We start from the raw sequence: 112,240 nt of genomic DNA, 5'->3' as shown, positions 1-112,240 counted from the left end.
GGCTCGGCTCGGCTCATCTCGGCTCTGGCTGCAGCCCCAGCCCCGCTCCGGGCTCCCGCCGAGCGCCCGGCGCCGACGGAAAGTTTCTGTGCGGGGCGGGGCCGGGCTGCGGGAGCTCCGCCCGCACCGGCCCCCGCCCCCCTCGCCCGCAGGTGGCCCCGGGGGCGTGGGGACCGGGGACCCTCCCCTCGGTGCCGCCGGGGTCACTCCCGCGGCTGCCGGAGCTCCCCGAGGTGTCCTTCCCGTTCCCCGGTGGGTCCCGGCTTTGTCCCCTCGCTGTCCGCGCGGGGGGCGGTGCGGGGACAGCGGGGGGTGGTCCCAGCCCTTGGGACCCTCTGTTGTCCCCGCCCGAGGTGCTGAGCATCAGCGGGAGGCAGGACCAGGAAAACCGGGAAATACCGAGCGGGAGCGAGGAATTGCAGCATCGTCATCCCCGGGGCGGCGTCCCGCTCATCCCGGGGGACTGGCCCTGTCCTGGCCCTGTCCCTGTCCCTGTCCTGGCCCCAGGAGACAAGCCAGAGCTGGCGGCCGTGTCCTGCCCTGCCCTCCCACCCGGCAGCCGCCACCGGTTCCTCCCCTGATGGCCCCGGGGGTGACACTCGCCCTGTCACCGCCAGTGGCAGCGCCCAGGGGGACGCAGTGCTCCGTCCCGGGCACACCTGAGGCCACCGAGACGCTGCCTGCAGCCTGTGCCACGCTGCTGCTTGCTGCTAATGGCAAATCAGCTCCTGAAAATGGAATGCCACGGGGCGAGGGGGAGAATTCAGGAATTCAGCCTCCTGGCGTGGCTCTCCAGCTCTGCCTGAGGCCAGGAGAGCTCCAGGAGCTCTGGGGAAGGATTTCACTGCCCAGTACAAGCTGGCATTGCTCAGGAGCATGATCACTCCAATCTGGTCTAGATTAGATTTCAGGAAGAAATCCTTCCCTGTGAGGGTGGGCAGGCCCTGGCACAGGGTGCCCAGAGCAGCTGTGGCTGCCCCTGGATCCCTGGCAGTGCCCAAGGCACGGCTGGACAGGGCTGGGAGCAGCCTGGGGCCGTGGGATGTGTCCCTGCCCATGGCAAAGGGTGGAACAAGATGAGTTTTAAGCTCCCTCCCAACACAAACCATTCCATGATTCTGTGATCCAGCTGAGAGGGGACAACAGGACGAGCAGGGGCTGGGCTGGAGCAGGTTGGTGACAGGACACGTGGCAAAGCCAGGGGAAGGATCCCAACAAGAACACAGGTGGTTTCTGCTGCATTTCCACGCTCCTGGCTCCGAGGGGTTTGGGTCCCTGTGTTTCCTGCTGGCTGTGTTAGAGCCACATCCTTCCCTGGCCACATGCCCGGAGGAGTTTGCCAGCTGCTGGAAATGGCTGGAAGGGTTTTAAAAGCAAGAAGCCTCTCCATCCCTCAGGCTTCCCAGCACATCAGCATCTCCTGTGGGATTCAGGAGCTGGCTCTTGTGCAAACCTGAGCATCCTGCTGCTTCCCAGGAGCACCAGTGACCAGGGATGGGGATTTGGCTCCAAACCTGGAGGACACCTGAGGAAAGGCCGGGATCTGCTGGGTTTTTGTGTCCCTGCCTCACATCCCCCTCCCCTTCACCCATCTGAACCCAAACTCAAGATTGAAATGAGCACTGGAAGGAGTTGGGCAGAAATTTCCTGGCACCTCTGTGCCCCTCCATGGTGCCAGGGGGTTGATTCCTTTCCAGGATGAAGGCTCAGAGTGTCACTGCTCCCTGGGCTTTGCTGACCCACATCGAGATGAGCTGCACTGAGGAGATTCTAATCCCCAGTTAGGGTGTTTGTGTTGACTTTCTGCTGCTGGCTCTGACTTCCAAGTCGTTAGCCTCCAAAAAAATCCCATTTTTCATCTTTCCCCTCCTCATGTGGCAGCAGAACCAGTTTGAAAACTATTTCTGCACAGAGTATTGTCCAAATAATCACAGGGAGAGAGGGGCAGAGGATCGGTTACACTGCGGGGAGAGCTCCCATCAGAGGGGCGAGGGAAGCACGGGAGGAAGGTGAAGAGGAAGGTTATCCCAGCCCTAGGAATTCCAGGAGCTCACCAGCACTTCATGAAAGGCCCCAGAAGGTTCCAGCAGGGTCCCCAGCTGGGTAATTCATTTCCACTTGCAGGCCAGGATGGTCACAGGACTCTCCTGGGGACAGCAGCTCCCACAAGAGCTCAGCTCCCCCGAGACCCAGGCACAGGGGAGGGGAGGCAGAGACTCTGCCACGTCCCCAGGTGAAACAGGGATCCCTGGGAAGCAAAACCCAGAAAAAAAGAAGCCAAACCATCGGCTGGTAGTGGTGGCATCACGCTCTTGAGCAGCCCAGCCGCTCCTGCAGCCTCGGGCTGTGCTCATCATCTGTCCCCTGCCCTCATTTCCGTCCCCTCGCGGGGACACGGAGCCCTGGCTGCTCCCTCATTACTCATTAACGCCGGGACAAGGTCCTCCCGCATCCCTCGGAGCCCCGTGGGTGCCCCGAGCAGGAGCTGCTGGCCCCAAAGCCCTTCTGCTCCCCGTTTCTCGCCCCGGGGGATGGAGAAAGCCAGCGCGGAGCCGGGGCCGCGGTGACCCCGCTGGCGATCGTTGGGACACGGGGACTGCCGCTGGTGCTGCTGAGAATCAGCTCAGTTGTAAAAATGGGTTTAAAAAATGCCACAGGAAAAGGGAGGCACTGATGTCTTTGCTCAGGGGCCGGGCACATGGAATGGGGTGAATAAATAGAAGTTAGGGTCTCTCTTTCCCAGCTCCCTCGTGCTGGAAGGGACAGCTCTGGCACAGCCCAGGAGCATCACCCGTGTGGTGACAGGGACAGGCGGCCACAAGAGGCATCTCCCGCTGCTGTGTGAGCATCCTGAACCTTTCCGGGAAGAGAAAAGCCCGAGGGAATGTCAGCACGGCCTCGGTGCCATGTGGGATGCCACGGACACATCCGAGCTGCCCCCAGGGTTGGCACAGCCGCGAATGGGGCTGACAGCGAGTGCCAGCCCCGGCCTGGGGTGTGAAATCCCCTCGGCTGTGACACCCCGGGGTGCCGGGGGAGCTGCCGGGACAGGCAGATGTTTAATCCCAATATTTGGGAGGAGCGGGGTGTGGGAGCGGACACACTGCAGGAATCCCCGCAGCTGGAAGCGCCCCTCAGCCCCTCAGCCTCCCTGGCTGGGCCCGTGCCTCCCTCCGGAGCTGCGGGGATGTTTCCTCATCCTCCTTCTCGCAGGGAAAGCAGGACCAGCAGCACCCAGATAAGCGGGAGCCGCTGGCGCCTGCGGCACGGGGCAGGGCTGGCGCTGCTCCCGTGGACATCCCAAGGTCCCTGTGGGGCAGACGGCGCCTTCGGGCTCCCCTTTCATCCCTGCCCCAGCTGGGCACATGCCCACCTTTCACTCCTCCTCCTCCTCCATCCCTGCTGGGCAACCTCCCCTCCCTCTCCAGGGGTGACCCCAGCTCTCAGCCGGGGAAACTGAGGCACGAGGCGAAGCAAACCATGTTGTTCCCGAGGGGACAGTGGCATCCAACCCCTCAAACCTGGGTGAATCCCCCCACGGGCAGCTAGGGAGCCATCCGGGGACCCCTCACCCGGCCGGGGCCACCGTGCGAGGGCAGGGCAGGGCAGGAGCGGCGCACGGTGGCACCGCCCTCGGAGCCAGGACCTTCCCTGGAAGCGCTCCCGGCTCCAGGGATGAATCACACTTTCCCCCTGGGATCAGATTGCAGCTCCTGCACTCGAGGGGCCGGATCTGGCACCCCCCGCGCCCTCGGCAAACAGAGCAAGAGCGGGCACAGCGCTCCTAAACCCCATCCACGCTGGAATTCCACTGGGAGCTGGAATTTCATTGTGGGACACCCCACGGGGCTGCCAGAGCGGCCAGAGCCCCGAAGCCGGGCTGGTGCTTCCAGCCTGTCCCTAAAGATCGTGCAAAGATTGGGAGAAATGTTTTACAGAGCATCGATGCATTTCAGAAACACAGAATGATTCCAATCCTTCACTTTTACCAAGCACCTGAACCCAGGCATTTGCATTTCTTGTGAAACACTTGATTTGGAACATTTCAGTGTTTTGCCGTGGCAGTGCCAGGCTGGTGCCACCGCGCTGCCGGCTGGCTCCCTGCCCTTGGGGCAGATCTGCCGAGCGTGACGGGAAGGAAAAATCCACCAGGAAGGGAGACACAGCCCCAGGGCAGCAGAGAGGGGGTGCAGCCCCCGCAGCTGCTCTTGCCTGGTGCCACCCCTCCCAGCCGGGCACGCCGCGTTGGCAGCTCCCACCAGCCGGATCTCACACTCTCCGTCTCTCCAACTCTCTCCTGCCTTTTTCCTCGCCTCTGGCAGCGCCGGTGCCACCCCGCCAGCTCTGTTTACCGGAGCAAAGTCCGCGTTGCTCGCTGCCGGTGCGTTCACTGCACCGCCCGGCTCCAGCCGGGGACACCGGGGACACCGGAGCCCGCTGTTGCCTGGTTATATCCACAAAACATCCCCGTGCCGGGGCCTGGGCCGGGGTATCCGCTTACGGAGAGGGGAACAGCTGAGCCTCCTCACTCCCCACCCTCCCCTGGCAGCTCATCAGATGAAGCCCAGCCCGGGCTCGTCGCTGTCATTGTCCCCTCCAGGCCCTACAAGGGTTGTTGGACCCAGCCCGTGTGATCCGCAGGTTTCTCCCCTTGGCAGTGGCAGATCTAGATAGATATTTATACACCCAACTTGTGCGAATTAGCAGCATTCCTCTCCGATTGAGTCAAAAATAGAGGCGCTTCATGGAAAAAAAAGAGAGAGAAAAAGAAGGTGTGTCGCGCTGAAAAAAGCAACGGGATCCAAAAAAAGAGAGAAAAAAACCCCACTCAAATCTCCCTTTTCCTTTTAAAGCTCTGTTCCCGAAGGATGGACCAGCGCTGTTATTTTAAACCTGATTTCTGCAGCCCCGTGGCCAGCGAGCCATGGGCAAGGTGACGGTGACAGCGGCGGGGTGGCACCGGCCATGTCACAGGCTGTGCTGGGCGCTGCTGGGGGATTTTGGGGCACGTAAACCGGAGACTTCCTGAGAGCCGAGTGCCGACTTCCTGGGCACGGCAGGAGCAGGCAGAGGTAGGCTCGGGGGGCACCAACACCACCAGGCCAAACGGTGACCCCTGGATGATGCACCCACGCCCACGTGGCAAAATGTAGCTAAATTTGGGATTTTAGATAAATATTTGTTGGGGATATGATGGATAAATGTGGGTTTAGGATCCACGGAGTGGGGAGAATGTGGATGGGCACCAAGGGAGGGAAGAGATGTGGGTGGGCAGAGGTGGGAAGCCAAAAGGGTGAGGGCAGTGTTGCTGTTGGACACCCAGGAGTGTGACCACGGCCACCACGGGGCTTTGCAGAGAGAAATGTCACTTTCTGCACACCCAAAACAGAAGGAAAAGGGTGGCAGGGATCGGCTGTGGGGCGGAAGAGGAAGCAAAGGCTGTGCTCTGCCATTACTGGGGTTTGTGGGTTTGTGGGGCGTAGAAAGGACCCCGAGATATCGATATTGAACCCATGGATAATCAATGCCTGGGGAGTGCAGCACTGTGCTGCCCGCAGCCTCACAAATCCCATTCCATCCTCAGGATGAGCCCCAGTTTCCATCCCCTGGCATTTCCCCTCCCCCCTCAGCCAAACCCCACAGCCCTGGGGGACCCCACCGAGGCACCCCATCATTCCTATCCCACCCTGCCCAGAATCCCGGCGGGATGGGGACCTGAGGATCCGCCAGTGGCTCGGGAAGGGGCCACAAAACCCAGCTGGCCATAAATCAGGGTTGGGAACAGCCGGGGCGGGATGGGCGCTGCTCCCCAGGGCTGCGGGCTGGCTGCAGCCCGTCCCTGCGGCTGCCTCTGCCAGGGATGCAGCCAGCCGGGCCTTCCCCGCCCTCCTCCTCCTCCTCCTCCTCCTCCTCCTCCTCCTCGGGGCGGAGGAAGGCAGGGCCCGCAGCTGGCACTGCAGGCGGTGGCCGGGGGAAGCGGCTGCTCCGGGGAGTCTGATTTCCAGCGCTGTTTATTAATAACCCCTCTCCGCCCCATGCTAAGCCCATGTGCAGCGCAGAGCCGGCGGCGCTGGGCTCCGGGGGAGGAAGGTAAGAGCCCACCCGGGCTGGCCAGGAAGGGGCCGGGGTCCTCCGGGGGGTGCGGGATCCTCGGCGAGGTGGGGTGGGGGGGTCTGGGGTTCAGCATTCCCGAACGCTCAGGAATGATCAGGGAGGGGGGGAAGGTCCCTCTGGGGTACGCAGGAGTTTTGGGGAGCCCCGGGATGAGGGGCGGTGGGAGGGACAGAGCCCCCCCGGCCCGCTGGGAAGGCAGGACACGGCGCCCTCCCCTCCCGTGCTGCCCACGCGAAGCGGCTCCAAGAACTTCCAAAAAACAAGCACTGGCAGAGGGGAGGGCAAGGAAAATCGGGGCAGAGGAGCTTTTTCCCCACCTTTGCAGGGGCTGCCCCTTCTCCAGCCGCCGGCCGCTGAGCCTGAGGCTGCGATGTGTCAGCAGTGCCGAAAACTGCCTTATTAGGAGAGAAACTATCGGGGAAAATCAGTTCTTTGCTCAAAGCCGTTGCTCCGAGCCCAGGGCTGCCTGTGAGTGCCAGCCTGCGCTCATTCCTCAGGGAATGACTAGACATGAGCTCAGCAGCGTGGCCGAGAGGTGAGAGCATCCTCCCACCGATCCCACCGATCCCGGAGGCAGCAGGAAAAGCCCGGCTCGTCCCCGAGCGTTGTCGCGTCCGTCCTACCCCAAAGAGCAGCCGGGAGAAGGGGACAGCGAGGGGTTTGGCGGTGGCAGCCGCAGGTGCCGTGGTGGGGACAATGCCGGGATCGGATGACTCGGCAAAGCGGCTCCTGCTGCAGGCGCTGCCGCTCGCCCGGGGCTCTGAGTGTGGGGTTTGCTCTGTCTCAGTCATCCCGGAGCCTGCCTGGGCTTCCAGCAGCGCATTCCCTTGCCGTGAGGTTATGCCACACAGAGAAAATCCCGGCGAGTTTTCCAGGGAGTGCTCGCACGGGTCAGGTCGGTGCCGCTGGGGTGGTTGGTCCTGACAGGTTGGCACAGGAGCAGTTCTTGGGTTTGGGGTCCGGGTTTGCATTCCTCGCTGCTCCTCTGTGGCAGTCAGACACTTTAATAGTGTTTTAATGGGGTTTTCTTTCCTTGTTTTGGGCAGTCCGGGCCCAAATTGTCACCAGATTGTTGAGCTCAGCCCTGTGGGTGACACAGGGATGGTGACAGCAGCAGGGCCATGGCGGGACCCCCTGGCTCTGGGGTCTCACAGGGTGGGGAGGAAAGGCTGAGACCTGTTACACTCATTGTGCTGGTTCACATCCCCTCTCCTTCCCAGGGACCTGATGGCACAGCCCGAGCCCCCTCCAGAGCTGCAGCTGGATGAAGCCAGAGCACCCCCAGCCCCACAGGGAGCAGCTGAAGGAGCTGCTCCACACCCAGAACATCCTCACACCCCCTTGGATCCAGCGGGGAACGGATCTAAACCCCTGCACAGGGGCAGCCCAGACCCCAGCCAGGAGCTGCAGGCTGCCAGCAGGGATCCTCCCTTGGAGATAAACACACCAGGGGCTCAGCTGGATGAGGGTGCAGCCGGGGCTGGGATCCCGCTGGACGTGGATGCAGGTGGGACAGGAATCCCACTGGACATGGATGCAGACGGGGTAGAAATTCCACTGGACGTGGATGAAGGTGGGACAGTGGATGAGGATACAGCAGGAATTCTGCTGGACGTGGATGAAGGTGGGACAGGGATCCCACTGGATGAGGATACAGCAGGAATTCCGCTGGACATGGATGAAGGTGGGACAGGAATCCCAGTGGATGGAGCAGAGATCCCACTGGCCATGGACACAGACAGGGCAGGAATCCCAGACAATGCAGATGGGGCAGGGATCCCGCTGGACATGGACACAGAGGGAGCAGGCGGCCCTCTGGATGCTGATGCCACAGAACACAAGTGCCTGACCCTGGAAGAGCTGGGGAATTATTTCCAGGAGTGCATCGAGATCGTGGAGCAGCTGGAGAGGGAGAGGGACAGCCTGATCGCCGAGCTGGCCCAGCTGCGCGAGCCGGCGCTGCAGGAGATCCGCCATGCCCACGAGGAGATCCAGGCAGCCTGCAGGCTGCTGGCCAAGGTGGAGCTGGAGAGGGACAACCTGCGGGATGAGATCCGCCAGATCAAGCAGAAACTCTTCAAGGTGACCAAGGAATGCGTGGCCTGCCAGTACCAGCTGGAGAGCCGGCGGCACGACCTCTCCCAGCACGCCGCCTACCAGGGCGAGCTGCAGAGCCAGGCGGGGCAGCTCTCGGGGGAGCTCTCCCAGCTGAAGGAGACCTGCGAGAAGGAGAAGGAAGTTCTGAGGCAGCGCCTGGAGGCTCCTCCCTGCCGGCAGGACAACCTGTACCTCCAGGAGAGCCGCAGGCTGTCGCTGGAGTTCGAGAGCTTCGTGGCCGAGAGCCGGCGGGGGCTGGAGGAGCACTACGAGCCGCAGCTGCTGCGGCTGCTGGAGCGGAGAGAGGCCGGGGCCAAGGCGCTGCAGGAGATGCAGGGAGAGATCCAGGGCATGAAGGAAGCCCTGAGGCCCTTGCAGGGCGAGGTCAGCCGGTTGAGGATGCAGAACCGCAGCCTGGAGGAGCAGATTGTCCTGGTCAAGCAAAAAAGGGATGAGGAGGTCGGGCAGTACCGGGTACGTGCCCCAAAGGGCACAGCTCCATCTCTTGGGAGAGTGGGAGCTGTGCTTGGCATCCAGGGAAATGGGGGTGCTGCAGGATTTGCTTGTAGGGCCCAGGGAAATGGGGTGGACGAGGATGGGGAGGATGTGGAATGTCTCCTGCTGCTTGGAATCAAAATTCTCGCACACCCTGGCATAGGCCAGGTGAAACAGCAGCCCCTGGGCATTAGGCAAACCCAGAGATGTGGTGGGAAAGCTTGGGGCTTCACCCAGCTGGGAAAATAGTTTCTCCTGAATGTATTCACTTGGTTTTAGCCCCTCAGAAATGGCTTTAGGGTTGAGGTGGAAGGGATGGGGGAGTTCTTCCCAAAGCTCAGCGATGCTGCTGAGCACAGGCACCAGACCCTTCCCACAGCTCCTCCAAGCACAGGACTGAGCCAAGATGCCTGGAAAAGCCAGTTTTAAATACAAGTGGCTTTTCTTACAAATCCCTCTCCTGCTGGGGCAGGTTCTGCCCTTCCTGCTGCCAGGAAGGGTCTCACCCATGTCCCCACAGCCCCAGGCCAGGCTGCCTCCTGGGAGGGTTATTTGGCTGGGCCAGGCACCCCCTTGGCCTGAGGGACAAGGCAATTCGATATCTCCAAGTGCACATTTGGCAAAGAGGCTCCACAATTAATCTCCCCCCTTTCAACACTCTCTGTTCTCGGCTCGCAATCACTGCCTCCTCCCAGCAGTTTCTGGAAGCTGCCATTCCCCTTCCACCACAGCTCCTCCCTGCTGGGATGGGGATCAGAACCACCAGCACCCACACCAAGGCTTGGCCTGCATTTTCAGGGTCCTTTGGACCCCTGGTGTGCCTCCACATTTTCCTTTTCCCAAATTTCTTATTTATCTTCCTCTGACTCACGGGTTTATACAGCTCTGGCAGCTTCTCAAAACACACACCAAGTAGTTCAGGGGACAAAACCGAGCAGTCAGGAGAAGCCTAAGGACAAAACACAGCCCAGCCCAGCCTAAATCCCCACCTTTGTGTTAAAACAAAGGTTTTTTTGCAGAGGTTTTTAAAGAGGGCAGTTGGGCAGAGGGAGGCACAGGGAGATCCCTGAGAGTGAGGGAAGCAGGGGAGCACTGCTGCTCCTCTCTCCCTCAGCTATCCACTCATTTTCTCCCCCAGGAGCAGGTGGAGGAGCTGGAGGACAGGCTGAAGGAGCTCAAGAACGGGGTGCAGCTCCAGCAGCGCAAGAACCAGGAGCTGGAGGAGCTCAGGACCAGCCTCCATCGGGAGCTCTCCATCTACAAGTGCGTTTGGGTCTCCTCCCTGCGGGGCAGAGGGGCTGGGAGGAGGAAAGGGATGGGGGGGACACACTTTTTGGGGACAGCACCGCCTCCTCCTCCTGGTCCCCAGCAGGAATTCCAGCTCCTTTGCACAACAGCAAAGAGGGATTTGCTGGAAACTCCCACAGAGGAGTGGATGGCTTCCCAAGAAGCAGGTGTGCAATTTAAGTGGTGGTTTCCTCGGGAATATGTGGAAAGGAGCTGAGGTTTGGCTTTGGGAAGCTGGGCTGGGGATGCTGGAGCTGTTCTCTCCTGGTTTCACTCAAGGGTGAGTGATGTGCAATGTGAATTTCTAAAGCTCCAGAAAATGTCCATGAGTTTGGGGATTTTTTTATTCACCCAGCTTGGAGCTGCTGTGTTATTCCAGCCTCAGCTGGACACAATTTTAACCATTTTCTGCAGCCTCACTGCTCCTTCAGCATTTTTTCCCCTTCTCCACCCAAACACCTCAGGAGGACATTCCCTACCCCAAAGGTTTTTTATCCAAGCACAGGGATGAGCTCTCAGCCTGTCCTTGCAGCCTGGGGTTCTAAATCACAGCCCAACATTTAATCCCAAATACAGCAGTGGAGTCTCTTAACTCCTGGAATTTACAAATTGCCATCCCTGGAAGTGACACCTTTAAATGAGCTTTCACATTTGCTCTGAGCAGCTCAGAGTTAAGTGCAGCTCTGAGCTGCCTTTTCCATCAGCTCCCACCAAAAATGACATTCCCTTCTGTTAAATCCTGTTTGCCAAGGGCTCTGGAAGGCCCACACACTCAAGACCATGAACTGAGCCCCTTGAAGTGTTTCCCAATTCCTTTTTCTTCCATACTACAAACAGAACTTTTTTTCCCTCTTTTCTCCAGCCAAAGCACTGATGTAAATATTCCATAGCCTGAATTTCCTTTCTCCCCTCACAGGAGCTGCTTAGAAATCTACGGCCACCTCTGCAAATCGGAGGAAAAAGCAGGAGCTCAGAGTTAAGTGCAGCCTTTTCCATCAGCTCCCACCAAAAATGACATTCCCTTCTGTTAAATCCTGTTTGCCAAGGGCTCTGGAAGGCCCACACACTCAAGACCATGAACTGAGCCCCTTGAAGTGTTTCCCAATTCCTTTTTCTTCCATACTACAAACAGAACTTTTTTTCCCTCTTTTCTCCAGCCAAAGCACTGATGTAAATATTCCATAGCCTGAATTTCCTTTCTCCCCTCACAGGAGCTGCTTAGAAATCTACGGCCACCTCTGCAAATCGGAGGAAAAAGCAGAGCAGGACTCTTAGAACCACAGAATTTTCCTCTTTGTAGCAAAAACCAGTGGACAGAGGATCCAAGGGATGTCTCCTTATGCTGCTTAACCCTGCCTGATGTGCAGCAGCTGCCTGGAGCTGGGAATACCAATCCTTTCCCTGGGTATTTCCCCAGGTGCTGCTGCTGCTCTTGTAGTAAAACTGCTTTTCCCCAGAGGAGCAGAACAAACAATCTTTGTACTGAACAATGGACATGGATGAGGAATAACTGATTGATGTTTTGCTGTGTTTGGGAAAATGTTGTCTTGTTCAAGCCTGCACTGAAAGTTCTGAAAGCTGGTGTTAGTGAGGGTTTGACTTTTAAAGTTTACATGCAAGAGAAGCATTCTCCTTTGAAGAGGATTTTCTTTTGTATTTCAAGAGTTTCTGCTGTACTGGGACATGCTCCACAGAAATGAGGTGGTGGGGAAGAGGTTTCCACTTTATATTGAGTCTCACACTGAAAATAAAAGGTCAGAGTTTAAGGAGCCTTTTCACTCTCAGAGCTGCGTCTCAAAGGCCCAAATTTGTCAAACTGAGGTGTTTGTGTCAAAGTCGTGCTGCAGGATAACAAAAAACAGTTGTGCAAAGGGCTAAAGGCAGAGTTAAAATGCAGAAAGCAGCAGGGCTTGAGGGGAAGAACAATTCAGTGATTTTGTGTCTGCTTGGGGGTTTGAGTGCTCATTAATTTATTTCGCAAAGCAGCAGAAATGAGAGAGGGAGAAATATCCGATCTGATGTCTTAAAAATTAAAAAATATCTCTAGCAGCACCCAACCTCATGGACACACATAGGCAGAGAGCACATTCAGCTGCCTGAAAACACCCTCAAGGAAGCAGCAAATGCAGAAAGAGCACAAAACTCCCCAACCTTGGCAGCATTTACGTAGAAAAACTTTATTCCAACTGAAGAACTTACACGCAATTAGTCATGAGGAGATGGAGAGAACAGGCTGCTGGTGGCACTGGACACCCGAGTGGAAGACGTGCAGGACCTTGTGGTCAAGGACTAAACTCCTAAAAAAAGTGAGTTCATCCACATTTCACTTGTTTTCCACCAGCTGCCAAGGCTGTTGAGGGCACCGGGGTCACCCGCTGGTACAAACAAACACCTTTTACGACTTGAGGGCTCCCCCAAGTTTCAAAAACCATTTCACAGAAAGAAACATTATGTGAAAACACAGCTCAAGAAACACACAACAGAGCAAAAAATATGGGAAATGAGAGAGGGTTTGCAGGAATAGCTAAAACCAAAACGCTGGCACCCCACAGGAGGGAGGAAAGGGAAAGGAAGGAAGGAATGAAAAACGCAGAATTGCCAGGAGAGACAAAAAAAAAAAAAAAAAAAAAAAGAGAAATTTCAGTTCAAGTCAGAACTTGCAAGTCTTGTATCTGCAAAGGCAGAAAAAGCCACAAAGTACAGATAACTAAAGGAATTCCAAGGCTTCTGAGTTGTACTGAGGAGGACAAGACCTTCCACACCATTTCTGAGCTGTCAGGGGATTAACACTTGGATCATCTCTGTTGGCTCAAGCCCACTCGGGCAGCTCTGCCAATTTAACTTTTGTTTAAATTAGGCAAAAGCCTGTGGCTGCAGCAAGCAAAAGAGAAAAAAAAACTAATCCCAAGTTTGCTGTGTGAGGAAGGCAGTTAAAAAGGGACAGCCAGACCAACAGGGCAGGCTGCTGTAGGAATTCTGGCCAAGGAGCCACAGCAGGGCCTGGCTGAGGGGGCTGAGCCCTTTTTGGTTTTTTTTGGGTGGTGGGGTCTCAGTGTGTGGGTGGAAGAAGCCTGTGGTGGATCTACAGGAGGATGGCTGAACACAAAGTCAAGGTGTGTGTCTCAAAACCAGTGTTAAGTCAATCTCAGGGCTGAGAGGGAAGAGAAGGAGAAAGACTAAAATCAAGGAGAAGTTGCCATCTAGGATCCTTGACCTTCTGGATCCACGCTTCCCTCGGGATCTTCATCGTTGTAGATGTTCTCTGCCTGCAAGACAGGGATGGAGGCACTCAGGGAGCATCTCCCACCCCTCTGGGACAGGATTCCACCCCCAGGAAGTTCTGGTCATTTCTTTATTTGCAGATATGGATCACCCATCCCTGATTTACATACACAAACAAACTTAGCCATAAATCCAGGTCTCAAAAAATGTCCTGTAAAAAGGAATCTGCTAAAGGTGAGTTCATTGCAAGACTCACAAAAGTTTCAAGTATTTGTTTTGTAGGTGCTCTACTCAGCAGCACTTTCTAGAAGAACTACACAGAAAGCTGCCAAGAACAAAATTTAGAGATAAATAAACAAAAAAAATATTTAGGAAAATGGTCTTGTCAAAGGTCAAGATTGTTTCCCAAAATCTTCAACAGCTGGGAATGTAGGGACCAGCAAACTGCTCCTGTTCACCAGCACCCTTTTCATCTTTGGAGAATGAAATCTCAAATATTCTTTAAGACAGTAACACAGAAACCTCAATTTCATCCTTGGTTCTCACAGTTTTCATTCAAACACAGAAGGGAAAAATTTCCTTCTGCACCAACACTTTTTTTTTTTTTTTAAATACAAAATATCTCCTGAGTATTTGGAAACCATTGCTCTGGCCAAAGCTAAAAGGGATTCCAGTGCCCCTTTGAGATTTCAGCAGTGCTACAAACTGGGTAATTCTGAGGGCTGTAAATAAAAGCAGGAATGCTGAAATCCAGGAATTCCAACACCATCACCCACCTGCACCTTCCCAAACAACTCACCATTTGCCAGACTTGCATGATATTATCTTCTGATACAGAACAAATGACCCAGGGCTCATTGGGATTCCAGGAGAAATCTGAGATCTTTGCAGTATGACCACCATGGATGAACTGGGATTGGGGAAACAAAAAGAGGAATGGTTTGAAATTTGCACTGCAGGGTGAGTGATAAGTGAAATTAATTAATGAGAGTGAAAAGGCTCACCAACAGCTCTGGGGGACCATCCTCAGCATCCTCAGGGGATTGCTCCTCTCCAATTTTACTGCAAAAAAAAAAGAGAGGAAAAAAAGGAAAATGTGTGGGTTGGTTTGGTTTTTTTTGGTTTTTTTCTGAGGTGTGATGCAATTCATGAGGAATATTTTGAGGAATTTGGGATTTACCTCAAGTCCCAAACGTTTAGCCTGCGGTCTGTGCCACTGGAGGCCAGGATGGTTTCATTGTGGGGAGACCACTGAACCTGCAGACAGGATAAACTTAAAAGTGAGTTTTGACAAGCTGTAACATTCCCCAATGCTTCATTTTATACCCTAAAAGCTCTACAGGAACTCAAATTGATACCAACACAAATACAAATAGTGTAAATAACATTTATCACAGGAAGAATTGTGAATGTTCACACACCAAAAAAAGACATTTTACCAAAAAGGTGCCACCTGGAACTTTTCCTCTAACAAAACCCACGTGTTTCCCAGTGCAAACAGCTCCAAGGGTACTGGCTGCTCTTTATCTTAATAAGGATTGCACAAACAGAACCCACAGACTCCTTCAGCAGCAGGCACAGCTCTCACATGAAAAGAAATCACTGTAATTAAGCTTAACTGCCCAAAAGCTCACATTTACTGCTCCTGCTGGAGATAAAGCTCTCCAGAACACACCACTTATAATAGGATCACAGGATTAGGAAGGAACACGGAATTCTGCACACTAATGTGGCATTTCAGGATTCTGTAATTTTATTTAGACATAACACAGTCTGAACTGATAATCCCTCCACCAAAAAAAAAACCTCTACATATTTTTCCTCTGATTAAGGCACGAGTTGGAGATGGAAATATTTAATCTGCTAAGCAGGTGCTGCCCATGGAGTGAACATTCTCTATTTACAGCAGCAAAATCAGCAATTATCTTTTGTCAGAGAGTGTTAAAGCTTCCTGCAGGAGCAGGCTGAGGAGATGCAAACACTGCAGCCATTTCCCTGGGCCTCCTGCTTCAATCTGCTGCCATGAATAATTTAATGGACTCTGCACTGCTACCATTTCATCCTCCTGCTGTGGTTAAAGCTCCAGAGCATTTCCCTGATCCCTTTCTGGACTCTCTTTCTGCATGGGAGCTCAGCAGGTCCACAACAACAACACCCAGAAAATATAAGCAGATAAAAGAATTGAATATGAATTTTTAAGTGGAAAAACATTGTGGAAGAAATACTTTCCCCTTCCAGGCTGCTGAGTAGAACTAAGTCTGTGAGGATAAAGGATAAAGACTTTTTTTTTATACCTGAAATATTTCATCTTTATGTGATTCAAAGGAGTGCAGCTTCAGTTTTAGGTTCCTCAAGTCCCATAGAGCAACAGTCTAGGAAAAAAAAAAAAAAATTTTGTTGAAGTAACCAGCAGGGACATCCACCCCAGAAAGTGAGCAAGGACATTCCAAGATGCAGGCAGAAGTACCTTATCAGCTGATCCTGTGGCCAGGATAAACTCACTGTAGGGGTTGAAGGAGAGGCAGTTCACCTCAGCTGTGTGAGCATCCACAGAATGACTGGGTTTGGAGGTGTTGTTCGACCGTGTGTCCCAGCTGGGAGGGGAAAACATGGAATGAACAAAGGTTTGCACCCCATCTCACTGATTATGGAGATGGGAAAGCTTGAGGGGCAGAAACAATTTGTGAAGGGGTTCCTTCACTTACATCATGAGCTTCTGATCATCAGCAACAGATCCAAAGAGGGATTCATGGAGCAGGTGCCAGGATACATCTTCCACCACTGCTGTGTGTCCCGTGAAGATGGTCTTGGCATCCACCACTTTGCCTTCTTTGGGAACAGCACTGATATCCCACAAGCAAATGGTCTTTAAAACAACAAAAAGGGAAAAATTTACATCTTTAGACCCTCTTTCCCTCCTCCCCCTCAAACCCAGGATGTTTTTGCCCTTCCCAGGGCACAGCAAGTTCAGGTTTAGCCCGAGTACTCACGTGATCATCAGAAGCACTCAGCAAGTGCCCGCTGAGGTTGGGGTTCCAGGAGAGCCCATAGCCCTCCTTCTGGTGCCCACGGAGACGCAGGTCGGGGTTGCACTCTCCAGAAGGATCTGCAACAAGGCAGGGTAAGGATTCCAGGGCCTGGAATCATTCCCAGCACATCCTGGAATAGGTGGTATTAAGTTTATTGAACTTTGCTTTAACCCAGTAGCCACCTCCATGCTTTGGCCTGAGTTCCAGCAGGAGGGAGGAACAGCAGCTCAGCTCTTACTGCCCAAAAAACTCCTCCTCAACACTCACAAATATAAGGTGGGATGTCTTTTTTCCTCTCACCATCTCCAACTGCACGAGGAAGGCACTTCTGATCCTCCCCACAAGCAGCAAAAGGAGTTATTTTAATCTTATTTTAATCTTGATGAGTTCATAGGTAAATTTCTGTTAATATATTTACAAGATATCAGGGGAACAGCTCAGCTACCCACCAAATCAATCACAGTTTCCAAAAATCCACCTTCTACCACCTGAAATACCTCACAGTGAGGTGACAAAACAAGCAGTGGAAGTGCAGGAAAAGGTTTCCTTTCCCAAGGATGCATTTGGATACATCTGTTTGAACTTCATACAAAATAACCTCTTGAATAACACCCACACCTCCCTAAAATCCCAAATAAGGGGGAACCCACACCATTTTTAACCTCTGTTTTGACCCTCGGGGGATGAGCTGGCTGCTCTCTGGGCACAGACCTGGTTTGGAGGGGTGTTTGGTGTAATCAAAGACCAGGACATCACTGGAGGGAGTCTTGGTGGCAATGATGCAGGGGTTCTGGGGCATGTAACGGGCCCTGTTCACCTCTCCCTCGTGGTTTATCTTGATCTCAATTTCAATTTTTCCACTTACTGAGCCAAAGCCTCCAAACTCTAGGAAAAAGAGAGTTGTGAATAATAAAGTCAGTTTCAGAACAAGGCACAAAGAGTTGGTTCAAGGTTTGCTACCAAGCTCTCAGAATGGACAAAGTTGTGGTAAAAAGAAATTGCAATTTTAAGACTGTGATACAATTTGTTTAACCTCCCCTGTCTTTATACATAAAATAACTTATAATTCATAAAACTGCAAAATTTGGGCAAAAATGATATGTTCTGGATTATTTTAGAATTAATTGAAAATACTTTTGAGAAATACTGAAGTAGAACAGAAACACATATTTATTAGACAACCCTGTGTGCATAAACAACTTTAAGAAGCCCAAAGATCAAAATACTCATTGCACAATCCAAACTTCCTGTAAAAAGCAGAGCAAACATTGGATCATTAAGGACTTTCACCAGGTGGAAAGACTGATTCAGCCAAGCAAACAGGAGAAATGTCTAACTTGGGACAGCCACAAAGATTACAGAGCATCAAATTCAAGTCAGATACATGGAATAAAACATAATTTCACCCTAGAGGGGCTGGGACATCAATCAGGCAGCAGAACTCACAGAAAAATGGAGAATGGTTGAAATGCTACACCCCTCTGAAATAAAAATATTCTTTTACATGAGTTTGTGTAAAAATGTTTTGCGTGACTTTGCGTAATGCAAACGTGGTAATAAAAATACCAATTAAAAGCAGTGTGTGGGATTCAAGGTCAGTTCTGAGAAACAGGGAAGGGAGAGGTTTTCCCACAAAAAATATTTTTGCAATTAACCTCTACTCTCTGTTTTAATCATTAAAAATATTAGATTAGGAACACATTCAACAAACACAGAATTTGTCTACTAAGGAGGCACCACTTAGAAATAAATTTTTTTAGAAGTAAAATCTTAACTTTGCTGACTGAACTTTAGAAAAAGATAAATTTTCTACTGAGAAAAGAAGGGAAAAATGGTTCAAATCCCCCTTTTTGGGCTCTTACCTCCTTTCTCACTGTCATAGTGGGAAGCATCAAACTGGGCATCGTCGTTGGGCAGCTGCACGCTGGCAATCACCAGGTGGTTTTGTTCATCTGAGGTGTGGGTGCCCAGCACCAACCTGTGGATGCTGAAATCTTTGCCTTCAGGTCTGCAGGGGAAGAGAAACACAACAGGGATCACAAAATCTCTTCCCCTGTGAGGATGGGGAGGTGTTGGCACAGGAGAAGTTGTGGCTGCCACATCCATGGAAGTGTCCAAGGCCAGGCTGGACAGGGCTTGGAGCAACCTGGGATGGTGGAAGTGACCCTGGATGGTCCAAACCAGTTTGGGATTCTATGATCTCAACCTAAATGTCAGCACAATCCTGGATTTGCTGCTTATTCTGCTTTAAAGGAGTCCTTTTACCTTGTGACATCAGGAAGCCACTGAGCAGTCAAGCTGGGCCACTCCAGGGCATGGGTCATCACCAGATCATACAGGAAGGGGGTGTTCTTTTTCCATATCTTGTACTCCTCGTTGATCACACGCTCTTCCACTGCATCATCAAAGGCTGCTGAAGTGGTTTAGCAAGAAATACATACAATTAATTATTTACAAATGGGTTTACAGGCACACAGCACTGTGGGCAGGCAATGGGTTAGTCAAGTACATCACTCACACCTTGGTTTGCTGTTTGCTCTACTGGAGTAGTTACTAAATGGTTAAAAATCCTCTGTTGCACATGCTAATCCTTTTTTTCTGCATATATGGCTGGGAATTAATATTAATTATGTCAAATTTCTTGTCCCAGTGCAGGCTGGACAGGCCTTGGGATAGTGGAAGGTGTCCCTGCCATGGCAGGGGTGGAATGGGATGAGTTTAAAGTTCCAACCCATTCTGGGATGATTTGATGATGATGATGTTAGAGCAGCACAATAAAATTCTGAGACTCGGAGCACAGGGAGGCAAAACCCAGCCTTGTAACAATGTTTAAAGGCAGGAGATCCAGCAGCTGCTGTTTAACAAACCGGTCTGGGCGCAGCCTTGAACTACTTATTCCCAAAATCCAGTTTCCCAAGGCTCCTTCTGCTGCCCTGTCGCTTTCAAACGCTTTCTCGGCCCATCTGTCACCAGCCTCCGGTGTAGAGGCGAAGGCGACGGGCAGACCTGGGGGAGCTCAGCGGCGGAAAGGGGACACCCCCAAGGAACCGGGGACACCCCCGTGGAACCGCAGCTCACCCATGAAACGGAGGCACCCCAGCCGAACCGGGGCCCCCTCAGGGCGCGCGGCAGCAGCCGGTGACACCGCTTTGTGTGCCCGCTGCCCCCGCAGGGCACGGCCCGGCTCTCCCGGCCTCACAAACCCCTCCTAGGGGCACAGGGCCGGGCAGAAGGTCCCGGCCTAGCCCGCTCTCCCCGGTTTGCGCGGCGGCCATGACCGGGGGGCCCCTCAGGCCCCGCCCCCGCGCGCCCCCTGGCGGCACCGCCCCGCTCCCCTCACGCCGTACCGGATGGGGGGGGGGGGGGAACCCGCCCCCCCGCGACCGGCCCCGGCAGCCCGCGCCTCACGGCAGAGGCCGCGCCGCCCATACGGAGCATTTACCTTCCTTGTCCGCCATGGCGGGGCGGGGGGAGCGCGGCGGCCGCGGGGAGCGAGGCGGGGCGGGCTGGGCGAGGCGGGCGGGCGGTTCCTGCGCTCCCTGCTCCGACCCCTCCGGCCGCGGCTCCGTCTATTGTTTCCTGCCCCCGCTGCGTGCGGCTCCCGGCGCCGCGCACCCCTTCGCGCGCCAACGCCGCCCAATCAGCGCCCGCCGCCGGGAGGCGCCGGCCAATCGGCGGAGGGAAAGGGGGCGGGGACGGGAGCGCGCGCGGCGGTCACGTGGGAGGGCTCCCCGTGGGAGCCGCCATTTTCCGGAGCGCCCCCAGCGCGCTCTTAAAGGGGCCGCGCCCCGCGTTGAGGTTCGGTCCCGGTTCCCGGTTCTCCCTCCCGGTCCCGGGTTTGGATGAACCGGTGTCTGCGGCTCCTCCGGCCACCACAGACGTGGGCAGAGCGTATCGGGGCGGGACTGGAGCGGAGCGGTGCGTGTGTGGGCCGAGGCCTCCTTCCAGGGCTGCCCTGACACCATCGGCTATCTCGGCGTTATTAATTCTCTGTAATCACCAAAATATTCCCTTTTTCCTCAGTTCAGTGCCGCGGTGAGTTTTAGAGGTGTAATATTTGCTGGTTCTGCTCGGCTGCTGAGGGTAACCCGGGACCTGGCTGTTCACAGCTGAGGCTTAACAGGTTTAAATTCAAATATCAAATCAATATCTGGGTTTATTCCTCAAGGGATACCCCGAGTTCTCAATTGCGGACTTCTCTTTCCAACACACTTAGATTTTAGCTGAAATTAAAAATTGGAAATCCAATGTTTTGTTTCTAAGCCTTGGAGTAAGAAGCAACTCCTGTGTAAAAGTTAAGGGGTATCTGTGAATTATTTGTGTTGTGTTGGGTTCTGCTGTGGATAAATCGTATAATGCACAAAAATATTAAAGAATGGTTATGATGTCTGGAAATCTGGAGGGGAAAATTCATTAGCCTGAAGTTAATCGGGTTCTTCAGTTTGTGTCTGTTGGATTTACAAAAAAAAAAAAAAAACCAGGAAAACAGCAATTTGTGAGATTCTGCTTTTAAATGGGGGAGTTGATACAGTTCTGTCTGTTTGTTTTATTTTAAAAATCGGCCAGAAAATGAACACAGGAAACCCCTGACACTTGTGTGACAGCTGGATTTGTTCTTTGAGGTTTGAAGGTTTTAATGTAATCCTTGTCCTAGGAAAACACAACTTTTTTTTCCTAAGAAAAATCTTCTGTCAGGTCGCATCAGGGGTTTTTGGGGGCAGTGACACTTCGGGTGTGTGATGTACAACGGGCTGAGCGCCCTCAAAAAAAAAATAATTAGAAAATTAAAATCTACCTAAAGCATGAAAGTTTAATTCACTTTACAGCTGTTCCCATCAGCTGTGTTTTATTAATTGGGAATGAATGGAATGCTCAATGTACACAAGGAGGAAAAAACCACAATTCTCCCCAGAAAAGGCCAAAGTCCACGATTCCCATAAGGAACATTTTCCCTTGGCTCTGCTGGCTGAACAAACATCACTTCATGGATTGAACTCCCAGCTTCCTCATTTCCCACTTTGACACAAACAGGCTGAAATGACACGAATTTAGCCCTGAGCTGAGCCCTCCCTGTTCTCCACAGGTTGAATCGCTGGGGAAATCAGGAAGGGAGGGAGCCCTGAGGAGCCCTCAGCGATGGCAGCTGAGGACAGGGATTACAACCTGACCCAGGAGCAGAAGGCTGTGAAAGACAAGTACCCCCCTCTCTGCAAGAAATATGAGTGTGAGTATTTTCATTTTTTTATTTTCATTTTTTTACTTTTTAATTTAATTTTTTTAAATTTTATTTTAAAAAAATACTATCGTGATTCATAGTAAGTGTGGCAGTGCTGTTGTGACATAACAGGAAATACAGAAATGAGAAACCAATTTTCTTCATCGTGCTTTTCTTGTTGTGGGCACTGAAAAAAAAAAAAAATCACCATAGAAATAAATTACTTAAGGCTCACCCTGAAAACTTTTCCTCTTCTGAGCCATTTCTTAGCAATTTTTTCCTACCTCTCATGTGGGAAGGGACATTGAAAAGTGTGCTGGTTTTGTGTGTGTGGTGTTTTTACTCTGCCTAAAGATGATTATCTACCTTTCCCCACCCCTGGAATGTCTCCTAAGAACATGTGGGTGGCAGCCCAAGGGCCAGCTTCAGGCAGGGGACCCTTCCCTCCTGGTTTTTGTGTCACCAGTGCCTGTCTGGAGGGACAGCCTCTGTTACCTCTGACAGAATTTACATTTTTAGGCTGTGTTCAGGTCTTACTTTGATAGAAGTGCAGAAATTGTGACACATCACAACAGCCATGCAGTTTCCATAACTGGAGGAGGTTTTATCCCTCTTTTGCATCCAGAGGAATTTGTTTGCTTTAGAGACTGTTGTTGAGAACCCTTTAGTAGTGTGTGATCTCTTTAAACAGCACCAGAATCTTTTTTTTTTTTCAGTTGTAGTGAGCATTTATTTCACATCCCAACTTAGTTCTGCTGGATTTTTGCATTTCTTTCATTCCTCTGAATAAATATAAATGAGGTTCATGTACAGCTGGATACATGGGATGTTAATCATGCTCCATGAGTAAAGTTTGTCTTCTATTTTATATTCCATCCTATGTTTTAAATTCTTCTCTTTGCATAATGGCTGCTTTTGGGTGTGGACAGGTAGATTTCTTCACTGAGCTGGAAATATTTGCAGATCTCACCCTCTGCATGAATAACTTTCAGTGCTGCAGATTTCAGCATAAACTCTTTACTCCTGGTGAAAGTTTCTTTTTATTGCAGTTAACTTGTGGAAGCCTGTTGGGTTATAGCAGCCAAACCCTGCACTGACACAATCACATTAAACAGGGTTTTTTTTAGCAGAAATAATCCAAAATTCCACCTGTACTAAATTTTTCTAATATACTACAAAATGGATTTATCACATCTGCAGATGAATGTAAAAATGTTCTGTTAGAAAATCAGGTCTTTATGTTATTTTTTTTTAAATCCTCATGTTACAAAACCTTTGGTGACATCATTTCTTTTCTTTTTGCTTCCCCTCAGATTTGGATCACACAGCAGACGTGCAGTAAGTGTGGGCAGCTGGGATTTCTCAGGGTGACAAATTGATTATTTTTTACTCTGCTTTAAGCCTGCAGTAACAGCCAAGGACACTTTGCAGATCTAACACCTTGTGGGACTCTGAAATTTCACTCGCTGGGTGCTTTGATATGGTCAATTTTGTTCCTGTTTTTAGGACACCATAGAATTATGTTTGGTTTCTTTTTTAGTATTTCAGTGGTGCTTCTAACTAAGCCCCTGTGTTATTTGGAAATGTCTTTTGAAATCTCTTGTTCCATGTGGTTTTTATGGGCTCCAGTGATTGTTCCATGTGTTTTTTGGGCTCTAGTGATTGTTCCATGTGTGTTTTTTGGGCTCTAGTGATTGTTCCATGTGTTTTTAGGTTCCAGTGATTGTTCCATGTGTTTTTGGGTTCCAGTGATTGTTCCATGTGTTTTTTGGGCTCCAGTGATTGATCCATGTGTGTTTTTTTGGGTTCCAGTGATTGTTCCATGTGGTGGTTTTGGGCTCCAGTGATTGTTCCATGGGTGGTTTTGGGTTCCAGTGATTGTTCCATGTGTTTTTGGGTTCCAGTGATTGTTCCATGTGTTTTTTTTGGGCTCCAATGATTGTTCCATGTGGTTTTTTGGGTTCCAGTAATTGATCCATGTGTTTTTGGGTTCCAGTGATTGTTCCATGTGTTTTTGGGTTCTAGTGATTGTTCCATGTGTTTTTAGGTTCCAGTGATTGTTCCATGGGTGGTTTTGGGTTCCAGTGATTGTTCCTTGTGTTTTTGGGCTCTAGTGATTGTTCCATGTGTTTTTAGGTTCCAGTGATTGTTCCATAGGTGGTTTTGGGTTCCAGTGATTGTTCCATGTGTTCTTAGACTCCATGCCTGGGGAGACACGTTGGAAGAAGCCTTTGAGCAGTGTGCCATGGCCATGTTTGGCTACATGACAGACACAGGCACCGTGGAACCTGTGGACACAGTGGAGGTAGAGGCAGAAGGTGAGGACTGCACTTCCATGGAGAGCTAAGATTGTGAGAAAGGCACCAAAAATCTCAATCTTTACCCATACCCTTACTGCAGTTAATTAAAATATAATTAAGCATCCTTATCTGAATCTCCTGTACGTCTGAGGTGCTCTTAAAAATGTTTTTTTTTGCTGAGACAATCTCTGCTTCCACCACACAGGGCATGACCTGTTGTCTCTTCTCTTCCACTTCCTGGATGAGTGGCTGTATAAATTCAGTGCTGATGAGTTTTTTATACCCAGAGTAAGTGTTCTGCTTTCAGCTTTTTCCATTTGTAGGACAAAGCTGTTCCCTGATAATCCCAGCTCTAAATGCAATGGTATTTTAGGGGAAAAAGGAACACAAGAAATACAAAGCCAGGCTGGATGGGGCTTGGGGCAAGCTGGGCTGGTGGAAGGTGTCTAAACAGTGGGAAATAACCTTTGTAAGTGGGATTTACTGGGAATTTCTGCCTCAAGGTAGAAGGTGTGACTGACACACTTCTCCTCCCACTCTGCAGGAAGTGAAAGTGCTTCACATTGACCGAAGGCAGTTCAAAATAAGATCAATTGGGTGAGCTTAAACCCTTGTCTGAAAATGGATTGTGGGCTTTTCTTGCTTCCTTTGAGGCTTTAAAGGAAAATCTCACTATTCTGTGCTCATCAATAAAACTAATTATAGCATTTAGTAAATATTACCAAAATTACAACACCTCTTTTCTATTTCTTTTTGCCTTTACAGGTGGGGAGAAGCATTCTCTTTAGACAAACACCCTCAGGTAGGCAGTGGTTCCTCTTTTCCATTTTAGGGGAAGGAGGTGTGGTGTCCTTTATACCAGACCTCTGAGTTCTGCAGAAAACAAAATATAAATGTGGCTGAAGTGCCACTGAACTCAAGATCTCACTTCCTGCATGGTTTGGTGGATGTGTCTCTGAAACTGAGCGTGACATTTCCTCAAAACTCAACAAATTAACTCAATTTGCTCCCTTTTTGTGATGTTGATAACACAGAAAATCAATCTATATTCAGAATTTATGTGTTTGGGTTTCGCACTATTGGTACAGATTTCTGCTTAGTTAGTTTTTGCTTTTTTCTTCTTTCTTTTCTACCTAAAGAATTGTTAGAAGCAAAATCTGGTGTCTTGCTCTGTGTCATTTTTAGCATAGCAAATGTTGATGCTCTGTCAGAGGTAAAAGAAGGAATTTGTGATATAAAGAGGCAATAAAATAAGGAAATAATTCCCTTTTCACTATTTGACCTGGCCATTAGTGTGGCAACTTCCTTATTCATCAGAACAAATACAGTTACAGCTTTTTTTGGGGAAAAAATGGATAGCATTTGAGGAAAGTGGTGAGAACTGGGGGTTCTGAACTGGTAAAAGGTATAAAATCTAGAAAAATCTATGGTTTGTGTCTCTTTTCTAGGGCACAGAGGTCAAAGCCATAACTTACTCAGCAATGCAGATCTGTGAAGATGAAAAGCCAGAAGTCTTTGTCATCATTGATATTTAAAACAAGAATGCTGTGGTTGGCTGGATATTGGTCATCATCTGGCAAAAGCCCCCTGAAACTGTAATCCCTGTGGAAAAAACTAAGGAATTGGCCAGTTAAAATCAGAAATTGAAGGGAATAATTGCAGGGAATATCAGACTGTTTTCACTGAGACAGAGAATAAGAATTCTTTGAGGTTTGGGGGGTATGGAGAAGGAGAGGTTTGTACAGGTTGGAAGAGTCCCAGGAATGCTGGCAGTCAGCTTTTCAGGCTGGTACATGTGCTAGGGGCTGTATGAAATACAGAAATTGCTGGAGCTGATAACTAAAATACTCCCTTTTTGCAGCGTGGCAGGAGATAATGTTCATCTAGATTGATTTCATTTGCATATTTCATGTTCTAATTCTGAGCTGACATCCCTCCTCCACATTCCATAAATCCAAAATAGCTGCAGTGGCTCAGATGTAATGTGGGAAAAAAAAATATCTTTGAGTGTTTAAAATTAGACACCTAAAAAATGATGCCAATTAAACAAACCACCACATCTTTTAAGGTACTTTAAAAAGAAGTCATGCCAGCAGGTGGTGCTGAATTGCTGTAAATAAATTGCCACGTGAAATCTTAAAACATGTGATTGTGTACCTGAAATCCTTTTATCATCTATGATAACTCTAAAAAGTTGGCAGTTTTGCTGCTGTGGTGGAAGGGAATGGAAAGGGATGTCCCAGGTTCTCCCTGGGTTCACTCCCAGCTGTATCTTGTGAAAATTGAGTCTTTTTTAAAAAGCATGGTTTGGATCAGCCTGATTGTCATTTAAAAAGAACAATACAGACAATCCTTAAATGTCAAAGGATTATGGACTTGACTGAATCAAAATTAATCAAAAGTGTGGTTTTTTTTTGGTTTTTTTTAAAATCACAGGATGGCAAATGTGCATTACCTGCTGTTTTAATTTAATTTAAATGTGAGGAGCATAGGCCTGGCCTGCTCTGTTACTGAAAGTGCTCCAAGTGCCTCACTGTGGTGTCTCATCTTGTAAAATCATCTTAAATAGTTCTGGTTTTATTTCCATGCTGTAAAAACTGAGGGATAAAACCTCTCTCATTTTTTAAGCAAGCCACAGTGCCAAAATAAAACTTGGACTGGAACATTAATGGCTTTGTGAATGATCTTGGCTGGTCAATTCAGACACAAGTGAGTTATACTCGTGCTTTGTCCTCTGCTAAGGTGAGCAGACTCTTTTTTATCAGTAAGAATTGCAACATACCAGTTTAATTATACAAAATAAGTGTGATTTTTGACAGCTTGGGGTTTCTTTCTCCTCACAACGAGCCCCAAGGGCAGTGAGGGCATGGCCGCCATTGCGGCCCCTCAGGAGCCGCTCTGGAACATCATTGGCTGGCTGGGTCACGTGACCGCGCTCGGCCAATCGGGCCTCGAGTTGAGGCGGCATTTTGTTCTCCACAGCCTGAGGGGAGGTGGACACGGGCCGAGGGTCAGTGGGTGAGGGACTGAGGGGAGTTGGGCAAGGACCTGAGCTGGGGCTATGGGGAAATGGGCAAGGACCTGAGGGGAGGTGGGTGTAGGAGCTGAGGTCAGCTTTCCTTTAGCCCAGCTCTCTAAAACATGAGAAAATAAATTTATGTGGTTAAATTTTAACTTTGCAGACAAATGCTGAGGTGCCCCAAGATCAGTCTCAGGCTGTAGTAACACACTGAAGTGCTCTACTTATTGAAATGCTGACAGGAGCTTGCTAGGAAAACATTTGGAATTAACTAAGTAAGTGTTATTAATCTATTTTTTTTTTCAATATTTATTAAGTACTTACTATAAAACAGGCCTTAAATCCACCTTGTTCCATTTGCATAGCTGTGGCAGTGGCAAGTTTCAGCTCACAGTGCTGCTCTCCCAGGGCTTTACAGGAGGCCACTGAAAGTGTGTCATTAAAAACACCCTTAAACTGCAAACCCTCCTGGGGGTGCCAGAGGATCCTGCAGATGTAGGAAGGTCAGGGATTGAGTAGTGAACTACTTGGAAAAGACCTGCATTGGTGGTTACTAAAGGTGCAAATCTCAAGGAGAGCTGAAAAAGGCTGGAGATTGGGAGAGCATTAAGGAATTATCAGAGAAGCTTGCCCCGTTCTCACTTTTGCCAAGTTTAATGGCAGCTGTTGGAGGCAGAACCTGGATGTGCATCAATATGGCTGTTCTCAAATTCTCTGTGGGGAATTTCTGCTTTCTTGGCAGGAACCTCAGAGTACAGATGCTGCTAACAGGAAAGGAAACACAGCATCAAATGAGATGTGAGACCAAACAGTGGCTCTTTATCAGGAGTACCCACTGGGAATGCCATTCTCTGCTCTCAGGCAGAAGGTTTCTTCTGTGCACTCCTTGAGCTTTTTTAATCATTTAATAAAATTTTTTATTTCAGTTTTTTTAGTTGAGCACTTTTAGTTCCTCTGCCAAAGGCAGGTTCTCTGATCCAAGTGAGTGGGGAAAAAAATATGACTAAAAAACCTTAAGAGGCTCCAAAACTACAAGTTACTTAATCTCTGAGGGAAATTGTGTTATAAAAAAAATGGTTTTATGCTGTCAAACACCCTAAAGTCATAAGAGCAGGAGAGCCTTTCCAAAGTAGCTGCAAAGTCACAAATGTCCCACTGAAATTCAAGGGACTTGGCCTCTTTATTCCCAGAGTAAGATAGATGGGTTTAAGCAACTCTTGCATCAATCCTAGGGAAAAAAAATTGAAAAAACCTGACAACTGCACTTCCAGTGATTGCACTTTTTATTTCCTTGGAACCACGTTGGTGTATCTTTCTATAAAATTCACAGTACAAAAAAAAAGAGGCAAATTCATACTATCCAAGTGCACTACAGATGCTCTGGTCACCTACTCTACTCTGGCTGTGGGAGTTCCTAAATCATGCTTTTCTCAACTATAAGAAGCTGTAAAGTTCACTGAGAAAACAAAGCTCTGGTAAAAAGGTTCTTCAACAGGAAGAACTCCACTTGTTTCCCTTGCTCCTTTCTTAGGAACTTTCTGATGTGTTATGTACAAATTTATTACAATCTCAGCAAAAAAAAAAAAAAAGTGGTGTAACATTTCTCAGCTGCTCACCTCAGGAAGAGTTTTTCCAAATTAAATTAGCAATATTTGGTTTTTAAAAGTCTGTATCATACGGAACCTTTGCAGAGGTTCACACTTCCACGACGAGCAGGAGCTCTGAGCAAGTCTTTGATGAAATATAAAACAATTCTCCTAAACAGTTTCCAGATAATAAGAGAGCAGTTGGACTTTAGTGTTCCTTGTGGGTCCCTTTCAGCTCAGGCTATTTTATGATCCTCAGTACTTTCTGGATGACATTTAGAAGCAGTTACACCGTTCCATGTCTGCAGAACAACTTGTTTCAGTCCAATGTTGCTTCTCAGAACAGAATTTTAACAAGACTTCATTTTATTAAAAGTAGTATACCAGCATTAGTTGGTAGAACACGAGTCATTCAATCTTGAACACAACAATAACAAACACACAAAGATCTACCTAAGATTTGGCTTCACCTTTTCCTTTACCTCATCCGGAATATCATCATTATTGTGTCGGACAACCAAATTATAGGGCTCCTCCTCCTCCTCCTCTTCCACTGTCTCTTCATCTAATTTCTGCTCTTCCTCCAAATCCCACTTGGGGCATTTGTTTCCCGTGGAGGAGACAGGAGAATGTTCAGATGCATTGAAATCCTCGGGGATGCTGTCGAAGTTGGCTTCTGCCAAGCACTTGTGGCACAGTCTGTAGCGCCGTGTCCCCTGCTGCACCACGCAGCCCGTCAGCTCCGTGACCTGGCGCTTGCACTTCCTGCAGATCAGTTTGCCGGCCTGGTGGATCTGAAAGGATTGAAAATTTATAGACATTCAGCCTTCATCCGTTTATTTTAGACCGTGAAAATTGTCACAGAGAGCAACAGACAACTTTCCCAGGCATCGTTCTGGAAAAGAATGAGAAACAATTTTTATCTTAGCTTGCTTCACCTGGTCTTGTAAACATGTGGAATGTGTTATGGAGATTTGTTTACCAAAGGGTGATTTCTTAATTAGCCAATAGTGATGGTGTTTTAATTAAAGGACCAATTAGGTCCACCTGTAGCAAACTAGGGTATAAAAGCATGGGTTTCTTAATGAAGATTATTATGAACCCTCTATAAATGCATGGAGTCTATGTCAATTATTACCTGGTCTTGACCGCTTGCTTCACCTGGTCTTGTAAACATGTGGAATGTGTTATGGAGATTTGTTTACCAAAGGGTGATTTCTTAATTAGCCAATAGTGATGGTGTTTTAATTAAAGGACCAATTAGGTCCACCTGTAGCAAACTAGGGTATAAAAGCATGGGTTTCTTAATGAAGATTATTATGAACCCTCTATAAATGCATGGAGTCTATGTCAATTATTACCTGGTCTTGACCCTTTGCAGTGCCAGAAAATGTGCTGAATGGCGCTAAAAAATTAAATTTTAAATACAATTTACCACATTAAACAATGAATAATTAAATAATAATAATGAATAATTAAACAACTCAAGCTGACGCGCTGCTTTTCTGGCGTTGGGTTTGGAGATGCCTACACAGCTTCCACCAGCAAATTAATTCACACTTTCACAACGAGCAGAGTCTTTGCTGAACTATAAACCAATTCTTTAAACCCTGCTGGGTTTTCCTACCGTTTGGAAGTGGTTGCGGAGGTGCTCCAGGCGGGTGAACCTCTTCCCGCAGGCCTCGCAGGGGTAGGGCCGCTCCCCGGTGTGACACCGCAGGTGGCGCTTCAGGTCCGCCCGGCGCTTCACCGTGTGCGTGCAGAACGGGCACTTGAAACGCATCCGGGGCAGGTCACCTGGCAGGACAGGGCACACAGCAGAGCTTTCTCACTGTACTTCACCAGTTTTCAGCTTAAAATACATGACAGCTCGAGTTTTCTTTTAATTAGGAAAAATTCCCAATATTTTGATGCTTATGTATGTATTATATATATGGTGTGGGTGCAGAACGGGCACTTGAAACGCATCTGGGGCAGGTCACCTGGCAGGACAGGGCACACAGCAGAGCTTTCTTGCTGTACTTTCACCAGTTCTCAGCTTAAAATACACGACAGCTCAAGTTTTCTTAAAATAGGAAAAATCCTCAATATTTGGATGCTTATATATGTATTCTATATAATAATTATATCATGTGGGTGCAGAACAGGCACTTGACATGTATCCAGGACAGGTCACCTGGCAGGGACAGGGCACATAGCAGAGCTTTCTCACTGCACTTTCATCAGTTTTCATCTTAAATTATGTGACAGCTCGAGTTTTCTTTAAGTAGAAAAATCCCCAGTATTTGGGATATTTGGATGCTTGCATAAGTATGTATTATATTATATATAGTATATAATGATACATAGAGTACAGGCTTTGGGGGATGTGGGAAATGGATTTACAGAAAATTTTCAGTTTGAAAGAAGGTTTACAAAGTATGTATTTCTATGTAAACTTTGAGATAAGAAGTGTTGATTTGGAAATGTTATGGAATAAGACAGATACTGTTGAGAGAGAAATTGAACTAAAAATAAGTTTTTAAAAATGGTTTTATAAATAAAGGGGATATAGATCTGTTAAATATATATCTATGTATATACCCCAGCTTGCATTTTTATTCTTATTTAACATGTTAACTGACCACTTGATGGTGTTTTCCTCCTGACAACATTTTTTAGATATAAAGGTTATCATAAATATGCAGCTATTTATACATAGCCATCATATCTGACTCTTCCACCAGCTAATGGTTCATAGCTTTGACATTTATAATCTCTGTGTGATATATAAAGATGTCTTTGGAATATGGAATTATGATCTACAGATATGTTCATTTCAAAAGGAATGCATGTGGGAATAAACCTGTCAGCTTTGTTCCACCCTCTCAGGCAGGTGGTGTCAGGAGTTTGGGCTGGTTGGACCCCAAAATGCACCATCCCAGCAATGCCAGGACCTCTCATGTGAAGGACTTGGACTGGGTTGAGATTTAACACCTCTGTTATTGCCAGGTACTGGAGAAACTCAGTCTTTCAGGTCCCCAGGCCAATTACAGCCCTTCAGGCTTCATTAAACTCCACTTGGGCACAAATAATCAGGCATGTTTTGGTTGAAATTTACAGAATACCTGGGTCAGTCCCATGCCAATTCCCATGCCCTGTCTGGCTTCAAAACCTTAGTGTTAGCACTAAAATTGAGCAGATGAAATCACCTATCATTCCAGGCAGGCTTTTGGTTTTCATGCAACCATACAAATTCCTTCCAAATCACCATCTGAATTCTCCTAAATAAAACCAAACTTTTCCAAGCGGTTTCTATTGTTTACCTTCATTCCAGCTACTCATTACCCCTAAAATTGTGGGCATTGAGGTGTACAGTTCTTCTGCCTTTAACTCCATGAACTCAGGAGTTCTGGAAAGTTCTTGTTCTAGCTGAGCAACCGACCACCTCTTGGCTCCAGCCTCTGCTCCAGGATGATATCCAAAGTCATCCTGATCCACGTCGTTCTCAGCATCAAACTCTGCCTCCTCTGCTCCGTGGGAGATGTGAGCGGGGTCCGCGGCTCCGGCTCGCTCCGATTTGCTCCCTCCCAGCTCCCAGCTCTGCGACAGCCCCAGGTGCTTGCGGCGCTTCCTCGTGGAGCCCTGTTTCCTGCCTCTTTTGGACAGCTGGGTCTCTGCCCGCTGCAGGATCACCTGTGAGGACAGGTAGCTGCTGTAACTGCTCCAGGAGTTTTCATTCCCGTTGGGTTTTTCATCCGGGATGGAGTAGGAACGCCGGGGGTTGCTCTTTGCTTTCCTTCTGGAGCGATAAAGAGCCGGGCGGGCAGGGGTGGGTTCAGTGCTCTCACTCTTGGCCGAGAGGCTGAGGTAATGATCCTTTTCCTTTTCATTAATATCCAATGAGGACTTAATGAAGGTCTTGCAGACATTGAGGATATCTGTCATCTGCAGATAGCTGGCCGCTGACATTACTTCGATCACATTCTGACCCGTTAAAGACAATATCCCTGAATACACAAAGTCCAGGATGACCATGAAGGTCTCTGGAGAGAAAACCTCAAACGTGGCTATTGTTGGCTGACTTGTCTCCTTCGAGCTCTGTGAAAGGAGCATTTTGAAGTAGCCACTGCTGGCAAACAGCACATTGCGATGGGCTTTGAACACCTTGCCCTCCACCAGGATGTTGCAGTCACAGAACAAGTCCTGCTTCCGCTGCTCGTTCAGCTGCTCCAGGAGGTGAGACTGGTGGGAAGAAATCTCCATTCCAGGCGGGGAGTAAGAGGAAGGTTCGCTGTAAAGGAAAAAACATCATCATGATAATCTAAATCAATGATGCTGAATCCTAATTTAAAGAGATGAGCTCTCTTTTAAAATGCGCTATCACATTCCCAATGTATCTCCAATCTCCCCGCGGCCGCTACTCTGCATAACAAGAGAGAAGAAACTTAACTCCAAAAGAGGTGAAAAGATGTCCCAGCGGGACTACTCCGTATCCCAAAAGAAGGAAAATTATGTCGACCAAGCCATGATGGTTCTCAAATTCTGCAAGAGAACTTGGCCCTCCCGCCCTGGGCAGAGCCGCGGGTCCCCGGTGGGGACAGCCTCCGCCCCGGCGCATCGGGACCGCTCGAATGCGGCGGCAGCGCCCCGGGGTCGCCGCCCTCCCGGCCCGACTCCCCGGCATTGGCCGCGGCCGCCGTCACTCACCCGCCCGCCCGGCCGAACTGGCCGCTCGCTCCCCGGCGGTCCGGGACGCCCGACGGCGCCGGAGCCGGCCGGGGACGCGGCAGCGCCGGCACCGAGCGGCTCCGGGTGCCCGAGGCACCCGCGGCCACTGCGGAGCCCCGCGCCTTCCTCGCCTCCGTCAGCCCCGACGCCCGCCCGGTCCTTCCCATCAGCGCGAAGCAGAACGGCCACTCACCGGCGGGGTGCTGCGGGCGGCTGCCGCCGAGCCGGGGGGAGCGGGCGGTGGCTGCGGGATCCCCGGCTCCGCCTCGGGGCTCGCCGTGCCTCCAGGCGACGCGCCGCTGCTCCCGCAGCCCCGAGCCCTGCAAGCCCGAACGGGAGAGAAACAAAAGGTATTTGCTGACGTGGGCGTTGGACACGGACGCCCGAGGGCTGGGGACACAATTAAAGGGGCAACGCACCGATTGCAGCCGCAGCCCAGCGCCTGCCTCGGCCCCAGCGCCCCGCGGCCGCCGCCGCTCCCGCTTCCCACACCCACATGCTGCTCCGAGGCCGCTGCCCCGCTCACACAAGGCTTTGTTGTCGCTACCTTTGTGTGTGTGGAGGGAAGGCGCCACCTGAACGGTGAACGGCAGAGATCCGGAGCTCCGCGGTGTAGGATTAATGATATTAAGTCGATATCGCAGCATTTTTATAACGGGATTTTTGTATTCAAAGAATGAGGATAATCCCAAAGCAAAACGCTGCACGTAGGAGTGCAATACACAGATTGTCCTGTTTTCCCTTCTGGGTGGAATATGGAATCAGGATGCCTGTTAGAAGACAAGACACTTTCGAATTCGTGCCTGTTAGATGAGATTTCTTTCAGTCTTATTCCTGGAGATCATGGAATAATTTTGAGAAGGAAGCTCTGCAATCATCGGTACAGTCCCCTCCTCAGAGCAGGCTGCAAGAACCTGGCAAAGGACAGTTCCCATTTCCACAGCAAGCGACGGGTGAGATCTTCAATAGTGTTTAATTTATTCCAGCAGCTAAGCCAAGATAGGGAAGGCTCTTTCCAGCCACTCCTCCCAATTTTCCTTACAAAATCTCTTGTTCTGTGTCCTTGCTCTGTTTAAAATGCTTGATGCACCGAATAAGCCTCCTCTTTGCATTTCATGAGTTAAATAGGATGAAAGGTTACGCCTCCAGTGTAGAAAGGTTTTAAGTTAAACAGTATAGAAAATATTTAACTAAATGATATTATAAGCTTTTCTTAGTAGCTTATCAACTTATACCCATCACTCAACAGACAGTGTTGGCATGAATTTGTACCTAATGGAAAAATTCTGCAAGGCAAGGGCTGGAGGATTAGAACATCCTTTTCTTCAAAACTCAATCTTTTGGGCAGAATTGGAGATTTTTGCTTCTATTTCATTTTTGTACTTGTTGCCTCCAAGCAACAGTAACTAAAATAGAAGAAAGGTAGACATTGGCATGGTTCTGTAATGGGATAACTGACAGTGACCAGATGCTTCAGGGAAGAAATGTATATTCCATTATTTTATATCCAACAGAATGTTTTGTAGGTTTTTTTTCTCTTAAGTTATCATTGAAAAGTTGAGATAGATTCCAAAATCCTGGAAAATGGAACATTCTGCAGAGCCAGGAGTAAGGGAAGGATACCTGTAGCAGTCAGAGTCAGCCCTCTGTGAGATCTGTGGGCTTTTATTTTCAAAGCCACCCTAAATCAATCTTTTTGCTTTTTCTTTCTTATGTCAATTCTTTAGAACTGGAATAGAAAGCAAATTACAAAAGGTTGGAAAGGGAGATTCATTCTGAAGTCAGTCTTTGGGATTTTTTTTTAAGTGGGGCTACCCAACTGTTTAACCTTTAAGATAAGGACAAGTGACATTTTTTGGATAGCAAATAGGGATGTTTAGGTAATTTAATGGCAAACAAAAACAACAACAAAAAAAGGGAAATGACGTGAAAGAACTGATCAAACATCACACAAGTCATAGGTTTTTTGGGGCAGAGAGAATTCTGTAAGAAACACCTGAAAAGGAAGAGAGGGAAGTTTTTAATTCAGTATTTCAGCCTTTGAAAGGATGGGAAGATATTGTCAGAAAATAAGGATAGTTAAGAGACATTGATCAGAGGATGATGAACTTTGTCTTCACTCTTGCCTGTGGTTTTGTGAATACAAAGTAAACACAAACCAAGCAAAAATAATCACAGAATTCTTGGAAAAGACCCCCTAAGATCAAATCCAGCACTAAACCTTGTCCCTAGGAGACATAAAGATGAAAGAAATACAAGGAAATAAATAAATTCAGTGGGAACATCCCTGTGTGGTCTTTACTTTCCTCCTTGAAAGGAAATGTTCTTGTGCTGATGAGGGGCATGTGATCCTCCCAGAAATATGAAGAAGACAATCAGAGGCAATGGAAGGAGACAAAAAGAAAACAAATACTTTCATTTAGAGAAAAAAAAAAACAAAAAAACAAAAAAACAAGGAAAATATGTGAGTGTAAAATGAAGGACATGGAAAACAGAAGGCACTTAACATTTATCTTGTCTTGCAATACAAAAAGAAGGAAACAACGACCAAAATTAAGACAACAAATGTAAAAATGGCAACTTTTAAAAAAGAGAAAAACATCATTGATCTGTGGGAATCACAGCCTTGAGCTAAACCTCCAAGCTTAATATGATACTTTAAAAATGACTACAGATACCTAGTTTTACTAATGAGAATAACAACATAAAAATCCAGAAAAAAGCCCTTATTTGCCCAGCAAATCAACAATTCATCTGCCTGTGTTTAAAAAGTAAAAGTCTTCCTGTGGATAGATTGTTCCATTTGCCCATTAGAGCCACTTCAGATCTGTTCTGAAGCATCTGCTCCTCAGTATTGTTAAGATTTATGATCTCTAATTAAATTGAGTATTGATCCAAAAATCCCTTTGCTTCTAAAAACACCCCCACTATTAAGAAACACTTAATAGTCTGACCTTTGCAGTTGGCAGTTAAGATTTCAGGCCTGGAGAGAACACTTTATTTTCCCCTCCCCTTCATCCATCCCCAAAGAAACCCAGACCAATTCCAGCCACGTTTTTACCCTGGGACAGCAGGCACTGATACCTGGGATTTGTTGTCAAACTGTTTAATGGAAAGGGAAAGGGAAACATCTATGAAATTTGAGCAAAGTTACTCCATATTCTTTGAAATATTTCTCGTTTTGTGTATTTGATTTAGTCCAGGTTGCTCAGGAATATTTCTAAGCCATTTAATAATAGGCATTTTAGGAGTTTAAAAGCTCCAAGAAATTAAATGTCTGTTTTCACATCAAGTCCATTTTTGGGCTGCTGACCAAATGTCCCGTAAAATCAAGTGTAAGTCTTGTTTAAGATGTTTTCATCTGGGTAATCACGAAGATTTTTAAGTTACCCCCACCCCAAACCTAAGCCAATAAATTACAACTTTTGTAGGAACAATAAAACACCATTTCTTGTGTCCTTGGGATGCTTCCCATGAAGAGGAGGGTGCTTAATGCTTACACTGAATTTAGCATGAAGTTCTCCAGTTGTCATTTGTTGGTCACCTGCAGCCTGGAATGAAAATTCTGCACTCTCTGGTCATGATGATACAAGAAAGTTATACAATTTTTACACAACTAAAAATAAAATAGTGACTTTTTAGCTGTCCCTGGGAAAGGTTATATAGTATATATACATATGTATGTGGGATTGTTGTGTAAGAAACCTGGGGTTCAGCCAAACATGCTTACAAAGCTGTAAAAAAGAAAAAAATAGATCTAATTTTCTAAGTCTACAGCCATTGAGTTCCATGATCCCAAAAGTTGGAATAAACTCAGGTGTGTCCAAGGAAAGCAGAGCAGCAGGACCCCAGGAGCATCTCCTGCTCCTCTCCTGTTGACAGTGCTGGGTAAGAGAACCTCACCAAGCAGCAAAACCAAGCTTCATTTCTTAGAGAAGTAAAATTTCTTCACCATTACTCATCTCTGTAGCCTGTTTGTGGGTGAAATGACACAAATATGGTGTCTAGAACTTCCAGTACATCTTGGTCTCAGTGGTGCAGACTGGAAAAGGTGCACAGAATTCAATATCCTGAGCTGGAGGGGACCCACAAGGATCATCCAAATCCAACTCCTGGCCCTGCACCCCAACAATCCCATCATGTCTGGGCACTTTTGAAAAGTTTCCAAATATAAAAAAAAAGAGTATTTTAATAGTTTAGAACAGCCCAGTCTGAGATCCTAATTTTGAGACTAAAACATTTACTGCCATCAATTAATGAGCCAAATTTTTAATCAGTTTGTCTCTGATGTGTTAAGCATTTATGTGCTTATTTTCTTTTAAAGAAGTAAGTCTTGAACATTTGATCTACTAAAGACTTATCCTAATAAATTTTACAAAAATCCTTTTCCAGACAAAAGTGCCAAAACATTTTAAATGCTCTTTCTTAATTAGCTGTTGTTTTCCTTATCATAACATGAAAATTTCATAAAATTTCATGGAAGATTCTCTTCAATTCTGAACACTCAAGAGAGGTTTTCTGGTGTGGGGAATTTTATACTTTGTTTATAGCCCAGTGATATAAACCCCACCTCTCTCCAAGTGTAAAAAATGGGCAATTTACAATAATCTGCGACTTTTTAAAAGTATTCAGACCTCCTTGCAAGAGGCTTTGAGACGTGCCCCATTGCCTGCTGTAAAAATTATCCACGTAACCCTGCAGTTTCCTTGTTTATCCCTAATTTCAGGATGGATCTTTTTAACCAAACAACACATGGGGGTTCTGCTAACAAACCAGCATGGCCTCAATGACGTGTCCATAAATACATGCAAGTCTGGACCTGTTCAACCACATGTCTCTGTAGGATCAGCTGGCAGAGGGCATTTGCTCACAGTACATCCTCCCTCTTCCACAGAATTCCCAATCCTTGTCTTCCAACTACCTAATATTTGGTTTCACTTCCTTCTCCTCCGCTTCATCCTCGCTGTCATCCACTTGCTGAATGACCAAGTCGCTCGAGCCGTCCTCCACGATCTCCACATCAGACCTGTTGTCCTCCCCGTAGTGCCACCTGGAATCTTTGTCCCCATCCTGTGGGAACTCCAGAGGCGCCTCAGCCTCCAAGTCAATGCGGATGCTGTCGATGCCAGCCTCGGCCAGGCACTCGTTGCACAGTCTGTAGCGCCGGGTGCCCTCCTGCACCACCTGGCCCGTCAGCTCGGTGACGTGGCGCTTGCACTTCCTGCAGATGGGCTTGCACGCCTGGTGGATCTGGGGACACCACAAGGGATGGAGTTGTTGAGTGTACACAAATGGGGTTTTTGGGAGATGATAAAAATCAAATCGCGGCGTCGCTTCAATTTGAGAGATATCAAACACTGAACTGCACCAGCCCAGGCACGGTAATTGCCCACTGGAGCTCTCACAGGCTGCAGAGAGCAGAACCTCTGCAAGCCATCAATTACCCAGCAAATTCCTCCCCTTTCCTGCAAATTATCCCTCAGTTCGACTGCAACCAAAGCAAATTAATTTTCTATTCCCCTCTTCTTTACAGGAGTCATTAGATCAACCAGATACACTCGCACTGTGTTTAATTAGCCAGATTTACACGTTAAATAAATCATGCAGTTGCTAAAAATACTCACAGTTCGAAAATGGCTGCTGAGGTGATCCAGCCTGCTGAATCTCTTCCCACACGCCTCGCAGGGGTACGGCCGCTCGCCCGTGTGACAGCGAAGGTGACGCTTCAGGTCAGCTTTTCTCTTCACCACGTGGCTGCAGAATGGACACTTGAACCTCATCCTGGCCAGGTCATCTGTCAGCAAATAATGGGATTAAAAAAAAAAAAATTTAAATTGTGTCACGTAATGCTCTAGGAAAAGGTGTTTTATGAGAAGAATAGCACATCACTTTTATTAAAATAATATTCACTGGTTGTTCTGAGCACAAAGGTTTTGTGTTTGCCTGTAGATTACACAGGTGTGCAATAAAGGAGGAGTGGACCATTGGGTGTATTAACACAGACCTGGCAAAGCCAGCCTGGACAGAGCTTGGAACAGCCTGGGATAGTGGGAGGTGTCCCTGCCCATGGCAGGGAGTGGAGCAAAATGAGCTTTAAGGTCCTTTCCAACACAAACCATTCTGTGATTTCATGAAAATGAGCTTTAAAATATCCCAACTTACATTTGTTTTTAAATTTAATACCCCAGCTACTTCAAGAATTCAAAATTATTTCAAGGTAATGAGTTAAACTTTCCAAACATACATTTCTGGACAACACAGCTGTCTTTTTGGCAGTTGTGCTTTACTATTGAGCAAGACCTATTTTCTGAGAGCCAGAAGAGAGGATTCACAGGTGTCTCAACCCCACTCACCTTCAGCCCAGCTCCCCATGACTCCCAGGATGGAGGGCATGCTCCCGTACTGCTCCTCAGCTTTGGAGGATTTGGATTTACTGGAGGAGCGGGGTGACTCGTGCTCCTGCTGTGACACAGCCAAGCCCCTGGGCATCACCTCAGCCCCCTGGCCGAACTGGAAGCCCACATGAGGAGCTTCCACCTCCGTGTCGATGTGAACTTGCTCCTCGGGCGGCGCGGCGTGGCCGGCGGGCTCGGCAGCCCTGTCCTCCAGCTTGCTGGATTTATAGTGGGGGATGTCCGCGGGCTGCTGCAGCCCCAGGTGCCGGGATTTCTTGATGGAATCCTGCCGCTGCTCGTGTTTGGACAGCTGCTGCTGGGCATTTCTTTGAGAGCTGGGGTAATAGTTGAAATTGCTCCAAGCGTTGCCGCCCATCATACAAGTCCCAGGGTCTGGGCTCGAGTGGGAATGTGGGGGGCTGCTCTCTGCCCTCCACCCCCCGCTGTACACACAGGATCGGTCCACGCCGTTGGAACTCACATCTTTGTCTGACAGGCTGAAGTAGCGATCCTTCTCCTTCTCACTGATGTCCAGCGACGACTTGATGAAGGTTTTACACACGCTGATCACATCGGTCATCTGCAGATAGCTGGCAGCTGACATGACTTCGATCACATTCTGACCAGTGAGGGACAGTTTGCCTGAATACACAAAATCTAGGATAACTGTGAAGGTGTCAGGAGAAAAGGCCTGGAAAGTGGCTGTCGTGGACTGACTCGTCTCCTTCGAGCTCTGCGAAAGGAGCATTTTGAAGTAGCCACTGCTGGCAAACAGCACATTGCGATGGGCTTTGAACACCTTGCCCTCCACCAGGATGTTGCAGTCACAGAACAAGTCCTGCCTGCGCTGCTCATTTAGTTGCTGCAAGAGGTGAAACTGATGAGAAGAAATCTCCATCCCAGAAAAGGTGAAATGAAACGTTGTTCTAAAAAAATGAAGAAAATTATTACACTCTTGACTTCAATGTTGTGTAACTCAGCCAAAAACGTCAGACCAAATTTTACAGCTATCTTTCCAAATAATAGCATTTATTTAAATATACAAATATATTCAAACTACGATATGCTCAACCATGGATTCATTTTCCAACAGGACAAGAGGGATGACAAAGCCAAGACCGCATTATTTGGCACAGACGGGTGTGCTCCAGCCGGGAGCATCCCCATCCCCAGGATGCGGGGCAGGGTGCGGGGCTGGACCCGTGCCGCCCGCTGGAGCTGCGCAGCCTTCAGGCAGCTCCGGGAAGACGAGGAGCCAAGAGCAGCTGCGGCTGCCACCGCGGCCGTGCCTCGAACCGGCGATTCCGCCTCGAACCGCTGGAAAGGACCTTAGCGCTCCGCCCGGGCTCCGGCCCCGCCGCCACCGAAGGCTCCGGGAGCGAGGCTCGGCGGCAGCGCCCCGGCCCCCCCGGCATTGGCCGCGGCCGCCGTCACTCACCCGCTCGGCCGGTCCCCGGCAGCCCGGGACGCCCGACGGCGCCGGAGCCGCCCGGTCCCGCTCCCGCTTCGGGACCGCAGCGCCCGCCAGCCCCGGCCGGCTGCGCGCTGCCCTCCGCCCGCACGGACCGCCCCGGACCGGGCGTGCCGCCCGCAGCCGCCCGCGGGAACGGAGCCGCGGCTGCCGCTCCGCCAGAGCCCCCCGGGTCCCCGCCCGCTCTCGGGCGCCCGTGGTTACACCGGCCGGTCCCGCTCCCGTCCCGCCGCCCCCTTTTGCCTCCGCCGGCAGCGCCCCCACATGCTGCCCGGGAGGGGATGGCGTGCCCTAGATGCCTCCTTTTCACACCTTTATCTATAGCCGGGGCCTCGATGACCCAAATCCTTCTCCTTTCTCTTGCAGCATCCTCCAAAGGAGATGTGACATCTTCTTTTCTCTGTTGGTATCTGTTATCTTCTGAAGAAAGCATGGCTGAAAGCGAAACCTGAACCTCTCACCTTCTCTCCCTCGAAGTTTAGTATCTTTCTCCTTCCTCTTCTTACCACCAGGGTCTTTTCTGTGATTTTGACGCCCCAGTTATTTTTCATAAATATTTATTTTCCCATGGAAACCGTTCTTCCTTAAACGAGCCCTTTTTGGCATTTTTGGCCTTGCCTTCTCTAACTTCAGACATTCCACCTTGAAACAATTTATCTTTCTTTTCCCAGTGCAGCAAAATTGACAAAAGGCTTTATCCAAAGACTCTTTCCTTTAATCATTAGAACCATTCTCCCACTAATTCATATACATTTATTCATCTACATTCATATTTTGTATATATAGATGTATATGTAATCATATTATTTTCCAGCTTATTTCCCCCTTTTTCATAAACTTTCTTAGTTTTGTAGATTCTCCTTTCAAACCCAGGCCATGATTTTAAAATCTTCATGAGACCCATTCTGCTTCTGTGAGAGTCTAAATTAAAACATTCTTGAACATGAAACAACTGGAATTCACCCCAGCTTCTCACAGCTCTTACCACTGAGGAATAAAGAATAGAACCAACTAAACAGTCAGATTGTTTAATATATAAACCAGAACATTTATTTGTAGTATCAGGTTTTAATACCATTTGAATTCATTCCTTTAAAGTTTGTTTTTGCTTGTCAAGCCAAGTAAGTAGCGCCTCTTTCTATTTAACATGGAATCACAGAACCCCAGGATGGTTTGGGCTGGAAAGGACCTTAGAGACCATGGGCAGGGACACCTTGTTGCTCAACATTCTACATATTTTTTTCCACATTTCTGCCCAAATTATTTCATCAGCTGAAAGCTTCCCTTGGAAAAGAATTATCTGGAGGTATTTGTTCTGTTTGACTTGCCTGGGTGGTGCTTTCACTCCTGTCAGTGGGGCTTTGTATCAATGTCAACAGGAGCTCGAGGGTTCTCCTTCTGCCAGGAACAGGCAAGAGAATTTAAAAAATATGGGGGGAAATTTCAGTGTTATCTGGAGTAGCTTAATTAGAATTTTTAAAGATGCTACAAGTGCTTTCCTCAGAGCACCTCCTGCTCACTGCTCTGTGCTGTGGATCCAGGAACAGCCACAGAACAAACTTTGGTTTTCTCATCCATGGGGCTGATTTCATCCTCTTGTGCACAGTAATGCATCCCAAACAATCCCAGACATCAGAGAGGTTTTTTTTTAGGTTGTGTTTCTAAATTTTAGAGCTAATTTCAGCTGAGAAAGTTCCACTTGAGATGCTGTTTGGAGCGTTTATCCAGAGGGAATGTGCTTGGCAGCTGTGTGAAGGAGGTGAAGGAGCTGCTCCTCACAGCCAGAGTGTAAAGAGTCTGCTCTTCAGAGAACAATCACACTAAAAAAATTTACATTTTTCTTGCTCATAGAAAAATTAACATACATTTCTCCTTGGGTTTGGTAACCAAATAGGATTAACAGTAGTAATATATAATGGTATAGTGTAATATATTATAATCGTTTAATTAACAGTGGCACCAATTAAAATATTTCAGTTCTCCTCAAAATAAATATTCCTCATGAATCACAGTGATGCTGTATCTTCTAACTTTAATTATCCAGGGATATTTTTTACCAAGGAAAACTCAGGAGCCTCTACTAGAACAACTTAAGGAACTGTTCAAAGCCTATAAATTAATTAGGAATGAGATTACAATTGTCATGTGATCAGTGCCAGCTTGGATTTGGGTTTTCTTCATTTGCATCACCGTTCCTGTCCTCAGCTTTCCCAAGGACCAAACCAGGAGAGTTGAATCACCGAGGCTTTGAGCTCCACCCTCGTGTTCCAGCACAAATCCAAACCTGGAGTACAAACCCATGGAGCCTCCGGGGCACAAAGAGATCTCTTCCTTTTTCAAAATGAGCAGGAAATCAGAATGTCCTGTCCTAAACCCCCCGGTCCAGGGAGGAATCTTCGCTCTGGCAGCAACGTCCAGTTTAGGAAAAGCCTGAGATTTGGTGGAACCTCAAATCCTAATCCTGTTTCAGCAGCACAATTAAAACCCTCGTTAAGCTCTTATCTTCACCCAAACGTCCCACATTTGCATACAGCTCATGTTGATGCCTTAGGGCTGGATCCAAACAATTCTCCTCCTTAAATTATCCCCGAGTTCTCTGACACCTCTGACCCCTGCTCTCCTCCTCCTTCCCCCACAGAGAATCCTTCTCACCAAGGGTGGAGATAACCACCCTCATCCCCTCTGAGTTCTTCAGCATCTCACATTTTTCATGAAAAAAAAAAAGGATAAAATTGTCTACTTGCAGTGAGATTTTTTGTCAAATATTCAATACAATTCAAAGTTTTCTGGAAAGGGTATTTGGGATGTTGTCCTCTCCACATGCATCTCCTCCTAGCTGGGATTAGAGTCTGCTTGCCAGCAAGAAAAATGAAAAGTTGTAAAAAGTTAAATTAACATAAAACTACAAAGACTGCTTAAAAAACCAACCCAGTGTTAATAAAATAAAAGATTTTCTAAAAATCTCACTTGGCTGGGGTTTAAGTGAACAGGATCCTTTTAGTCCTTTCCTTCCAAAAACCTGATTTTTCTTGCAAACTAGCAGTCCCCAAAAATTGATATATTGATTTTTAAACCAAATTAATGAAATGTAAATATTAATTATTTAATTTTAATGCCAGAAATTGAAACGTGAGCCTCAATCCAGACACTCTCAGGTTTACTCAGTCAACATTTGAACGGTAAAAAAAATCAAAGCAACCCTCTCAGAGAGTTTTATTATCTAGACAATCAAAAAACTCCAGAATGCTCCAAGATCCACAAATATAGTTCAGTCACTTCCACAAATAGGAGTCAGTTTATAAGAATTTGTCATCGTTACTGGACTAAAGGACTTGGGTTATGAAACTGTCTTACAAAACATCAGGAAATTCAACGACCACATTTGGAAGATTTACAAGGGCTTTGCACCAAGAGGTTAAATGCACTACAAACACCAGTGCAGCATGTATTCCTTCAGTGAAATACAGTGCATTTCTGTGCAAAAATACATTAAAATGTGTATTCCTAAACAAAGTCAAGTACAACGAGCTAAGTTTTAAGATATGTCATCTTCACGGCCTTTAAAAACCTTTGAGAAAGAGATTCTATTAGAAATAACTCCGCTAAAAACATGATTTTTGATTCTTCATCAAGCACCACAGGAAGGTTTTTTTTTAAACAGCCAACATCATTTTCTCAAAGCTTGTAGAGGCTGGATCTACAAATGGAAGATTTCAAGAAAAAACATCCAGAAAACAAAGTGGAAAGCACAAGCAAACGGATTTACATGAACACCCCGGTCACAAGCATGTGGATAAATAAACTCCATCCTCTTCTACATCCAAAGGCTGAAAAGACTCCACGGAAAACAAAACAAAGCAGCACAAAATGACAATTTAACAGGAAACACCGAGTTTGGTGGAAGTTTCCCTGTGGAAAAGCCTCCCCCCTGCCAGCTCCATTCTCTAGGCACAAACACACAAGGACAATCTCTAAGACCAAAGACAGCAGGGTGAAGGAAAAAGTCTCTGCAGCCATTCCTGCAGCTTCCAAAGGGATCGTTTTCCCTGCTCCAAGTGTCTCCACAGGCTCAGTCAGCAGAGCTCAGCCACAGCAGGAACTTCCCAACCTTGAAGCAGAAGCAGGCTCAGCTGATGCTCCAGGTCTAGTGGCTTCTACCAATATTTACAATGAGGTGGAATCTTCATGACCAGAGCTGGGGGAGCCTGGTCACTAAATATTAATTGGATCCCTATTTACATTCCTGCCCCACTTCCATCAGCGAATCTCCCCCCCAAAAAAATCAGATTTATCCGTGGCTCTCAAGGCAGAAAGTCTCTCCTTTATCACCTTTATCACCATGTGGTTTTGGGTGGACTCACCAAAAATCCAGCAGTCCAAAAGACAAGCCCTGGGAGGCTGGAAGGTGATTTTCCAAACATTCCAGCAAGATTGACAAACTCACATTTTGCTCAAGAGCACCAAGGAGCCAAAACCGCAGCAGGATTTTCAGAGGAGCTCAGCTCCAGAAGTGGCACCTCCATGAGCTGTCCCTTCAGTGTCCCTTAATTCAGATTGACTAAAACAGAGGCTCTAGAGCAGGGAATCCTGTAAAGGTCTTGCCCTGTGTTCCAGCTCCTACAAACTCAAATTTCCAGCTGATCACTGAAACTCACCCAAATTAAGGGACAGAAAATAAACCCAGCACATTAGGTGGTGACACTCATCAAGAACTTGGAGCAGAGCACTCCAAAAGAAGTCTCTTCACCTTCTGCTCTTTGCAGAAGCCACCAGTAAAGTGAATTCTTTAAAAAGAACTTTTTTTTCTTCTTTCCTCATCCTACCTGGTGTGGCAATGAACCCTTGGCTGCACTTGTGAGAGCAGGATCACCTCTCACAAATAAATCTGACATGACAGTGGGGCAGTTTCACTGCTGGGTGAAGCAGAGGGAGAAGCTGAATTGTTCCTTTTTCAACCTGTACAAGAAAAAGCACGAGGTATGCAGAAAAAACCCTGGTTAAATCAGAGGGCTCTTGGGTTTTTTAAGTTTGCCAAGTGGAAAATCTTTACACCAAAACCCTCAGGGAACAGCACCAAGTGGGAGGAACTGCTCACTCTTTGTCAGCCAAATCTGTCTGCAGAATTCTGCTCCAGCCAAAAAGACTCATCGAATTTGCCTTTTCGTGAAACACTTAGGAACAGCAGAGTGAAGAAGCATTAACAGTCTTATTTCACAGTATATTTCAGTTTTGTCCCTTTGTCAGGGAACAGGAGGTCACCCCTAAGCAAACAGGCTTTCTGGTGGTGCTGGCTTTTTCTTCTAAAGCTTCCCAGCCTGAGTTTTGATAGCTTTTAAAAACTTGCTGCTGGAAAGGTGACAAAATCTCACCTCTTTCTAAAGCTTTAGCTGCCCCAGCAAAGAAACAGGAGGTCCACAGTGGAGGTTTTTAAAGAAAATAAATATTGGATAAAATCACCAAACGTAAATCATGAGAGGATCCCCGAATTTGAAAAGAAATTATAGGAGAAGAAGAAGAAAAGGATTCCAAAAGGGCATTCAGAGCTTTTGTACAGCATAGCTCAGATATTTCACTGCTCCTCAGCTACAGCAGGTGTGGATCTGGTTATTCAATCTGCCACAGTCAGAATTCCCAAGGAACCTGCCTGACAGCTTTTAACTCCTGTGGTAAAAAGCTGAAAAGAATTTGGGATTTCTTAGTCCTGCCCATGAAAACACCATTATTTGTGCTTAATATTGAAGCCAAGACTACTGATATCTGAGGGACATTAAAGACACAGCTGAAGATCTACAGCCTGAGCTCTCAGGAGAGGAAGATGCAGTAAAAATTCAGAAAGAAAAGCTTGATCTCTAAATTCCTGCAATTAATTATGTGAAATAGATGTATTCTTCCTGTCTATCCTTTCAGCAGCAGCATATTATTGTTGGGTTTCTTTTGTTATCCTGGTTTTTCTGCCCTGGTTTCCAGGTCAAATCCAGTCTCAGCAAACATTTATGGTTCATAATTTAGATAACACTGTCCTAAGACAGAAGAATCACAGATTGGCTTGGAAAAGTCCCAAGGTAAGAGATGTAAACCACATTTCATGTCATCTTCAGAGAAAAGGTGGTGCCCCTTTCAGATCAGGGATTAAGGACCATGTCTCATTATTTAAAAAAAACCTGTCCCCAAAACAACCCAGAGGTGTTCCACCTGCAAACCCAAAACCAGCAGGCAGAGAAACTGCTCAAGTCCAACCTCTGTGAGCCCCAGACAGAAGATTCTTCACAGATTTCTGGTGCACAGCACTGAAAACTTAAAAAGTATGAAAAAATTCCAATTCTCCCCGCAATTTAATTAAAAAACCAGAACAATAAAAACCAGCACAGTGTCACTGATTGAGCAAATGTGCAGTTTTTGTCACAGACACTGCCAGGGAACCTCTCAGTGCTCCCCCTCTCCTCTCACTGCTACATCAAAGTCTCTCTGTCTGACAAACTCCTGTGGATTTCCTGCTTGTCATCGCCATCATCATCCTCAGCTGGGTCATTTTCCTCTCCAGACTCCACATAGATGGGCCAATCATTGTCAGCATCCCCTTTTTCCTGCCCTTCTGAGGCTGTTTCCACGAGGCTGAGGTTGATGGGCAGGGAGTCCTCGTGGGTGGTGGTGACACAGGTGCAGCTGTCACAGAGCCCGAAGCGCCGCAGCCCCTGGGACAGGCTGTTGGTGAAGGTGAACCTAACAGATTGGGAAAATAAAATGCCCCTGGGACAGGCTGTTGGTGAAGGTCCTCCTGCAGCCCTTGCAGATGATGGGCTTGTTGGAACGATGGACCTGCAGGGAAAACAGCAAACTTGGGGAAAAAAGGCAATTTGCTGCTTTGGAGAGATTGCCATAGCAGGGAAACAGCTTTGGAGAGATTGCCATAGCAGGGAAGGGCAGTGGAATCCCCATCGTGATTCTGCTACAAAAAATTTGGGCTACCCAAGTGTAGGAATCATGGACTGGTTTGGGTTGGAAGGGACTGAGAGCTTGTGCAGACCAGGGACACCTTCCACAATCCCAAGCTCTGTCCAACCTGGTCTGGGACACTTCCAGGAATGAGGAATCCACAACCTCACCACCCTCACAAGGCAGAATTCCTTCCCAAAATCAAACCTGACAGACTGGGAGAACAAAACACCCAAATCCTTATTTGGCCAGTTCAGGAGAATTATCAAACACTTGTGAGAGCAGAATCACCTGTCACAAATAAATCTGACGTGGCAGTGGGACTGTTCCACTGCTGGATGGAGCCTCTGCAGCCCTTGACCTGATGAGCACTAATTAATCATGATGCATATTTGTCATTTCACTGTACAGGACTAATTAGATGTGTTTATATCAAGGTAAATAAGCTCTGTTTGCTGTGGTAGCTGAAGAGGTTATCAGTACTCACTTCTAGTTTTGGTCTTAACAGCTAAAACATGAACATAGCTTTAATCTGTTAAATCTAGAAGGGTGTTTAGCATAATATGCACTTATGAACAGTAAGACAATAATTCTTTTGAACATGTAAACTCACAGGAATGTTTGAATATCTATAATCCTCATAAATATGCATTTAACTAATGTAATAAAAAAGTATACAAGAAAATTATTTTAAGCTAACTGCATGCCTCTGGCAGTTTATCAAGCAGCCCAGTGCTGTGTTGATGCCTTCAGGAGCTGGAACAGAGGCTGGATGGAGTTAAGTGGAATAAAGAGGAGATTTACTGAAATGCCTTCCAAGGCCACACCCTGGCAGGACCTCAGCCACACTCGTGGCTCTGCCTGGATGCTGCAGGGTGGCAGCAAAAGAGAGCTTGGTCATGAGATCTCACATTTTTATAAGTTCTGGTCCATTTGCACGTTGGAGTTAATTGTCTAATTACAGCTCCAGCCCATGAAGTCCCATCCTCCTCCAGCCCACGTTGTTTGTGCTCTTGGGCCTGAGATTTGGATCGTTTGTCCTTGGTTCCCAGCTAGAGCAGGAATTGTTTTGTCTCCTGCTCTGTGCAGAGGGCTCACCATCTGTGGTACTCACATGCCCTCTGAACAGAGAGAAGCCATGAGACAAGCAGAGAAAAAAATGATGAAAACAATTCTTATCTCATTTGCTGCTCCTGTGTTTTTGCACATGTGGAACATGCTGGAAGATTATTTACCTGAAAGAAATGTAGTAATTGGGTTCTGCTGAGGATTGTTTTGTTTCCTTGGCCAATCACCCAAAGCTGTGTCCTGACTGTTGGCAGACAGTCATGAGTATTTCAGTAGTTAGTAGTAAGTATGATTATAGTAGGGTATAGTATGATTATAGTAGGGTATAGTATGACTATAATATGGTATAGTATGGTATAGAATAGTATAGTACTGTATAGAATAGTATAATATAGAATAGAATAGTATAGTATAATATAGAATAGAATAGTAAAGAATAGTATTGAATAGTACAGTATAGAATAGTATAGTATAAAATAGTATAGAACAGAATAGTATATATAGAATATATAGTATAGAATAGTATAGAATAATATAGTATAGAATAGAATAGTATATATAGAATATATAGTATAGAATAATATAGTGTAGTATAGAATAGTATAGAATTGTATAGTCTAGTATAGACTAGTATAGTATATATGGAATAGTAGAGTATCTCTCTTTAGTACAGCTGCAATGTACCATAACACAGTTTCAGTAAAGCCAGTGTTCAGCATTCTGAAGCCTTGCAGTCAGATGCCAACCACTTCCCAGACCTGGGGTCACCTCACCAATCCCACAACCCGCCCACTAACACCAACCCACACCCACCCACTCAACCAGCACAGAACCTGAACCCCACAACCCCTCCAGCCGGAGGCAGCATCCTCGGGCTCTGCATGCCCCCGAGCGCGGGGGTGAGCCGAGTGCGAGCGGGCACTCACGCTCAGCGCGTGGCTGCGCAGGTGCTCCTGGCGGGTGAAGCGCTTGCCGCAGGTCTCGCAGGGGTACGGCCGCTCCCCGGTGTGCGAGCGGATGTGGCGCTTCAGGATCCCCTTCTGCTTGGCCGTGTAGGGGCAGAACGGGCACTTGTGCAGCTTGATGGGCACCACCAGCACGTCACCTTGGGGATAAAAACACACGGAGTGAGCGCGGGCACCTCGGGCTGAGGTGGGAGCTGCGCTCTTCCCTCTCCTCCGCTCACCTGCGGTTTCCTCGTGCCATTGCGGAGTTCACGCAGCTGCAGCGCCCTGGAAAAATCAGCCTGTCTGCTGTTCGAGGCAGCAAAACATTCATTTTATTTTAGGAAGACTAAAATTTTATTTTAGGAAGGCTGCTTTTAGTTAAGTATCAAAAATCTGCTTCTAGTGAAGTGGGGTCTCTGCTCCATCTCAGCCGCTTCCTTGTTTTAATAATTATTAAACCATTACCATTAAACAGCATCAGAAACTAAAACCTTTAACGAACTGCAGGCAGGAATAGCACATTTTGTCCATGTTCTTTCATATCTAGATATGAAAATACGACACTTAGCATTAAACAGCATCAGAAACTGAAACCTTTAACACAAACTGCAGGGTGGAATAGCACATTTTGTCCATGTTCTTTCATATTTAGATATGAAAATATGACTCTTTGTTTCTACTGCCTTCCTGCTGGAAATAAAGAGATGAAGGACTCCAAAATATTTCCTGACTATATTTTACTGTTCCAAAAACCAAACCACAAGTAATACACAATTTATGGAGTCAGGTGCAAGAACAGAATTAAATTCGAAGATCCCATTTGACAGAAATGTGGGCATTGCCAAGTTTTTCAGCACCAGCCCAGCTTCCCTTCCAGCAGAAAGGTGGAGATGTGGTGCCAAAGGATTAATTTTCCCTGTTCCAGGCCCTGATTCAGGGAAATGTTTTGTGTGTCAAGCAGGTGAGGCTGCAGAGCACCCTTTGTATTAAGGTTTATCCAACCCACTATCAAAAAAGGTGTGTCTGGTATTAATGATGTGAGTGAGAGTCAGCTCACCCTGTTTTGGAGCTTCCCAAGGGATTGCAAATCCCTGCTGGGCATTTAGAGCTTCATTTAAACCCAGTTCTTAGTCCTGCCTTGCTTCCAGTGCTCTACAGGTGCCAGTTTTCCCTCCTTCTGCTGTGAAGGATGATGGGAACAGAGGTGGAAACGTTGAAAAAAAGTGAAATTTATCTCATCTCTTAACCTGAGTGCACCATTCTTTTATCAGGAGTTTGTATTTCTCGTTTCTGGTGCCTTGTGAAGAAGCTGAGGCAGCAACAGCACTGAAAGCTGAGAAACTCCCACTCTCCTCACTGCTACCAATCCTGTTTTAGCACAGAAACAGAAGGAATGGAAGGTTTGGTTTCTTTTCCCTCACTCCTACTCGAACCCCATCTCCACTAACATTTCTGATACACTGTCAGGACTCCTGATGTTCCCTATCAAAACTCTGGAAGCATTTCCCTTTTAATGACTCATGAACAGCCTGGAGATGTTGAGAGAGGAAAAAGAGAAGTGAAATTTGTGTGTTGGATGTTCTTGCCTTGGCACACATCAAAAAGCACCAGCGTGAGTGGAGACAGCCCTGCCCTGAGAGCAAACCTGCAGCTGTGATTTTATCAGCGCCCTGCTTGAGAGGATTTGTCACTTTTATTGGCTTTAAAGTCACACAGGCAGCTTGAGCTGCAGATGACAGGAAAATAAATTTGCTGGCTGCACTCAGTGCCAGCCCTGTGGCATTTGTCACATCCTCAGCACCTGTGGCACTCGCAGTGTGTCAGAGCCACCTCCTGTCCTCACAAAGCTCTTTGGACAAGGCACTTATGAAAAACCAGATAAAATGCCCAAATCTTTATTGTCCACATCAGGAGAAATGCACATGGGCATGATTTTCTTCTTCTCCAGGTGCCTGAGAGTGCTGCCAGGAAATATTCCTGAGATATTCCAGCTGGTGCTGGGCTCGGGGCAGCTGGAAAGTGAAAAAAGCCTCATTTTTATGCCATACCAGAGTTGAAAGCTTTCAGTGCTCCTAGAGGACTTGCAGGAATCCCTCAGTGTTGGATAAAACTGATTCCTGCCCTCTGCAGTTGCAAACAGAGCAGCACTGGCAGGAGCTGGGATGGGATGAGCAGCAGGTCCTGCAGCAGATCCCTCCTGTGGCAGCTCAGCTCCTGTTGGATTGCTCTTTATGAACACCAGGAGGGAAAAGTTCTTTTTAAAAATATTCAATGAGATCCCAATGAGTTTGTTTATGAAAGAAGAATCACCCCAAGTGGAGCTGCAGAGCTGTCAGCAATACTCACCTGCCACGGGCTGCACCAAACAAACAAGTACAGCTGCTTTCCAAGTGCACAACAAGAGTTTATTTCACCGTGCCAAAAATTCACCAAAATATTCTTGGACAAGGGTAACAAACGAAACCCAACAAAGCTGTTCCCTCCTCCCCTGCACTCCTGAGTCCTCTCACCTGTGTCCTCACCATACCAGTCGCTGTGAATGTCCACCATGGAGCTCACTCCAGCATCCTCAGCCCTACCCTCAAATCCCCGGACAAAGTGATGCACCACATCCTCCTTCCTCGGGGCCGAGCTGTTTCGAAGCAGAGCCTCCAGGAAGTGCTTCATGTGCAAATTATTGCAGGCCAGCTCCAGGGGCTGCCCCTCTTCCATCGGCTCCAGCGCCGCGGGCGCGGGGAACGGCGCCAGCCGCTCGCCCTCCGCCTCGTCGGGCTCCAGCTCCACCTTGGGTTCCACCCTCCCGGAGCCATCGCTCACAGGCTCCCTGGCCACCAGCTCCAGAGGGTGGCAGCCGCTGCAGTCCCCGCAGGGAGGGTCCCGCCGGCATTCCGGAACCTTCTCCTGCAGGGAGGAGGAGGAGGCAGAGCCCTTGGAGCCCGCGGAGGGGCCCGAGCTGCCGCTGTCCGCCTGGTAGAACGCCGCCTCCCTCTCCATCTTCCTGCAGATGTCCAGGGAGGACCTGATGTAGCTCTTGCAGAAGTTGACCACGTCGGTCATCTGCAGGTAGCTGGCGGCCGACATCACCTCGATGACGTTCTCGCCGCACAGATCCAGCTTCCCCGAGTAGAGGAAATCCAGGATGACAGAGAAAGCCTCGGAGGTGACGATGTCCAGCGAGGCCGTGCTGTGGCGCCCGCTGTCCTGGATGTAGTGGATGAGCAGCGCTCGGAAGTAGCCGCTGTTGGCGAACAGGATGTTCTTGTGGGCTTTGAAGATCCTGCCCTCCACGATGATGCTGCAGTCGCAGAAGAAATCCCGCTTGCGCTGCTCGTTCAGCTCCCCCAGCAGCTTGGTGTAGTAGGACTGCACCTCCATGGCTGTGCGACAGGGACACGGCCAGTCAGCGCCGCGGGGACACCGGGGACACCGGGACGGGGCCCAGGGACAGGGAGAGACACCGGGACAGGGACACCAGGACAGGGACACCAGGATGGGGACCAGGGACAGGGACAGCGGGACAGGGGACACAGCAAGCGTCAGTGCCACGGGGACACCGGGACGGGGACCAGGGACAGCGGGGACACCGGGACAGGGACACGGGGACGGGGACACCGGGACGGGGACACCGGGACGGGGCCCAGGGACAGGGACAGCGGGACAGGGGACACAGCAAGCGTCAGTGCCACGGGGACACCGGGACAGGGGACACAGCAAGCGTCAGCGCCGCGGGGACACCGGGACGGGGGGACACCAGGACAGGGAGAGACACCGGGACGGGGACACCAGGACGGGGCCCAGGGACAGCGGGGACACCGGGACAGGGACAGGGACAGCGGGACAGGGGACACAGCAAGCGTCAGTGCCACGGGGACACCGGGACAGGGACCAGGGACAGGGAGAGATATTGGGACAGGGACACTGGGACAGGAACAGGGGACACAGCGGGCGTCAGCGCCACGGGGACACCGGGACAGGGAGAGACACCGGGAGAGGGAGAGATATCGGGACAGGGACACCAGGACAGGGACACCGGAACGGGGACCAGGGACAGGGACACTGGGATAGGGATACCGGGACAGGGGACACCGGGACAGGGGACACAGCGAGCGTCAGCACCGGGACAGGGGGACACCGGGACGGGGAGAGACACCGGCACTGCCACCCCCTCCCAGCGCTGCAGGGACACCGGGACAGGCGGAGACGCCGCCAAGGATCGTCCTGCCGGCCCCTGGGGTCCGTCCCGCCCGGTACCGGGGGTTCCACAGCCCTCCAAGGAGAGTCCTGCCCGGTACCGCGTCTCCGTCCGGCCCGGTACCAGGAGTCCCCCATCCCATCAAGGTCCGTCCTGCCCGGTACCAGCATCCCCTAGAACGCCACGGCACCGGGATACCCCACCGCGCCATAACCATCCTGCTCGGTACCGGGATCCCTCCCTGCTCCAAGGACCGTCCCGCCCGGTACCGGGAGCCCTCCCTGCTGTAAGCACCGCCCTGCCGGTACCGGGGTGCTCCGGAACGCGTCCCTGCCCGCCCCGGGGAGCGCTCGGTGCCGCCGCTCACCTCCGCCCGGCGCCGCTCCCGGTCCCGCCCGGCCGCCGTACCCGGGCCGCGCCCCCGGGGCGGGGCAGGAAGTGACGTCAGAGGGGCACGGCTCCGGGGCGGGGCCCGCGGGGTGAGGGGTCGGTAAATATTGGTGACGTCACACCGCCAAGATGGCGGAGGGGTGAGCGGGGCCCGGCCGGGGGGCGGCGGGGCCGGGAACGGGACAGGGACGGGACAGGGACCGCCGTGGGCAGGGGGGCCGCCAGAGGGGACCGGGCAGCGGGGCCGGGGCTGGGATCGGGTCTGGGGATGGAATCTGGGCTTGGAATTTGGGGTCGGGATCTGGGATCGGGATCTGAATTTGGGTTTGGAGTCTGGATCTGAGTTTGGAGTCGGGATCTGGGGTTTGGAGTCGGGATCTGGGGTTGGGGTCTGAGGCTGGGGTTGGGATCTGGATCTGGGCTCTGGGATCTGTGGATGGGGCTGGGATCAGAATTCTGGGATAAAAAAATAGGGTCTGGATCCGGTTGTGGGTTCGGGATCTGGGGTGTGGGTCTGGGAGCTTGGTCTGGGATCCCGGTTTGGGTTCGGGATCTGGGTCTGGGATCCCGGTTTGGGTTCGGGATCTGGGTCTGGGGTCCCGGTTTGGGTTCGGGATCTGGGTCTGGGGTCCCGGTGTGGGTTCGGGATCTGGGTCTGGGGTCCCGGTGTGGGGTCTGGGTCTGTGTTCGGGCTCTGTGTGGCCGCGTGCTGACGCCTGGGCTGTCCCGCGCAGGGAGGACGGCGGCTGGTGGCGGAGCTGGCTCCAGCAGAGCTACCAGGCTGTCAAGGAGAAGGTGCGAGCCGCCGGGAGCCGCCGGGAGCCGCCGGGAGCGGGAGGGACGGGCGGGGCCTGGGGGCGGCCCCGGAGCCCGGGCAGGTTCCTCCGCAGCCCGGGAGGGTCTCCCCAAAGTGGGATTGGGATGGGTTTGCTGGGGATCTGCTGGTTGAGTGAACACTGGGTCGTGCTGGGCTCTGTCATGGGGAAATCACCCTGAGCAGGGGGTTGTGCTTCCAGCATCGCTTTGTGGTGTGTAACTTCCTGCTGTGACAGCATTGCTTGTGTTAATTATACACAAAACTCAAAGCCAGGCTTTTCCCAGCATGTGTTTTTCCTAGTCTTGGCTTCAAAACCTCCTGGAATGTGTTTTGGGCATAGCAGATGCTGTTGTTGTTCAGGTTATTCTGGTCTTACGCATTGCCCAGATTGGGGTGAGGGCTCAGCTGGGCTAAACTCTCACACCTGAGTGTGCTGGGAGCAATCCCAGCTTCGTTGGGGAGCCAAAAGCCTGGAGAATCCATGTGCTGTCTGCTTGCAGTCCACAGAGGCTCTGGAGTTCATGAAGAGGGACCTGGCAGAGTTCACCCAGGTGGTGCAGCACGACACCGCCTGCACCATCGCCGCCACGGCCAGCGTGGTCAAGGACAGGCTGGCAGTGAGTAGGGGCTGGGACAGCTTCAGCACCATCCAGTGCCACCCCTGCCGTGGGCAGGGACACCTTCCACCATCCCAGGCTGCTCCAAGCCCTGTCCAACCCAGCCTGGGATAATTCCAGGGATGGGACAGCCACAGCTTCTCTGCGAGTTCCATCCTAGCGCCCTCACAGGGAAGAATTCCTTCCCAATATCCCATCTAACCCCACCTTCCTTCAGCTTAAAGGCGGTCCCCCTTGTCCTGTCACTCCCTCGTGGAGCACAGGAAGGTCCCTGTGGTTCCCTCTCCACTGTGCTGAGCAGGGGGGGCACTGCCAGTGTCACTCTAGGGTGACACGGGCTCTCCACACGAGCTGTGAGCCTCAGCCCTGCACAGCTGCTGCAGGGACAGCCCCACCCCAGACCAGAGAGCCCCAAACCTGGCTGTGTTTTCCCCACAAAGCCTCAGCTCAGTTCCCCCTGAGGCAGGTGCCTCCCACCTCACCCTTCCAGCCCAGCACTTTCCTGAAGGGACAGATCCTTCCTTAAGGATCCTGCCCAGAAATCCTGGGATGTTACTGACACTGTGCTGCCTCTTCCCTTGAAGAGGGCAGAAGGCTCAGGTGCCACTGAGAAGGTGAGGAAGGGCCTGTCTGACTTCCTGGGGGTCATCTCGGACACCTTCGCTCCCTCTCCGGACAAGACCATCGACTGTGACGTGATCACCCTGATGGCAACACCCTCAGGTACCACTGAGCCCTACGACAGTGCCAAGGTCAGTGTGCCACGCTGAGCCCTGTCCCCTGTCCCTGCTGCTGTCCCTCCCCTGACAGCTGTCCCTGTGTGTCTCCTCCAGGCTCGTCTCTACAGCCTCCAGTCCGACCCAGCCACCTACTGCAACGAGCCCGATGGTATGGGAGGGTGCAGGGGGTCCAGGGTGCTGTCCTGGGGGGGTCTGGGGGCAGCTGGAACTCCCTGAAGCCTTTGGCCAGCAGGGCTGGCTTGGCAGTGCTGGGGCCAGCTGTGAAGAGCACATCTGGCTCTTACCTCAAGCACCAGCTTATGCTGAATTTACTAGCACAATTTAAGTTGGTGCCACGCGGCCTTGAGCTGGCAGAGGAGTTCTGAGCCCTGTGCCTCGCTCCTCCTTTGCCCCAGCATCTCTGCAGTGAAACCTCCCCAAACTCGAGGGTTGTTATCCCTGTGCTTGTCCCAAACAGGCCCTGCTGAGCTGCTCGAGGCCTGGCTGGCTCAGTTCAGCCTGGAGGAGAAGAAAGGGGAGATTGCAGAGCTGCTGGCCACCAGCCCTTCCATCAGGGCACTCTACACCAAAATGGTGAGCCCTGCCTGCCTGGGCACTTCCTGACGTGGGGAATGCTGCAGGAGGGCCCCGAGCTGTTTGTCCCCTGCAGCTGGAATAGGAACGATGGAGAAACAGTTTGCAATGGGAAAATGCTTGTAATAAAATGGGAGCTGCAAGCTTTGGGAGGAGAGAGGGGCACAGCAGCAGCTGCAGCTCTGCCTCTGAGGGGCTCATCCCTTTCTCCCAGGTGCCTGTGGCTGTTTCCCACTTGGAATTCTGGCAGCGCTACTTCTACAAACTGCATTGCCTGGAGCAGGTGGGTCAGGCTGGGGGCTCCCTGGGGGGCTTTCCCTGGGAAAACAGGGATGTGGGCTGACCCTTGGAGTCAGTGATGCTGAGATGCCTGGGGGAAGAAAGGGACTGGGGATGTGAGCAGCTGCTGGTGTTGAATTCCTGCAGGATGAAGCCCGGAGGGAGGCTCTGAAGCAGCGAGCAGAGCAGAGCATGCACCAAGAGGAGCCAGGCTGGGAGGAGGATGAAGGTGGGACAGGTTTTGGGGCTTTGTGGTGAATTTGTCATGGGGTGGTGGCTCCTCCTCACTCCCCCAAATCACAGTGGGCAAAGGAGGGGCAGCTCTGATCTCTGCTCTGTGACCAGTGGTGGGGTCTGAGGGAATGCCTGGAGCTGTGTCAGGGTGGTTGAGGTTGGATGTCAGAAAATGTTCTCCCCCCTGAGGGTGCTGGGCACTGCCCAGGCTCCCCAGGGAGTGGGCACAGCCCCAAAGCTGGCAGAGCTCCAGGACAAGGCTCTCAGGGGTGCCCAGGGTGGGATTTTTGGGGTGCCTGTGCAGGGCCAGGGGTTGGACTGGATGATCCCTGTGGGTCCCTCCCAGCTCAGGACATTGTGTGACTCTGTGGAATCCAGCTCCCAGCCCAGCTGCTGCTGCACCTGCTGAAACATCTCTCACTTCTCTTCTGCCTCCCTACAGAGGAGTTCTTGGGCATGTCCCCCCTGCCTTGTGCAAACATCACATTTCCAGGAGCAGCACAGAAAGAACCCACCTCAGGGGGAAACCACCCTGCTGCTCCCGAGCTTCCCTCTGGGGAGAGCTGGGCTGTGCTGCCCCCAGAGCTGGTGCCAGTGGAGCAGAGCCCCTCAGAGAGCAGCGAGAGCGTGTCCCTTGTGACTCAGATTGCAAACCCTGCCCCTGTGCCTGCCACCCAGCCACAGACTGCAGCTCCACCCCCGGGCGCTGGCCACCTCTCCCAGAGGCTGGTGGAGGCCACCTTGGAAGAGCAGAGCTCCCTGCCAAAGCCCCCAGAAGCTGCTCAGCCTTCTGCACCTGCCCAGCAATCAGCAGCATCCTCAGAGCTGGCAGCTGGAACAGAGCTCAGAGAGCTGGAGAGCAAAGGCCAGGCCAGGACAGAGACTCTGAGAGAGGAAGGGCCCACAGACCTGAGAGTCTTCGAGCTCAACTCGGACAGTGGCAAATCCACCCCCTCCAACAACGGCAAGAAAGGTTTGTGTGGGGCTGGGAACCCTCTGGGAGGGGCAGCTCCTGGGGAAAGGCTCTGGGTTTGTGGTGGTGGGGGAGATTAAAGGGAAAGAAATCAAAGATCTGCTGGCTGAGCAGATCCCTGGATGCCAGGAAAGGCTCTGTGCTCTGTGGAGGGGATGTGGTGATTCCCTAGGAGTGTCCCTGCTGGGACAATGACAGTCCCCATATCTAAGTCCCTCCTGTCATTCCTTATCTCCTGCATTTTCTGGAACCTGACACATCCCAGTTCTCCCAGGCCAGAGGAAAAAATCTTCCAGCATCCACCTCTCCCCCTGCTTCTGCACCAGCCCTGGCTGTGAGGGAAGCAAGCTCAGCCCATCCCCTCTCTGTTCCTGGCAGTGTGGAGGCTTTCCCTCCTCAGCAGCTCTGAGCCCTGGCAATTCCAGGGCTTTGGGGCCAGCTCTGGTGGCTCAGTGGGGACATTTGTGCTTCCAGGCTCCAGCACGGATATCAGCGAGGACTGGGAAAAGGACTTTGATCTGGACATGACGGAAGAGGAGGTGCAGCTGGCACTCTCCAAGGTGGAAATGTCTGGGGAGGTGAGTCAGGGCAGGCAAAACTGCCCCCCAAAAGCATCACCGACCCCTCAGGGTGGTGCTGAGGGGCTGCTGGGATGAGTGTGCAGGTTTCCCCAGGGGAGCAGAGCAGGCAAATCCCTGTTGGGAAGGTGTGGGAGTGTGAGGATACATCAGGTGCCCTGGGCAGGAGGAGCTGTTGAGTTACAGAAACAGTTGAAACCAGCTCAGAAAAAGTTCAGAAACGGATTTCCTCTTGTTTGCAGCTGGAAGATGAAGAGTGGGAAGACTGGGAATAAAGCAGCTGCTTCCAGTGTGTGTCACAGGCTCATTTCCACCACCGAATGTGAATTCAATCTCGGACCGGCTGTTCCTTTGTGTGTGACTGTGCTGGGGGTTGCACTTCCAGGCTGGAGGAGCTCCATTCCTCCTAAAACCTGGGGGCAGCTCAAGTGACCCCTTCAGATCCAGGAGGAGGAAGCAGGAGGTCGCTGGCACACAGGAGCCTGACTTCTCCATAGGTCCTAGAGACTGGCCAAGCCAAAACTGACCCTGACGTGTTGGGAGGAGGCAGGGTGAGGGGTCCCTGGGGCCAGCTGGGCACTGAGAGCCCTGCCAGGTGTGCTGGGTGCTGCCAGGCTGCCAGCTGGCTCCTTCCTTGCTTGTGTGTGCACGTGTAACCTACAGCTGAGAGGCTCCTGGACGTGGCTGTGCCTGCTCCGCTCGCTGCTCCGCAGCTCCCACCCGGGGAGGGCCTGAGGGCTGGAGGTGCTGCACAAAAAGGCACTTGGCTCGTGGCTTTGACCCTGGAAGGAGCCAAACCCCCTGCCAAACCCTGAGCTTCTGCCTGGCTTTTTGTCTTGGAAGCTTTTTCTCATGGAAACTCCCGTTTCCAGCAGTTCCTCGAAGAGCCAAGGCCTGCTGCTCCCCCCCCTTTGCAGCTGCACCACCTTCCTGCACTGGGTTTTGTGTCTTTCTAGTTAAATTCTCCAAGCAAAATCCTCGTGGCTTGCTCTTACTCCAGCCCTGCTGGGCTGGCAGTGATTTGGGAACAGAACCTCTGTGTTGGTGGCCAGTTCAGCCCTTGCAAAGGCCCAGCCTGACCCACTGACCACTTCAAGCTCAGCTTGGCCAGCCTGGGGACAGAGGGGCTCCCAAATGTGGGGGGTCCCTGCTGGCTGAGGCTGTGTGTCCCCATCTGAGCCCTGTCCCACCCGTGCCAGGCCCTGCAGCCACCACGAGCTTTGCTGTGCTCACTTGGGTTCCTTCACTTCAGCCCCTCTGACTGCTTGCTTCACTTCCTTCAGCCCCACGGCCTCTTTTTGGGGCATTTTCCTTGTCACAACATGAGATGTTGCTCATGCACAGTTATCCCAAGGGGACAGTGCCCTCACTGCTCTCTTTGGGGTGCTGGGGTGACACTTTCTGCCTTTGTCCTGCCCCTTCCAGGGCCGAGGGTTTCCTGCTGGGTTTGGACAGCACTAAACGAGGTGCACTTGGAAGAGTTGGGGTTTTGGGGTTGGGTTTTCCTTCTTTAGGGTGACTCCTGGTGGGAACATCCCTGTCCAGCAGAGCCTCAGCTTGTCCTGGCAGGGATTGTGGTGGGCAGGGGACACAGGGGACACCAGTGGGGACCTGGGGCTGGTGTGAGCCCACAGAGAGGCTCGAGGGTGCAGCATCTGTGTCACTTTCTTTTCTCCTTTAGTGGAATGAACCGTTGGGTTGGTTGTGCAATATTCTCTGTTCTTGAACTATTCCGCATCTCCCTGAGCCTTTTCTAGCTGGGGTGACAAACCAGGAACAATTCTAACAGCTGGTAGTTTTGTAACAATGACTTTCTCCAAACCTTTTACAGACTTGCAGTTAACAGCGATTAAAGGAGTTCTCAGAGTCTCTGCTGTGTTCTCATTTCCTCCAGGGTGGGGATGACACAAGGGAGGGGACACGAGTGACAGGACAGAGGGGACACGAGGGAGGGGACACGAGTGACAGGACAGGGGACACGAGTGACAGGACAGAACTGATGGGACACAAGTGACAGGACAGAGGGGATAGAACCCAAGTGAGGGGACAGGAGTGACAGGACAGAGGGAACAGAACTGAGTGATGGGACACCAGTGAGGACATGAGTGAGAGGACACAAATGGCAGAACCTGAATGACAGAACCCAAGTGACAGGACAGAGGTGACAGCACACGAGTGACAGAACCCGAATGACCCAATCCAAATGACAGAACCCAAGTGACATGACACGACTGACAGGGCACGAGTGACAGAACCCGAATGACAGAATCCAGGTGACAGGACAGAGGTGACAGCGCACGAGTGAGAGCGCACGACCGCCCCTGCAGTTCCTCCCCCGCTCGCTGGGGGCGCCCGAGCGCCGCTGCCGCGCCCTGCCGCTCTCCGCGCGCACAAGTTTGGCCCCGCGCGGCCGCCGTCCGGCCCGCGCCCCGCCCGCTGCCGCCATATTTTGGCCGCCGCCGCCACCACCGGAGCCGCCGCCGCAGCCGCCGCGATGGGTGAGGGCCGTGAGGGGCGGGCGCGGCCCGGGGAGCTCCGGGCACGGCCGAGGGGGTGGGGCGGAGCCGGAGAAGCCGTCCCGAGGTCGGGCAGCGCGCACAGCCCATCCGCCCCGCGCTGCCGCCGCCCTCGCCTCTCACCGGCGTCCCGGGCGCTCCCGGGGCTGAGGGCGGCGGGGCCGGCGCGGCCGCTGAGTCATCCCGGGGCTGCTGCTGAGGGTCTGGGGGTCTTGGGGGGCTCTCGGTGAGGGAGGCCTGGGGGTTGTGACCGCTTCGGGCAGCGCCAGCAGCGCCTTTGGGGAGCTCCGGGTGGGGCGGGAGCTGCGGGGGGTTAAGGGTGAAGTACCCCCGGTGTGGGGTGCCAGGGTGAAATACCCCCGGTGTGGGGTGCCAGGGCGAGGTACCCCGGGTTTGGAGGTGCCAGGATGAAATACGCGGGTGTGGGGGTTAAGGGTGAAATACCCCGGGTTTGGGGGTGCCAGAGTGAGGTACCCCCGGTGTGGGGTGCCAGGGCGAGGTACCCCGGTGTGGGGGGCCAGGGTGAAATACCCTGGGTTTGGGGGTGCCAGGGTGACATATCCCCGGTGTGGGGTGCCAGGGCTGCAGAGCCCGGGCTTGGCGGTGCCAGGGTGAGGTACCCCGGGTTTGGGGGTGTCAGAGCTGCAGTGCCTGGGTTTGGGTGCGATAGGCTGGGTTTGGGGTGCCAGGGCTGCTAGAGCCTAGGTTTGGGGGCGCCAGGGTGAAATACTCCGGGTTTGGGGGTCTCAGGGGTGTAGTTCCCAGATTTGGAGATGTCAGGGCTCCAAGATCCCGGGTTTGGGGATGCCGGGGCTGCACATCCCGTGTTTGAGGGTGTCAGGGTGAAGTGCGCCAGGTTTGGGGGTGCCAGGGCTCCAAGAGCCTGGCTTTGGGGATGCCAGGGCGAGATACCCGGGGTTTGGGGGTGCCAGGGTGGAATACCCCGGGTTTGGGGGTGCCAGGGCTCCAAAAGCCCGGGTTTGGGGGTGCCAGGGCTGCAGTGCCCGGATTTGGAGGTGAGAGCTGTGAGTCCGGTTTTGGGGTGTCCCTGCTGTCCCTTTGGGGTGTTTGGGGCTCGCCTGGCTGTCAGATCTCTGCTCTGTTGAAATTCAGTTCAGTTCTGACCTCCCCCAGAGCTCGGGGTTCACGTGAGAACCCCCCAAACCTCTCCTGGGTGCTGCTAACCCAGCGGGGCTCTGGCTCTTGGGATTTTTATTAAAATGCAGCCTGAGCCCTCAGTGTCACCGTGGCTGTCCCTGTGTCACCGTGGGTGGCAGGACACCCCTGGCAAGGGATGGCATCTGTGGCAGGCAGCTCTCTGTCCCCTGCAAATAAATCCCAGCTTGGTGTTCTCCTTCAAAAAATGCTTTTTGGTTTGATGTGGGAGGTCCCACCTCGGGGAGGAAAGGTGGATTTTATTTTGTTTTATTTTATTTATTTATTTATATTTTGTTGAGGGTTCCTGTTTGGTTTGGAAGGATGAGGTGAAAAAGCCAAACCTATAACAGCCGTGCTTTCCTTAAAATTGAGTGAGGATCTTCCGGAAATAAAGATTAAAATGTTTCAATTTTCCACATGCAATGTTGTCTTTTAACCAGAGCTGCTTCAGAAGCTTAATGGCTTTCAAGTGGCAAGTTTAGGTTGGATATTGGGAAGAAATTCTTCCCTGTGAGGGGCTGGGATGGATTTCCCTGAGAAGCTGTGGCTGGAATTATCCCAGGCCAGGTTGGACAGAGCTTGGAGCAGCCTGGGACAGTGGAAGATGTCCCTGCCCATGGCAGGGGTGGCACTGGATGAGTTTTTAGCTCCTTCCAAACCAGGGAATCTTCAAAAATGCTCTGTGATCCTTTAAAAACGATAATTTTAAAATGATTTTGCATGTCAGCATCTCACCAGGAACTTTTCTGCCCCCTCCAAACCCTCCTGTGGTGCTCCAGGAGAAGTCAGTGACCACGTCTGTGTGTGGCTGCTGCACCTCCCAGCCCTGGACAGCTTGGAAAAATTAATTTATGGCTTCAGATGTAAAAGCTGGACTGGCAGCTCTGAGGAGAAAAATGTCCTTGGGCCTGGTGGGAATGTCTGGAAATTCTTGGGGCAGTTTTGTGTGGAGCTGAGGAGTTTGTGCACAGGAGCTTCCCCACCCCTGTAAGAGTTGAATATCCCCCTTGTTTGAATTATCCTCATGTAACTTTATTATTTTTAAACAAGCTAAGGCTGGTTTTTAAATTATTTTAAGTTAATGATGCTGTTGGAAATTGTCATCAGTTCGTTCCTCGTTTGCCATGCAAATGACATCTTTAAATGTCTTTAACCCACGGAGCAGTGTTAATGCTCAATTCTCAATAAAACCCCCGTGGCTGATGAATTTAACAGTTAATTGGCTGCTTTGCTTTGTTTGCTTTAGTTCAGCAGAGCAAACATGAACTTTGTCAAGGGGGAGAGTTTGATCATTAAAATCCTGCAAGAGTGAAAGTCCTGATTCCTTCAGGCTTTTAGTCCTGGTGAGGTGCAGGTCAATCTGCTTAGCAAATCACACAGTCCTGTTTGTTTCTGAGGCAAAGCACACAGATTTATTGGAATTTTATATCCCCCTGTAATTATCTCTGAGTGTTTCTGCTCGGTTTTAACCTGGAACTCTCCTGGGTCGACTTTGAGTGGGTTCAGTTGAAGTTTTTCCCTGTTTTAGTGACTGTTCTCAGCTGGCACTTGTGCTTGATCAGTCCATTTTAAAGGAAATCTGACTGGATAAACCAACTGGAAGAGAACTTATTGGGATGAAAAGATCCAATTTTGGGATGAAAAGATCCAGTCAGAGTAGGAAGCTTTGAGAACTGGGCTGAGGAGTGCTGGGTTCTTTTTCCAGCAGGGCAGGGACATTCCAGAAAGATTCCTAATTTTGTTTTAACCCTGGGCAAGAGCAGCAAACGCTGCCTGCCAGTGAATTTCCCCCAAAGAGAACTTTTTGCTTGTCCCTTCCCCCTGGCAGCGCCGCACATTCCAGCGGTGATTTCACATCCCCGGCTGCCAGGGAGCCGCGGGGATCGGGGATTTACCGGGGATCGGGGATTTACCGGGATTTACCGGCACAGCGAGCCGGGGCCAGCCTGCTCAGGACAGCTCTGCGGGGCTTTGATGCTGCCAAACACCCCAAAAACCCCCGGGAGAACAAAGCAGAGCTGCCCCACTGGCAGCACAGCAGAATTCTGCTGCTTTTCCAGGGTTTCACTGCAGCTGGGCGAGTTCCAGGGTTGTAGGCACAGCCAGAGTTGGGATTATTTAACAGGATTTTTTTTTTTTTTTGTGTATGTGTAGCTGTTCTCCTGCTTCAGCATTTGCTGTGTCTTCTGAGCAAACAAAGTGAATTTTTTCCTTTTATATTTTTTCTGTTCTCCTGCTTCATTTGCTTGTGTCTTCTGAGCAAACAAAGTGAATTTTTTCCTTTTATATTTTTTCTATTAATTCACTGAAAAACTGTCAGTCACAGTTAAAAAAAAAAAAAGTGGTTTTGATGATTTCTGCTAGCAACTCAGAGCTGTTCTTTTACACATTAATTCAGCTACTTTTATGTAGTTATTCATCTGATTTGTACTTAAGTAGTACAGATGATTTAGTCTTCTTTTTCTAGAGTTTCATTTCACTTAATAAAGTTGTCCTGGACACATTTTTCTTTTCTGGAAGAGTCCTCTGGAGATGTTAATGATGGTAGGAAGAGATGGGAGGATCCTCTGGGATTTCAGGGAATTGGAGATATATGAGGAACGAGGTGAAACTCAGCAATTCACTCCATTTATTTTGCTGCAATTTGTCTAATTGAGAGGAGTTTAAATTGTAAATCACCAACTTTATCCCATCCCAGGGAAAACTTTGGTGGAAAGGGCCTTTAGAGGTCACCTGAGAGCTGGGAATGTCCCCAGCGGGCACTAATTGGCAGATTAGCGCTGCTGAAGTTCCTCCAGTGTATTTATTTATTTCCACTTGCATCATTCCCCGAGCAGGGAGCAGCTGTCAGCCCTGCTGGCCGGGCTGTGAGTTCAGAGCCACCTTTGGAAGATTCCCTGTGGAATGTTCCCTGTGGGAAGGGACGTTTTGGCTCCGAAAGAGCCGTGTCAGGTCTGGCAGTGCCTTGGCCCTGACTCTGCAGTGACTCAGCTCCCAGGGCTCCAGCAGCAGCTGAAGAAAAGGTTGGAAGCAAATCTTGCAGAAAATCGGGAAGAGGCAGGCTTGGATTCCCCACCAGCAGCATCCAGAAGCTGTTAAGAGTAACAACTCTGGATTTTACAGTTTCCTGCTGTAGCTTGTGCTGCATTTACAGGGATTTGAGTGCCCTGCTGAGCCTTCAAAGTCAAACTTTCACCCCGTTTTTCCTTTCTTTTAAGTGGGAAATACCTTCTCATCCTCCAATTTATGAGTGTGGCTGCTTGGGCTCGTAATTCTTTGACAGCTGGAGGATTTTTTTTTCCCTCAGTGAAGGCAAGAGGGGCCAAATTTCTTCCAGCTCCTGAGGAGGTTTCCTTTGCACAGGAAGTTGGGAAGGTGTTCAGTTCAGTTTCATCCTTAAGTTTGAAATGCAAATACTGTTTTGTTTTTTGGGGTTTTTTTAAATTTCTTTTTTATTTTTTGCTGGAGCTGTAAAAGAAGTTCATTAATCCAGGGAGCTACAAAAGGCACAACTGGGGGAACTGTGGGGCTCCTAAAGCAGAAGGGATGTTTTGTCCAAGCTGGATCAGAACTTTTAAAATTGAATTAATCTTGCAAGAGTTGTTGTTTTTCGAGTGAAATCTCTCAGTTCAGTGCCCTCTGGCACTTCTGTAAAAGCAAAGTGAAAATCTCTGCCTGGAGTCTCTTCCTTAGGAGCAGAGGATTCCTTCCCCATTCCTGAGAGCCCAGATGCTCCCAGACCCTGATTAATGGGTTTGGGGATATTCCCACAGATGGAATTGGAGTTCAGAGGTAACACAAATGCTTGGTACAGAAACATTCCAAACGCAGAGTTTGTCCTGCTGTGTTTCATTCCATGGGTTTGGTCCTGCTGCAGTCCAGAGCTCCCTGTGAGGTCCTGATCCTGCATTTTTCCCACCCGTTGCCATGGAAACGGGCTGGAATGTCCCAAATCAGCATTCTCCTGCCATTAAAACCCTGCCAGAGATGATGGGCTGGGGGGAAAAAAAACCAATGGAAATCATCTGCAGGAATAAACTGTGGGAGAAAAAGCAGGGAATTTCGTGACAAGCAGCCCTGAAGAGTTCGAGTTCTCTTTGGGGTTTCCCTGCAGGATGAGAGTTCTTGATGCTCTGGGACAAAAAAAAACCTTAAAGGACGAGGTGCTGAGTGCTCCTGAGTGTGGCTGGTCCTGGCACAGCTGAGTTTGGAGGCAGCTGAGCTGTCATGTGTCCCTTGGCTATTTATGGCCCTGCCTGGTGATCCTGGGCATCCTCACTTCTCCTTCCTCCTTTTCTTCAAAAGCACCTTTTAATTGGAGGCTTTGCTTTCCAAAAGGAGCATTAAAATTCTTAATTTGTTTGGAGATCTAAGCTGTCAGCTCTTACTCTTCCCTGTGGCTGCATGAGCCACAATGGGGTGGAAATACAAATAAAAACATAACAGTGGTGCTTAAATACATTTTCTGAATGAAAATTGACACCTGGCTTTTGTCTGGTCAGATACAAACCCCTAAAGTCTGTAGATTTCTCTCTTTTTTGGTGTCTTTTTAGCTGGTTTTGGGAAATCAAAGAACTGAAAGTGTTTTGTTTCCTCTCCTGTTAAAATATATTTTTTTCCTGTTGTTTTCTCTCTCCTTAGTAATGAAAAGCTGGATGCTTGTATTTAGTAATGTTTTTTCTTGGGTTGGCTGTGGGCTTTTGGGTCTGACACTTCTCCAGTTGATCTTGGAAGGGCTCCAGAGTGGCTGGAGGTTGTTGATAAGTGGGACTGAAACTTTCTGTGAGCCACGGGGCTGAGGGTGCCTCAGGCTTGAAATAAGGAGGAGATAAAACTGCAAACTTCCTCCTGGCAGCTGGGAAAAACCAAAAATGTTTGTTTTCAAATGAGTTCTGAAGGAGTAACTTGGTTCAGGGCTAGCTGAGCCTCTGAGGTTTGTGCTGAGAAAGGCAAAAATGTGCAAATAATGTCAGAAATGGGAGAGTTTGGGGAGTTCCTGCCCTGCTCAAAGCAGGGGGTTCCAGCTGGGGCAGTCAGGGGTTGCCACCCTTCCCTGCTTCAGTTACAGCTTGGCCCTGGCTGCCTTCAGCTGTGCCAAAAACTGGAATGTCCCTTCCCTGAGTGGGAGGGAGAAAAAACAGACTGGGAGGGAAACTCTGGAGGAATGAGGGTGGAATTGCTGCATTTGTCAGAAGTGGGTCAGGGCCTGAACACCCTCACCTACAGCTCTGCTCTGTTGTTGTTACAAACTCCATTCCTTCACTCTGCTGGGGTTGTGCTCTCTGGGAGTAAATACCTGGGGAAAAATGCTGTGCTGCTATTTGGGAAATAGGAATTCCTGCTGAAAACCGAGGGCACTTGGAGTAAATAAAGGAATTCCATCTGGTTATCCCGTGCCTTGTGGGAAGAGCACACAGGAGCAGTGGCAGGAGCCCTGAGGCAGAATTCCTCCTGTTTTCACAGAAAACTATCGAATGAAGAGCTACAAGAACAAAGCCCTAAACCCCGAGGAGATGCGCAGGAGGAGAGAGGAGGAGGGGATCCAGCTGCGCAAACAGAAACGGGAGCAGCAGGTACTCAGTGAGCTCACCCCTCAGCAGGCTGGGTCAGCCCTAGCACAGCCCAGTCTGCAGCCTTCGAGGATCTGTGCATTAAAGTTTGTTTACAGTCTTCATTTTTCCTGTTTTTACTGAGATCTTGCAGCAGGTACTCCCTGAGCTCCCCCCTCTGAGCAGGCTGGTTCAGCTCTAACACAGCCCAGAGTCTGCAGCCTTCGAGGATCTGGGCATTAAAGGTTGTTTGCAGTCATTTTTCCTGTTTTGACTGAGATCTGAGCTCCCCACTCTGAGCAGGCTGGGTCAGCCCTAACACAGCCCAGAGTCTGCAGCCTTCCAGGATGTGTGCATTAAAATTTGTTTGCAGTCTTTATTTTTTCTGTTCTGAGATCTTGCAGCAGGTAACTCACCTGGAGCAGGCTGTGTCAGCCTTAACTGCTGCACTCTTCAAGGATCTGTGCATTAAAGTTTGTTTGCAATCATTTTTTCTGTTCTGAGGTCTTGCTATTTTCTCTTTTTCTCTCTAGACCCAGCTCACATGGAGAGCTTCCCAAGCATTTTGTTCTTGGGCTACTACTTGAGTTTTTTGTTGTGTTGTTTTTTTCCTTTTGTTGTTCATAGATCCTTGATTTTAAAGGTGGTGTTGGGTTTTTTTAGATATAATTAGTAGGTGGGATTATTTCCTGGAGAAACAGGAAGAGCAAGTGAAAGTATGGCCTTAACCCTGGGTGTGTTTCTTTTTTGGAAGACGAGGTGATTCCCAAGTGCTATGTCTGGAACTAAATATTTACTTTATTAGCACCTTATCCAAGCTACTTTTTTGCCCAGTTTTCCTGATTTTGGTCAAATTCTGCACTTGCCTTCCCTGGTGGCTCAGTGATTTGGGCATTTGCATATCTGAGAGCAAGAATTAGCCCTTAGCTTGTGTGCCAGACTAACCCTGGGAGTGCAGAGCTGCTATTAATGACCCCTTTTAATTCAGGTTACCTTCAGTCCAGGAGGGATCTTGATTCTTGAGGAACAAGAATATCGAGTTGTGGAGCCTGTTCATGGTTGCTTTCTAATAACAATCCCTGTGTTCTGCTCCCCACCAGCTCTTCAAAAGAAGGAATGTGGAGCTGATCAATGAAGATGACTCCATGTTTGACAGTCTCCTGGTGGATTCCTATGTCACTTCCACAACGTGTGGGGTAAGGTGCCTTCAGACAGATTTAATTAATTTAATTTCATGCTTTGGGGGTGGTGAGGCCCTGCAGAGATTCCCAGAGAAGCTGTGGCTGCCCCATCCCTGGAATTATCCCAGATTGGATGGGGGTTGGAGCACCCTGGGGTAGTGGAAGGTGTCCCTGCCCTTGCCACTGGGTGATCTTTAAGCTCCTTCCAACCCACACCATCCTGGGATTCTGTGCTTGCATGGAACTGCCAAAATCCAATGGTTTTATTCCCTGATTTTCAAGAATGTTTGTGTAAGTTGGTGCAGGCAGCTGGAACAGCCACAAACCTTTGGCTAAAATGCAAAGAGGAGATTTATTCCTGAGGGAAAAATTTATTCCTGAGGGATCCAGAGGGACACCAATGGAGCCATGAGCCCTGCAAAAGCTCAGCCCATGCCAGGGAATCCCCATCCTGCTACTCACTCTGATTTATCAAGGGTTATTCCCAGCTGCATGTTCCAAATCCTCCTCCAGTGTCCTTTAATTCCATTTTATCCCCTCCTCCTCTTTCATCCCATTCCCCCCACCAGCACTGCAGATGTGAACTGGAGGATCTCTGCTGTGCTGGGATCCCCAGGTTTGAATCTTGGGATTTCTGGCTAAGCCCAGATTGTAGGATGTGCTGTCTGTGATGCCTGGAATCATCTCAGGCTGAAATGAAACCATTTCTGTTCTCTGCCTCTTTTCAGGAGGGATTGATCACAGGAGAGATGGTGGAGATGCTTTTCTCAGATGACCCTGACCTACAGCTAGCAACCACTCAGAAATTCAGGAAATTACTCTCCAAAGGTAAAAATAACTCATCCCTGCTCAGGATCCAACAGAGCCTGCCTTTTACACGGGTTTGTGCACAAAAACTTTGCAGGCTGGGGGAAAAAAATATCCATAATTGAGAAATGTGATAATCTCTGGTATTGCTGATCATTGCCAGTTGTGTGATTTGTACAGAAAATCATTCTACCGAGCTGCCCTGATGAGTTCAGCCCAATTTGAGATAATTTAATTAAAACTTCAGCCTTGTTACTCCCCTGCATGAGGCCTGTTCACTCCCTGACACTGCCTTGCTGTTTCAGAGCCAAATCCTCCGATAGATGAGGTGATAAACACTCAGGGAGTGGTGGAGAGGTTCGTGGAATTCCTGAAAAGAAGTGAAAATTGCACATTACAGGTAAAGGAGAGTGTGTTATCAATTCTTCAGGGTGTGGAGCTCTTTAGCCTGTGAACCCACAGGTGCTGTGAGGGGAAAATGGTATTTTGAACCCCAAAAATGTGATCTGTAGGAGAAGACAAAACTAGTTTGTAATGCTCAGGCAAAAAAAAAAAATTAAATTGTAAATTGCTCTGAATTAAATTCTTGGAAAAATACTGGCAAAAATCACCTAATTCAGCTGCAGGAAGAAACTGTGTGAGGAAAAACTTCCATTGCTGGAGGCAGAGAGGCCAAGAAATGTTAGAAATGGGTTTGGCCAGTGCTGATCCTGCCTGGGGCAGAGGAAAGGCTTGGGTGCCTTCCTGAGATTCCTTCCAGTCCTGATTTCTGTGGAGGGGTTAAAGAGACTCCCATACATGGAATTTCATCCGAGCTGATAACTGCTTTCCTCTTTCTCCCTGCCCTCTGGCCCCAGGCCATGGACCAAAGGGGCTTCATTTCCAGGAGAAATGGATGGAAATCTGGTTTTAAACCAAAAAAGAGAAGCAAAAGCAGGGAATTCCTGCTCAGCTTCCCCTGAACTCACAGCATCTTTGGGAAATTTGGATGAAATATAGAAAATGTTCTATTTTGGGTGTTCCTGCACTGTTTCTTGCTGGGAAGTGGTTGTGGAAGAGAAATGAGGTGGTGGTGACATCTCTTGCTCATCCTTTGAACAGCTGTGGCTCTTTTATTGCTCAAGAAGATAAAATCCTTGGAGTGCTCAGGCATTATCTTCCTTTCTCTCCCAAAACCTTTGCAGCAGAATTGTAGGAATTGTAGCCAGAATTTAATGAGAGCTGTTTTGCTGGTCCAGGCTGATTTTATTCCTTTTTCTTTGCTGAATCAGGCTGATTTTATTCCTTTATTTTGCTGGTCCAGGCTGATTTTATTCCTTTATTTTTCTGAATCAGGCTGATTTTATTCCTTTATTTTTCTGAATCAGGCTGATTTTATTCCTTTATTTTTCTGAATTAGGCTGATTTCCTTTATTTTTCTGAATCAGGCTGATTTTATTCCTTTATTTTTCTGAATCAGGCTGATTTTATTCCTTTATTTTTCTGAATCAGGCTGATTTTATTCCTTTATTTTTCTGAATTAGGCTGATTTTATTCCTTTCTTTTGCTGGATCAGGCTGATTTTATTCCCATTTATCCCTCCTTTCAGTTTGAGGCTGCGTGGGCCCTGACAAACATCGCCTCGGGGACCTCCCAACAAACCAAAATAGTCATCGAGGCTGGGGCAGTTCCCATCTTTATAGAGCTCCTAAACTCTGACTTTGAGGATGTTCAGGAGCAGGTAAGGATCTCTCCTCACTTTGGGATTTTGGGGAGAACCACACGTTCAAACTGCAGTGTTTGAATGGAGTGATCCCAGCTGGCTGCAGAGCACAGATTGTTGCCTGGAACTGCAGGAAATTTGCTTTCTCAGCACACTGTCTGTCTCTCCCTCTCAGAAAATGAATGCTGAAGCTGTTGCTGTTTCCTTTCAGGCTGTCTGGGCATTGGGGAACATTGCTGGAGACAGCTCTGTGTGTAGAGATTATGTCCTGAACTGTGCCATTCTTCCTCCCTTGTTAATGTGAGTAGCCATGAGCAGTTCTGGGAGTGCCCTTGTACCAGGGAGCAGGGCTGGAGCTGGGCCACGGATTGCCTGGGGATCCAACCTGCTTCAGAGGAGTGGGAATCTGTGGAGAACATTCCTTACAGATTCCCTGGCACTCTGGGATCTCTGGGACTGAAAGCTCTGGTTCTCAGTGGGATTCTATGGATAACATTCCTTACAGAGCTCCTGGCAGTGCTTGGATCTCTGGGAGTCATACCTGGTTCAGAGGAGTGGGAATCTGTGGAGAACATTCCTTACAGGTTCCCAGGGAATCAAAGCCTTGGTTCTGAATGGGAATCTGTGGAGAACATTCCTTACAGGTTCCCAGGGAATCAAAGCTCTGATTCTGAATGGGAATCTGTGGATAACATTCCTTACAGAGTCCCTGGCACTCTGGGATCTCTGGGACTGAAAGCTCTGGTTCTCAGTGGGATTCTATGGATAACATTCCTTACAGAGTCCCTGGCACTGTGAGATCCCTGGGAATCACCTGCCTCAGAGGAGTGGGATTTTGTGGATAACATTCCTTACAGATTGCTTGTCACTCTGGGATTCCTGGGAATCAAACCTCTGCCTCAGAGGGATGGGATTCTGTGGCTAAAACTCCTCCGTGCTGCTCTGGGGTGCTGCTCCTTCTGGAGTCACAGGGTGTCCCTCAGCTCCTGCTCTCTGCTTGGGCTGTGGATTTTTTTGGGGTTGGAGTAGGATCAGGTCTCTCACACCACCTCCCTCAGTGTGTTGATAATGAGTTCTGTCAGGCCTGGGCTCTCGTTGCTCTGGCAAGAATTAATGTTCATCCCACCCTGGAAAAGTGAGGTTTTTGTCCCAAATGGCAGATTTTGCTGCTCCTGGTGTCAGCCTGACTCCTCACCCCACTGGACTCACTCTGAGCTCAGACTGAGCAGTTTGTGTCACTTGGTGGTGACTGGGAGTGTCTTCCTGGGCTGAACAGGAGCTAAATGTTTCAGTTTTAATTCTTTTGGTTCCCTCTGCTTCCACATCAAGGACAATAATCCCTGGTAATTCTCTGTTCAGGCTCCTCACCACGTCCACCAGGCTGACAATGACACGAAATGCTGTCTGGGCCTTGTCAAACCTGTGCAGAGGGAAGAGTCCACCTCCTGAATTTGATAAGGTGAGAAGAAATGCCCTGTTGGCAGCCAGGAGGTGGGGAGACACCCAGTTAAGAGGCTTGTCTGAGTTATTTTGGGCTGTTGAACTCGAGGAGGACACAGGATGAGGCTTTTCCTCCTGAGAGTGATCTGCATGTTTAATTTTTCCCAACCTTTCTGCTGCACCCCTCAAATGATGGGCAGGCCCAGGCTTCCCTAGAAAGTTTCTATAAACAATTTTCTTAAGAACTCTGGAATTTTGAGACTTCAATTACGATCAACAGCTATTCTGAGACCTGGAAATGCTAAAAACCAGAATTCCTGTGAGCTGTGGTATCTTGCCTTCCCCTGTCTAGGGAACCTAACTAAAGGTCCTGCTGGCTCTTCAGGTATCTCATCCTCCTTTGGCAACACAAAAATCTTTTTTAAAAAGTGAAAACGTTCTGCTTTAAGTGAAAACCCACTAAATATCAAAGCTGGGAAGCCTGTGGTAAGGGGTGAAATCTGAATTGAGTGTAAATATAAATCCACTTATAAATAATTGAGATGAACTTGGTCTGAACATTGAAAGTCAGAAATGGAGCAGAGCTCTTTAACAGGAGCTCCCAGGGTAACTCCTCAGTATAATTTAACTCCTCAGTGTAATTTAAATGTAGCAACCAAGCTGCTGAGGTGGCTTTGGAGCTGTGGGAAGAAGGGATCTGTGGCCGTGCAGAGCTTGTCCTGAGCAGTCAGCAGGAGCAGGAGGTGTTTGCCTGCAGCTGTGGTGGTCCTGGCCTGGTGACTAACCCTGGGTGGTGGCTGTTGTTGCAGGTGTCTCCCTGCCTGCCAGTGTTGTCCCGATTGTTGTTCAACAGTGACTCTGACCTGCTGGCAGATGCGTGCTGGGCTCTGTCCTACCTGTCCGATGGTCCCAACGAGAAGATCCAGGCTGTGGTGGACTCAGGGGTGTGCAGGAGGCTGGTGGAGCTCTTAATGTGAGTATCTGTCAGGAGGCTGAGTGGCAATCCATCTAAATCCAACCAAATCCCACCAAAGCTCCCGTGCACACGGGATCCAGGCAGCTGAGCTGGCCCAGGAGGGTCTGGAGCAGGTTCACAGCTGGGATTTGCTGGCTTGGCTTCCTGAGCTGAAGATTTTCCAGTTCTATGAAAAGATACCTGTGTTGGTCTCAACATCTGCCCCAAAATTACAAATTCACTGATAAAAGAAACATTATCCCTATAAATTTCTGAAATTCAACCAATTTTTGAGCATGGCCCAGCTGCACAGACAACTGGGAAGAACTTTCTCCTTCCCAGATTTCCTTAATGATTGCAGAGTGTTGTGTGCTCTTAAACTTCAGATGGAAGCCTGGTTATGAGGCAAATCCAAAAACAGTGGCTAGGAGAAATCAGCTTGGCTTTGTTTCTCCAAAATTTGTATGGAGAAGGGGATGGAGTCAGGATGCAAAGGATCAAACTGTGTTGCAGCTTTGTTTTCAGTGGCTTGATGCTGTTCTGTATGGCAGGGGATGGAATCCTAAGGAAATCATGCAGATGGGATCATGGGGAGGGAACATGCTGAATATCCCAGTGATCTGATGGAGCTGGGTTTGTCTTTGCACACTTCTCCTGCAGGCACAACGATTACAAAGTGGCCTCTCCAGCTCTTCGAGCAGTTGGCAACATCGTGACAGGGGATGACATCCAGACCCAGGTGAGAGGAGAGGAATTTCCTGCAGGGAATGCAGTGCCTGGCACTGGTGATCTCACTTGTGCTTCCTTTTCCCCCAAAGGTGATTCTAAACTGCTCAGCCCTGCCTTGCCTGCTCCATTTATTGAGCAGTCCCAAGGAATCCATCAGGAAAGAGGCGTGCTGGACCATATCCAACATCACAGCAGGCAACAGAGCACAAATCCAGGTACAGTCTTCCCCAGCCTGCCTGCAGTGATCCCAGATTCCAAGCTCAGCATTAAGGATTGGCAACTTTTTCCTTTCCCTGACCCTTAGAGGCTGGATTGGTTCACTTCTCTCATTCTGCAGCAATTTGCAAATTTGCTGCTGCCAAACGAGCTAAAAAATGGGGAATGCAGCAGCACATGGACTGACCCCACGGGCTGGATCACTGGAATTAGAGCAGACACAGCCCCTGTTTCTCCATCCTCAATCCCTTGGAAGAGCTGGAGCTCCTTGAGGTTTAATTACCCTTTTCCTGACCTCCACAAGCAGAACAGAGCTTTGAGCATTCCCCCACTGTTGCTGCAATTCCAGGAGTTGTCTGCTATGCTGGTCATGGAGTATCTGCTTTTAATAGGATTTGGCTGAGGAATAAACCACAGCAATCCCTTCGTCTTGGAATTGGGATCTGGATGTGGGGGTTTCTTTCAGGAAGTCTTCAGGGAAGTGCAGTGATCCCAGATTCCAAGCTCAGCATTAAGGATTGGCAGCTTCTTCCTTTCCCTGACCCTTAGAGGCTGGATTGGTTCACTTCTCTCATTCTGCAGCAATTTGCAAATTTGCTGCTGCCAAACGAGCTAAAAAATGGGGAATGCAGCAGCACATGGACTGACCCCACGGGCTGGATCACTGGAATTAGAGCAGATACAGCCCCTGTTTCTCCATCCTCAATCCCTTGGAAGAGCTGGAGCTCCTTGAGGTTTAATTACCCTTTTCCTGACCTCCACAAGCAGAACAGAGCTTTGAGCATTCCCCCAGTGTTGCTGCAATTCCAGGAGTTGTCTGCTATGCTGGTCATGGAGTATCTGCTTTTAATAGGATTTGGCTGAGGAATAAACCACAGCAATCCTTTCGTCTTGGAATTGGGATCTGGAAGTGGGGATTTCTTTCAGGAAGCCTTCAGGGAAGTGCAGTGATCCCAGATTCCAAGCTCAGCATTAAGGATTGGCAGCTTCTTCCTTTCCCTGACCCTTAGAGGCTGGATTGGTTCACTTCTCTCATTCTGCAGCAATTTGCAAATTTGCTGCTGCCAAACGAGCTAAAAAATGGGGAATGCAGCAGCACATGGACTGACCCCACGGGCTGGATCACTGGAATTAGAGCAGATACAGCCCCTGTTTCTCCATCCTCAATCCCTTGGAAGAGCTGGAGCTCCTTGAGGTTTAATTACCCTTTTCCTGACCTCCACAAGCAGAACAGAGCTTTGAGCATTCCCCCAGTGTTGGTGCAATTCCAGGAGTTGTCTGCTGTGCTGGTCATGGAGTATCTGCTTTTAACAGGATTTGGGGAATAAACCACAGCAATCCCTTCATCTTGGGAAGTTCTTCACATGGGGATCTGGAATTGGGGGTTTCTTTCAGGAAGCCTTTAGGGAAGTGCTGCCAATGCCAAGCCCTCTCCTGCCCTCTCTTCCCAGGCAGTGATAGATGCCAACATCTTCCCGGTGCTGATCGAAATCCTGCAGAAAGCAGAATTCCGCACGAGGAAAGAGGCAGCCTGGGCCATCACCAACGCCACCTCAGGAGGGACCCCTGAGCAGATCAGGTATTCCCTGGGCCATTCCTGCCTCAGTTCCTGGGAGCTTTGCCTTCAGGGGAATTTCCAGGCAAAGAAGAGACTCTGGAGAGTAACTGAGGCAGAGCTGGGTTGTAATTTGTGATTTCCTTCTGCATGAGGATAATTTAATCCCAAATTTTCTCCATCCTTCTTTGGGTAGTTGAGGTTAAATGTCCAAATTTGATGACAGATAAAATTCCAGTGTGGACTCAATTTGAGCAGCACCTGGATTTCAGAAGTGGCAGTTGGGTAGTTGAGGTAGTTGAGGCTTGGGTAGTTGAGGCTAAATGTTCACATTTAATGACAGATAAAATTCCAGTGTGGACTCAATTTGAGCAGCACCTGGATTTCAGAAGTGGCAGTTGGGTAGTTGAGGTAGTTGAGGCTTGGGTAGTTGAGGCTAAATGTTCACATTTAATGACAGATAAAATTCCAGTGTGGACTCAATTTGAGCAGCACCTGGATTTCAGAAGTGTCTCCTTTCATTTAAAAAAAAAATTCTGAAAATAGCGTTGCATGCAATGCAAATAAATGGATGAAAATTAACCTTGCAGAGCAGTAAATGTTTGAGCAGCACCTGGATTTCAGAAGTGGCAGTTGGGTAGTTGAGGTAGTTGAGGCTTGGGTAGTTGAGGCTAAATGTTCACATTTAATGACAGATAAAATTCCAGTGTGGACTCAATTTGAGCAGCACCTGGATTTCAGAAGTGTCTCCTTTCATTAAAAAAAAAAATTCTGAAGATAGCGTTGCATGCAATGCGAATAAATGGATCAAACCAATCCAAAAGTGTCAGCATCACACAGAAGATGGAGGACAAGAAGAAGGAGGACAGGACACACCCAGATTCTTCTGTCTTGCCTCTTGAACCCCCATTCTAAAACCCCAAAATTCTACTTTTTCACCCTGTGACAAAGTAACCATCATTCTACTCAAACTCTTGTGGCTTGTACATCTTCACACAAAGCTGGTAGTTTGTCCATGGGCTAAAATCAAAGGCACAGGTGTTTTTGACTCCGTGCCAGGGTCTCAAGTCATGCAGGGCAGCCAGAGGAATGGGTTCTGACCCAGGGCCAGCTTTGGCACAGCTGTGGATTTATCACAGAATTCTTTGGACTACAGAGAGCGAATTTCTTTATTCCATCTCATTCCACTTTTTTTTTTTTTAATTATTTTTTGTTTTCCTCTAAAGGTTTGGATAAAATAGAATTCCTCCAGAGCCACGAGAACCAGGAGATCTACCAGAAAGCCTTTGATTTGATTGAGCACTACTTTGGGGTGGAGGACGACGCCGCCGTGGCCCCGCAGGTGGACGAGAACCAGCAGCAATACATCTTCCAGCAACCCGAGGCTCCCATGGAAGGATTCCAGCTATAATCCTGGGGGAAAAAAAAAAAAAACAAAACAAAAAAACCCACCACAAACTTTCTGGAAAGTTTGGGAGAGCAGCTGCTGGTCCTGGCTGGGAAGGTTGGACACTCAGTGCTCCTGTTTAGGAAAACTCTACGAACACCGCGAGCGGCCGGTGCTGCCGGAGAGAAGGGGAATTTCTGCTCCTTGATCCTTTGGGCTGCTGCTCACCTTGGCTTTGGAGGCAGGAAGGACACAGAGGTGACAGGTGGCACCTCTTGGTGGCTTCTTCTTTGTGGTGGTGTCTCCCCAGTGCAGTTTTTACCTCGGGTACTCCAGCCTTGGGTTGGGTGAGGACACGGAGAGGAGGGAGCTGTTCTGGCCACAGTAATTCTGCAAAACCTGGCTTGATCTAATTAAATTTCCTTTTTTTTTTTTTTTTTCCTTTTTTGTTTTTGCACATGTTACTCTTTATTAAAGACTCTTTAATATGCCAAGAGCAAAATTTAGCCCTGGCCTTCCTCCTTCAGGTGGACAGTCCTGGTGAAGCCAGGACCAGTTCCCTGATGAAAAATACTGAAAATGGACAGAAAAATGAGAATCTCTCACTGCTGGGAAGTTTTGTTGTTTTTGTTTTTTTTTTTTTTTTTTTTTTTGCTGGTTCCCTTTTTTTTCTTTTTTTTTTTTTTTTTTTTTTTTTTTCTGCTGCTTCCCTTTGTCTAGATTTTTTTTTTGTTTGTTTGTTTTTTGGAAGAACTGCTAGTGGTATTTCCAAGGATTAAAAACAAAACAAAAAAAAAAGCAACAAGAGCCCAAAGATGGGAACTGGGGTGGATTTTTTGGAGCAGGAAGCACAGCTGCTGTTGCACAGGTTTGGTTTGCGTTGTACTGACTGATCTCAGAGCTCTGAAATGCTGAAACCCACCTTCATCTTTACTTGAAATACTTTATTTGCCATGAGAAACATGGGCTGAATTCTGGGTTTTTCCTGCCTTGGGGTGGTTTGGGGTGGAGGAACATTTGGCTCCACCTGCCAGCAGTGACAGGAGCTCCAACAGCACCAGGTTTTCAGGTTTACCTCCTGCTCACAGTCAGATAATGCACATTTTACTTCCAAAAAACGGCAAATCTCTGTATTTTTTATATTATAGAAAGGGAGATATTTGTCTAATTGGGCCACAGAGAAAACTCTATATGAAATTGCTGTGATTGCTGTAAATAAGCACTGTGAGGCAGGCACACCTGGATCCCCCCGGGGCTCGGGGCTGTCCTGCGGTGAGCGCGGAGCTCCCCGAGCCCCCGCGGCGCTTTTTGGGCCGATTTGTCCCGATTTCAGTCAAAGCAGAGGAGCAAACCCCCGGTGCTGGGTTAGGGGGGAGCCGAGCCCTTGTTGTGGAACGAATAAACTCCAGCTGTGCAGGTGTCCGGCTGTGCTGTGATGGGGGTACCGGGGATGGGGGCTCGGTGACCTTGGGAGGGGCCCCCGGTGCCCGGTAACGGCGGCGGCGCGCGGGGCGTGCTGGGAGTTGTAGTTTCCAGGCCGGCCAGGTGCAGTGCATGCTGGGAAATGTAGGCCGCAGGTTGGGGTTTTTTTGTTGTTTTTTTGGGGTGTTTTTTTGGTTTTTTTTTTGTTGTTTTTTTTTTTTTCCCCTCCTCCTTCCCCCCTTCCCTTCTTCCTCCTCCTCTTCCTCCTCCAGACGAGCAGGGCGGGAATTGTCCCTAGGGCAGCCATCCGCTAGGCATGCCGGGAGTTGTAGGCCATAGTTCCTCTTCTTTCTCATCCTCTTCTTCCCCAGCCGCGGGGCATGGCGGTAGTTGTAGGATACAGTTTCCTTCCCCCTTCCCTTCTTCGTCCTCCTCTTCCTCATCCTCTCCTTCCAGCCCTACGGAGCAGGCCGGGAGCTGTAGTTCCTGCTGCGACCCCCGCGCTCTTGCCGCGTCTCCCCGGTGCTTCCCGGCAGCCCCCGCGCGGCGGGCGCTGATTGGGCGGCGGCGCTGGCGGGCGCACGCGCGGCCGTTGGAGGCCCCGGGCCGAGCCGCTCCCTCAGCGCCGGTACCGCCGGAACCGCCGCAACCGCCGCTGCACCGGCACCGGCAGGGCACCGGCACCCAGCGCCCCGCCGATTCGCCGGGCCCCCGCCGGGCCCTGCGCGCCCGTTGGCTGAGGAACGAGGCGACACCTGCGTCAGACCGCCGGCGCTGACGTCACGGGGTGCGCGCGTGACGTCACGGCGGTGCGGGGAGGGGGGCCGGGCGGTGACACGGGCCGGGCTCTGCCGCCGCTCCGCCCGCCGGTTTTCCTTCCAGCAGCCCCGGCACGGCCGGTCCCGGTGTCACCGGGGAGCCTTCTTTCTCTCGGGACCAGCGGGAGCTGCGCTGCCAGCTCCTGGTTAGGGTGATAATGGGAAGGATGAGAACATCCAGACCCCTCAGGGGATGGGGATGAGGATGAGGAGCTGGGATTTCAGGCTCTCCTTGGCCAGGGAATTCAGCAGGAATCGACCTCTGTGCTGTGCAGGCTCTGATTTCTGGGTCAGCTGTGAAGTCCCAGAGTTGGGAAGGGCACAAAGGGCTGAGGGGGTTGTGCCCAGCAGGGGAAATTCTCTTATCTGTGGGCTGGGAGGTGCTGCCTTGCTCCAGAGGGAGATTCCAACAGGAATTATCCTGACACAAACCGGGAATCAAGAGATGCTTTCCTCAGCACTGAGCTTCTGCTGAGAACAGGCTCCTTCCTTGCCAGCCAGGGCTGATGACTCCTAAAATCCTGCAGATGTCCTCAAAGCCTCTCCCTTCTGTCTCTGCAGGGCCTGAGAGGGTGCAGAGGCTGTGATGAAGAACCAGGGAGTGGAGACCAAAGCAGCTCCACGTCCTTCCAGAACGAGCAGCGGGATGGGGCTGGAAGAGGGAGACTCACCAGAGGCTGCAGCTCCCCCAGAAGGTGGGGGACCCCTGGGGGCTGGGGGGTTCTGTCCCTGCCCATGGCTGGGGCACTGCTGGCATCCCCTGGGGTGTGTGAGGGCAGCTCGGAGCCTGGGGAGAGCCAGGGAGCTGCTTTTATTGCAGCTCTTTGGAGGGACAGAAAATCCTGGGTTTCCAGGCAAAAAATCCTGGGTTTCCAGGACAGAAAATCCTGGTATTCCAGGGCAGAAAATCCTAGTTTTCCAAGCAGAAAATTCCGATTTTCCTTGGCAGAAAATCCTGGTTTTCCAGGCAAAAAAATCCTTGGTTTCCAGGACAGAAAATCCTGGTTTTCCAGGGCAGAAAATCCTGGGTTTCCTGTGATGAAAATCCTGGTTTTCCAGGCAAAAAAGTCCTTGGTTTCCAGGACAGAAAATCCTGGTTTTCTAGGGCAGAAAATCCTGGTTTTCCTGAGAAGAAAATCCTGGTTTTCCTGGACAGAAAATCCTGGGTTTCCAGGGTAGAAAATCCTGGGTTTCCAGGGTAGAAAATCCTGGGTTTCCAGGGTAGAAAATCCTGGGTTTCCAGGGTAGAAAATCCTGGATTTCCTGAGAAGAAAATCCTGGGTTTTCCAGGCAGAAAATCCTGTTTTTTTCCTGTTCCTGTGTGTGTGCAGTCCTGGAGGAGTTCCCCTCTCCTGCCTGCTGCCAGGATGTTCTGCCTGCTCCATCCCTGTTTGATGCCACCTGCTCTTACCCGGGTTTCAAATCCGTTTTTATGCTAAAAAACCCAGCCCTGGAGCTGCCGATTCCTCTGGGGGGGGAAAAAGCTCACACACAACCTGCTTTCCTTTAAAATAAAAAAAAAAAGTAGGGGAGAGGGGGGAATTCTCCCTCTTGACAGATGTCAGGGGCTTGGTCATGCTCTGCTATCAAAGGAGAGGCTGTTGGGAATGCCCTGACAATGGAACAAAGCAGGAAAATCCTCCCATTCCCTGCAGGGTGAGAGGAGGCGGGGAAAGCCTCAATTTATAGGAATGTGCCCCCTGTTGATGGAGTGACAAAACTGTCTTTTGTCCCCTTAAAAAGCAAATAAGCTCAGAAGTTTCTCTCTTTAATTAGGTGAGAAGACACCTCATAGGACCTGGGGGGATTCACCCCAAACTTAAGGATACCAAATCGGACAGGAGCCAAAAAGTCCCACCTAAGCAATTTACTAGAAAAAGAAGAGAACAAAGAAACTAATTGCTTTTGTGAGGTGTTTTACCAGCAGCAAGAACCTCTTGCACCTAGCTCGGTCTTTCTTCGTAAAGAGTTTTGTTGTTTTGCCTTTTATTAAAACTTTTCTGTTTCCAGCACTGCCACAGAAGCCATACTGCTGATTTGATGCCTTCTAAGGCAGCTGAGCTACCTTGGGTGTGAAATAAACCTCCAAGAGCTTACAAAACCTGGCTCAAGGAGACCCTCATTTCATCAATTCTTTTTTGTGCTCCCTTTTTTCCCCCCCAGCTCCCCTGACTCAGGAGGATCCCAAATCCTCCCGCGACGTCTCTGAGGAGCTGAGCCGGCAGCTGGAGGACATCCTGAGCACCTACTGTGTGGATGCCAGCCAGGAGAACCCAGGGGAGGATGGGGGGCACGGGGATGCCCCCGAGGAGCCCGACAAGACCCTCAGTGAATCCCCCAGGAACGGGGAGCAGGAGCCAGGAGGCCCCGAGATCAACGGAGAGAAGGAGAACTCCAAGGGAAGCGAGGAGTTCCGGCCTGGAGAGGAGGCTGCAGACAGGGATCAGAAGAAAGCTCAGGAGAAGAAGAAAGCCAAGGGTTTAGGTGAGGGATTCCCAGCTCTTCAGGAGTTACGAGGAAGGATTCCCAGCTCCCCACGGGTTGAGATAAAGGATTCCCAGCTCCCCAAGGGTTTAGATAAAGGATTCCCTACTCCCCAAGGGTTTAGGGGAAGGATTCCCAGCTCCCCAAGGCTTTAGGTGAGGGATTTCCAACTCTTCAGGAGTTTAGGGCAAGAATTCCCAGCTCCCCAAGGGTTTAGGAGAAGGATTCCCAGCTCCCCACGGGTTGAGATAAAGGATTCCCAGCTCCCCAAGGGTTATGGGAAAGGATTCCCTGCTCCAGCTGTGCCCAAGGATATCAGTGCGTGGATAAATGGATTTTGTCCCACACTAATCATTCCGGGGGAAGTCAGAGCCTTGGATGTGTTTGGGGACATCCTCCAGTTCTGTTCTGCACCAGTGCAGCCTCTGAATTCCGTGGGTTTCTCTTCTGCTGGGCACAGCTGGCTCCAGCCAGCCCAGGGATGGTTTTCCCCTCCAAAATCCAGCTGCTCCAGTTGTTCTCCCACCATGGGGAAATCCTGGGAACGCTCTGGGAACCTGCTCAGCCCCTGATTTTTCCATCTTTCCAAGCCAGAACTCTGTGTGAAGCCATTTTATCCCATTTATTGCATTATTCCCATTCCATGGCTCCTTCCAGGCAAGGAAATCACTTTGCTGATGCAGACCCTGAACACCCTGAGCACGTCAGAGGAGAAACTGGCAGCTCTGTGCAAGAAATACGCTGAGCTGGTGAGTCCTGGGGCTGGGGGAGCCCTTTGAGAGGGACATTCCAGGGTCACCCTGGAGCTTTGTGGTGTCCTGGGAGCCCTGCAGTGCTGGATCTCTGCCTGGCAGAGGGTGGGCATTGCTGGCTGCAGCCTGCTGCTGTTTGTGAAGCGTGGCCAGAAGGAATTTTGGCAAATGTGGGTGCAAGAGGAGCTCAGTTTCAGCCACACAAAGCCTGATCCCACGTTTAAGCAGAGCCAAGGTGGAGTTCCAAGCGTGGATCTGGAGCTGGAGGAGGTTTGGGGCTCCCTGTGAATGTCCAAAATGTCCATGGGTGGCTTTTCCCTGTGCTGGGGGAACGTGGAGCTCCTTCCAATTCCAGCAGGATGGGAATTGAGGAAGGAGAAAAGCCCTTGGGCTCTGTGGCTGCTCTGCCCAGGAGTGTCACAAACCTTCCACTGCATTTTCCTGCAGTTTTCCATGAGAAGAAAAAAGATTATTGTGGTATATCAATGAAAATTCCACATCCAGGTCAGGCAGGTTTCGTGACTTCCACGGAAAACTCCTGCAGTTTTCCATGGGTTAAAAAAAAAACAAAAACAAAACCCAGAAAAAACCCTGTGGAAAACTCCTGCAGTTTTCCATGCAGGAAAAAAATAACAAAACAAAAAGAAAAACTATGGAAAACTCCTGCAGTTTTTCACAAGGAGGAAAAAATTTCCGTGGAGAAAAGAAATTTTATCCTGGCATATCTGTCCTTGTGGCACGGGCAGCTGGTGTCCCCTCAGGGATGTAGATGGTGTCCCCTCAGGGATGCACAGTGTCCCTCAGGGATGCACAGTGTCCCTCAGGGTGCACACAGTGTCCCTCAGGGTGCACACAGTGTCCCTCAGGGATGTAGTTGGTGTCCCTCAGGGTGCACACAGTGTCCCTCACGGGGCACAGCTCTGCCCTGCTCCCCTCAGCCTCTGCTCCCGTGTCGCAGCTGGAGGAGCACCGGAACTCGCAGAAGCAGATGAGGATCCTGCAGAAGAAGCAGAGCCAGCTGGTGCAGGAGAAGGATCACCTGCAGGGCGAGCACAGCAAGGCCATCCTGGCGCGCAGCAAGCTGGAGAGCCTGTGCCGCGAGCTGCAGAGGCACAACCGCACCCTCAAGGTGCCCCCGCCGCCCTGCCCATCCCAGCCCTGCCTCCCCCTCCAGGAGCCCCGGGGGCAGCCCCAGCTGTGCCAGTGCTGTCCCCACGCTGCCATCCGGGCAGGGTTTGCTGTGGCCCGCGGTGTCTGGGTTGTTGTGTCAGGGTTTGTCCCCTGGAGGAAGGGAAGGGGAAGGCCCAGAGTTGTGTCCTGAGGGATAAGAGGAATAATGGGAGGATGGGTGGGTCGGGGACAACATTTGGGAAATTTTCCTCATGGATATAAGGAATAATGGGAGGCTGAATGGGTTGGGAACATCATTTTGGGAGGTTTTTCTTATGGAAATAAGGAGTAATGTAAGGCTGAATTCATTTGGAACATAATTTTGGGAAGTTTTCCTGAAGGATATAATGACATCATTTTGGGAAGTTTTCCTGATGAATATAAGGAATCATGGGAGGCTGAATGGGTTGGAAACACAGTTTTGGGAAGTTTTCCTGATGGGTATAAGGACATAATTTTGGGAGGTTTTTCTTATGGATATAAGGAATAATGGGAGGCTGGGTGGGTTGGAAACATCATTTAGAGAAGTTTTCCTGATGGATGTAAGAACATAATTTTGGGAGTTTTCCTGATGGGTATAAGGAATCACAGGAGGCTGAATGGGTTGGGAAAATAATTTCAGGAAGTTTTCCTGATGGATATAAGGAATCGCGGGAGGCTGGGTGTTTTGGGAACATCATTCTGGGGAATTTCTCCCTTACCTGCCGCATCCCTGCCGCAGGAGGAGGGCGTCCAGCGTGCCAGGGAGGAGGAGGAGAAGAGGAAGGAGGTGACCTCTCACTTCCAGGTGACCCTGAACGACATCCAGCTGCAGATGGAGCAGCACAACGAGCGCAACTCGAAGCTGCGCCAGGAGAACATGGAGCTGGCCGAGAGGCTCAAGAAGCTCATCGAGCAGTACGAGCTGAGGGAGGAGGTGGGTCAGCCCTGGGAGCCCCTTCCTGCTGCCACAGGGTGGGGAGGGAGCTCTGGCTGTGCCCTGAGCTGTGCTGCTGTTCCCCCTGCAGCACATTGACAAGGTGTTCAAGCACAAGGAGCTGCAGCAGCAGCTGGTGGACGCCAAACTGCAGCAGGCCCAGGAGATGCTGAAGGAGGCAGAGGAGAGGCACCAGAGGGAGAAGGATTTTGTAAGTGTTGGAGCAGTTGGTTGAGGCGATTTTTGGCTCTTAGTGTGGATCCCTGGGTGTTATCCCAGATGTTGGCATGTCCAGCAGCCAGGCTGGAGCCCTGCTGTGCTCCCTGTGCCTCTCCTGAGCAGGGCTGGGCCAGGAGCAGTCCCAGGTAACTGCTTTGCTCTTCCCCAGCTTTTGAAGGAAGCTGTGGAGTCTCAGAGGATGTGTGAGCTGATGAAGCAGCAGGAGACCCACCTCAAGCAGCAGGTGAGTTCCCTGCTCAGCTTGTTTTGTTTGGGGATTTCCCTCCCTCCCTGAACAACCCAAAGTTCCTTAATCTGGAAAACAGAGGGGCAGGATCCCTGCTGGGTTTGGTTTTGTGAGCTGAGGCTTTGTTCAGGGATCGTTTCCCAGTGCTGGGAGCAGTCATGGGATCAGCCAGGAGGAGTTTGTGGAACACTCTGCTCTGAGGATGTTTCCCTAGGACAGAATTTGCCTTTGGCACAGCAGCTCCTGCTGTTTGTCCTTGTCCCAGGGCAGCAGCTCAGCCCTTGGCTGGGCTCTCCCCTCCCAGGCACTGGAGCCATGAGCTCCCTGTCTCTCCCCACAGCTGGCTCTGTACACAGAGAAGTTTGAGGAGTTCCAGAACACCCTTTCCAAAAGCAGTGAAGTGTTCACAACGTTCAAACAGGAGATGGAGAAGGTGGGTGATGCTTTTTCCTCCGTGCTGCTGGGAGCTGGAAGAGCCCCAGCTCCAAATTTCAGTTATTTTAGATCTACACCCAAAATTTGGGGTGACATTGCAATGTTCTCCCTGGGGTTTATATCTTTTGATCCCTGTGGGTCCCTTCCAGCTTATTTTGTGACTCCATTTGTGCCCTTTCTGTGCTTCTGTAGATGACCAAGAAAATCAAGAAGCTGGAGAAGGAGACCACCATGTACCGCTCCCGCTGGGAGAGCAGCAACAAGGCCCTCCTGGAGATGGCAGAGGAGGTGAGGGCAGGCTCTGGAGCAGCTGGGGAGGGTGGCATGGGGACAGGACAGGTCCTGCCTCGGTGCTCTGTGAGGGCAGAAGAAGCTCCTTGGTGCTTTGGGTGCTGAAGGTTTCCTTGGTTTCCCTGGGAACAGTCATCATGATTGGATTCCAGGCTTCCCAAAAATCAGTCACGGAATGGTTTGGGCTGGAAGGGACCTTAAAGTTCATCCCATTCCACCCCCTGCCATGGGCAGGGACACCTTCCACTATTCCAGCTTTCTCCAAGCCTGGCCTTGGACACTTCCAGGGATCCAGGGGCAGCCACAGCTTCTCTGGGCACCCTCCCAGGGAGGAATTTCATCCCAATATCCCACCTAACCCTGCCCTCCTTCCATTTCAAAGCTGTCCCTGCTCTCTCACGTCCCCCTGGGGTTTCACCTCTCCCTTTGTGCCTGTTTCCCTGCAGAAAACCCTGCGGGACAAGGAGCTGGAGGGGCTGCAGGTGAAGATCCAGCGCCTGGAGAAGCTGTGCCGGGCGCTGCAGACGGAGCGCAACGACCTCAACAAGAAGGTGCAGGACCTGTGTGCCCACACAGAGCTGCTGGAGCCTCTGAAGGAGCCACCCCGGGACAGCTCCGAGGCAGCTCCAGATTCCCTGAGCCCGGGAAAGGCCTCACAGAGCCCGGATCCTGCAGGAATCCCAGCAGAACTGAGCACAGGAGCAGCAGGGCAGAGCGGAACTGAGCAGGGCACTGACTGAGCCCCGGGCAGGGCACACAGCTGGGGTGAGGGAGGGTGACCTGGGAGCTGCTTTAGATTCCACTCTCCCTGTCCTGGGACAGGTGGGGAAGGACAGGACACAGCCCGCTTGGGGATGTGAGATTTCCTAGTTTAGGTTTTTGGAGGGTTTTTTTAAGATTTTATATATATATATATATATATATAAATATATATATATATATAAGATATATAAAAATGTGCAGGGCAACACTTTATCTATGGATATCCATAAGAAGCAAAGGGCCCAGCTCCCTGCCTGCCTGTGTGAATATTGAAAATACGGAGGCTCAGCTGATTGTCCCTCTCACTCAAGGACCTGGTCACTGGCAGGCTCAGGAGAGCAGGGCACAGGGACAAGGGACACGCCTCCACCATCACAAGCACTCCACTCTGGAGTGACAGCAGAGCTGGGAGAATTCCAGAACATTCCCAGTGCTGGATTCTCTCTCTTCCCCCCGCCAGGCAGGAGGAAGCTCCTGGACTGGCTCTTGCTAGCAGCTCCTGTGTGAGCTGAGGGCACAAGAGGCTGCTCCCCTGCTCTCCGTGGGCTCTGTGTCTGCAGTGGGGACGAGGAGAAGCAGGAAAAGGGGTGCCTGGTCCCACCCTTGGGAATTTTTGCTCTTCCCAGGCCCTGCCAATCTCAAAACCGCCTTATAATTCACAGTTGCCTCTTTGCTGAACGCACACGTGCACAAAGTGTATTAAACAGTTAACCCAAAGGTCTAATTCCCAAGTGTTTCGCATCGTTGTGCACAGGGATTGGGGAGGTGCCCCGAGCCCTCTGCCCCAGCCCTGGAGGCGTCCACGGAGCTGGGACTGCAGGAGGATCAAACCTCAGAGTTGTGTGTGCTCCTCGAGCTGCTGCTCCAGCCCGGATCAGCTCCCAGGCTGTGCCCTGGGGCTGGGATCAGCTCCCAGGCTCTGCCCTGGGGCTGGGATCAGCTCCCAGGCTGTGCCCTGGGGCTGGGATCAGCTCCCAGGCTGTGCCCTGGGGCTGGGATCAGCTCCCAGGCTCTGCCCTGGGGCTGGGATCGGCTCCCAGGCTCTGCCCTGGGGCTGGGATCGGCTCCCAGGCTGTGCTCTGGGGCTGCTCCTGCCGTCCCCCCAGCCTGGGGGTGCCTGTGCTCTCCCAGCCCCACTTCTCCTTCCCCTCTCTGCTTGGAAGAGCATCTCCCCAGTGCTGCCTCACCCTGCAGGGCCTGGATGTGCTGGGAGGGAGTTTAGGGACAGCGTGGGACCTGCTGGCACCAGGTTTTGGGATTTTCCTTGGTTTGTCAAGACTTTGTCTTTTCGCTGTTCTTTTGGAAGACTGGGCTCGCTTCAGACCTTGCTGCAGCTTCTGTTTGTGACAGACTTTATTCCCAGCATTGCCTTCCTGGTGCTGGAAGCTGATCCCCACCGTGGATGTATCCAGTGGATCCGTCTGGGATTCTCTTCTGGCACCACAGCTGCTCTCACATCTTCCCTCCATGGAGGACCTGCCTCCCTGTCTCCTTCTCCAGGGAATCCAGATCTGAGGAGGGCAGCATGGACGGGCTCTGAGGCTCCACAGAGCCGTGCTGGACACCCACTGGGACAGTCCCTGGAGCTGGGGTGGCTTTGTCTTCCAGCCCCTGCTGTCAGCTCAGTTCCTCTGGGATGATCCATGAATGTAACCCAGCCAGGCTGAGCTGCTGACATCTGGACTTGAGTAAAAGCAAAACCCCTTAGAAATTCACCAAACCCCCTTTTTTTCTGTCTTTTCCCTGTTAAGGTACAGAAAGCTCCTCGTGTGTATCCTGTATCCAATAGAAACACTCCCAACCTCGCTGCTGCCTCTGGTGTCTCTCTTCTTTACCACGGGGAGTGAACTGAAGATTTTGGGCTGTGGGGACTTCCCTGTGTCCTGTCACAGCTGATGTCACAGTTGAGACAGCCACGATGCCCAGAGTGTCACCATACAATTTCAGAAAGCTTCAACCCCTACAGGGTAACATCATGTCACCTCAGGAGGCTGCAAGCATCAGCCCTTGTTGTTCTTTACCCAAGTTTTTACACCCCTCACGTTCATGCATGGCACCTGTGTGCCCTTTGCTCAGCACACCTGGGCACTCCGTGGCTCTGCTGCCGGTGCTGCTGCCCTGCTGTTCACAGCTGCAAACTGGGGAGCAGCCCCGACCCCACACACTGAGTACCTACACACAGCTCTGTTCCCAATCCCCACCATCTACCCACAAAACCTACACACAGCCCCAATCCAAATCCCCTCAAACTGTACCTACACACAGCCCCAATCCCCACAAACTACACACAAAACCTACACACAGCCCCAATCCAAATCCCCTCAAACTAACCCCACACACTGAGTACCTACACACGGCTCTGTTCCCAATCCCCTCAAACTGTACCTACACACAGCCCCAATCCCCACAATCTACACACAAAACCTACACACAGCCCCAATCCAAATCCCCTCAAACTGTACCTACACACAGCCCCAATCCCCACAATCTACACACAACACCTACACACAGCCCCGCTCCCAATCCCCACGAACTCCTCCTGCCCTGTCCCAGAGCTCTGCTCCTCCTTTCCCCTGGGAATGAGCTGGGGGAGGCTGCAAGGGGCGTTTTGCTGCGGTGGGGATGGGATGTCCCTGCTCAGAGGGGACATCGGGGTGTCCCCAGCGTGAGCTGGCATCTCCCTCCCGGGACGCTGCAGCCACCAGCCCTGAGGGTCCCGGCTCTGGGGGTACCAACCCCCCCTCCCGGCTGGTCCCTTGTGCCCCCATCGGCTCCAAAATGTCCAAGATCGGTTAAAAATCCTGCCGGCATTTACAGCAGCGGCCGCGCTCGGGCTGGAAGGGGGGGGACGGGATTTGTTAATCCCGGCCCTGCGCCAGGGCTGGCGGCCCTTCCCGGCTGCTTCCAGCAGGGACGGACCCGCGGCGCGGCGGGGACACCGGAGGGGACTCGGGGTAAAGCCCGCGGCCGGGGGGCGGGAGGGATGGCAGGAACCGGCCGGGGGCTCCGCGGGCTCGGGGAGCGGATCCCGCCCCGTTCCCGACCCTGCGGGATGCTGATCCCGGGGCTGATCCCGGGGCACGTCCGCGGATCCCGCGGGCAGCCGCTGTCCGGCGGAGCCCGGAGGAAGTTCCCTTTCCCTTTAAATGCAAATCCCGGGCGGTGCGGACGGTGTCCATCGGGCGGGGGGCGTCCGGCGGGCTCGGGGTGTCCCTCGCTCTCGGGGTGTCCCTCTGGTCCCGGAGGCCGGAGCGGGCCTGGCTCAGGTCAGTCCCGGCCGTGGCGCTCCGGAGGGAGGTTGGGGACAAAGGGGACAAAGGGGACAAAGGGGCTCCGCACCCCCGGAGCTGCCCCGTCCCGGCGCCGCTCGGGGCTCGGGGGGCTCGGCGGGACAAAGGGGTGACGATCCCCATACGCTCCGCTCTCGCCGGGGTGTTTTGGGGCCGAAATGCTCTTTTCCATCGAGAGACGGGGCCCGGTCGGAGCTGCGGCTGCGGTTCAGGCCCCGGCCGGACTCCTGGGGGATGCTCCGGGCGCGGGGAGAGAGCGGAGCCCCCCGGGAACGGGCACCGAGCTCCTGCTCCGCTCCTCCCGCCGCCACCCGGAGCGGCCCTCGGTGCCCGTGGCTGTCACTCCTTCACCTGGGGGTCCCGGCGCCCCTGGCTTTGTCCCCTTACCCCGGGGCTCCCCCTGCCCCCCGGGCAGCCGCATCCTCTCCCCGAGCCTCCTGTCCGTGCAGGGAAGGAGCTTCCCCGCGCCGCGTCCGCCGCACGCCCGGTGCCGGTGCCGCAGCCCCCGCAGCCCCCGCCCGGCCATGGAGGAGCGCAGGAAGAAGCGGAGCCCGCAGAGCTGCCTGGCCCAGCCCGCCGGGGCCCCGCGGCCGCTGCCCCCCAGCAAGAGCGCGTCCTTCGCGCTGCCGCTGCCCTCGCCCCGGCAGCGGCCGCGGCCCCGCCGGTCAGTGCGGCCCCGGGGAACCGGCGCGGCCCCGAGCGGGCGGTGCCGGTGCCAACGCCGCGCTCCCCGCAGGGCCAGCAAGGAGCGGGCGCGGGCGGGCGCGGGGGGCGGCCGGGGGGCTCCGCTGCAGCACAGCTTCCTCACGGATGTGTCCGACGTGTGCGAGATGGAGCGCGGGCTGCTCAGCCTCCTCAGCGACTTCCACTCGGGAAAGCTGCAGGCGTTCGGTGAGGGACGGCGGGGGGGGTGGGATCCATGGGATGGGATGGGATCTATGGGATGATGCCAGTAGCAGTGACAGTGACACTGGTGACGGTGACGGTGCTGGCGCTTCCCCTTGACCCGCTCTCAGACAGAAGCTGCACCTGGCCGAGAGCTCGGACCCCGAGGACGCGGCGCCCTGACCCCGACCCTGTCCCTGTCCCTGTCCCCTTCCCCGTCCCCGTCCCCGCCATCCCCAGGACTCCCGGGCGGCCCGGGCCGGGCGCCCCCCGCCATGGCGGCGGCGGTCGCGGCCCGATGACGTCAGCAGGCGGCGCCGGGGCCATGGCGGCCGCGCCGGGCCCGCGGGCCGGGGCCGAGGGGGAGCGGCGGCTCCTGCGCTCCGTGACCCGGCTGCAGGTGCGGGACCGGCCCGGGGGAACGCGGGGCCGGCGGGGGAGCGGGGCCGGGAGGGGAAGGGGAAAGGTGGATGGCGCCTTTGGGGTGCACGTCGGGATGAGACCCCTGGGGTGGCACGTCTGGAGCGGGCCGTGAGCGCACCTCGGGCCGGGCACCCCCGAGCGGGCACCTCCATGAGGGCAGCTCCGGGCGGGCTCTTCCGTGAGGGCTCCTCCATGAAGGAACCCACGTGAGGGTACCTCCGTGAGGGCACCCCCGGGCCAGCACCTCCGTGAAGGCAGCTCCATGAGGGCTCCTCTATGAGGGCACCCCCGGACGGGCACCTTCGGGCGGACTCCTCCGTGAGGGCTCCTTCTTGAGGGCTCCTCCGTGAGCGCAGCTCCGTGAGGGCAGCTCCGTGAGGGCAGCTCTATGAGGGCAGCTCCGTGAGCGCAGCTCCATGAGGGCAGCTCCATGAGGGCTCTCCCGTGAGGGCGAGCGGGCACCTCCATGAGGGCAGCTCCGGGCGGGCTCTTCCGTGAGGGCTCCTCCATGAGGGAACCCACGTGAGGGCACCCCCGGGCCAGCACCTCCGTGAGCGCAGCTCCGTGAGGGCCCCTCCGTGAGGGCAGCTCCATGAGGGCCGCTCCATGAGGGCAGCTCTATGAGGGCAGCTCCGTGAGCGCAGCTCCATGAGGGCAGCTCCATGAGGGCTCTCCCGTGAGGGCAGCTCCATGAGGGCTCTCCCGTGAGGGCAGCTCCGTGTGGGCAGCTCCGTGTGGGCAGCTCCATGAGGGCTCTCCCGTGAGGGCAGCTCCGTGAGGGCAGCTCCGTGTGGGCAGCTCCATGAGGGCTCTCCCGTGAGGGCTCCCCCGGCCGCGGGGGGATGCTGCAGCCGGCACTGCCGCCTGGGCTCGCCCGCGTTCGGTGCCGGCCCGGCCCGGTTCGGTTCGGTTCCAGCGCTGCCCCCGGGCCGTGCCAGGCCTGTGCCAGGGGGTTCCTGCTGCGGCGGCGGCTGCGGAGCGTGCGGGCGGAGTTCGAGGCCGTGGTGCTGGAGATCGAGGGCGACCTGCGGCAGCTGCGCTGGAGCGGCCGCGTCCTGCAGAGACCGCGCTTCGGCGCCGAGGTGCGGGAGCGGCACCGGGAGGGCACCGGGAGCAGCCCGGCAGCACCGGGAGCAGCCCGGCAGCGGGGATTGCGGCCCGCTGGAAGCGCTGACCGTGTGCCCCTGCCTGCAGGACGGTCCCGGCCCGGCCCCGGTGGGATTCGGCGCTCCCGGGGCAGCCCGGCCCCGGGGCAGTGCCCGGCCTGCCCAGGTGATTCCCGTGCCAGGAGAGTTCGGGTGGCTCCGAGCAGGGCAGGGTGGTGTTAACAGCTGGCACAGCTGTTCTGTTTTCTTTTACATATTTTATTTTGTTTCTTTTAATATCTTATTTGATATTTCTTTGATTTTTTAATATTTCTCTATATTTCTTTATATTTTATGTATTTTCTTTTATTTAATATTGTTTTCTATATTTTCTTTTATTTTACTATTTCCTTTGATATTTTCTTTTATATTTCTTTGATTTTTCTTTGATATTTTCTTTTCTGTTTCTTTATATTTTTTTTTCCTATTTCCTTCCTGTTCATCATCATATTTTCTTCCTATTCCTCTCATATTTTTTTACACTTTCTTGATTTTTAAAAATCTTTTTTCTCATACTTTTTCCCCTCTCCCATTGCATTGGGATTTTTTTCCCCTCTTTTCCTTTTTTTTACCCTCTTTTCCAGCCCTCTCCAGGGAAACCCTTGGATCCAGGGGAGGCTGCAGAGAACAAAACCATTCCCAGAAAAAATCCGGGAGGAGCAGGATCCTCGTGGAGCAGAGCGGGGTGGGAACATCCCCAGCTCAGCCCCCCTGCCCTGGGGAACAACCCCAAACCCTAAAAACCCCAAAAACCCCCCGGATCTGGGGTGTGGTGCTGCAGAGAACAAAACCATTCCCAGAAAAAATCCGGGAGGAGCAGGATCCTCGTGGAGCAGAGCGGGGTGGGAACATCCTCCCCTTAGCTGCCCTTCCCTGGGGCACAACCCCAAACCCTAAAAACCCCAAAAACCCCCAAAACCCCCCGGATTTGGGGCGTGGTGCTGCAGAGAACAAAACCATTCCCAGAAAAAATCCGGGAGGAGCAGGATCCTCGTGGAGCAGAGCGGGGTGGGAACATCCCCAACTCAGCCCCCCTGCCCTGGGGGACAGCCCCAAACCCCAAAAACCCCCAAAACCCCCCGGATTTGGGGCGTGGTGCTGCTCAGAGCCCCGAGGAGGAGGAGGAGGAGGAGGAAGAGGAGGGAGGAGCCCTGGGGTGGGCCAGCGACAGCAGCGAGCTGGGAGCCAGCCCAGGTGAGAGCCACAAAAACTCAGGAATGATTTGGGAATGCTGGAGCATCTCCCACAGGGCTGAGCTTTGGGGTTTTCCCTTTTTTGGGCAGAAATCCCAGAGGAGCTGCAGGGCCTGCCCCGCTGGGAGCTGCAATCCCACAGGGAACATCTCCTGCTGGAGCTGCTGTGGATCCAACAGGCCATCAGCAGCAGGAAACACGTGAGCACGGGGCTGCAGGGCAGGGGCTCTGGAAAAGGAAATAGAAAGGGATAGCAAAGGAAATAGAAAGAAATGGCAAAGAAAAGATAAAAAATATAAAGGAAAATAAAATATTAAGGTAGTAGCAAAGAAAATATAAAGGGATATCAAAGAAAATAGAAATAACAAAGAAAATATCAGAGAAAATAGAAAGAAGTAAAGAAAATATAGCAAAATATCAAAGGAAATATAGAGGAATGTCAAAGGAAATATCAAAGGAAATATAAAGGGATATCAAAGAAAATATAAAGACATCAAAGAAAATGGAAAGAAATATAAAAGAATATATAAAGGAATATAAAAGAAAATAGAAAGAAATAGAAAATATAAAGGGATATCAAAGAAAATACAAAGGGATATCAAAGAAAATATAAAGGAATATAAAATAAAATATAAAGGAAATAGAAAATATAAAATATAATGAAATATCAAAATATCAAGAAAATAGAAAATAAAATAGAAAATATAAAGAAATATCAAAGACAATAGAAAATAATCAAGAGATATAAAAGAAAATACACAGAAATAGATAGGAAATCAAGGAGATGTGAAGCAGGGTGTGTCTCTGTGCAGTTCCTGCTGCTGAAGCAGAAGCTGGGCGTTCCCACCCCCCCAGCAGCATTCCCGAGGTCCCGGCCTGCTGGGGAGAAGCCCTGGAGCTGCAGCAGCCCTGAGGGGACAGGAGCAGCTCGGGGGATGTTTCACCCCAGAAAAATGGAAGAAAATCCTTTTGTGGATATTTGGTGCGAGCAGGACTGAGCAGCATCAGCCGTGGGAGGGATCCATCCCAGCCCGGGGGATCCCGGCTCGGGGCTGAGCTGGGACGTGAGGATTGTCACCCCCAGCTGGTGCTTTGGTGCTGCTGCAGGAAGGAGCTCTGGGAATTCCAGGGAATCTGCAGTGTCCAGGCTGTCCCAGTGGATTTTTGGGAGTGCTGAGTGGGGAGGAGTCCCTGGCTGGGCTGTGGGGAGGGAGGCCCAGTCCCCTGATCCTTGGGATGAGGCTCATTCCTGCCTCTGGGAATTCTCTCCTGGGGAGGGGCAGGAAAGGACCTGGTGCTTTGTCAATTCCTTCAGCTCAGGGACATCCCAGGTCCCTCAGACAGGGACTTTCCCCGTGGTGCTGTGGCTCCCTGCCCTGACCCCACTGCAGATGTGGATTTTTCTGCTCTGGAAATTCTTTTTATTTTTGGAAATAAAAAACTTTTCCTGATGCTGAACCTGTTCCTGCCTGGCTCCCTCATTTCTCCTGCTGTGTGCATGGCTGAGGGGCATGTGTCCAGGACAGGACAGCACCTTTGGGACTTCCCAAACCATGGCAGGGAGGTGACAGCACCTCGGGAGGGGACACAAGCTGCTGATCCAAAAATCCTGGTGGGAACCTGCTGCTCCTGATCCTGGATCAGATCCTGGAGGATCAAATCCTGGGGGATAAATCCTGCAGGATCAAAGAGCCCTGTGGTTCCTGCTGCTGCCTTTGCATCCTGGGAACTGGGCTGGGCTGAGCAGGGAGAGTTTGGGGTGGGCAGGAGGGTTTGGGGTGCTCAGGGGGGTTTGGGATTGTCAGAAGGGTTTGGGATTGTCAGAATCGTTTGGGGTTCTCTGGAGGGTTTGGGGTTCAGGAGAGTTTGGGGTGCTCAGGAGGGTTTGGGGTTCAGGAGGGTTTGGGATTGTCAGAAGGGTTTAGGGTGGAAGGCTTTGGGCTCAGTGAGGGGCTGGTTGAAGGGTTTAGGGGTGGTCAGAGGGTTTGGGCTAATCAAAAATCCATCAGTGCCAGGAGGTCCCACTGGATAATTTATTAACCATTTCTTACCCGATAATTTATTAACCATTTCTTACCCCTGCAGTGCTGGACAGGACACTTTGCTCACTGTGCTCTGCAAAGAGCCACCAAACCCCCTTTAAGGCACAGAGCTGGCTGTCCCTGCAGTGCTGGCACTCAGGGAGTGCAATCCATGGATTTTGGCCATCCCAAAACACCTCCCCAGGTGGGGCTGAGCCAGGAGCTCCCCCGGGCACGGGGCAGGAGCCCTGGAGCTGCTCTGCTGCCTCAGGCCCCAGACAGGCACAGGGACACACCCAGCATGGTGAGCAGCATTCCTGCCACAGCTCCTGGGGGAGGAACAAATCAGTGATCAATAAATCGGGATAAACTGGGAATCTGCCTCAAACAACAATCCCCAGCTGCTTCTCCAGGTCCTGGAGTTTGAAATTCCCCAATTTGCTGCTTTTTTCCTGACCACCTGAGCGGGGCACGTTGACTTTTGGGGCCTTTTGGGCCACTCCTTTTCCCTGGTGGGCATTTTATTCATGGTTAAACATCTCCTGAGGGAAATATAAATCCTTTTATCTTAAAACAGCCATTTCTGGCTTTAAATTCACCAGCCCTGCCCAAAAATCTGTTCCAATTCCCTTTCCCATTTCAATTCCCTGCAGCCAAAGCTGCTGTGACCCAGTTCAAACCTTGTGGAGTGTTTGGTGTCTTCAGACCAGATTATAAATTAAATTATACAATGAAAATCAAATCCCCCACATTAAAAATCAAATCAAATCATCTCAATCCAATAAAAGCTGATTTCTTGAGGAAATGCTTGAAGTGGAACTCACTTTTCCCTCCAATGTCCTCTCCCAGGATCTTCCCAGTCACCAAGGTCACAACCAAAGCCAGGGAGTTGCAGAGTGGCACTGCCAGGGACAGGTCTGAAATGCAAGTTTCAAGTGGAGAAATTTGGTTTATTTGGGGTTATTCCCATTTGGTTTATTTGGGTTTATTCCAGTTTGGTTTATTTGGGGTTATTCCAGTTTGGTTTATCTGGGACTATTCCAGTTTGGTTTATCTGGGACTATTCCAGTTTGGTTTATTTGGGACTATTCCCATTTGGTTTATTTGGGACTATTCCCATTTGGTTTATCTGGGACTATTCCAGTTTGGTTTATTTGGGATTATTCTGAGGGAGTTGCTTGCTGTTTGGCCAAGTCACTGAGCCACGAAATCCCATCAAAGCACCCCAAAAAAGCAGCAGGACTGACCTGTGGAGGCCAAGGTGAGGTAGAAGAGCAGGGATCCAGCCTGGTTGAGCAGGAGGGGCACCAGGTACTGCAGGAGAGCACAGGGCTGGCTGAGGGTCCCACCCTGGCACCACAGGGGGCACGGGGGGTGCCAGGGCCAGCCCGGGGTCGGGGGATTTGCCAGGACACCTGGCAGAGGTGGGAATTCTGCAGGGGAAGGGCAGAGCTGCAGGATTTACCCACTGAGGATGGGGAAGTGTGGTTTCAGCAAGGAGCCCAGGGAAGGAAGGGTGTGTGAAAAACAAAGTTTACTTTTTCTCCTGGCGTCCTGGTGCTGTTATCTTGTGACTCAGATGAGACAGCCCACAAATACACTGAGCTCACACAGCTATTGCACTCTCATCTCAGTTAGTTACACACATAAAAGTATTTAACAGCTCATAGCTTCTATTTTAGCAGTATGAGAGGGCCTAAGCCACATTTGTCACACTATTTTTTATATAAACTACACGGTGCCTACAAAACCTGACATTATATTATACCAAAAGGCAGTCAAAAGGGATTACAGATTACAAACTGTGCTATAACAGGATCTTGGTGATTAACAATAACGTGCAGAAGCCAACACATCAACGAGAAAGAATGCCATTAGTTACATTTATATATATAACTAATGTTATATATATACATTATACAATTAATATAATATAATATAATATAATATAGATAATATATTATATTTATATAATATATATTTTACATATAAATATTCTATAAAATATATTTTAAATATATAATATTCAGCCTGGCTCCGGGAATATCGGGATCACAGCCATGGGGCCAGCCTGGCTCCGGGAACACCGGGGTCAGAACCATGGGGCCAACCCTGGAACACCGGGATCAGCCATGGAGCCATCCTGGCCCTGGGAACATCGGTATCACAGCCATGGAGCCAGCCCTGGAACACCGGGGTCAGCCATGGGGCCAGCCTGGCCTCAGCCCCCTTGAGCCTCCATATTTTCATATTTCCCAGACTCTGCCCTGCCTCAGTGTGACTCTGAACTCCACATAAAGTGGCAGCACTTCTCCTCACAGCTCAGTCCCACAGAACAATCCTTTTCCAGCCTAGAACGAAGGACACCTTGGCTGCAGCTTCAGCCCAAAAAGGGCAAACAGCAGGGAATGGAGGGGAGCAGCCTGGGAGGGTGGGACTGCATCACCTGGAGCTGGAATTGGACAGTTAACCCCAATATGGAAATGGACCAAACTCATAAAAGTGTGAAACTTAGTACTCAGGGTCAATGTTGGGTGGAACCATGGCCAGGCTCTTGTGCTGCCCCAGGTGCATCCTCTGAAGGCATTTTAATAAATCCCTACTTTGTTCCTTTAACTCCGCCCAGCCTCTGTTCCAGGGGGCCGCTCCAGGCGTCACCCTCATCGCCGGGCAGCGCCCCAGGCCCGGCGGGATGGCGCTCGGAGCAGCCCCAGCTGTCCCTGCCACCGCCGGATCCCCAAGTTCCTTCCCCACCCCACGCTCCCATCCTGCCACAAGAGCCCGACCCCCTCTCCACAACCCCCTGAACCCTCAGGGCCCCCTCAGCCGCGTTTTCCCCCTTCCCAAACAAACCCTCCCCGCCGCCATCACTCCCCCCTCACCCACGGTCGCCATGGCAACGCCGCTGCACTTCCTCCTTCCCCGGAAGTCCCTCTGTTGCCATGGAGCCCGTGACGTATTTCCTCCGCGCCGCCGCCATCCCGGAAGTGCCGCCCCCCTCAGGCCTCAGCGTGGCCGCCATGGTGAGAGCGGGATCGCCGCGGGCTCGGGGGTAGCGAATTTTGGTCGCCACCGCTGATTTAGCGGCTCCGCGCCGCCGGTCCGGAGCTTCTTGGCCTCTCCCCCGCGTCACAGGAGCCCCGGACCGGGGACCGCGCTCTCCCCCCGTCCTCCCCCTCATTTCCCCCCCTCACTCATTTATTATTTCATCATTAATTACAGAAGCCCATCCTGCTGCAAGGCCATGAGCGCTCCATCACTCAGATCAAATACAACCGCGAGGGAGACCTGCTGTTCACCGTGGCCAAGGATCCCGTGAGTGCTGCCCACCCCCGCTAATTAACCGATAATTAATCAATGGTTCATTTTAAATCATTTTTTCCCCCTCCTCGCAGATTGTCAATGTTTGGTATTCGGTGAATGGCGAGAGGTTGGGCACCTACAACGGGCACACGGGAGCTGTGTGGTGTGTGGATGCCGACTGTATCCTTTGATCCCAAACCGGTTTTTTTCCATGTTTTAGTGGCTGAATCATTCCCGGAGTCTCCTCCCGGCTGCTCCTCATTTTCCTCTCCAAAAGGAGCATTCAAACTCTTCTGCTGCCTCTCCTTTTCCCATCTTTTGGGTGCTTTCCCATTTGGAGTAACATCCCAATGGATATCTGGATTTGTTGTGCCTTTTTGCTGCTTCTCTGGATATTTGGGAAAGGTTTTCCACAGGCAGTAGAGATAAAAGTGGGGAAAATTTATTTAAATGCAAAAAACTGAACCTTTTCTTTTAAATTTCGTGGAGAAAAGATGGGATTTTGCCATGGGAGCACTTGGCCTCCGTGCTGCCTTCACTGGGGCAGATTTTTCCCCAAAAAAATCCCTTTTTGGGTGCAGAGAGGTTCTCTGAGAGCCCAGGCAGGGGAGTTTGGGGCTGAATTTCCCTTAATGGTGGCCCAGGGGACACCAGGCACGTCCTGACCGGCTCTGCAGACAACAGCTGCCGCCTGTGGGACTGTGAGACAGGTGAGGCAGCCCAGATCCCATGGGACACCCCTGGGACACCCCTGGGACACTGCTGGGACATCCTGGGACACTGCTGGGCTTGGGGACATCCCTGGGACATCCTGAGACACTGCTGGGACTGGGGACATCCCTGGGACACTGCTGAGACTCCCTGGGACACTGTTGGGGCTGGGGACATCCCTGGGACATCCCTGTGACATCCTGGGACACTGCTGGGACACTGCTGGGCCTGGGGACATCCCTGGGACACTGCTGGGACACTGCTGGGACACTCTGTTTTTAATGAGGAAAACATTTCCCATCTCCCTGAAAATCCCTCTTCCCTGTTAAAATCCAAGGCTCCCCTAAGCAAGGCTGGAAGTGACACAGCACAGAGATGTGGAACTGGATCCACTCCTAAATTCCCTCCCCACCCAAAGCATTCCAGGATTCCATTCCATGCTCTCCCAAGGTGTTTTTAATAAGGAAATCAGTTCCCAGCTCCCTGAAAACTCTTCCCTGTTAAAATCTGGGGCTCCCCTGAGCGAGGCTGGAATTGTCGCAGCGCAGAGACGTGGAACTGAATCCACTCCAATTCCCACCCAGAGCATCCCAGGTTCCATCCCAGGGTTCCATTCTATTCCAGCATCCTCTCCCAATGAGGACGGATGTTTTTAATGAGGGAATCATTTCCCAGCTCCCTGACAATTCCTCTTCCCTCTTAAAATCTGAGGTTCCCCCAAGCAAAGCTGGAATTGTCACTGCGCAGAGACAGTGAACTGAATCCACTCCTAAATTCCCACCCAGGTTCCATCCCATGATCTCCCAAGGTGTTTTTAATAAGGAAATAATTTCCCATCTCCCTGAAAATCCCTCTTCCCCTCCCCTGTTAAAATCTGAGGTTCCCCTGAGCAAAGCTGGAGTTGTCACAGCGCAGAGACGTGGAACTGAATCCACTCCTAAATTCCCACCCAGAACATCCCAGGTTCCATTCCAGGGTTCCATTTTATTCCAACAACTTCTCCGAATGAGGTTGGATGTTTTTAATGAAGGAATAATTTCCCATCTCCCTGAAAATCCCTCTTCCCCTCCCCTGTTAAAATCTGAGGTTCCCCTGAGCATGGCTGGAATTATCACAGCGCAGAGACATTGAACTGAATCCACGCCTAAATTCCCACCCAGAACATCCCAGGTGCCATCCCAGGTTCCATCCCACGCTCTCCCAGGCTGTTTTTAATGAGGGAATCCTTTCCCACCCCTGAGCTCTGTGTCCCCAGGGAAGCAGCTGGCCCTGGTGAAGACCAGCTCGGCCGTGAGGACGTGCGGCTTCGACTTCGGAGGGAACATCATCATGTTCTCCACGGACAAGCAGATGGGCTACCAGTGCTTTGTCAGCTTCTTCGACCTCAGGGACCCCAGCCAGATCGGTGAGGGGCCAGGGAATCTCCCTCAGGGATTTCTGGGGTTGGGGCAGCCTTGAATCTCACCCCGTTCCCATTGCTTCCCCTGTGCTAAGTTGCTCTAACCTAGCTTGGGATATTTTCAGGGATGGAGCAGAGGAGATGCTTCCCTAAAAATTCTCTTTTGCTGGATGGCTGGGAGTGGTTGTGGGGTGATCACATCAGCAAGGACACAATTCCTTCATCCCCTTCCCTGTTAGATTCCAAAATGCTGCCCCTGAGCTCCATAAACAAAAATCACCAAGGAATCCACCTTGAAATGCTGGAAAAGCCCAAATCCCAGCTGAGCAGGGGACGTGGAAGGATAAGTGCTGGCTGTGGGTGGCTGATTGCTGCTTCCCCCAGAGAACAACGAGCCCTACATGAAGATTCCCTGCAGTGACTCCAAGATCACCAGCGCCGTGTGGGGCCCGCTCGGGGAGTTCATCATTGCTGGCCACGAGAACGGGGAGCTCAACCAGTTCAGTGCCAAGGTCAGGGCCTGGGAGAGCATTCCCAGGGGGAGCAGGGCTGGAATGGGGGTCTGGGGGCTCCAGACAGCAGCTTCAGCAAGGATCAGTGAAATATGGGGCTGTCCTGAGCGAGGCTGGAACTGACACAGCACAGAGAGGTGGAACTGAATCCGTTCCTAAATTCTCTTCCAGCTCAAAGCATTCCAGGATTCCATTCCATGTTGTTTTTAATGAGGGGATAATTTCCCAGCTCCCTGAAAATTCCTTTTTCCATCCCCTTTTTAAAATCTGAGGCTCCCCCGAAGCAAGGCTGGAAGTGACACCTCAGCACAGGGGTGTGGAACTAAATCAATTCCTAAGTTCCCTTCCAAAGCATTCCAGGGTTCTGTTCCATGTTCTCCCAGGAATCTATTCCATGTTCTCCCAAGGTGTTTTTAAGGAGGGAATCACTTCCCAGCTCCCTGAGAACTCCTTTTTCCTTCCTCTTTTTAAAATCTGAGATTCCCCTGAGCAAGGCTGGAAGTGACATCTCAGCACAGGGGTGTGGAACTGAATACATTCCTAAATTCCCTTCCCACCCAAAACATTCCAGCATTCCATTCCATGCTCTCCCAAGGTGTTTTTAATGAGGGAATCACTTCCCAGCTCCCTGAAAATTCCTCTGCCCCTCCTCTGTTAAAATCTGAGGCTCCCCTGAGTAAGGGTGGAATTGGCACAGCACAGAGACGTGGAACTGAATCCATTCCCAAATTTGCACCCAAAGCATTCCAGGATTCTGTTCCATGTTCTCCCAGGAATCTATTCCATGTTCTCCCAAGGTATTTTAAATGAAGGAATCACTTCCCAGCTCCCTGCAAACTCCTCTTCCCCTCCTCTGTTAAAATCTGAGGCTCCTCTGAGTGAGACTGAGCTGGAAGTGACACAGAGCAGGGACATGGAACTGAATCCATTCCTGAATTCCCACCCTGAGCATTCCAGGGTTCCATTCCATGTTATTTTTAATGGGGGAATCCCTTCCCAGCCCCATGAAAACTCCTCTTCCCCCCCAGTCAGGGGAGCAGCTGTCCAATATCAAGGAGCACACCAAGCAAATCAACGACATCCAGACCTCCCGGGACATGACCATGTTCATCACTGCTTCCAAGGATAACACAGCCAAGGTGAGCTTTTCCTGCAGATTTCCTGGCAGGATCTCTGCTCAGAGGGAGTTTTGCTCCTTGGGAATGTTCAGTGAGAAAGGGGAGGTGCTAAATGAACAGCCAGGCGTTGAAAATTAAATATTTGGGTATTTCTCTAGAATGTTTGCAGTTTGTCAGTTCTGGAAGGTGGAAGATCTGCCTTTCTGGGGGAATATTTTTGGGATTTGAGCTTGCAGAGGGAACACCCATGCAGGTGAGGCCCAGCAGCTGGAGCTAATTAATGAATTTCTCCTTTTCCCCTCGTAGCTCTTTGACTGCACATCCCTTGAGCACCTGAAGACGTTCCGGACGGAGCGGCCGGTGAACTCTGCTGCCCTTTCCCCCATTTTTGACCACGTAAGGATGAGCTCCCTGAGGTGTCACTGATCCTGGGAATCCTGCATTGTGGGAGTTCCCAGTCCAGCCCAAAACCAGGACTCTGGAATGAGCCTGGGGAATTTTGCTGGGTCAGGCACTGGGAACAAATCCTCTGATCGAATGTGTCAGGGAGGTGGGAATTCCTCAGGGGCTTGGAGGTCTGCTGAGGGATTTGTAGGATCTGTGGGATTTGTGGGAAGTGCTGGAGGCAGTCACCACCTCTGGAAGTGTCCAGGGAGCTTCTGGACCTGGCACTCACTGCTCTAAACTGGTTCAAGGTGGGGATCAATGCTGGGCTCGATCTTGGAGGTCTTTCCCAAGCTCAGTGATGCCAGGATTCCCTAAATCCCTAAATGAAGGGCTGTGATTTCTCTGCTTTCTCTCCCCTGCAGGTGGTGCTGGGAGGAGGGCAGGAGGCCATGGATGTGACCACCACCTCCACCAGGATTGGCAAATTCGAGGCCAGGTTGGTCCTTTTCCCTCTGGCAGGGCTGAATGCTCACCCAGAGCACTCCTGACACCCCAAGGATTGCTCTTCCCTTTCCTTTGGGAAGCTGGCAGTGCTGGAGAAACCCTTGAGCTTTTTTTTTTTTTTTTGAGGATTCTGTAGTTTTGTCCCTCCTGGGCTTGTGACAATTTCGATTTTCCTCCTCCCAGGTTCTTCCACTTGGCTTTTGAGGAGGAGTTTGGCAGAGTCAAGGGGCACTTTGGGCCCATCAACAGCGTGGCCTTCCACCCTGATGGCAAGAGGTGAGAGCCTCCCTGGGGATCTTGCAGTGTCCCCAGTCCACCCAATCCCACTTTTTAACTGGGATTTGACCAAACTCAGGGGATTTCTGTGCTGGGAACGGAACCAGCCCCTGAATTCTCCATTCTGAGCCAGCCCAGGGGGTCTCTCACACCCTGCCCCACTCTTGGGCCACATCACTGATCTTTTTTTCCACTTTGTGATTCTTGTACCAGTTTCAGGAGGGGGTGGTGAGGGCAGACTTGCCATTGTTTGCTGCCAGCAGCATTCCTGACTTTCCCTTTCCTCCCTGCAGCTACAGCAGTGGGGGTGAGGATGGCTACGTCCGCATCCATTACTTCGACCCCCAGTACTTCGAGTTCGAGTTTGAAGCCTGAAGGAGAATTTCCCTCTCCTCTCCTCTTCTTTTCCCTTCTCCAACCCCTTGCCCAGTCCAGGGGCTGTTGGAAAGGCCTGAAGTTGTTCTTGGCAGGGATTTTGGGGGCTGTGGGAAGTTGGGGAAGTGGGAACTCCAGCAGCTGCAGTGGCTTTTACTGGGAGAAGAGTGAAGGGAACTGGGTTGGCTTCCTGCCCTGCTGGGCATATTTATAAACCAGGGGAGGGGAAAAAAAGAGGAAATAAATAAAAATCTTTTCTAAACACAAAGAAAAGCACCTCTGTGGGTTTTTTTTTAGGTTGGTTTTCCCCGTTTGGACCAAAATCAACCCAAGGACTTTTGTTTTCCCCGCTCTGTTGTCAGTGCTTTGTTCCACACCCATGGAGCACTGCTGCTCCTCCTGGGACCTCTGCCCATCCATGACCTTCCCAGGGAGGCTGCACAGCCTCAGGCCCTGCCCTGAAGTGTGAAAAAGCTGCAAGTGCAGCAGCCAGGAATTGTTTTCCAGCTGCCACGCACGCGCCCGGCCCCGGCGCTCTGTTTGTCTGCTGGGCTGACCCCGGGCCAGCTTCCCTCATGGAGCAGTTATTTCCTGCCCTGGCAGCTCGTGCTGCACATCCTCGCCCTCCCACCCTCCTGGCTCTTTCTTTTTTTTCCTCTTTCCTTCCTCAAAACTGGGCTCAAGGGCAGAATTCCCAGGCTGGCTCCAGGCTGCAGAGGCTGCAGCCTGTGTGGTTTTGGGGTGTTGGTTTTGTGTGTCCTGCTGGGGTGGTTCTGTGTGATTGTTGGGTTTTTTGGTGTGATCTGCTGGGGTTTTTCTGTGTGATTGTTGGTTTTTTTGGTGTGATCTGCTGGGGTTTCTTTGTGTGATCTGTTGGAATTTCTTGGTGTGGTCTGCTGGGGTGTTTTGGTGTGATCTGTTAGTTTTTTTTGTGTGATCTGCTGGGTTTTTTGTGTGTCCTGCTGGGGATTTTCTGTGTGATCTGTTGGAGTTTCTTGGTGTGATCTGCTGGGGTTTTTTGGTGTGATCTGGCTTTTTTTGTGTGTCCTGCTGGGGTTTTTTCTGTGTGATCTGCTGGTTTTTTTCTGTCATCTCTTGGGGTTTTTTGTGTGATCTGCTGGGGTTTTTGTGTGATCTGCTGCCCTTCAGCTCCAGAGCCATCCACGGGCACTGCTGCAATCCCAGTGGGAAGGAGCAGCTTCCTTAGGGAAGAGCAGGACACAGGCAAGGGCTGGGAGAGAGATTTACTGAAACGAGCTCAGGGTGGGCAGCACAGGGAGGCTCTGTCCCCTGTCCCAGAGCTGCCCACGGGGTCTGTGTCCTGCACAGCCCTTCCCACGGGAATTTCCAGTGTCACCTTGTCCCAGCTGTCCCCGTTTCACCGTTCTCTGTCCCAGCAGGAGACTCAGGGAGGGACTGGCTCAGCCTTTTCCCTGTGCTCTCCTGGAGGGAGGAGTTCTTTCCCTGCACCAACCTCTGGATCTCCACCCTGGCCTCATCCAGGTGCTGGGAAGGACGGATCCAACGAAGGAAGAAACCTGGGAGAGAAGGGGCTGGGGGGGTGAGCTCAGCCCTGTCACACAGGGAAAGGCACAGCAGCTGCCCCTGAGCCAGCCCAGCTGGGAGCTGGGGCTGGATTTTGGGAGGATCCCACTCACCCTGCCAGAGCTGGATGCTCTGGGGCTCCACGGAGGGCCAGATCACCAGGGGGTTGTGTGAGTACAGAGGGTTCAGGTACTTGTCCTTCTCCTCAGGCTGGTTCAGCCAGGCCCACAGCGAGTGTGTGCTTTCCCTCACCTTACACAGGCTCCTGTGGGGACACGTGGCACACATTCCAGTCCCCAGCAGTGTCACCTAAGCCGTGACAGGAGGGCTTTGTCCCCTCACCGACCTCTCCTTCTCGTTGTTGCACAGGAAGGTGCCGTAGGCCGAGGCGTAGGCGTTGTCCAAGAGGGTGAGCAGCAGCTGCTCCCCGAATTCCAGGGAGAAGGGGAACTGCCGGCTCAGCTGCCACACGCAGTCGAGGAAGAGGAGGAAAACCGGCGCCTCCTGCTTCCCCCGGGCGTGGGAGGAGGCGGAGCGGGCGCAGCGCAGCTGGAAGGGGTGCCCGGCCTGCGGGAGACCCGGAGTGGGGCACCCAGCCGGGCTGGGACCCCCGCCCTGCCAAAACAGCTCTCACCTGGATCCACTCCCGCTCCAGCAGCTCCTGGAATCCCTCCAGGGTGCGGCAGGCGGGGTCCAGGATGAGCTGGGCCAGCGCTGTCACCAGCAGCGTGGTGTCCGTGCCCTCGGCGCCGTGCACCAGCACCGAGCAGCCCTCCCTGCCGGGGCGAGCCCAGCGTTTTGGGGCACGTTGCGGGCACGGAAAGGGCTGAGACGGCCAAGGTGCAGCCCCCCCTTACCTGTCCAGGCACTGGGCAGCCAGGCAGGCCGTGCTCAGGGCGGCCTTGACGTGGCTGAGCCAGCGGCTGCCCTCCAGCCGGCCCAGCCAGCGCTCCATGCTCGGAGCGGGGTCGCCGCACGCCTCCGCCAGCCGGGCAAAGCTCTCCTGCAGCGGGCGGCCCCTGGCAGAGGGGACAGAGCCGTGGGCTGTTTGGTGTGCTTTTGTACTTTGTAATGGGTTTGGTTTTGGATCCCCTTATTTTCCCCAAATGGTGAATCCCTTTTTGTACACCCTCCCTGCGTAATCATTCTCCTTTGTTGAGATCATCCCCAAATCCCCACCCTGGCTCTCTGTCAGTCACTCACATCCCATCCTCTCCATCTAGAACTTTCAGTCCAAGTCATCGAGTGTTTAGTCCGAGGCCAGGGCTCAGCCCCCCAAGTATTATCTTATACCCTATCCCAAATGTCCCTCCCTAAGGTTTCATCCCTTTAGGGCCTTTATTAGTCAACAGATGCATCTACCTTTGGTTTCCTCCCTCTTTAGATATAACCTCCCACGGTTATATTTAAACCTTGAGATTCCTTTTGTTTTACCCTGAGCAAGGCGCACACTGAGGTGTGGGGCTCCTGAGGAGCTCTGAATAAACCTTGGATTAACCCCTGCTCAGTCACCTTTTATCTCCTACCGCTGTCTCCAGTGTCCCCTCTGCTGCCAAGGCCACTAGCCCAGCTGCCACCAGTGCCCTCGGGCCACCAGTGGGGGACACTGGGAGGCACCCTGAGAGACAGAGCCAGTGCGGGGCTCGGTGTCACTGTCACACAGGGGGGGACAGCGCCCTGCCTGTTGTGGGGCACCAGTTCAGTTGTTCTCTCACCCGGGGTGACTGGGAATTTGCACAGAACAGTTTTGTATTGCACTGTGTAGCTTATGTTACATCATGTGGTTTGTTACCCCATTTCCCCATCACATGGTCTGTCCCTCACCTGTCCTGGTACCCCTGGGGTCTCTCCCCTGGCACGGTTATATTTAAACCTTGAGATTCCTTTTGTTTTACCCTGAGCAAGGCGCACACTGAGGTGTGGGGCTCCTGAGGAGCTCTGAATAAACCTTGGATTAACCCCTGCTCAGTCACCTTTTATCTCCTACCGCTGTCTCCAGTGTCCCCTCTGCTGCAAAGGCCACTAGCCCAGCTGCCACCAGTGCCCTCGGGCCACCAGTGGGGGACACTGGGAGGCACCCCGAGAGACGGAGCCAGTGCGGGGCTCGGTGTCACTGTCACACGGGGGGGGGACAGCGCCCTGCCTGTTGTGGGGCACCAGTTCAGTTGTTCTCTCACCTGGGGTGATTGGGAATTTGCACAGAACAGTTTTGTATTGCACTGTGTAGCTTATGTTACATCATGTGGTTTGTTACCCCATTTCCCCATCACATGGTCTGTCCCTCACCTGTCCTGGTACCCCTGGGGTCTCTCCCCTGGGTCACCCCTCCCTCACACTCCTCACTGGTGTCCCACTGGCTGGGGACTCTCCCTCTGTCCCCATCCCGGGGTATAAAAGCTCCCTGCTGCCAGGGAACGCCCTCTTTCCTCCCTTGGGTTTTTCCAAATGACCTTAGAGAGCCTAAAAGGGATCCAGAGTGGCCTTAGAGAGCCTAAAAGGGAGCCAGGGTGACCTTAGAGAGCCTAAAGGGGCTCAGAGTGACCTTAAAGAGTCTAAAGTGGTTCCAGGATGGCCTTAGGGAGCCTAAAAGGGATCCAGGGTGACCTTAGAGAGCCTAAAGGGGCTCCAGGAGAGCTGGAGAGGGATTTGGGACGAAGGATGGAGGGACAGGGCACGGGGAATGGCTCTCACTGGCAGAAGGCAGGGATGGGTGGGATATTGGGAATTAGGAATGGTTCCCTGGGAAGGGCTGGGATGGATTTCCCAGAGCAGCCGTGGCTGCCCCTGGATCCAGGGAAGGACAGGACTCGGAACAGGACAGCAGCGGTGTCCCTGCCCTGACAGGGGTGGCACTGGATGAGCTTTAACATCCCTTCCAACCCGATTCTGGAATCCTCTGAAGCTGGAACCCCCCGTTCTGCGAGGCAGGGGGTGAGGCGGGCAGAGGGACAGAGGGACAGAAGGCAGAGGGACAGAGGGACAGAAGGCACAGGGGCAGAAGGCAGAGGGACAGAGGGACAGAAGGCACAGGGGCAGAAGGCAGAGGGGCAGAAGGCAGAGGGACTCACGGTGCCGTTTTTGGGGTGGAAGTAGCAGAGCACGGGGAAGCGGCCGCCCTGCCGGAACCTCGCCGCCTTGGCCACGGCCTCATCGCCCACGGCCGCGGGCACCAGCACGGCCCGCGGGTACGAGGGGCAGGCGCTGAAGTCGCCGTTCACGGTGCTCAGCCGCCACTGGCTGGTCTGGGGGACAGGCGACATCAGCGGCGGGGCGCGGGGAAGGCGGCGGCTCCCGGCCGGCGGGGCTCACCTGCGCGGCCACCCGCTGGAGGTGGCGCTCGGCGACACCGAGGTGCCAGCCCTGCTGCAGCCGCAGGCCCGGCGGGCGGTGGAAGAACGGGTACAGCATCATCACCGAGTCCACCGAGGAGAGCGCCTGCGAGGACCAATTTTCGGTATTTCGTGAAAAAATAATTTGCTAGGTTTTTTTCTCTCCTGAGGAGGCTCAGGAAAGGAATATAAACAATAATTGTCTGCTGCTGTGGGATGCAACAGGTGCAGCTGGGATTGGGGCATGTTAATTGTTTCTAATTAATGGCCAATCACAATCAGCTGGCTCGGACTCTTTGAGTGTCACAAGCCTTTGTTATTCCATTCCGTTCTTGTTCTTTCTAGCCTTCTGATGAATCCTTTTCTCTCTATTGTTTTCGTATAGGTTTAATGTATCATTAATATAATATAATATAATATAATATAATATAATATAATATAATATAATATAATATAATATAATATAATATAATATAATATAATATAATGTACTATAATATATAATAATATAATCTATATTATATATAATATATATAATATACATAATATATTATTGTGATATATTTTGATATATTATAATCTATATTATATATAATATATATAATATATTATTATGATATATTTTGATATATTATAATCTATATTATATATAATATATATAATATATTATTATTATATATTTTGATATATAATATATAATAATATAATATATATAATGATATATATCATAATATAATAAACCAGCCTTCTGAAACATTCAGAAGATTCTGAATGTTTCAGGAGTCAAGATTCTCGTTTCCCCACTCGTCCCGGGAGCCTCCTCACACAAAACATCAACCACGGGGCTGCTCAGGGACACCGCGGCTGGCACTGTCCCCGTGTGCCAGGGCAGCTGGCACTGTCCCCGTGTGCCAGGGCAGCTGGCACTGTCCCCGTGTGCCAGCGCTGCCGGAGCCGCGTGTTTACCCAGTTAATGCCCGACCCAGAGCAAACACGGCAGCGCTTTTCCCCTCTCGGCCAAGCCTTTGGGCTCACCTCGATGGAGCTGGCGACGTTCAGGCACTGCTCCATGCCCGGGATCTCCAGCTGCAGCACCCGCAGGTCCTTGCAGCGCAGCGTGATGGTGCCCGAGGAGCCCGAGACCCTGCGGGAGGGGGGCCAGGGCTGGCTGGGGGACACAGGGGACAGCAGCGAGCCGCCCTCTCCCCCCGGGGGCTGGGCCGGACTTCAGGCTCTGCCATCCGCCACCAGCCGGGCTGGGTGGCAGAGAGGCAGAAATGCCAAACCCGGTGTCCCGCAGGGTGGCAGAGAGGCAGAAATGCCAAACCCGGTGTCCCGCAGGGAGCCGCCGCTCCGAGGAGGTTGGTACCAGCCTAAATTCTGCACTCTGAGGAGGAGAGGAGTCCGTGCCCGCTCTGCCCCGCCAGGAGGGAGAGGAAGAGGAAGGACGCGGCCGGGAGGGGCAGCGCGGTGCCCGTGGGGTGCCCGCGGGGACAGGAGAGGAGAAGGGGGCCATCCTCCAGCTCGGGCACGGTGACAGCGACAGGGACAGCCTTGGCGACAAGCCCACCTTTTCTCCACGGCGTCCACGTTGCGGATGAGCAGCCAGAGCTCCAGGTCGCCGCGGGGGCAGGAGGAGAGCAGCAGGTGGTGGCTGGTGATGCACAGGGTGCCCCGCACCGCCGCCACCCCCGGCCGCGACAGCAGCACGTCCTCCACTGTCGCCGTCTTGATCAGCTCCGAGAACTCCATGGGCGCCGCCTCGGCCCGGCCGGGGAGGGAGGAGAGGGAAAAAAAAAAAAAAAAAAAAAAAAAAAAAAGGGGGAAACCCC

General features: G+C 51.1%; 13 protein-coding genes and 1 long non-coding RNA gene across 26 annotated transcripts; 8 read left to right on the top strand and 6 right to left on the bottom strand.

The window, feature by feature from the left end:
- Positions 1–4,667: 4,667 nt before the first annotated feature.
- On the top strand, positions 4,668–11,759 carry SYNC (syncoilin, intermediate filament protein). 3 transcript variants are annotated; one of them, XM_041460918.1, is made up of 6 exons: positions 4,668–4,772; positions 4,854–5,072; positions 6,044–6,090; positions 7,335–8,685; positions 9,845–9,969; positions 11,205–11,759. In XM_041460918.1, exons 3-6 carry the CDS (start codon positions 6,047–6,049, stop codon positions 11,266–11,268), a joined length of 1,584 nt encoding a protein of 527 aa, XP_041316852.1. In that variant the 5' UTR covers positions 4,668–4,772; positions 4,854–5,072; positions 6,044–6,046; the 3' UTR covers positions 11,269–11,759. The 3 variants fall into 3 exon arrangements, with proteins under 3 accessions (XP_041316852.1, XP_041316853.1, XP_041316851.1); XM_041460919.1 differs by lacking the exon at positions 6,044–6,090; XM_041460917.1 differs by lacking the exons at positions 4,668–4,772; positions 4,854–5,072 and having other exon boundaries at positions 5,778–6,090.
- A 395-nt stretch (positions 11,760–12,154) lies between these two features.
- On the bottom strand, positions 12,155–19,865 carry RBBP4 (RB binding protein 4, chromatin remodeling factor). Of its 2 annotated transcripts, none has more exons than XM_041460920.1 (12): positions 19,687–19,865; positions 18,510–18,657; positions 18,107–18,252; positions 16,956–17,129; positions 16,206–16,321; positions 15,921–16,081; positions 15,683–15,809; positions 15,510–15,587; positions 14,396–14,472; positions 14,220–14,277; positions 14,015–14,125; positions 12,155–13,259 (listed from the first exon to the last, which is right to left on the bottom strand). In XM_041460920.1, exons 1-12 carry the CDS (start codon positions 19,700–19,702, stop codon positions 13,194–13,196), a joined length of 1,278 nt encoding a protein of 425 aa, XP_041316854.1. In that variant the 5' UTR covers positions 19,703–19,865; the 3' UTR covers positions 12,155–13,193. The 2 variants fall into 2 exon arrangements, with proteins under 2 accessions (XP_041316854.1, XP_041316855.1); XM_041460921.1 differs by having other exon boundaries at positions 18,510–18,654.
- A 91-nt stretch (positions 19,866–19,956) lies between these two features.
- ZBTB8OS (zinc finger and BTB domain containing 8 opposite strand) lies at positions 19,957–26,428 on the top strand. Of its 4 annotated transcripts, none has more exons than XM_041460915.1 (8): positions 19,957–20,162; positions 21,328–21,468; positions 22,773–22,797; positions 23,656–23,777; positions 23,965–24,047; positions 24,304–24,356; positions 24,525–24,561; positions 25,208–26,428. In XM_041460915.1, exons 2-8 carry the CDS (start codon positions 21,381–21,383, stop codon positions 25,292–25,294), a joined length of 495 nt encoding a protein of 164 aa, XP_041316849.1. In that variant the 5' UTR covers positions 19,957–20,162; positions 21,328–21,380; the 3' UTR covers positions 25,295–26,428. The 4 variants fall into 4 exon arrangements, with proteins under 4 accessions (XP_041316849.1, XP_041316847.1, XP_041316848.1 ...); XM_041460913.1 differs by having other exon boundaries at positions 19,957–20,279; XM_041460914.1 differs by having other exon boundaries at positions 19,957–20,279; positions 21,313–21,468.
- Positions 26,429–28,712: 2,284 nt separating this feature from the next.
- On the bottom strand, positions 28,713–33,548 carry LOC121349993 (zinc finger and BTB domain-containing protein 8A-like). Its single transcript, XM_041460911.1, has 4 exons — positions 33,268–33,548; positions 31,670–32,637; positions 29,992–30,161; positions 28,713–29,158 (listed from the first exon to the last, which is right to left on the bottom strand). The coding sequence occupies exons 2-4, from the start codon at positions 32,607–32,609 to the stop codon at positions 28,814–28,816; spliced, it is 1,455 nt and encodes a 484-aa protein (XP_041316845.1). The 5' UTR covers positions 32,610–32,637; positions 33,268–33,548; the 3' UTR covers positions 28,713–28,813.
- Positions 33,549–35,565: 2,017 nt separating this feature from the next.
- On the bottom strand, positions 35,566–40,390 carry ZBTB8A (zinc finger and BTB domain containing 8A). The gene is made up of 3 exons (XM_041460912.1): positions 39,428–40,390; positions 38,699–38,868; positions 35,566–38,324 (listed from the first exon to the last, which is right to left on the bottom strand). Exons 1-3 carry the CDS (start codon positions 40,365–40,367, stop codon positions 37,992–37,994), a joined length of 1,443 nt encoding a protein of 480 aa, XP_041316846.1. The 5' UTR covers positions 40,368–40,390; the 3' UTR covers positions 35,566–37,991.
- A 3,692-nt stretch (positions 40,391–44,082) lies between these two features.
- ZBTB8B (zinc finger and BTB domain containing 8B) lies at positions 44,083–54,509 on the bottom strand. Of its 2 annotated transcripts, none has more exons than XM_041460803.1 (5): positions 54,448–54,509; positions 52,399–53,265; positions 49,868–50,046; positions 47,688–47,756; positions 44,083–47,632 (listed from the first exon to the last, which is right to left on the bottom strand). In XM_041460803.1, the coding sequence occupies exons 2-5, from the start codon at positions 53,261–53,263 to the stop codon at positions 47,390–47,392; spliced, it is 1,356 nt and encodes a 451-aa protein (XP_041316737.1). In that variant the 5' UTR covers positions 53,264–53,265; positions 54,448–54,509; the 3' UTR covers positions 44,083–47,389. The 2 variants fall into 2 exon arrangements, with proteins under 2 accessions (XP_041316737.1, XP_041316738.1); XM_041460804.1 differs by having other exon boundaries at positions 54,389–54,475.
- Positions 54,510–54,537: 28 nt separating this feature from the next.
- On the top strand, positions 54,538–61,150 carry BSDC1 (BSD domain containing 1). The gene is made up of 11 exons (XM_041460805.1): positions 54,538–54,610; positions 55,205–55,265; positions 55,788–55,904; positions 56,489–56,656; positions 56,738–56,792; positions 57,102–57,217; positions 57,432–57,500; positions 57,644–57,725; positions 58,173–58,703; positions 59,178–59,281; positions 59,524–61,150. Exons 1-11 carry the CDS (start codon positions 54,600–54,602, stop codon positions 59,554–59,556), a joined length of 1,347 nt encoding a protein of 448 aa, XP_041316739.1. The 5' UTR covers positions 54,538–54,599; the 3' UTR covers positions 59,557–61,150.
- A 484-nt stretch (positions 61,151–61,634) lies between these two features.
- KPNA6 (karyopherin subunit alpha 6) lies at positions 61,635–77,243 on the top strand. Of its 3 annotated transcripts, none has more exons than XM_041460822.1 (12): positions 61,635–61,779; positions 68,419–68,528; positions 69,605–69,700; positions 70,414–70,513; positions 70,798–70,892; positions 72,081–72,212; positions 72,406–72,494; positions 73,554–73,653; positions 74,444–74,607; positions 75,250–75,328; positions 75,408–75,533; positions 76,986–77,243. In XM_041460822.1, the coding sequence occupies exons 1-12, from the start codon at positions 61,776–61,778 to the stop codon at positions 77,226–77,228; spliced, it is 1,338 nt and encodes a 445-aa protein (XP_041316756.1). In that variant the 5' UTR covers positions 61,635–61,775; the 3' UTR covers positions 77,229–77,243. The 3 variants fall into 3 exon arrangements, with proteins under 3 accessions (XP_041316756.1, XP_041316758.1, XP_041316757.1); XM_041460823.1 differs by lacking the exon at positions 61,635–61,779 and adding an exon at positions 61,873–62,023; XM_041460824.1 differs by lacking the exons at positions 75,250–75,328; positions 75,408–75,533; positions 76,986–77,243 and having other exon boundaries at positions 74,444–74,611.
- Positions 77,244–80,420: 3,177 nt separating this feature from the next.
- TXLNA (taxilin alpha) lies at positions 80,421–88,709 on the top strand. Of its 3 annotated transcripts, none has more exons than XM_041460899.1 (11): positions 80,421–80,707; positions 81,278–81,411; positions 82,880–83,200; positions 83,858–83,949; positions 84,911–85,081; positions 85,844–86,038; positions 86,130–86,249; positions 86,427–86,501; positions 86,845–86,937; positions 87,132–87,227; positions 87,677–88,709. In XM_041460899.1, exons 2-11 carry the CDS (start codon positions 81,303–81,305, stop codon positions 87,968–87,970), a joined length of 1,566 nt encoding a protein of 521 aa, XP_041316833.1. In that variant the 5' UTR covers positions 80,421–80,707; positions 81,278–81,302; the 3' UTR covers positions 87,971–88,709. The 3 variants fall into 3 exon arrangements, with proteins under 3 accessions (XP_041316833.1, XP_041316831.1, XP_041316832.1); XM_041460897.1 differs by having other exon boundaries at positions 80,422–80,685; XM_041460898.1 differs by lacking the exon at positions 80,421–80,707 and having other exon boundaries at positions 80,889–81,411.
- A 2,570-nt stretch (positions 88,710–91,279) lies between these two features.
- CCDC28B (coiled-coil domain containing 28B) lies at positions 91,280–92,350 on the top strand. Its single transcript, XM_041460813.1, has 3 exons — positions 91,280–91,946; positions 92,019–92,192; positions 92,299–92,350. Exons 1-3 carry the CDS (start codon positions 91,441–91,443, stop codon positions 92,348–92,350), a joined length of 732 nt encoding a protein of 243 aa, XP_041316747.1. The 5' UTR covers positions 91,280–91,440.
- On the top strand, positions 92,235–94,635 carry IQCC (IQ motif containing C). 2 transcript variants are annotated; one of them, XM_041460910.1, is made up of 5 exons: positions 92,235–92,567; positions 93,529–93,672; positions 93,785–93,862; positions 94,320–94,428; positions 94,586–94,635. In XM_041460910.1, the coding sequence occupies exons 1-5, from the start codon at positions 92,466–92,468 to the stop codon at positions 94,630–94,632; spliced, it is 480 nt and encodes a 159-aa protein (XP_041316844.1). In that variant the 5' UTR covers positions 92,235–92,465; the 3' UTR covers positions 94,633–94,635. The 2 variants fall into 2 exon arrangements, with proteins under 2 accessions (XP_041316844.1, XP_041316843.1); XM_041460909.1 differs by having other exon boundaries at positions 94,320–94,635.
- Positions 94,636–97,799: 3,164 nt separating this feature from the next.
- Positions 97,800–99,864, bottom strand: LOC121349951. The gene is made up of 3 exons (XR_005954618.1): positions 99,832–99,864; positions 98,197–98,263; positions 97,800–97,866 (listed from the first exon to the last, which is right to left on the bottom strand). It is a non-coding gene; the product is annotated as an uncharacterized LOC121349951 (long non-coding RNA).
- EIF3I (eukaryotic translation initiation factor 3 subunit I) lies at positions 99,843–105,802 on the top strand. Its single transcript, XM_041460821.1, is given in 12 exon segments — positions 99,843–99,865; positions 99,867–99,972; positions 100,172–100,264; positions 100,345–100,432; positions 100,897–100,962; positions 102,219–102,368; positions 102,747–102,874; positions 103,903–104,013; positions 104,299–104,388; positions 104,802–104,875; positions 105,067–105,159; positions 105,453–105,802. Coding segments are annotated over 12 exon segments (1,104 nt in total). The 3' UTR covers positions 105,535–105,802.
- A 961-nt stretch (positions 105,803–106,763) lies between these two features.
- Positions 106,764–112,216, bottom strand: LOC121349930 (myotubularin-related protein 9-like). Its single transcript, XM_041460790.1, has 11 exons — positions 111,979–112,216; positions 111,736–111,795; positions 111,444–111,552; positions 110,389–110,514; positions 110,082–110,321; positions 109,960–109,996; positions 107,937–108,171; positions 107,714–107,855; positions 107,426–107,646; positions 107,193–107,344; positions 106,764–107,072 (listed from the first exon to the last, which is right to left on the bottom strand). Exons 1-11 carry the CDS (start codon positions 112,158–112,160, stop codon positions 106,888–106,890), a joined length of 1,689 nt encoding a protein of 562 aa, XP_041316724.1. The 5' UTR covers positions 112,161–112,216; the 3' UTR covers positions 106,764–106,887.
- Between the last annotated feature and the right edge of the window lie 24 nt (positions 112,217–112,240).

The sequence above is a fragment of the Pyrgilauda ruficollis genome, unplaced genomic scaffold (assembly GCF_017590135.1).
Source record: "Pyrgilauda ruficollis isolate IOZ18807 unplaced genomic scaffold, ASM1759013v1 scaffold149, whole genome shotgun sequence".
NCBI lineage: Eukaryota > Metazoa > Chordata > Aves > Passeriformes > Passeridae > Pyrgilauda > Pyrgilauda ruficollis.
Note: the sequence above shows the minus strand (reverse complement) of the source record. Positions and strands in the feature narration are given on the sequence as shown.

Coding starts and splice junctions, on each gene's coding strand:
- SYNC (XM_041460918.1), top strand. CDS start 6,047: ATGTGCAGCGCAGAGCCGGCGGCGCTGGGCTCCGGGGGAGGAAG. Junction 8,686..9,844: donor AGGAGGTCGGGCAGTACCGG/GTACGTGCCCCA, acceptor TTTCTCCCCCAG/GAGCAGGTGGAGGAGCTGGA. Junction 9,970..11,204: donor CGGGAGCTCTCCATCTACAA/GTGCGTTTGGGT, acceptor CTCCCCTCACAG/GAGCTGCTTAGAAATCTACG.
- RBBP4 (XM_041460920.1), bottom strand. Junction 15,588..15,682: donor CCACAGGATCAGCTGATAAG/GTACTTCTGCCT, acceptor TTTTTTTCCTAG/ACTGTTGCTCTATGGGACTT. Junction 14,126..14,219: donor ATGGTCCCCCAGAGCTGTTG/GTGAGCCTTTTC, acceptor CCCCAATCCCAG/TTCATCCATGGTGGTCATAC.
- ZBTB8OS (XM_041460915.1), top strand. CDS start 21,381: ATGGCAGCTGAGGACAGGGATTACAACCTGACCCAGGAGCAGAAGGCT. Junction 22,798..23,655: donor GATCACACAGCAGACGTGCA/GTAAGTGTGGGC, acceptor ATGTGTTCTTAG/ACTCCATGCCTGGGGAGACA. Junction 24,562..25,207: donor CTTTAGACAAACACCCTCAG/GTAGGCAGTGGT, acceptor TCTCTTTTCTAG/GGCACAGAGGTCAAAGCCAT.
- LOC121349993 (XM_041460911.1), bottom strand. CDS start 32,609: ATGGAGATTTCTTCCCACCAGTCTCACCTCCTGGAGCAGCTGAACGAG. Junction 30,162..31,669: donor AATGAGTAGCTGGAATGAAG/GTAAACAATAGA, acceptor CTGTCCTGCCAG/GTGACCTGCCCCGGATGCGT. Junction 29,159..29,991: donor TCCGCAACCACTTCCAAACG/GTAGGAAAACCC, acceptor CAATCCTTTCAG/ATCCACCAGGCCGGCAAACT.
- ZBTB8A (XM_041460912.1), bottom strand. CDS start 40,367: ATGGAGATTTCTTCTCATCAGTTTCACCTCTTGCAGCAACTAAATGAG. Junction 38,869..39,427: donor CATGGGGAGCTGGGCTGAAG/GTGAGTGGGGTT, acceptor ATTTGCTGACAG/ATGACCTGGCCAGGATGAGG. Junction 38,325..38,698: donor TCAGCAGCCATTTTCGAACT/GTGAGTATTTTT, acceptor TGGTGTCCCCAG/ATCCACCAGGCGTGCAAGCC.
- ZBTB8B (XM_041460803.1), bottom strand. CDS start 53,263: ATGGAGGTGCAGTCCTACTACACCAAGCTGCTGGGGGAGCTGAACGAG. Junction 50,047..52,398: donor CTGGTATGGTGAGGACACAG/GTGAGAGGACTC, acceptor TTTATCCCCAAG/GTGACGTGCTGGTGGTGCCC. Junction 47,633..47,687: donor TCACCAACAGCCTGTCCCAG/GGGCATTTTATT, acceptor AGCCTGTCCCAG/GGGCTGCGGCGCTTCGGGCT.
- BSDC1 (XM_041460805.1), top strand. Junction 57,218..57,431: donor GGGCACTCTACACCAAAATG/GTGAGCCCTGCC, acceptor CCTTTCTCCCAG/GTGCCTGTGGCTGTTTCCCA. Junction 58,704..59,177: donor CTCCAACAACGGCAAGAAAG/GTTTGTGTGGGG, acceptor TTGTGCTTCCAG/GCTCCAGCACGGATATCAGC.
- KPNA6 (XM_041460822.1), top strand. Junction 72,495..73,553: donor ATTCTTCCTCCCTTGTTAAT/GTGAGTAGCCAT, acceptor TTCTCTGTTCAG/GCTCCTCACCACGTCCACCA. Junction 75,329..75,407: donor GGGATGACATCCAGACCCAG/GTGAGAGGAGAG, acceptor TTTCCCCCAAAG/GTGATTCTAAACTGCTCAGC.
- TXLNA (XM_041460899.1), top strand. CDS start 81,303: ATGAAGAACCAGGGAGTGGAGACCAAAGCAGCTCCACGTCCTTCCAGA. Junction 86,250..86,426: donor ACCAGAGGGAGAAGGATTTT/GTAAGTGTTGGA, acceptor GCTCTTCCCCAG/CTTTTGAAGGAAGCTGTGGA. Junction 86,938..87,131: donor TCAAACAGGAGATGGAGAAG/GTGGGTGATGCT, acceptor GTGCTTCTGTAG/ATGACCAAGAAAATCAAGAA.
- CCDC28B (XM_041460813.1), top strand. CDS start 91,441: ATGCTCTTTTCCATCGAGAGACGGGGCCCGGTCGGAGCTGCGGCTGCG. Junction 91,947..92,018: donor CAGCGGCCGCGGCCCCGCCG/GTCAGTGCGGCC, acceptor CGCTCCCCGCAG/GGCCAGCAAGGAGCGGGCGC. Junction 92,193..92,298: donor GGTGAGGGACGGCGGGGGGG/GTGGGATCCATG, acceptor ACCCGCTCTCAG/ACAGAAGCTGCACCTGGCCG.
- IQCC (XM_041460910.1), top strand. CDS start 92,466: ATGACGTCAGCAGGCGGCGCCGGGGCCATGGCGGCCGCGCCGGGCCCG. Junction 92,568..93,528: donor GCTCCGTGACCCGGCTGCAG/GTGCGGGACCGG, acceptor GGGCCGTGCCAG/GCCTGTGCCAGGGGGTTCCT. Junction 94,429..94,585: donor GAGCAGAGCGGGGTGGGAAC/ATCCCCAGCTCA, acceptor CGGGGTGGGAAC/ATCCTCCCCTTAGCTGCCCT.
- LOC121349930 (XM_041460790.1), bottom strand. CDS start 112,160: ATGGAGTTCTCGGAGCTGATCAAGACGGCGACAGTGGAGGACGTGCTG. Junction 107,647..107,713: donor TGGAGCGGGAGTGGATCCAG/GTGAGAGCTGTT, acceptor GGTCTCCCGCAG/GCCGGGCACCCCTTCCAGCT. Junction 107,345..107,425: donor TGCAACAACGAGAAGGAGAG/GTCGGTGAGGGG, acceptor GTGTCCCCACAG/GAGCCTGTGTAAGGTGAGGG.